The following is a 115,473-nucleotide window of genomic DNA, read 5'->3' on the forward strand; positions in this document are numbered from 1 at the left end:
CTACAGAAAACTCCATCTCCTCTACTGCCCCCATCACTGCCGCCTTCTCCATCACTTCCCCCGTCACTGCCACCTTCTCCACCACTGCCACTGCCTCTGCCAATATTAGCACAGAAGCCTTCACTTCTGGGTGTCACAGGTCGATTATACCAGCTGTTGACAGCTGGTGGAATACATTCTAAAAGAATAAAGACATTTCAAAGCATCATCATAACCTGTTTTAAACATAGAAACAAGCAGCTCTGGACATTCCCCTATATCAGTTCTGTTCTCAGAGAACTGGAGGGAAGCTGCAGCTGGGAAGAATGCTGCAGGGGGACACATGTCCAAAGCAGGGAGGAGGGAAACAAAGGCCCCTGCGGTCCTAGCAGGATGTCAAACCTGGGTTTCCATTCTAGTTCCACTAGAGCGGAAATAAAACCAACCCTACAGTGATAGGAAAGGACTTTATTTTGAGACTCATTAATATTTGGGTTTTGATATGGGAGGCTTATCTGTCAGTATTTCTGTCATATGTAATATATTTGGATTTTTGTTACCTTGCTATGCTTTGTCTTTTGTGCTCTGTGTTTGCTTGCTTCGTTTCAGCACTGTTTTTCCCTTCTTTCCTCTCCCACAGTGATTCAGAAGTTTTATATTTCATTTTCCTCTACCAGTAGAATGCTTTCAACCACTAAAATTTTCTGGCTCACTGTTGAATTCGAGCAAATTTTTTTTTTTTTTTTTTTTTTTTTTTTTCTTTTTTGAGACAGAGTCTCACCCTGTCGCCCAGGCTGGAGTACAGTGGCATGACCTTGGCTCACTGCAACCTCCGCCTCCCAAGTTCAAGTGAATCTCTTGCCTCAGTCTACTGAGTAGCTAGGACTACAGGCGCATGCCACCATGCCTGGCTAATTTCTTGTGTTCTCCAGTAGAGATGGGGTTTCACCATATTGGCCAGGCTGGTCTCGAACTCCTGACCTCATGATCCACCTGCCTCGGCCTCCCAAAGTGCTGGGATTACAGGCATTAGCCACCATGCCCAGCCAAGCAAATCATTTTATAATCTCTCATAGGTTATTACAGTTCTAAAAATCAATAATTATATTAATTTCCTTATAGACCTAAGGAACCTCTTATATAGCATCTTCCACTGCTCTACCTCCGCTTTTAGACCTGCCCCAAGGGATGCTTAATGCAAGGAACATACAAAGCCCATGAAGGGCAGGAGTTTCTTGCTTCATACGTTGAGACCCATCAGCCACCTGAGTGTTTGTCCCTGATCCTTTTTATGATGTCCCTCTAGCCATCCTCATCAAGACCCAGACAACAAAATTTATGCATCTAAATTAGGAAATGGTGCACTACCACGAGTGAGAGAATTGATCTAGCTCAGAGACACATGCCGGTATATACAGGCATACCTCAAAGCTGTTGCAGGCTCGGTTCCAGGCCACCACAATAAAGCAAATGTTGCAATAAAATGAGTCACACAAGTTTTTTGGTTTCCCGGTGCATATAAAAGTTATGTTTACACTCTACTGTAGTCTATTAAGTGTGAAATAGCATTATGTCTAAAACAGTGTACATACCTTAATTTTAAAATATTTTATTGCTAAAAAATGTTAACAACTATCTACACCTTCAGTGAGCCATAATCTTTTTGCTGGTGGAGCATCTTGCCTCAGTGTTAATGGTTACTGACTGATGGTGGTTGCTAAAGGTTGGGGTGGCTGTAGCAATTTCTTAAGATAACAATAAAGTCTGCTATGTCAAATTGAAATTGACTTCCTTTCTTGAAAGATTTCTCTGTAGTATGCAATGCTACTTGAAAACATTTCACCCACAGTAGAACTTCTCTCAAAATTGGAGTCAGTTCTCTCAAACTCTGCTGCTACTTTATCAACTAAGTTTATGTAATATTCTAAATCCTTTGTGGTCATTTCAACAACATTCACAGCATCTTCACTAAGAGTAGGTTTTACCTCAAGAGACTACTTTCTTTGCTCATCCATAAAAGCAACTCATCATTTGCTCACGTTTTATCATGAGATTGCAGCAATTCAGTCCATCTTTGGTCTCCACTTCTAAATTCTAGTTCTTTTGCTATTTCCACCATATCTGCAGTGACTTCCTCCACTAAAGTCTTGAACACATCAAAGTCATCCATGAGGGTTGGAATCAACTTCTTCCAAACTTCTGTTAATGTTGATCTTTTGACATCTTCCGTTGAATCACACAGGTTGTTGATAGTATCTTAGAATGGTGAATCCCCTCCAGAAGGTTTTCCATTTACTTTTCCCAGATTAATCAGAGGAATCACTCTGTACAGCAGCTATGGCCTTACAATATGTATTTCCTAAATGATTAGACTTGGAAGTCAAAATTACTCTTGATCCATTTGCTGCAGAATGGATGTTGTGTTAGCAGGCATGAAAACAACAATCTCTTTGTACATCTCTATCCAGGCCGTTTGGTAACTAGATGCATTGTCAATGGCGAGTAATATTTTAAAAGAATTTTTTTCTGAGCAGCAGGTCTCAATGGTGGTCTAAAAGTATTCAGGAAGCCATACTGTAAACAGATGTGCTGTCATTCAGGCCTTATTGTTCCATTTATACACCAGAGGCAGAGTAGTTTGAACATAAAGGGACCTAGGATTTTCAGAATGGTTAATGAGCATTGGCTTCAACTTAAAGTCACCAGCTGTATTAGCCCCTAACAGGAGAGTCAACCTGTCCTTTGAGGCTTTGAAGTCAGGCATTGACTTCTCCTCTCTAGTTACAAAAGTCCTAGATGAGCATCTTCTTCCAACAGAAGGATGTCTTGTCTACCTTAGCTACCTAAATAACGAAATCTGTTATTTAGTGTAGCCACCTTTACCAATGATCTTAACTACATCACCTGGATAACTTGTTGCAGCTTCTATGTCAACACTTGCCGCTTCACCTTACTCTTTCATGTTGTAGAGGTGACTTCTTTCTTTAAACCTCATGAGCAACCTCTGCTAGCTTCACGCTCTTTTTCTTTAGCTTCATCACTCCTCTCAGTCTTCATAGAATTGAAGAGAGTTAGGGCCTGGCTCTGGATTAGGATTTGGCTTAAGGGAAAGTTATGGCTGGTTTGATCTTCTATCTAGACCACTAAAACTTTCTTCATATGGCAATAAGACTGTTTTACCTTCTTATCAATCATGTGTCCACTAGAGTAGCACTTTTAATTTCTTTCAAGAACTTTTTCCTCTGCATTCACAACATGGCTAACTGTTTGGCACAAAAAGCCTAGCTTCTGGCCTATCTTGGCTTTCAACATGCCTTCCTCACTAAGCTTAGCTTTTGATTTAAAGTGAGAGATATGCAACTTTTCCTTTCACTTGAACACTTAGGATATTGTAGGGTTATTAATTGGCCTAATTTCAATTTTGTTCTGTCTTAGGGAATAGGGAGGCTCCAGGAGAGGAAGAAAGATAGGGAAATGGCCAGTGAGTGAAGCAGTCAGAACACACACATTCATTGATTAAGTTCATTGTCTTACATGAGTGCTATTACTGGTGCCCCAAAACAATTAGAATGACAACATTCAAGATCACTAATCATAGATCATATTGTTTCAAACAATAGTAATGAAAACATTTGAAATACTGTGAGAATTACCAAAATGTGACATAGAGATACAAAACGAGCACATGCTGTTGGGAAAACAGCACTAATAGACTTTCTTATCACAGGGTTGCTGCAAACCTTCAATTTGTGAAAAACACAGTATCTGCAAAGCACAATAAAGTGAAGTGCAATAAAACAAGACATGTCTATATCAAGCTGGTTTTCAGGATATCCAGTTCCTGGCCTAAATTTTCCTGAGCAACAAGGCCTAGGTCTAGGGTATCTAGTGTATTCATATTCTAGCTATCAAACTTAGCACTGGTCCCTCAGCTAAAAACCAGATTTCTAAAAGGGCACTTTCTGTAAGTGTGTCCCTTTTCTCAGATGTGAGGGCCTAGAAGTTCTATGGCTGTCTCCATGCACCCTGGTCTCTCTGTCTTTGCTGTTCTTTGTAGCCTAACCTGCATCTTCTTCAGAAAAGCATGTTGGACTTAGTCATGATGCACCTGAGGACAGGCTCAGGTGTCACTTCAGCTTGCTTATGAGCAGGTATTTCCTTTCATTGCAGAAGGACCTTGAGAAGTCATCCAAATCAATGGTCCAAACCACGGACCCAGCAAAACACTTTTCCTTGAGAAAGTCCACCTGTGGACAAAAAGTGTACTTGGCAACCTGAATCAGATGGCATCTATGCAAGAAGCAGACAACTGAGTGTGGGCTGACAGGTGACCCTAGGGAGATAAATGCTTTTCTTCTATAAAAGTATATGTGCTTTGTGGATTTAAGACATAATTGACTGACTCAGCTCTATTCTTGTTTTCTTGTCCTATTTAATAAACTCTTGAGTAGTAAATATAAATAAAGCTATTATTTATTTAATTCTAGTATTAAATAGCTTTAGGCTAAGCTTTATTTTTTACATTATTTGCTCAATCTTCACAATACTTCAAAACTACTATATAGATTCTATTACTATTCTTTCATAGATTTGTTGGAACTCAGCCAGTCTCATACTGAAGATTTAGAACAAGGTATAACTGATTCTAAAGCCTAAACTCTTAACCACTGCACTGTAAGGCCCCTTCCTTCCTCCTTGTCAACCACCTTTCTCCTGACCCAGATTCTGTAATGAACAAACAGAGTGGTATAGTGGAAAGAACCTCTAGACTCTGAGCCAGACCACACAGTCAATTACGGCCTTTCTTTTCCAGCTATGTGACCTTGGACTAGTCATAGCATCTCTGATCCTCAGCTTATATATCTGTAAAATGGAGAGGCTGTTTTTTACTACACTGGATTGTGTATAATCAAGTAAGATAATGGTTGTAAATTCTTGTTTGTAAGAGTAAAGCATTTAGGTAAAAATATAAAGGGTTATTTTTGTTATTGTCATTGAAGGTGATGGCCTTAGAGCAATCTTATAACGATATAATCTTAAAATCATCACATATACTAGTAGAGATTCACAGTGGACAAACATTGGGAAACTTTAATCATATTAGAAAATTCTAGTATATTTTGGTATATTGTGCTATAGGTTATACGTTGTGTTATTGAATATTACATTTAATTATATAATTTTCTCTGTCTTGGAGAAAAAGCAAGTAATAATAAGGTTAGTCTACCCTTTCTCTAGTCATATTTAAAATCTTGAAATCATATGTCTTAGGAACGTAGTCTCCTGATGAATGTAGGATTTGAAGCCAGTATTGTTATTTTTTATGATGCTCATACTTTGTATCCATTGCTTTCAGTGGTATCATAACCAATCCACTCAGTGTTTTCGTAAGCATATGGGACTTTTTGGTCTTCACTCCATGTACTTGTGGCTCCACTTAAGAATGTGCAGATCTATGGGGGAATGGAGAAGGCAATGTTGAGCACTTCACAGATCTATGCCATGTATTGCAGGAGAAAGGACTTAAACAGGAGAAAAAGCTAGGAAGAAATGGCAGGGTGTGGAAAAGAGGACATGATGAAATCTACATTAATCTCACATATTTTTCTAGAAAGTGATTTTGTCTCATAAAATGAAGACATACACTTCCATGAAACCAGGCTACAAACAAGTATAATTCTAATTCTATCCCAGTTTATTTGGGAAATGGTAAGCATGGCTATGTGTGCTGTGGTCATGTTTGTTCTTGAGTTTTTAGCAAACACTGCTTATCATTCATCCATCGGTCTCAGAATTTTCATCACAGAATTCAAGTAAACACAATTAATTCAACTTGTAAGTAAGATTGAATTATTTATTATACCTGGGCTAGCCTATTAAAATCCTTCTGTGGTTGTTTACATGGGTATAGTAGAATCTGGTATTTCTTCGAGGCTGTGAGAAGAATGATGGTATGCTTCAAAGCCCAAAAAGGAAATTCACATTTTTTTTCCCCAAGTGAAACTGTTCCACAGCCATCAAGCTGCTTATACTCAGAACAATGAGAAGCCGGGGTATAGGAACTCAAGAGAAGAGTGACAGGGTGAATTGGAGAGTGAAGGGATTTTCCCCAGCGCATCTGAAGTCTGAATTAGCCATGTCAGTTATCTCACAGTAAGTCCCGAATCCAGCCTCGCATGCAGAAGGACCAGATGACCCTGCTCTACCTGAGGTGTCGGAACTTCTGAGCCAGAAGGTCCTCCCATAGGTGGGGAGCCCTGTGATGAGCTTCTCTGCTAGGACCCCATTGTCCCTCCAGTACATCATGGCGTATTCCTGAAGAAGACAACATTATTTCATCACCAGTGTTTGTTGTTTGATGAACAAAGTCTAGCAATTGTTCCCCAAACAGAAAGCCTTAATATATAACCAAGATTCTCCCCAATCCCTTCCCCATCTCCCCTCTGCATATGATTTGAGGTTTTTCTTTCTTACACAGTTGAAATAATGCATTTCACCCTGATCCTTGGATTCTATGTGCAGGGGACTGTTGTGTACTGTAGATGTGTCCCAGCCACCTTGGAGGTCATAAGTCATCACATTGATGAAATCAAGGAGCCTGGAACAAAGGATTTTAAGCCAATAGGATCCCAGGGGCATTTTTTTTTTCTGAGATGGAGTTTCACTCTTATTGTCCAGGCTAGAGTGCAATGGCACGATCTCAGCTCACTGCAACCTCCACCCTCCTAGGTTCAAGTGAATCTCCTGCCTCAGCCTCCTGAGTAGCTAGGATTACAGGCACCCATCACCATGCCCAGCTAGTTTTTGTATTTTTAGTAGAGACAGGGTTTCACTGTGTTGGTCAGACTGGTCTGGAACTCCTGACCTTAAGCAATCCACCCACTTTGGACTCCCAAAGTGCTGGGATTACAGGTGTGAGCCACCGCACCTGGCCTGGGGGCATTTTCTTTTCCTTTTTTTTTTTTTTTTTAGTATATCTTTTAAAAATTATTATTATATTTTAAGTTCTAGGATACTTGTGCACAACATGCAGGTTTGTTACATAGGTATACATGTTGGTATATGAAGGGGTGGCCTGCCCCTCCACACCTGTGGGTATTTCTCATCAGGTGGGACAAGAGACTGAGTAAAGAAATAAGACACAGAGACAAAATATAGAGAAAGAACAGTGGACCCAGGAGACCAGCGCTCAGCATACAGAGGACCTGCACCAGCACCGGTCTCTGAGTTCCCTCAGTATTTATTAATTACTATTTCACTATCTTGGCAAGGGGAGTGTGGCAGGAGAACAGGGTGATAGTGGGGAGAAGGTCAGCAAGAAAACATGTGAGCAAAGGAATCTGTGTCACAAATAAGTTCAAGGGAAGGTACTATGCCTGGATGTGCATGTAGGCCAGATTTATGCTTCTCTCTACCCAAATATCTCAGTGTAGCAAAGAGTAACAGAGCAGCATTGCCGCCAGCATATCTCGCCTCTAGCCACAGGGCAGGTTTCTCCTGTATTAGAATAGAACGAATGTACGATAGAGTTTTACACCGAGACATTCCGTTCCCAGGGGCATGCAGGAGATGGAGGCCTTCCTCTTCTCTCAACCTCAAGAGGCCTTCCTCTTTTACTAATCCGCCTCAGCACAGACCCTTGATGGGTGTCGGGCTGGGGGTCGGTCAGGTCTTTCCTTTCCCATGAGGCCATATCTCAGGCTGTCTCAGTGCGGGAAAACCTTGGACAATGCCCAGGCTTTCTTGGGCAAAGGTCCCTGCGGCTTTCCGCAGTGCATTGTGTCCCTGGTTAAATGAGAATGGAGAATGGCGATGACTTTTACCAAGCATACTGCCTGTAAACGTATTAACAAGGCACATCCTGCACAGCCCTAGATCCCTTAAAGCTTGATTCCATACTGCACATGTTTCTGTGAGCACAGGGTTGGGGCTAAAGTTACAGATTAACAGCATTTCAGGGCAAAACAATTGTTCAAAATACAGATCAAAATGGAGTTCCTTGTGTCTTCCTTTTCTACATAGAGTAACAATCTGATCTCTCTTTTTTTTCCCTGCAGGTATACATAGGTATACCATGTTGGTTTGCCGCACCCATCAATGCGTCATTTACCTTAGGTATTTCTCCTAATGCTATCCCTCCCCTAGTCTCCCACCCCCAACAGGTCCCGGTGTGTTCCCTGTCCCGGTGTTCCCCTCCCTGTGTACATGTGTTCTCATTGTTCAGCTCCCACTTATGAGTGAGAATATGCGGTGTTTGGTTTTCAGTTCCTGTGTTTACTGAGAATGATGGCTTCCAGCTTCATCCATGTCCCTGCAAAGGACATGAACTCATCCTTTTTCATGGCTGCATAGTATTTCATGGTGTATATGTGCCACATTTTCTTAATCCAATCTGTCACTGATGGACATCTGGATTGGTTCCAAGTCTTTGCTATTGTGAATAGTGCCACAATAAACATACATGTGCATGTGTCTTTATAGCAGCATGATTATAATCCTTTGGGTGTATACCCAGTAATGGGATGGCTGGGTCAAATGGCATTTCTAGTTCTAGATGCTTAAGGAATCGCCACACTGTCTTCCACAATGGTTGAACTAATTTACACTCCCTGGGAGCATTTTCTTATAGAAAATTTAAGAGCAAAAAATGATAGCCATGGGAAACATTATGTCAAGTAGATATCCATATGACCCCACGAATGTGGCTTCCTGTGGTGCTCCAGGGAACCATGTTATTTTCTGTGACCCCCATAGGGCTGGAGAGGAAGCCTTTTTTTACTTCCTTGACAAAAATAGGAAAAACCCAATGCAGAAGACTAGGAAACGTGGTTGCTAGAGCTTGTAACTGAGAAACGCATGTCTCTAGGAGCACGGGAATCATAGTAACTCTCCTATTGCTTTGTCAATAATAGCTTTGGTGACTTTATATCCTTTTTCAGGAGAAATTGATACTGAGGATTGCTATTATAAAGATTCTGCATGGCCTTAAATCTTAGTCTTCTTCTCCCCAAAGCCTACCACAATGATGATTTAAAGGGGCCACCATCTTATCCCAAAGCTACCAAGTCCTCAAGTCTCTTTGGCATTGGACACTAGTTTTTCCAATATTACATTTACAGAACTGCTTGGGATGCTGTCCACCAAAAGTTTAGAAATCTCTACTCTGGGATCTGGGGACCCTGAGAGACACACTGCACTCAATTTTTGATCTCTGCAATTTCATATTCTGCATCAGTGGTCTCCTTGCCAGCAGATACAGCTGCTGTGATAGGCAGCCTGGGATGTCCTGTTCCTTTAGCTTCTTCTTCAAAAGCCTCATTTCCTAGCGAGAGAGTGAGGGTGGATTTGAGTGGCTGTCTTTATTTTATTTTATTTTATTTTCTATAATGAGCACCTCTTGGGCTTCTTTCCAGCTCCTAGCAATTCCCCTTTTCTAGAAATAGTCCCCAATATACAGGTATGGGTCTTAATAAGTATAACTTGGAACAAAGAGATAGTACACATACTAGTTGTCCTTGGGTTCACGTTACAGTTAATGAAAATTCCAAAGAAAAAACCTAGGAGCTCCTGGCAGAGTTCACCCTTCCTTCTAAAGTGCTAACCTTTGGATTTGTCTCTTTCTGCCTCTAAGCTTTTGCTAATCAGCCATGCTAAGGTTTTTCTTGCCTCCAGGCTTTTGCTAATACTGTTCCAACTTCCTTAGAACAATTTTCTCTCTATTCTTTTTGTGGCTTGTTACTGTTAATTATTCATATAACAGCTTAAATGTCACTTCCTCAGAGAAGACTTCCCTGACCACCCTATTTGCTTCCATCATAGCTCTCATCACAACTTATGATTATTTGATAGTTTTTTTGGAGTCTGTATCCTCTTTGCAAGCCCCACAAGAGCAACGGTCATGTTTGTGTTGTTAACTGCCCTAGCTACAGTGTGAAGCACAGTGCCTAGATGACAGTAGATGCTCAATAAACATCTACTGAATGAATGAATGAGATAATGAATGGTTCCTCCTTCTCAGTCCAAGGATTTCTCCTTTGTGTTTCTTCTGATACCTATATCCTTCCAATAATTCCCTTTGGGCTTACACTAGCCCCAGAGTCTGTTTCTATTGCTAACAACTCCCAAACACCTTAACCAGTGTACTGCCTGTGGGCAACACCCTTTACTATCCCCAGGAAATTCAGCCCTTACAGAAAATCCATTAAGGCACAAGCTTCCCTACAAGATGACACAAAGCTGGTGATCCATCCTGTTGGAAATAATGCCCAAAATCCTAAGGAAATTGAACACTCAAACAAAGGATTTTCAGCAAAGCAATTTTACTTCTGCGCACAGGGGGTGCTTCTGCTTGGCCAGTCGCCATGAGAGCACACCTGAACAAACGGGCATGAGAGCCTTTATTCCTGATGCAAGTACTGCCCCTGTGCCCTTTTCCCATTGGCCAGAGTCGAGCCGCACAATCTAAACTAGTCCTGGTTGGCTAAACATTTGAACTTTCTTTAGATAAGTTGGGGAGAGAGGGGAAAGGGAAAGGGTGTCTGCAATGAGCTAGAGAGCTAGTCTTCTTTCCAAATAAGGAAAGGAATGTGAGCTGGTACTGATGACACCTGGTACTGCGGCATGTCTGGGCATGTAAAAAAGGCAGAAAGGAAGAAAGAGGAGAAAAGGGAAAGGGGGAGCACTATGAATTAAAGAATAAAGGATTGATCAGGCTATTTGAAGAGAAACCTCATCATATCCCACAGCTTTCCCCTTCTTCTTTTTTTATAACTCTTTCTCTTCAAACCTTGTTAGCATAATTTGGCTCTGTTGTTTTACTTGGCCTTCTAGAAGGAAAAGCACATTTGAATAAGGGGGAGGAGGATCATCAGAGGTTTTAGTGAGAGCTGTTTCAATAAGCCTTCGTATTAGTCCTCAGGCACAGGGTATAATACAACACCCTACAAGAATAAGCAACCCTATTCCGAATGGCAAGATAAATGATGATTGAAGGCATAAGTCCCTTCCATCTACCGAGCTAATTTCCCGTTACATTTGTGAAGGGATAGTTTAGTCCAGAATTTTTGGCTAGCTCATTTGATAAGGCAGTAAGACCTTGTAATGCTTTAGTTATGGTCCCGCCGGGAGCAGTATTGTTAGAGATATAAGTACAGCATTGGCTCCCGATCATGACACAAATTCCACCCTCCTTTGCTAGTATCATGTCTAATGCTATCCTATTTTCCCAGGCCATTTGACTGGTGGGTCCTAATTGTTCAGCTATCCTTTTAATAGCATCTCTAGTATAATTAATAAATCGTTGTTGATTGTAATAAATGTAATTTATCCAATTCACATTTTTATTCATTGTTAGCCACCAGAAGAACGTAGATTCAAATCTGGCAGTTATTTGATTTTGGGCCTTAAATTCATTTGGCACTCCTTGTGGGGCCTAAATGGCATCTACATAAACATGAGAATCAAAAGACCCATGGGGGGCCTCTCTTGTTTGACGATGTTTGGTTCCTATCCTTTCCGGTTGATGAAATGCCAGGGTGAAAGGGATGGCCAATTGAATTAGTGCACAAATTCCACTCCAGTTACTTGGCAGAGTGTCCAGTATTGGTCCACCACAATACCACTACACATCTGCTCCAGGATGGCTAAGGGCGGACTGATGGGTAAGCTCTTGGAAGAGTTTAAGCTCACTGCATCCCGTTAAGGCTCCCAGGAAAGTCAAGTTTTCTCCCTGTCGTGAGAGACACGAAGTAAAATTGGCATTGGGAGATGGATGCTGGATGACCCTCGGGGCTGGTCCACAGGGTGTGGAATTTCAGGGAAGAGCAGAGAAAGAGCTTGGCATGATTTGTTGCCCCAGGCTGAGGAGTTTTGGAAGAAAGCTACCATACAGCTCATGCCTGGCTGGCTGGAAGACCATCCAAGTGGAAAGGGAACAATCTGGGCCTCTGGTCTACCATGTGCACAAGCATAACATTCGCTTTTGTTTACAGTGAGGACGGAATATTTAATCCATTTCCAGCCAAGCATTTGCATCTTGATATCCTGTCTCTAGAGCTATAGTTTGCCTTAAGTTTTCTACCTCCACAACTGTTACCTTGTTTGGGTCATTTTGGAGATGGGAAGAGGACGTTGGACTCACTATACTTGGGGAGAGTGTTGGGTTCCACATGTCTCCCGGACTCTGGGTCCGAATTTCTTTATTATTGTTAACCAGTGGTTTAACTAACCTTAGAGAGAAGATACCGATAGGGTCTCGTCCTGCAACGTCTGCTCCTAACCCATACCGTTCGAATATAGAGGGTTCTTGCGCCATTGTCCGGGGATTATTTATAATCAGCAATAAAGGGTTACAGTGCAATGGTTTGCAATTTGGTGGGGTGGGACCACGGACTAGTTGGAGTTTTCGTTTTAGTCCCCGTAACCTATTTGAAACCGGGGGCCTAGCTGTCCACCCTTTGTACTTCGTGGTCCACCAAACATCTGCCCAGTCACTACAGGGACTTTTTAAAGATCCATACTTATACTTGGTTGACACTTTGCGGTATGGACATAGGTACTTATCAACATGGGATAGCTTCCTTTGAGCTTGCTCGTCTCCACACAGGATGACTGAACAGGCGTCAAACTGAAGGGTTAAAGGATGGCTAGCCTGAGTTACACTGATGACAAGATGACCTTCTGTTGAAAAGAAAAAAGAAAATAAACAAGTGATTATTAGCCTCTTTTTAGAGTTAGTTTGGTGGGGGTGAGCTCCGGAGTGACAGTCCATGATTCTGGGGATGGCGGCGCCTTTTTGACTCCGGTGTGATGAGTTCATCCTCTTTCTGCTGTCCGGACTGCAGTCTCAGTAGTTAGGAGAACTAGGTAGCATCCTTCCCAGGCTGGTTTGAGCTTCCTTTCCTTCCACCCTTCGATGAGGATGTGGTCTCCAGGCTGATGCTGATGTGCTGGAAACTCCAGGGGCAGCGCCTGTGCTAGGAAACCATTAGTCTTAAGGAAAGAGAAGGTAGAGGATAGACCAAGTATATAATTTTTGAGGAACTGATCTTTTGTCTCAAATGTAGGGATGTCAGCAGTGGAGTCTGAGTAGGGCAATCCATAGAGCATTTCATAACAGGAAAGGTCAATATCTCTCCAAGAGGCAGTCTGGATTCTTAACAAAGCAATAGGAGGACCTTTAGTCAATGGCATTTGAGTTTCTAAAACTAACTTAAGGGGAAAGGTCAATATCTCTCCAAGGGGCAGTCTGGATTCTTAACAAAGCAATAGGAGGACCTTTAGTCAATGGCATTTGAGTTTCTAAAACTAACTTAAGGGGAAAGGTCAATATCTCTCCAAGGGGCAATCTGGATTCTTAACAAAGCAATAGGAGGACCTTTAGTCCATGGCATTCGAGTTTCTAAAACTAACTTAGTTAAGTGTTTTTGTTAGAGTCTGATTCATCCTCGCTACTCTTCCTGAGGAGGATGGATGCCAAGGGTTATGGTATTCCTAATTTATATCTAGTACCTGGGCTAACTTCTTAATGACATGTGCAGTGAAATGAGTTCCATTATCTGAATCAATATTTTCTATTAGTCCAAATCTGGGTACGATGTTTTCAATTAATGCCTTAGCTACATTATTGGTGGTTGCACTTCAGAATGGGATAGCCTCTACCCAGTGGGTAAAGTGGTCTATTATTACTAATAAGTATTTTAAATGACCAATCGGGGGCATTTCAGTATAATCAATCTGAACACTTTGAAATGGTCTCAGCCCTGGATTCCTTCCTCCAAGGGACAATTTCCTTGGAATCTGCTTATTAGTCTTTTTACATATTAAGCAACTATCTGTAATTTGTTTGGCCAGGATGTAAATTTTTATACACCCATAAACCTGGAGAACTGCATCGCACATTGCTTGGGGTCCCCAGTGGGTCCCTGATGTAATTGAAACAAGACCTCCCTCATGAGAGATTTTGACAACATCTCTCTTTGATCTGGTAATATCCATTTCCCTTCTGTGTTCTCTTTAGCTCCTATTCTTATTAACTTCTCTTTTTCAATGGAAGAGAAAATGGGAGTTGCAGTAGGAGAAGGAAGGCATTGAGTTAAATGAAAAACAGGTGTTTCAGAAGAAACTGCAACTAGCTTTGCTATCTGATCTGTGAGATTATTTCCCTGATTTGTGAAAGACAAGTCTTTTTGATTCCCTGGGACATGTACAATAGCTATCTCTTCTGGCAATTGGAGATTGCTGAGGACATGAATAATTAGTTCTCTATGAACTAAATCTTGGCCTCTACTATTGATAAGACCCCTCTCCATCTAAATTTTTCCAAATGTGTGTGCCACCCTAAAGGCATACTTCAAGTCAGTATAGATAGTTCCTTCTTGGTTTTGTAAACGTTCTAAAGCTTGGCTGAGTGCAAACAGTTCACACATCTAGGCAGACCAATTATTAGGCAGTCTTCCTGATTCTACTTCTTCAAGCATTTCTCCATCAATTACTGAATACCTATTATGTCTTTTCCCTTCAATTTCCCAGGAGGACCTATCTATGTATAAGTGCCACCCTGTCTTGAAGGGAGTTTCTCCTAAGTCTGGTTGAACTTTTGTATGGCAATCGATCAAATCTAAACATGTATGCTCTCTTTTTAAGTTTGGATCCCCTGTTAAAAAGCCTACTGGATTAAGTGAATTATCAGTAGTTAATATTAAGTCATCTTTTTCTAGTAGGATAGCCTCATATTTTAAAATCCTTGAGTCAGTGATCCACCTTCCTGCTTTCTGATTTAAAATAGTTATAACTTGGTGGGGTGTGCTTACTGTTAATTTTCCTCCAAAGGTTAGCTTCCTACTTTCTTCAACTCATGCTGCTGTAGCCATGATGGATTGGATACCTAGGGGCCACCTACGAGTCACTGGGTCTAAGACTTTTGACTGGAAGGCCACAGGCTGTCAGTGGCCTCAGTGCTCTTGGGTAAGCACTCCTAGAGCTACCCCATTATTCACGTTAACAAGAAGGTGAAATGGCTTTTCTAGGGAGGGTAGAGCTAGAACAGGGTGGTTATGAGCATCTCTTTTAATTCTTCAACTTGCTGAATTTCCTCAGAAGTTCACAATACGATCAGGCTTCCACTGGGTAAGTTTCTTATATAGAAGTTTACTTTTTAATGCATATGAGTCAATCCATAAATGGCAATGTCCAGTTAGTCCTAAAAATTTCCTGAGTTCTTGTTTAGTTTGATGCAGGGGTACGGAAAGAATTCCCTCACTCTTTCAGGCCATATTCTTCATTTACCTGCACTGATTAGGTGACCTAAGTATTTAACTTCAGGTTCTACATACTGAAGTTTCCCTTTTGAGACCTGCAACCCCTCACATTGCAAGTGATTGAGAATGTGTGTAGAGAAGTCACCTACTTCCTTTATATCTTTACTAGATATAAGGAGATCATCCACATACTGAAGCAGACATATTTGCTTAGGGACTATGACTTTCTCTAGTACTCATTCTAGAATCTGATCAAAAAGGTTGGGGGAATCTGTGAACCTTTGGGGCAAGACTGTCCATCCATATTTTTGTCTCTGCCCCGAATGGGGATCTTCCTACTCAAAAGCAAATATATCTTGACTATCCTCAGCTGAGGGGAATGCCCAGAAGGCATCCTTTAAATCTGTCACTGTAAACCACTGATGATTTTACGGAATTTTGCTAAGAATGGTGTAAGGGTTAGGAACAATGGGGCGAGTAGTCTGGACTATTTGATTTATAGCTCTAAGGTCTTGCACTAATCAATATGACCTATCCGATTTCTTGACAGGCAGGATTGGGGTATTGTAAGGAGACATACAGGGTTCAAGAAACCCATCTTTAATTAGACTTTCAATTACAGGCTTTAGCCCTACCCTGCCCTCTAAAGGAATGGGGCATTGCTTTCTCCTTACCATTTCCCCAGGAGTTTTTAGTTTGATATGTATTGGAGGGATTAGGAATTTTCCTCTATTTCCTTCCTTTGACCAGATATCAGGATTAATATGTTTCTCATCCACAGCAGTAAGTGTAGTGAAATGAGGAATCCCTTAGGGCTCACCTGAACGCCTATATTTAGCCTTAGCATTAAGTCTGTTCCTAATAGATTAGTTCCTGCCTCAGGAATTAATAAAAATTGAATATGAGTAAATCAATCTTGATATCTGACTTCCATGCTTTCTAAAAATTTTGCCTTAAATCCTTCTCCTTTTACTCCAGAGACTAAAAGTTCTTCTGAAGAGCAGGTAAGACCAGGTGGAGGGACACAAACAGGAGCGTGAAGCCCCTGAATCGACTAAAAAGGTGACAAATTCACGTTTAGGTCCCACTTCCAAATTTCAAGGGCTCCTGGTGGGACTCAAAATAAAAGTGGCAGAGCCCTTAACTCCCCTATTGTTCTTCAAAAGTCATGAGTGTGACAGTTGCTCTCTCTTTAGTTCAGGACATTTTCTCTTGAAGTGTCCTGTTCTTCTACATTTGTAGCATCTATCTTGTCTTTCCTTCTCAGTTTTAGTGTTCTCTGCCTTTTCTCCCCTATACCCCTTAGAGGGCTTGTTAAACGAGGGCCTCAACCCTCCAGATGGGGGCTTGGGTCCTCTAAAGGAGGCTTTAGGTCCCTTATAATCTCTGGTCCCTTGAAAGCCCTGCTTAGAGATATATGGGTTTGGAGTTATCTGTTGGAAGGTGGATAATATGTTTTGTCTTTTGTTTTTGTTTTTCCTCATCTCTTCTCACACATATTTTTTAAGCCTCCCTGAGAAGTTCACTCAGGGGACGGTCCTCCTAATTTTCTGTCTTTTGTAGTTTTTTGGAAATGTCTGGCTAACTTTTAGTAATGAAGTGAAGTTTTAACATTCCTTGTCCAAGGGGGTTTTCTAAATCGAGGCCTGCATATTGTCTCATTTGCTCCCTCAATCTATTTAAGAATCTAGTGGGTCCTTCATCTTTTTCCTGTTGAATAGCAAATGCTTTAGAAAGATTTTGAGTTCAGGGTACTGATTCTTGAATTTCTTTTATTATCCTCTCCCTTAGGTCCTGCATGTTTTCCTGGTGATTTGCATTGTTATTTTCCCACTGGGGGTCTCAGGTGGGAAATTTATAGTCCACATGGATTTTGACCGGGAGGGTGCTCACATTCCTAAACCACCATAGCAGCCCTACAAATCATACTTTGTTCTTACTCTGAGAAGAGGATGTCCAAGATGGACATCAGCTCGGCCCAAGTGTATATCTGAGGCTCTAGAAATTGATCAATTTGATCTGCTGCTCTCTAAGAGTCATCCAGTAATGGCTTAAGCTCCTTTTTAAAATTCTGGACTTCTGAACTAGTCAAGGGAGCATTTACAAAGCCAGTGCCCCTCCACCCACCCGCTACCCCCCTTGTGGTACCTCTCTTAGAGAAAAGAAAGTTGGATCTGGCTCTTTAGGTGTGGAGGGAAATGGAAAGTTTTGAATATCCTTTTTACATTGCTGTGTCTCACACTGAAGCCTCTTTAAGGATGGATACTTAATACGTTGAGGGAGCAGGCTCACAAGACAGTAATTCTGCAAAGTCCAGATTATAAGGAGGAGGAGCAATATAAGTAAGGGAAGAATGTGGGGCAATAGTCAGAGAGGTACCACAAGCAGGAGAGAGATCCACAACAGCAGCTGGAGGAATGGAACACAGGCAAGTGACACAGGTGAGGGAGTGGCCTGAAATGGCTGGGGAGTAACCTGAAACCACAGCCGGAGGGATGGCACAGGATAGGGAGTGGTCTGAAATGGAGACCAGAGGAGGGGGATGGGGGCCACTGGAAGAGTGACACAAGGAGAGGAGGGGCCTGAAATGGAAATAAGAACCGGAGGGACAGGATCGGGAACAGCCAGAATAGTGACACAAGCAGAGGAGGGTCCTGAAATGGAAACAGGAACCAGAGGGGCAGGATTGGTGATGCAAGCAGGGGAAGGACCTGAAATGGAAACCGGAGGAGCGGGATGGGGGCACCGAATGGAAGAAGATGACCCAGAGTGTCCCACATGTTAGTGGGTGTGGGTGTCTAGACATGGGGACTCTTTCCCTTCCAGAGGGGTTGGTTTCTGGCTTTCTCACTCTGGATTCTTTTTTTTTTTTTTTTTTGAGATGGAGTCTCGTTCTGTTGCCCGAGCTGGAGTGCAATGGTGCAATCCCGGCTCACTGCAAGCTCCACCTCCTGGGTTCATGCCATTCTCCTGCCTCAGCCTCCTGAGTAGCTGGGACTACAGGGGCCTGCCACCACACCTGGCTAATTTTTTGTATTTTTAGCAGAGACGGGGTTTCACCGTTTTAGCCAGGATGGTCTTGATCTCCTGACCTCGTGATCCACCCACCTCAGCCTCCCAAAGTGCTGGGATTACAGGCGTGAGCCACTACGCCCAACCTCTCCCTCCAGAGTCTAAAGGGTAAAGGAGGGCAGGTCCCTGCCTCCAACAAAGTGTGTAATCAATTTCTTCCTGGGAGACAGGGCTTTTATCATTAACATGCTTGACTAAGAGCTGACAAATTCACTCCTCATTAGACTTAAGTTTTGGCCAGAAAAGTGAGGGTTTAAGGATGAGTTCTCAAACTTAAATAAAACAACAATATTTTAGCATCTGCTGCTTTTGTTTATACTTGGTTCTCTCATTATCTTTCCAGTACTTTAGCATAAGCCCCAAGGGACTATCAGAAGGCATTTCATCACTCTCTTGACTCTTTATTGTTCTTGTCTTACTGGAAATGTTCCTTATCTTAGGGGTTATTGAGGGGGCCTCCAACCTCTCCAGTTAGAGGTGTCTACCCACCTCTTTCTAGAGGCTCACTGAGGCTTTAAGAGGGGGTTCGACCTCTCCTGTTAGAGGTGTCTTACCCCTCCTCTTTCTAGAGGCTCAGCCCCTCCCATTAAGGGTTTCCTGCCTATCCTATAGCTCACCTGCTGGAGGTTCCTTACACCCTTCTTTCTCTTTGTTTACTCTGACTGTTCCTGCCCCTAGCAGATAGATGGCAGCATGAGACCACAGAGATGACTCACTTACTCCACACAAAATAATGCTTAGCACCATTCACACACTCTCAACCTCCAAATTATCCTGACCACCAAGGAAATACTTTGTCACTATTGCAAGGTATCCTACCTTGGTCCATGCAGAAGAGTTATGTGGTCCTCATATTGCCACAGTCTTGCAAGCCTCTCCTCCCCACTTTGCTGAGAACCCAGACTTATTCATCACAGTGGGAGGGCCCTGATCCCCCAACCGTTGGGCCACTGTAACTAGACAGTGGGACACATCCCCACTGGGTGGGGTGACCGAAGACCCCCTCCCGATGGAGAATATTTGCCCCACGTTGGGCGCCAGAATTGTTAGAAATAATGCTCAAAATCCTAAGAAAATTGAACACTCAAACAAGATTTTCAGCAAAGCAGTTTTACTTCTCTGCAGAGGGGTGCTCCTCCCTGGCCAGTCGCCATGAGAGTGCACCTGAACAAAGGGGCATGAGAGCCTTTATTCCTGACGCAAGCACTGCCCCTGTGCCCTTTCCCCATTGGCTGGAGTCGAGCCGCTCAATCTAAACTAGTCCTGGTTGGCTAAACATTTGAACTTTCTTTAGAAAATGTGGGCACGTAAGGGAGAGAGGGGAAACAGGAAAGGGTGTCTGCAGTGAGCTAGAGAGCTAGTCTTCCTTCCAAATAGGGAAAGGAATGTGATCTGGTGCTGATAACACCTGGTACTGTGGCATGTCTGGGCAAGTAACAAAGGCAGAAAGGAAGAAAGAGGAGAAAAGGGAAAGGGGGGGTATTATGAATTAAAGAATAAAGGATTGATCAGGCTATTTGAAGAGAAACCTCATCATATCCCACAATTCCCAGCTTAACCAGGAAGGTAAATTACTGTTTGTCCTCAGGTGGGATTCCCTGAGACCCTGGATATTTGATATTCAGGTCAATGCCATCAAATCCACGTTGGCGAAGGAAGTCAATGACAGAACAGATGAAAATCTTGCGGTTGGCATCTGTGGCACCAATGGTGATGAATGTAGGCAGAGAGCTTGTCTGTATTAACATAAGCAGACCCCAGGAATTCTCCCCACAAGATCTCTGATAACAATTCTTATTCTGTATTTTATAATAACCCCTTCTGGATTTTTAGAGTTAAGCTAAAGAAACCCAAAAATGTAAATGTTAATCACCAAATGAGTGTTTTTAATTTAAATTTTTTCTTCAGTGTACTTATTGAATAGTATGTTTCCATTTATTTATAACATCAAAGGTACATATACACTTTCTTTACTAGTGAGATCTTTCACAGGGCAATGGTTCAAATATTTTATTTCTTTAAATCTTAGATGTTTATTTCTTAATATTTACTATTTCCAAAATTAAGGTGTGACTTATAATCTGTATATATATTTAATACAGCATTTCTGCCCCCAAAGATGTACTATTAAATTTAAGCTGAATCCAACATTTTAAAGTGTCTTAATATCTAGAACTCACAGGTATTAAAATTCTGTCATATGCTCTGCCATAGTCAACAATTGTATAGCCTATAAACACTATTTAAACACTCTAGGTTTGTTTCTGATTATGATAAGCCTGTAATTAATGTTTTGTAAACCATATCACAACTTCTCTAATTTATCTGCTTTGTTTTTTAAATTCAGGTATTTAATAGCTAGAAAGGTTTGTTTGTTTGTTTGGTGGAAGTAAATTGACTAGCACCCATCTGGATAACCTAAAATGGGGAAGAAAAGATGCGGTTTCGAGTTTTGGGTGCAAAGACTCTTATTTATTTGAGTTGTGGAGGTGGAAAAAGCCATGTTGGTGGAAAGGACATCTCAGGAAGAAGAAATATTGGTCAAATACCACAGGTAAGAATTAGCTTGTTAACTTATAGATAACCATCAGAAAGTCTACTGACTATTACAGTGAGAATTTAAAAACTTAACTGCAACTTGTTCTAACCATCACACTGCTACCTCTTGATAATTGAGGAGGGGAAGAAGGAAGAGGAGCAAGTTACTTTTTATGTCAAATAATCTTGTGTTATCTGATTTTTAAAATAATTATGGGAATGCATTACTTTCATAATCTAAAACGCAGCTTAAATGGCTTTTTTGTATACAAGTCAAATCTATTTCACCATCTCCTTTTCCAACCCAGAGTCCACATGCCTGTGATGCTAATTATCTTTTCTTACTACTTTCCAGCAGCAAACCCTATGACTCAGCCCAGGGCTCTTCCATTCGTATCAGCAGACAATAGCTCTTCTTTACCACCAACCTTCCTCCCTACCATGCATCATTCTCTATATTCTTTTAAGTACTTGATTCTCACTGCACCATTGCTCTCTCCATAGCTGCTGTAGCCAGCCCTTCCCACTCAGGTATCATCTTGGCAGGTGCCAACCATTTTCTCCTCTGGAATAACCATCTTCACCTCCTTCTCTGGCATTATCGTTTCCCACCTCAGCCTTGGGGACTCTCTTGCCTCCACCCTCATCCCCTGGCCATGAGAAGGCTCTACTTCTGAGTACCGAAGTTCCATATACCAGTGGCCAGCAAGTTGACCAGGTCACCATTGCTGCAGAAAGAAACAAAATGTGCTTCTGTGAGATCTCCGTGAGAACTCTGTGAGCCTGCAGGATGCAGATATCACAGAAAGCAACTTTTCTTGCCCTCATTCGTGACTCTCTGGGGAATGGGCAGCTGCCAAGCACAACTTCTCAAGCCCCCATGGCAAGCATTCTTCCCCAACTGCCCAGGTAGTGTTTATGTTATATTTTTACCATAACAGCTTTTCAGGAACAAACTGTCTGCAAAGGACTTTGCCTCTCAGAAACTTACGCTGGTGAGAATGAACTGGAGACTGAGCTTGGGCTTTCCATTATCCCTCCCTGTCTCCCACTCACTGTAGACTCAATTCCTACAGATCATTCTTTCAGGGCTTGGAACTGAGAATATAGGACATCACTATCATTCCATTCATAAGAAGCAATTTTGTCATTCACAGTGGTGAAAGCATACATCAATTGTGTATACAGATATGGGTTCACATTCTTAGGAAATAACTTGGCTGGTCCTGGTCAATACCGCAACCAGTTGGTAAAGTAATATACTAGCTTATAGGCTGAGCCTAAGAGGAGAAAGCAGCAGTTATTGTGGTTTGAGTCCCCAGTGCCTGTCTCACTCGCTGATAAACTCTTCAAGGGAAGAGTAAGTAACCTAAGAATTAGCATGGCATCTACCTGGTAGATACTGCTACACACCTTGCCTATGTCCATGTAAGACCTTGCTAAATAGTCATGACATTTTTTTTTCCATAGAGTCTCAGCAAGACCTAAGCATCTTTAATAGCCAGAAAGCTTTAAAAATCAGTAAGAGTCAAGATATAAAGTAAAATGAATTTGCCATCACAGAAGTAAGTGGTCGGGGTAATTATGTTCCTCAGATATTATGCATCAATTTGTCACAAGAATAGACTGTTCAACGTTATTATCAATAAAATAGTAACCTTTTGTAGATGGTATATGAGGTGACTGATGCTTTATTTAAAGGTTTTACATGCATCATTTTACTTATATTTTTAATTCTCATAACAATCCTATGAGGGAAACATTATTCTTTTCTTTTCAGATGAGATTCAGAAAAACTGACTTGCTCAAGACTGCAAGGTTAAGATTAATACCAAATCATGTATCCATCTAGTCCCCAGGTATTTATTGTGCATCTACTATTTCCAGCCAGTCTTACTCCAAAGCTCATGCCCTTCCCACTGTACTCTCCTGACTCCGCTATCTGGGTCTTAGCCATGTCTCATATATATAGCCCAATGCCCAGGAATTAGAAAAAAAGAATGATAGGACATTTGAGGGGAAAAAAGACAAAATAAAGAGGAGTGGAGAGTAATAGATAATACAGACTACACCAGGCTTAGCATCAAGGCATATGTTTAAATCCTGATGCGAGTGGTGTGGAACAGGTCACTTCCCCTCTCTGCCCTTTAGTTTTCTCACCTACAGAGTGAGGAGTTTGAAATTAATGATTTGTATGTTCCCTCCCAGTTCTAACAAATGGATCCAGCAAGCAGGCTGGGGACTTGGGGCTCTAGTCCTGACTTCATAATGGAAGCAGAAGGAAACGAAGAAAGAGAAATGTAGAGCTGGAAGAAAACAGAGAAAGAGGAGTTAACTATTCAGAAAAGTGGAGTGTAGGTAGGAGGCTATGTTATTCCTTACCTAGTTGCACCTGCAGTAGAACAGCTGCGGTGAAACAAACAAACAAAAATACAAAAACAAGAAATCCTCATATGGGCTTCCCAGTTAGGATCTAGTGCTAGCGAGGAGACTCACAGGGTTTCAAGGACCCAAGGGCCTTTGGACCTATCAGTGGCCATTCCCAGGGCCCCATTTTACTATTCCCAGGCTTGGAGCTCAAGTCCCACTCTTCAGAGGGACTCCGTATAGAAACCTCCAGGTTTATGTCAGGGCTCCATACAGAAATCTCACTGGAACAGATGCTGACCTTCACACCCCATTCTCAGGACACCCCCATGATCTGTGGGATAAAGGGCAAAAAGGATGGGAGACTCACAGGCCCAGGGCAGCACGCCTTCTATCGTGCTTCCACACCAGCTGCCTTGCTCAGCCTCTTGGTTCAGCCTTATTTAAGGAAGAGGTCCCTTTTATCATTGTGGGAGCAGCACAGCTGCCACCTCATGACCCCAGGTCCTGAGACCATCATGTTCCTATCTCCTATCATTCATGAGAGCAAGCACCCCGACCCCACCCAGAGGGAGAGAAACCTAGCAAAGCCAGCAAAGACCCCTCACCAGCCCAGACCCAGCTACTCTGACAGAACTGCTTGCTGTTGGAAGCCTTACCTGGAAACTGAGGCTGAGTTCTTCCCTCAGATGATGCGGAAGCCCCGGGAGAGAATGAAGGGTGCTATGTTGGGAATGAGGGTCCCCAGGTCCAGGGCTCAGGGCTAGAAAAGCACATGGGGGATAGAGCCAATAAATTGGAATGTTCATTTAAAGCATGTAATTTTCCTCCTGATGGACCAAGCCCAGTGCCTAAAGTTAGCACCAGGGTCTTGGAAGGGATCCAGTTCAGGGAAGTGGCATGATTATCCCCGTGCATCATCTCCTCCTCAGTTCCTTGTGCTCTGCTGCACAGCTGTAGAGGAAGGACAGAACAACTATAAGATGTTGCAGCTGCCAGCTCTTCAGCTTCTTCTTCCCTTATTGCAGCCAAGGGAAAGAATGGGGAGAGGGCAGCTGCTCCCAGAGAAACATTATCTTTGTACCCTTGCCCCCTTCTCATCCTAGGAGGAGTGCTGGAAGTATGATGCAAATAACATTGTAACCTACTTTGCTAGAGTCTGATTCTCTAGGGAAAAAACAAAAACAAAAACAAAACAAAAAACAGACTAGATTTGTGAGTAAGAGAGATATGTGGCTGAAGTGGGTTCAGACACACTTGGGAAGCTAGGGTTGCAGGTGCCAGGCTGTTTTATCTCACTTTGATAATCCCAAGGCCATATATACCCCTCAGTACTGGGGCTAAGCCAGGCAGATAAGAGAGGGCACAGGTGCAGGGGCAGCTGCCAGCTTTGGCTTGAAAGCAGATCCTCAGGCAGAGCCAAGAATTTCCTCAAGGATTCTAGCCTCCTTTTAGCCGCTTAAGAAGGAGGTGGTTCATGGCCGTGTTCATAGATGTGGTTTGGCTCTGTGTTCCCACCCAAATTTCATGTTGAATTGTAATCTTCAATATTGTGGGAGGGATCTGGTGGGAGGCGATTGGATCATGAGGGCGGTTTGGTTTTCCCCTTGCTGTTTGCCTGATAGTGAGTTCTCACGACATCTGCTTGTTTGAAAGTGTGTAGCACTTCCCCCTTCTCTCTCTCTCTCCCACTCCGCGATGTGAAGAAGGTACTTGCTTTCCCTTTACCCTTCCACCATGAATATAAGTTTACTGAGGCTTCCTCAATCATAATTGACTCACGGTTCCTCATAGCCTGCAGAACTGTGAGTCAATTAAACCTCTTTCTTCATAAATTACCCAGTCTCAGGTAATTTATGAGAATGGACTAATACATTCATCTTTAGATATGTGGCACCTGGCACAGACTAGGCACTTGATAAAAATTGGTTTAATTAATAAATGTCTTGTCTTCAACGGTTCTGGTGTTGGCAGTATTCAACCAACAAGCTACTCCTGACCCTGTTCATTGTCTATTGCTGTATGGCAAATTACTCCAAAGCTTAACCATTTAAAACAATAAGGCAACATTTATTATTTAATATAGTTTCTATAATTCAGGAAAAGGTTAGCTGAGTGGTTCTGGCTTGGGTTTTCTCATGAAGTTACAGTCAAGATGTTGACTGGGGCATCTTTGAAGGTTTAATGAGGGCTGGAGGATCCACTCATAAGATATGTCACTCACATGGCTAGCAAGCTGGTGCTGGCTGTTGGCAGGAAGCCTCAGTATTTCCTTGATGTACTTCTCCATAGGGCTTCTAGAGTGGCAGACAGCTTCTCCCAGAGTAAGTAAATCAAGAAAGAGCATAGTAGAAGTCACATTCCATCATATCCCCAATATCCCATTGGTCACATCAGCCAAAAATTGATGACACCATCCCTGCCCTCCAGGAATTCAGAGACTAGTTAGGGAGATAGGGCTATTGTGGGGTGCCATGGGAGCACAGGGCAGGATTATTGAGTTGCTTACCCATAACCTCCCAAGTCTCTGACTCATCCAACTGGAGTTTTTAGTAGGGTTCTCAGATTTTTATACACTTACCCACTGTCCTCCAGGGACATGTGCCTGGCCCACAGAGAGTGCTCAATAAATCTTGAGTTTTCTTCTTCTTTCTCCAGACCTGATTCCTGTCTGAGGCCCACTTTATTGGTAGAGATGCTGATGGGTGTTACTCTCCTAGTTTGCTGACTGGGTCTGCCCAGCTGCTTTGCTGTCCACTGTGCACATATCTACAACTCAGGATAGGACTTGCCAGACTACAGCCTATGTCTTGACTTCCATCAACCAAGTTACTCTCCAAGCAATGGAACAGTCTGCATCTTTTAGGTTAAATGATTTCCACTCCATTCTTCCTTTCTTCTTTGAATGGTAAAAACATACATTGGCATACAGAAGGGCAGATAACCCAGCCCAAGATCTTTCTGGAAAATTAGTAAAATCTTACCAGGTATATAAAAATTATTCCTCAAGATTCCCAATATTCTCATGTCTTATTATTTGTCTAACACCTAAGATATGTTTTTCTATTACCTTGACCCAAAACACTTTTTTCCATTTCACAGTAACTTGAAAATTGGCCTAGAAATATTTCTGATCTCTTGGAAAAGAAACACTGAAATTATCATTCACCTCCTACTTCTATCACTACCTGAGAGCCCCTAACCCCCGCCCAATAGGCTGACCTGCATGAGGACTGAACCACGCACATGGAAAAAGGAAAATTGCACATCATTTAAGGGAAAAAAATAGCCTGAAGAGGGAAAACCAAATACATTTCAATAAACACAAAAGTAATTGTGAACTTTGTGTGATTTTCCATTAATCAATAAATGTTTTATGTAATATTTTTGACATCTTATAAGACAAGTCTTTATTACTTTTATTTTTTAAAAAATATATATTTTCAGTTCATAGGGAGAGGAAGCAGAGCAAGATGGCCGAACAGAAGCCTCCAATGATCATCCTCCCAACAAGAACACGAAATTAAATAATTATTCACATAAGAAAGGACCTTCATAAGAACCAAAAATCAGGTGAGCAATTACATTACCTGATTTTAACATCATAGCAAGGGAAGAGGCCTGAAGAGGATAGGAAAGACAGTCTTGAATTGCTGACACACCCTTCTCTCATCTCCTGGCAGCAGCAGCAACAGCACGGTGCAGAGAGGGAATCTATGTTCTTGGGGGAAGGGAGAGCACAGTGATTGTGGGACTTTGCATTGGAACTTAGTGCTGCAAAAACCAACACAGGATAGAATTCAGTGGGCACCCGGCCTAGCCAGAGAGAAATTGCCCATCCCAGTGGTCAGAAACTGAGTTCCAGCTAGCCTTGGCACCACAGGCTGAAGTGCTCTGGGGTCCTAAATAAACTTGAAAGGCAGTCTAGGTTACAAGGACTGCAATTCCTGGGCAAGTTCTCATGCTGTGCTGGGCTTGGAGTCAGCAGACTTGGGGTGCACACAACCCAGGGAGACATCAGCTGGGGCAGCCAAGGAAGTGCTTGCACCACCCCTCCCTCAACCTGAGGCAGCACAGCTTGCAGCTCTGAAAGAGACACCTTCCTTCTGCTTGAGGAGAGAAGAAGAAAGAGCAAAGAGGACTTTGGCTTGCAACTTGGATACCAGCTCAGCCCCAATAGGATAAGGCATCAGGCAAAGTCCTGAGGCCTCCATTCCAGGCTCCAGTTCCTGAATGACACTTCTAGACACACCCTGGGTCAGAAGGCAACACTCTACCTTGAAAGAAAGAACCCAACTATGGCAGGATTCATCACCTTCATTCAAGGGCCCAAGGGCCTTGAATAAACATCAGCAGTAGTCGGGCAGTACTCGCCACAGGCCTAGGGTGAGACCCAGTAACATGCTGGCCTCAGATGTAACCCAGCACATTCCCAGCTATGGTGGCCACAGAGAGAGACTCCTTCTGCTTGAGGAGAGGAGAGGGACGAATAAAGGGGACTTTTTCTTGCAGCTTGGTTGCCAGCTTGGCCACAGTTAGATGGACCACCAAGTGGGCTCCTGGGGTCCCCAATTCCAGGCCTTGGCTTCTAGATGGCATTTCCAGACCCACCCTAGGCTGTGAGGGGGCTCAGCACCTTGAAGGGAAGGACACAAGCCTGCCTGGATTCACATCTATTGACTGAAGAGCCCTTGGGCCTTGAGTGAAAATCAGTGGTGGCGAGGCAGTGGTCAGTCACCCTGGGCCTTGGGCAAGATCCAGTGGTGTACTGGCTTCAGGTCTGACCCAGGATAGTCCCAGTGGTGGTGGCCACAGAGATGCTTGTGTCACCCTTCCCTCAGCTCCAGGGAGCTTAGAACAGAGGGAAAGAGACTTTGTTTGTTTGGGGGAAAGTAAGGGAAGAGAGGAGAATAGGAGTCTCTACCTGGTAATTCAGATAATTCTCTTGGATCATACCAAGACCACCAAAGTGGTACCTCTACAAGTCTGTAAGAGTCACATTGTTTACTGGGCTGGGGTTGCCCCCTAATGCAGACACAGTTGCAGTGACTAAAGACTTAGATAACAATACCCAAGTCCTTTCATTTTTTTGTTTGTTTTTGTTTGTTTGGGTTTTTTTGTTTCTTTTTTGTTGTTGTTGTTTGTGTTTTTGACACGGAGTCTTGCTCTGTCACCCAGGCTGGAGTGTAATGGCAAAATCTCAGCTCACTGCAACCTCCGCCTCCTGGGTTCAAGCGATTCTCCTGCCTGAACCTTTCAAGTAGCTGGGATTACAGGCATACGCCACCACACCCAGCTAATTTTGTTTTTTTGTTTTTTGTTTTTCAGTAGAGACGGGATTTCATCGTGTTGGTCAGGCTGTTTTCGAACTCCTGACCTCTGGTGATACTACTGCCTTGGCCTCCCAAAATGCTGGGATTATAGACATGAGCCACCACGCCCAGACAAAGTCCCTTCAAGTACCAGGAAAGTCTTCTCAAGAAGGATGTACAAACAAGTCCAGACTGCAAAGGCTACAATAAATACCTAACTCTTTAATACCCAGACATCAACCAACATTCACAAGTGTCAAGACCATTCAGGAAAACATGACCTCACCAAGCAAACTAAATAAGGCACCAATGATGAATCCCAGAGTAACAGAGATATGTGACCTTTCAAACAGAATTTGAACTAGCTATTTTGAGACAACAACAACAAAAAAAATCAAGACAACACAGAGAATGAACTCAGAATCCTGTCAGTTAAACTCAACAAAGAGATTGAAATCATGTTTAAAAATCAAGCAGAAATTTTAGAGCTAAAGAAATCAATTGACATACCGGAGAAAGCATAAGATTATCTCAGCAGAAGAATTGATCAAGATGAAGAAAGAATTAGTGATCTTGAAGACAGACTATTTGAAAATACACAGCCAGAGAAGACAAAAGAAAAAAGAATGAAGTTAGCCTTAAAAGGGAGGTAGAGAGAAATAGGGGCAGAAGGTTTATTCAAAGGGATAATAACAGAAAATATCTCAAACCTAGAGAAAGATATCAATATCCAAGTACAAGAAGGTTATAGAACACAAGCAGATTTAACTCAAGGAAGACTGTCTCAAGGCATTTAATAAGCAAACTCCCAGAGGTCAAAGGTAAGAAAAGATTCTAAAAGCAGCAAGAGAAGAGAAAAAAATAATATTCAAAGGTGCTCCAGTACATCTGGCAGCAGACTTCTGAGTGGAAATCTTACAAGCCAGCATTGGACAGATCATCTAGACAGAAAATCAACAAACACTGGACTTAATCTGTGCTATAGACCAAATAGACCTAATAGATATGTACAGAACATTTTATCCAATGGCGGCAGAATACACATTCCTCTCAGCACACGGATCATTCTCAAGGATAGACCATATATTAAGTGCTGAAGGAAAAACTTTTATACTAGAATAGTATACCCTGGCCAGGTGCGGTGGCTCACGCCTGTAATCCCAGCACTTTGGGAGGCTGAGGTGGGTGGATCACAAGGTCAGGAGATCAAGACCATTCTGGCTAACACGGTGAAACCCCGTCTCTACTAAAAATACAAAAAAAAAAAATTAGTTGGGCGAGGTGGCGGGTGCCTGTAGTCCCAGCTACTCTGGAGGCTGAGGCAGGAGAATGGCATGAATCTGGGAGGCGGAGCTTGCAGTGAGCTGAGATCACACCACTGCACTCCAGCCTGGGCAACAGAGTGAGACTCCCTCTCAAAAAAAAAAAAAAAAAAAAAAAAAGAATATCATATTCATCTGACAAGGAATTAATAACCATAATATATAATACGTTTCATTTGTTTCAAGAAACAAATGAAAATGTAAACACAAAATACCAAAATCTATGGGATACAGTTAAAGCAGTACTAACAGGAAAGTTTATAGCATTGAGTGCCTACATCAAAAAAGTAGAAAAAATTTAAAAAACAACATAATGATGCACCTTAAAGAACTAGAAAAGCAAGAGCAAACAAAACCCAACATTAGTAGAATAAAAGAAATAATAAAGATCAAAGAAGAAATAAACAAAATTGAAAGGGAAAAACATACAAATATCAATGAAACAAAAATTGGTTTTGTGAAAATATAAACAAAATTGACAAACCTTTAGCCAGACTAAAGAACAAAAGAGAGAAGACCCAAATAAATAAAATCAGAGATGATAAAGGAGACATTACAATTCATACTTCAAAAATCCAAGAGATCATTAGTGGCTACTATAAGCAACTATACGCCAATAAATTATAAAATCTAGAAGAAATAGACAAATTCCTAGACACATACAACCTACCAAGATTGAACTGTGAAGAAATCCAAAACCTGAACAGACCAATAGCAAGTAACAGGATCAAAGCTGTAATAAAGAGTCTCCCAGCAAAGAAAAGCCCGGGACCCAAAGGCTTCACTGCTGGATTCTACCAAACATTGAAAGAACTAATGCCAATCCTACTCAAACTATTCTGAAAAACAGAGGAGGAGAGAATACTTCCAAACTCACTCTACAAGGTCAGCATTATCCTGATACCAAAACCAGACAAAAACATACATATATATAAAGAAAACTACAGGCCAATATCCCCAATGAATATTGATGCAAATGTCCTCAACAAAATACTGGCAAACTGAATTCAACAACATATTAAAAATTCATTCATAGTGACCACCTGGGATTTATCCCAGAGATGCAAGAATGGCTCAATCAGTGTGATACATCATATGAACAGAATGAAGGACAAAAATCATATGATAATTTCAACCAATGTTGAAAAAGCATTTGATGAAATTCAACATCCCTTCATTATAAAAACCCTAAAAAAAACTGGGGATAGAAAGAACACATTTCAACATAATAAAAGCCATACATGACAGACCCAGAGCTAGTGTCATACAGAATGGGGAAAAACTGAAAGGCTTTCCTCTGAGATCTGGAATAAGACAGGTATGCCCACTTTTACCACTGTTACCCTACATAGTACTGGAATTCCTAGCTAGAGCAATCAGACAAGAGAAAGAAATAAAGTGCATCCAAATTGGAAAGTGAAATGCCAAATTATCCTTGTTTGCAGATGATACAATCTTATATTTGGAAAAATCCAAATACTCCACACACAAAAACTATTAGAACTACAAACAAATTCAGTAAAGTTGCAGGATACAAAATCAACGTACGAAAATTACTAGCATTTCTATATGCCAACAGTGAATAATCTGGAAAATAAATCAAAGAAGTAATCCCATTTACAATAGCCATAAATAAAATTAAATACCTAGGAATTAACCAAAGAAGTGAAAGATCTATTCAGTAAAAACTATAAAACCCTGATGAAATAAATTGAAGAGGACACCAAAAAATAGAAAGATATTCCATGTCATCCATGAATTGGAAGAATCAATATTGTTAAAATGTCCATAGTACTCAAACGATCTATAGATTCAATGCAATCTCTATCAAATTACCAATCACATTCTTCACAGAAATTTTTTTAAAATTCCAAAATGTATATAGAACCACAAAAGACCCAGAATAGCCAAAGCTATCCTAAGGAAAAGAACAAAAATGGAAAAACCACATTACCTGACTTCAAATTATACTACAGAGCTATTGTAACCAAAACAGCATGGTACTGGCAAAAAAACAGACACATAGAACAGTGGAACAGAATACAGAACACAGAAATAAATCATACACCTACAGTGAACTCATTTTTGACAAAGATGCTGGGAAAACTAGAGTCTATATGCAGAAGAATGAAACAAGATGCCTATCTCTCACCATATACAAAAATCAAATCAAAATAGATTAAAGACTTAAATCCAAAACCTCAAACTATGAAACTAGTGAAACTAAAAGAAAACATTGGGAAAGCTCTACTGGACATTGGACTGGGCAGAGACTTCTTGAGCAATAACCCACATGCACAGGCAACCAAAGCAAAAATGAACAAATGGGATTACATCAAGTTAAAAAGTTTTTGTACAGCAAAGGAAACAACAAAGTGAAGACACAACCCACAAAATGGGAGAAATATTTGCAAACCACCCATCTGACAAGGAATTAATAACCAGAATATATAAGGAGGTCAAACAATTCTATAGGAAAAACCTAGTAATCTGATTTAAAATGGACAAAAGATCTGAATAGACATCTCTCAAAAGAAGATATACAACTAGCAAACAGGTATGGAAAGATGTTCACATCATTAATCATCAGAGAAATGTAAATCAAAACTACAATGAGATATTATCTCATCCTAATTAAAAAATGGCTTTTACTTAAAAAAAATAGGCAATAACAAATGCCAGCAAGGATGTGGAGAAAAGAGAACCCTTGTACACTATTGGTGGGGATGTAAATTAGTACAATCACTATGGAGAACAGTTTAGAGCTTCCTCAAAAAACTAAAAACAGAGCTACCATATGATCCAGCAATCCCACTTCTAGGTATATACTTAGAAGAAAGGAAATCAGCATATCAAAAAGATATCTGCACTCTCATGTTTATTGCAGCAGTATTCATAATAGCCAAGATGTGGAAGCGACTTAAGTGTCCATTCACAGACAAATGGATAAAGAAAACGTGGTGCATATACATAATGGACTACTATTCATCCATAAAAAATCAGTGAGATCTCATCATTTGCAACAAAATGAATGAAACTGGCAGTCATTATGTTAAGTGAAATAAGCCAGGCACAGAAAGACAAACACTGCATGTTCTCACTTATTTGTGGGAGCTAAAGATTAAAACAACTGAACTCATGGACATAGAGAATAGAAGGATGGTTACCAGAGGCTGGGAAGGGTAGTCAGGAGGGAGGGAAAAGGATGATTAATGAGTTAAAAAAAAATAGGTAGAAAGAATAAATAAGATCTGATATTTGCTAGCACAACAAGGTGACTATATTTTTAAAAATTCAGTTGCTCATTTTAAAATAACTAAAAGAGTATAATTGGATTGTTCGAAACACAAAGGATAAATTCTTGAGGTGATGGATACCTGATTTACCCTGATGTGATTTTTGTGCATAGCATGCCTGTATCAAAATATCTCATGTAGCCCATAAATATATACACCTACTATGTACCCACAAAAATTAAAAATTAAAATTTTTTAACAAGCACATTACACCCGCACAAATAAAGATTAAACAGGAATTCCAATACTTATTTACCTCTTTAAAGAATATTTGAAAAGCTCTAATATGTAAGCATTGGCAACATTTTTCAAAATTACCATTCTACATTCTCCTCCAGAGATGTTGGGCTGGGACATTTCCCCCAACAAAGCCCAAATCCTTGTCTTCACATCCACCGTTCATAGTTCTATGCCTTTTCACGCCCCTGTTACTTTCCAGCTCTTTCTGTCTAATTCTCTCATCTTTCCTTCTACTTCTGCAGACCTTACCCTCTCTCTCAACCCAGTCCACAAATTTTTTTCATGTTTTTAAAGTTGTCTTTTTTATGTTGGAAACTGAAACTGTCATTAGATATCCATGTGCTTTCTTTCTCTTTTTGCTTTTTATTTTTATTGTTTTTATTTTTATAGATTTAGGGGTACAGATGGAGGTTTGGGTATACTGTGTAATGGTGAAGTCTGGGCTTTTAGTGTACCCATCACCTGAATAGTGCACATTGCACCCAATAGGCAGTATGTCATCCATCATCCCTCTTCCACCCTCCCACCTTTTGTAGTCTCCATTGTCTATTATTCCACTCCGTATGTTTAGCTCCTTCTTACAAGGGAGAACATTTGGTGTTTGACTTTCTGTTTCTGAGTCATTTCACTTGTGATAACAGCCTCTGATAAGGACTACTGTGTCCTTAATGTCTATGCTGCGGTTCCATACTCAGGCAGAGACTGCCTCCTTATTTTTCTCTCCCATTGATTCCATCCATGTTGCTGCAAAAAACATGATTTCATTCTTTTTTTGGCTGTGTAGTATCACATGAAATATGTATACCACATTTTTAATCCAATCATCTGTTGATGAACATTTAGGTTAATTCCATGACTTTGCTGTTGTGAATTGTGCTGCCATAAGCATATGAGTGCAGGTGTCCTTCTGATATAATGATTTCTTTTCCTTTGGGTAGGTACCTGGGAGCGGGATTACTGGATCAGAGGGTAGTTCTATTTTTAGTTAGAAATCTATTGTTTTCTATAGTGGTTGTACTAATTTACATTCCCACCAACAGTGTGTAAGTGTTCCCTTTTCTCCACATTCTCACCAATATCTGTTGGTTTTTGGCAGCCCCCCAATTCTCTTTCACAAAAATATAGGGATTGGACAGCCAAGGTCTTTATTTAGTACAATGAGGACAGAAGGGTGCTAGAGGAAGGTGAGGAACACTCACATATTAATAGAAGTATTGTCCCCACCCCACAGATGATAAGCAAAGGGGAACAGACCTTAAGTTGTGGGGAAGTTTTTGTTGGTTGTTATTTTCTTTTTTTCTTTTTCTTTTTTTTTTTTTTGAGACAGAGTCTTGTTCTGTTGCGGCTGGAGTGCAGTGGCGTGATCTCGGCTCACTACAATCTCCACCTCCCAGATTCACGCCATTCTCCTGCCTCAGCCTCCCGAGTAGCTGGGACTACAGGCGCCCGCCACCACGCCTGGCTAATTTTTTGTATTTTTAGTAGAGACGGGGTTTCACCGTGTTAGCCAGGATGGTCTTGATCTCCTGACCTCGTGATCCGCCCGCCTCGGCCTCCCAAAGTGCTGGGATGACAGGCATGAGCCACCGCGCCTGGGCATTGATTATTATTTTCTAGAAAACAGGAGCAGATATAATTTTCTAACTCTGGCTTTGCAAATACTATAGTTGTTCTAGCAGACTGGTACCTGCTGAAAAACCTCAGATGACTTGTAGTAACTTGAATTTGATTATCTCTCAGTAACTGTATTGAGAACTCTCTGGAAATTATATCTCTAACACAACATCTTTGCTCTAAACGCTTGAGGTCAAAAGTCAGAGCATAAACAGAGGTGATGCTAAGGCAAGAACAGTGACTGACAGGGCAGGGGAGGAGGATGGAGGTGCAGTGAGGCTGACCTGCATCGCCCTTCCCTTTGATAAAAAGAATCTATTTCTTCCATAAGATAAACACAACACTGAAGAAAAAACAAATGACCAAATGCAGACATTATTCAGTTCAATAAGACCAGCTCTATTACATGTCAGTAGACAGGACCAATAAAACTATGTAAGAAAATGGACACTAACATTCACCACTATTGCCCCCTACCCCATACATGGGTGGGTTGAGAATGCTTTGAATGTTTTTATCCAGATACATTTTTCTAATTATACTGGAATTAATGTGATATCTCCACTATTGAAACCTTTTTGAGATCCCAAGGCAATGACAGTTTTTAATTCCCTGAGGTAACCTTCTACATTAGAGGACCTCACTTCAAATGATTTTTGATTACTGACTGTGTAATACAAATCTAACCACTGAGCTCACTTCAAACAGGGAAATGCTCAAAAGCAAGGTATTCTAGATTTAAAATTCTTAGGGATCAAAACCATACCTCATTTATATTTTCCGTGACCCCATGGCATAGTGGACTTTATTACATAGAAATATAACTTAAAAACATTATTACATTGAATCTCAATCTGACTTGAACACCAACTGTATGATCACCTCTCCATGCCTCAGTTCCTTCCAATGTAAAATAAAACTGGGGATTTTGAACTCAAATGCTTTCAGATCCAGGCAGGCAAAGTGAACATGTGAAGTAGCTTGAGTACCAGTAGGGAGTCATAAGGACTATGATAATGCCCATTAATCTGCAAATTCATTGAAATTGTGCTGCTTCCCTTTAAAAAAAAGTTTTCTGATTATGTTTGGCTTGCAAAACATGTGTTTGAAATGCTTTATAAAGTTGTTGCTTCCCCCATCCCTTACATTGTTCTTGAGTCAGCCATTGCTCTGGTACACGTTCTTTCTAAGGACAGTCAAAAACAATATTGGGGGAGAGAGAGCTAGGTGGGTGATAACCTCCAACCAGAGCTTCCCAAGGAGATATCACTGTGTCCTTAATGCCTATGCTGCAATTCTATACTCAGGCAGAGATTGCCTCCTTATATTTCTCTCCCATTGATTAACTAACTGATCCCCTGTAGTAACTGTTGCTAAGTTTCAACTTAGAATAAGCCACAAAAAGCAGAACACACCAAAAAAGACATCTGGGAATGAACATTAAAGGTGTTCGGAGTTTTCCAATTTATTAGTTCCAGAAAGTAAGACTCTAGTGAGCAGAGGGAGTCAGGATCATCAAAAATGCTGCCATGGACCGACAGAAACACCAGGACGATCCCAGAGTCCTGCAGAGAGGGTGGAGACAGCAGTTGCTGGCTAGTCTAGGCAGAGAAGGCAAAACCCAACCTATTGCTGGCCATGTCATAGACAGAGTAATATTCCTTGAGGAAGACATCCCCTAGAATCCAGAGGGGCTGCCCACTGCGGGAGGGGCAGTTAGGTGGCCTCAATTCTGAGCCTGCAGTAGCCATTGTTCTGAAGAGACAAAGGACATAAAGATACAACTAGCTGTACTATAGAGACCTTTCCCCACAGGGACTCCCCATGTTATATTACATGACACCTGTAGGGGGCCCTGAATTCCTGTTCAGCCTCAGCCTGATCCCTGGTGCTCCGCTCACATCATAGGTGCCCAGATGTGAGCTGGGACATGGAACACCTGTTTGGGCCACCGAATCCCAGTGCCCAGGAAGCCAGGAGTGAATACGTACATTGAAGACATAGGCAGAGGGAGGCAGAGGAAACTGGGCCCCGCCGATGATGAAGGTGATGGTGGGCATGCTCTGTATGTAGCTGCAGTGGACCACAAACTGAGAGGGGAAAGAGGCAAAGCTGAGGCGCTCCAGGGGACTAGGAGCCCAGGTAAAAGGCCCAAGGCCCACTTTGTTCCCGTGACTTCCCTGTAAGACTTTCCCCTTGACCTTCCAGTAAAGGCTGTTTCAGAGCGTGGAAGGCCTGGCCTTCCCCGGAATAACTCTGACCAGGCCCGCTTGCTGTCTTCGGTCCTCTCCTTAAATACATCTCAGCTTTTGGATTTTGGTTGTATTGATATGGTCATAAAGAATGAGGCTTATTCTAGAACAGAGTCTCTAGCCTCAGAAAGTGAAAATTACAGAGAAAAGGCATGGGCACACACTTGTGGAAGCCTACTCTCCCACACACGCATATCCACATTTGTGTGCACACGTCTGTGTACTCACCATAGCATATGCACACATGTATGCATGCACGTGCACAGATGTGCACACACACACACACAACTTGAGAAACCAAGGTTTAGTCTGGGAATAGATTCTTGCATGTGGGGAGAAGCAAACAACAGATATGAGTACAAAGCGGGCAGGTGTGGGGAGAGACAGCTACTCAGAGTGAAATCCAAAGATGTATTCCTACGGGAGAAAGAAACCAAAAGGAATGGAGAAATGTGTTGACTCTAATATTTCAGAGCAGTCAAATGACAGTGGCCAGAAAGCTGAAATTTGCCCCCAGGACCTACAGTGGATTCATAGCACCTCCTGACAACCATTCATCCCATACTCAATCAGTCTGAGGAGAGATAGTGTTACTCCCTCCGCTTCCCCTTCCTTGCATTGAAGGTTCATGACAGAAATGCCATGCTGTGTCCCCACCCATCTCTCCTACCAAAGCCTCAGGTCCCATTCTACCCTTCCTCCTCTCTGTTGTGAACTCCTTGCACTCAGGCGCCTGTGTTGAGTCTGTCTGGGTGTGCAGAAAAGCCCTTGGCTTCTGATTACTCACATCACCATTCTGAGCCTGCTGGGCTCCTGTTGCCTGCAGGAAGGAGCCCATGTACTGCTGGGGAACTGCCAGCAGGAAGGTCCCGGTAACCACAATGGCCTGGCAACCCTCAGAGCACAAGCCAGTGGCCTGGTTACCGACGGCAAATCTGAGGGGGACACCAGGACAAAGAGAATCAAGTGCCTCTACTGAAAACATGAGCCATGTCATCCCTTGTCCCCCAGCAGCTCTGATGTTCTTCCTCTTCCAGGCAGCCAAGCCACTCCTATTACACATCTGCCCATGAAATGCTTCAGTGCATTTGTGATTATTGGAGTCGCATCCTCAGTCTTGATCTGATGCCCACTCCAGCTCTGTCTGAAAACTCTAGGAAGACAGAGCCTGTGTCTTATCTTCTTTCATCTACCTATTTGGGGTCCAGCACATAGTGCCAAACACAGTCAGGGCTTGTAATCAATAAATAACTGCATTTTGAGCAGCTACTATGTGTAAGACACTCTTTCAGGGTTTATGGTGATACAAGGAGTGGGTAATTTGTGCTTACTGTTTTAAGGAACTTATTCTAATAGAGATGAAACAACACAATTAATCAAGCCATGACTAACACTGTAAGGCAGTAGCTGATAAACCCTGTAATGTGGTACATAGCGTCTTACATGATTCAGTCTCTGACTCCTTGTCTTGCTTTTTTCTACTGCTCTACCCTTCCTCTTCATCCCACATAGATGTGTTGAGATCTGTCTACGAGCCAGGTGTCATGCAAGGCACTTGGAGATACAATGGTAAACAAGACATACACCACAGTCTAGTGGAGAGCCCAGACACTTAACAAAAACACACAAATGATGTCTAATTGCAGCCCTGATAGGTGCACGTTGCAATATGCTAGAGAAAAGAGGACTTGATCTAGTTTGGGAAGCCAGAACAAGGATTTTTCTGAGGAAGTGATAAAGGATGAGTAGAATTGGGCTGTATGAAAAGACACCTCTATTCCATGTACAAATAATCTGCCAAGCTCTTACCTCTTTCTACTCTTGTAGGTTGGGCTGTTTCCCCACTGCCTTGCCCAATGACTAGGACATGTTAATTGTGACAGCAGCACAGGTAAGCATTATAGGATCAAAAGAGAGAGAAATCACTGTGCTCTGGGCCCCTGGAAGGATTTTTAGGAGAAGATACAAATTAATCTGGGCTTTGAGGAATGCCTACAATTCAAGTAAGCACTCCAGGTGGCATGATTAAAAGAACAAAAGCAAGAAAATCATGGCCAGCTGCAAGGACTTGTTGAAGTCTGTGCTAAATATCGTGAAGCACTGAGAGGCTGTATTGATAGGTGGAGCCGAGACTGTATGGTCTTAAATACAGATCAAAGGAGTTTTGTCTTCAGTTGGCATGTGATAGAGAATTCTTGGCTGTAGAAATAACTGATTTGAGCACAAGCTTATCTGATCCCAATGCAGATCAGATAAGCTTGTGCTCAAATTTTGGCCTTATATAATGCGTGACTTTGGACAAGTTACTTAGCCCTCTGAGCCTTGATTTCTTTATAGAATGAAACATATTGCTGACCTCCTTATAGTGCTCTTGTGGAAATTATGTGCAATAATGTATTCAAAGTACTTAGACCGGGCACGGTGGCTCACACCTATAATCCCAGTACTTTGGGAGGCCAAGATGGGTGGATCACTTGAGGTCAGGAGTTTGAGACCAGCCTGACCAACATGGTGAAAGCCCATCTCTACTAAAATTACAAAAAATTAGCTGGGCATGGTGGTGGGCACCTGTAATCCCAGCTACTCAGGAGGCTGAGGCAAGAGAATTGTTTGGATCAGAGAGGCAGAGGTCGCAGTGAGCCGAGATCATGCCACTGCCCTCCAGCCTGGGTGACAGAGTGACACTCTGTCTCAAATAAATAAATAAAATACTTAGCATAGTACCTGGCATATATAAAACATCAATGACAGCTATTACTTTCACTAATGATAGAAGTGGTAAAGATTATGCTGATGGCAATCCTCAAGCTTCCAAGATAGAAACATAGATTCACAGTGCCTAGGAATGACCAACCTGCCAGCATGCTGAGGCTCAGTACCCAGTTCAAAAAGTCTAGCGCCAGACACCAGTGTCTTCTGAGCTCCAGGACCACCTCAGCCTGGGGCTGGTGATTCTATTTAAGAAACCTGTGCGATGTGGAGGAACAGGAAATGTTGTTAAGCTGGGGGAACACCTTGTGAGTGTCCACAATCCACAGGAGATGCCCTCTCTACTAACTCCTCGATGGGAATCTGCCAGTACAGTTCCCGGGTGACAGGGGTTCAGATGATCTGACCAGAATAAAGTTGGGGGTCCACACCTCCAAGGATGAGCTCTCCACCATACTGGCGGGTTGGTTGGCTAGGGAGAGATGTAGAAGAACGTGAGTGTCCACACACAGTCATTGAGGCCGTTCTCTCGTCTCTCTCCTTCCCGCACTCCCTCAGACACAGGGGCGCCACAGATGAGGGGATGCTGTCCTCTGAGCTGCTCTCAGACTTGGCCTGCTGAGGCACAGGAGGAGACTTCTCAGAGTAACACCAAACTACTAGACACGATGCCCATAAAGAAGATGGGAATAGAAACCAGGCACCCAAAAATGAACTAGAAAAGGATCGCAGAGAAACCCTCCCTGGGAAGAAGTGAGAACAACAGAAAACGGTTTTGGGGACAACTAGAACGGAGCCTAAGAGAGCCCGCGAGTGCACTCTGAGAGTCATGCTCCCATCATGGTCAGGTCATTAACTAGACAATACTGAAAGGACTTCGGCCTTTTGTGCTCCTTATGCTGGCCAGTCGTAGAAGAAAGACAGGTGAACTTCAGGTACTTTGAGGATCATGTGTTTGGGAAAGAAGGAATAAGGGATAAAGTTTGGCACAAAAGTTCAGTGCCAAGTGGAGCAAGAAAAGTACTGGATTTGTAATCAAGATATTTGAGTTTGAGTCTTGGCTTCACACCTACCATGAGTGACCTTGATCAATTCTAACAATCTGTTTGAGCCTCCATTTGCTCCCTGGCAAGATGGGGCTAATATGAGGATTTTTGAGATGGCATTTGAAGTAACTGCTAGGAGAACACTTTATAAAGCCAGACGTAGTATTATGATTATTCCTCCATTATAGTTCTCTTTACTAGTAATGCTCATGTGGCTTGTTCTTTAGTGCTATCACAGCAGTCTCCAGATTTCCTAAATAAACCCTGAGGGACAGTTACTCCATTTTATGAAAAGTCATCATGTAGCTTATAGCTAATATAATTTAAAATTCTTTTTTTTTTTTTTCCAAGATGGAGTCTCACTCTGTCACCCAGGCTGGAGTACAGTGGTGCGATCTCGGCTCACTGCAAGCTCTACCTCCCAGGTTCACGCCATTCTTCTGCCTCACCCTCCTGAGTAGCAGGGACTATGGGTGCCCGCCACCAAGACCGGCTAATTTTTTTGTATTTTTAGTATAGATGGAATTTCACCGTGTTAGCCAGGATGGTCTCAATCTCCTGACCTCGTGATTTGCCTGCCTCGGCCTCCCAAAGTGCTGGAATTACAGGCATGAGACACCTCACCTGGCCTAATTGAAAGTTCTTAAAGTGTATTTAAAATAAGATTTTTCCCAAATTTTCTGAAATACGGGAATTTTATATAGCAAGTTATACTCATTGTGTCAGAACACCTTATAACCTGGACCCCATCTGATCTTGGGTTGCCTAGAATCCCCATGGACCCTCAATTTCTGAGCCCTTCACAGGACGAAGGTTCTCACTGGGTGAAGTAGAAGCTGAAGACAGGCTGAGTGATCTGGCCCTGCTGCAGCATCCCCTGCATCACTGTCGGGGAATTCCCCACTGCCATGCTTGGGTAGGCCATTCCCAGGATCCCGTCAAAATCTGAATAGTAGAAGGGGTCACTGAGCTCACTCTCACTCAAGCCAAACTCCTGGTTATTGACGATGATGTTCTGAACCTATGGCAAGCAGACAGTTTAGCTTGACAATTCAGGTGCACAAATCACACGGCTTCCCAGACTTATGTGCACAGGGTATAGAATCCAGAAACCCTCCTAGAGAGAGAACATCAGCTTCTTTCATGCAGAACCCAACCACAAGGCTGGGAGTGGAGGGTGAAAGAGCAACCTTTCCAATCATGTGTGTCTTGGAAAAAAGAGTGTGGATGTTGGAGAAGTGGAAGAAGTTTTTTCTGGAGTTATAGTTTCCACTTCCATGGACAGTGAAAGAATTGAATGGTTTCATACTGAACAATCTATGTGCAAGAATGATTAGAGGAATTGTAGGTGTTTGAACTAAAGAAATAAGAAAATAGTAAAAAGGCTTGTCTTCAAATATGCAAAGTGCAACTGGGTGGAAGAGGGAGTAGACCTATCTGTGTGTTTCCAGGGGGCAGAGTTAGGACCACACAGCAAAGTTGCAAGAAGACACAACAACTTTAGCACAACATAAAGGCTTCCTGCAGTCAGCACTGCTATGGAAGCAATTTACATCTTGGGACGAAGGCTGAATTAGATAGGCTTTGTGTTCCTTCCAACACTCAGCTTCTGGGAAGCTTGGACCTAATTAGTAAGCATGGATTTCTCTAATAAGGTGTAAGACTCTCGAAAATGGGAGCCAAACCACAGACCCTCAGAGGCTATGAAAACACTCCTTACAGTCACAGTGTCATAGCCCAGGAACACACTCAGGTTGCCACTCCCATAGGACAGTGTATAGGTTTGTCCATTGTTTCTGAAGGTGGAGGACAGGCTGGGGTTGAACCTGTTGTGATTGGCTGTAGAAAGACAGAATGGAATATTAATTTCATTTGCAGTTTTCCAAAACACATGAAGGCTACTTATCCTTGATGGATTGGGCTCATCAGACCAAGGCTGGGATAGGGCATCACCCTAGATCTTTTCTTGTAGACAAACTGTGCTAGTCCTAGAAAAGTCTATGACACACATTGCCCAAATTCCTTCCAGCTGACCATTCTCTGAGGGAAAGATTGCCTCAGACTTGCCAGGAATACTCGGCCACAAGAGGGAGCTGGGAGGAAGGAAAGGAAGCCTTAGTCTGTTTCTGCTCTCTGTCTCCAAAAAAGTCAGCACTTCTGGAAAGTGGTGCTGAAGTGATAGACTGAGAGCAATTTCTAGATGTTCCAAACAGAAGGAGGATACGTGATGGATATGCACAAAGAACTCTGGACTTAGAATGATACGCCTGCACTCAAATCCCACCTCTGCCCCTCTATCTGCTCCCCTCATGGTGTGGAGGGTGATGGTGACATACTCACAGCAGGCTTGGCTCTGGCAGTAGATGGAGGGCACCCAGAGATTGGAGGAGCCCGTGTCAAAGAGGAGTAGAAAATTTTGGGGTGGTGTCCCAATGCTGATCTCCCCAAAGTAGAAAGACTGCAAAAGAAAGGTTTATCACCTTCATTAAGCAACCAAGCCTTGTCTTAAGAATGGACAAGCAGTTAACCCACAGGAAGCCACACTCTGCCCAAATCATTTTCTTGGGGGAATGAGAGGCTTATCCCACAAGTTCTCCTTCCCATCTGGAGTTAGTTCCTTTCAAGATTCTACTTTTTGTCCCTAATTGAAAGTCTTTGGCTAGCCAACACTTAATATGGCAAGACAATATCCTCTTCCAAATGTGTTTTCTACTTTTACAATAAGCTGATATCTTCACTGCACTGGAGTACCCAGAATTGAGGAAACAATCACTTTTTCTCTTTTCCCAGTGTCCAGACACACACACACACACACACACACAAACACACACACACGCACACCACTCCTCTCCCCTTCCCTTTCAATGTTAGATACTTCTACCACCATTTTCCTCCCTCCCGGTCACACACTGGCAGAGGGTGCTAGGCAGCTGGAGAAGAGATAGCATGGAGAGAAAGAAGAGCTTTTCACTGGAAGGTAGTTTAAGCTCTAAGTTAACTTGGGCCAGTCATGTCACTTACCTGCCTCTAGTTTCTTCATCTATAAAATGTGGGAGTTGAAATAGAAGATCCCTACTGTGGCTTCCAGCTCAGACATGTAACATAACACCTCACTAAGGACAGTCCACAGGACAAGAGAATGTCAAGATGCCCTGATGAGACATGGTGGGCTTGAGAACATTCAGGCATTTGCTCTGGGGACTATGCGTCTTTCCAAAGAGAGAGAGATGCAGTATCTGAGCCACTGGAGTTTTTGTCTGACAGTCTCACATGTATTTTCCTTCTTTCCCCTGCAGCTCATTGCCAGGACTTCCTTTGGATCTCTCAGTTGACTTGAACATTTCTACCATGAATCTCTTAACCATATAAATGAGGCTTTAGCAGGATGGGCCAGCAATGAGAAGAAAGGAGGAAAGAAAAGGAATTACTATACTCTTAGATGGTACCAACTCATAACTTGTTCTGATTCTTTCCATAGAAAGGTGAGACTTTGGTTTAGTAACTAGTCAAAAATTACAGCTAATGAGCAGTATAAGTGAATGTCTAAGAATGGTGGTTATGCAAGGATTATGGACACTCCCTGCCCCATCACTCACATGTAGTTGGTGATGGGCTCATAAGCAACAGCATCATTATTGAAACGGTACTTGGCAATTGGATCAGCCTTTGGGTGGTCCCTCAGAAACGTTTCCAGTATACCCTGCTCCTCCATTGTCTGTTGGATAGACTTGCCTGATTATAAATCATGCTACTATAAAGACACATGCACACGTATGTTTATTGCAGCACTACTCACAATAGCAAAGACTTGAAATCAGCGCAAATGTCCATCAGTGATAGACTGGATTAAGAAAATGTGGCACGTATACACCATGGAATACTATGCAGCCATACAAAAGGATGAGTTCATGTCCTTTGCAGGGACATGGATGAAGCTGGAAACCATCATTCTCAGCAAACTATCACAAGGACAGAGAATCAAACATCGCATGTTCTTACTCATAGGTTGGAATTGAACAATGAGATCACTTGGACACAGGGTGGGGAACATCACACACTGGGGCCTACTGTCCAAGATCACTTGGACACAGGGTGGGGAACATCACACACTGGGACACAGGAGGCTGGGGAAGGGATAGAATTAGGAGAAATACCTAACATAAATGACAAGTTGATGGGTGCAGCAAACCAACACGGCACATGTATACCTATATATCAAACCTGCACGTTGTGCACATGTACCTTAGAACTTAAAGTATAATAAAAATAATTTCTATGGAAAAGTATGTTAATTGCTTTTCTCATCTTTCCTAGATTTTTCCTGCCTGCTTATAAAAACTTAACCCTGATAACTGCTGCCACCTGGTGGCAATATTCCTAACTTACAAAAACAGAGTTTGGAAAGGTTGAAAAGCGTCACAATCCAAGTCAGATGTGAAAATAGCTCCTAACATCTTCTCCACAGCTCTTTCCTAGGTGAAGACAACATGTCCCTGTTCATTTGTCTTGTCTGAGACTGCTCTTCTCCCCACCCATGTCAAAGCAGCCAAAACATCACCTTTCCAGCTGTTCTTAAGATTTCCCCCATCTCACATCCATGCCTCTGACCTCTCAATCCTTTAACACGACAGTGCTCGTCCCTTTAACACTCCAGAAAACTTTCTAAGTGCTCTCTTCCTACGTTTGGACAGTCTTCTTTGCAGCATGATGTTAGTAGATAAGCTCTCTGAGTGTTTCCTCAGCCTAAGATGAAAGAATGTATGTAAAGTGCAGAGCAGCCTCTGAGTTCTCCGGGATACGTCATTCCTCTCATCATTTTTAAAGACTTGTGGGAGCCTGGTTCTGGAAATATCACACACTGTACTCAGCACAGTGGCTTCTATGTAGTAGGTACCCAAGAAATAAGTATGGAATGAGCCAACTCTATAGATGGGGCTTCAAACTGTCCTGCTAAAATACACATATTTTGCCAGTTCAAGTTCATTACGGAGCTCCTAGTAGGTTGGTGCAAAAGTCATTGTGGTTTCTGCCATTACTTTTAATATTATCATGCCTGTAGTTTAGCTTTTCCTGTTAGCTAGGAATGGAATGATGAGACCAGACACATTTTAAATGAGAATGGAAAGAGGCAGGCACAACGTCCTAGGCAACTGATGATACTGGGAAGAGCAACATGAAGCTTCACACAGGGTCCTGGGGAAAACAGGCACAGAACATAGATGTTTTCTTTCTCAAAATTAGTAGAAGTCTAATGAAGCCCTTGCTATGTGTTCAATATTAGACTACTGATGATGTAAGCTTACCAAAACCTTCTAAATGTAGAGCAAATTCTCTTATAGTGAATTCTCTTACAGTGTTTTCTTGGTGCTTAGAAAACAAAGACTTATCACGGGAAAGTGTCCGCCTCAAACGTGTGTCTTCCCTTCAAGATTCGAAGCTGCACGGGGCAGGAGGCCATAGAGTTGAGCTGGGAACTTATGATGAAAGATGAACCCCCTTAAGTCTTTCAAAACTTAAGAAGAGATAGATATCCACCAACTGTCCAACGAAATCCCAGAGAAGTCATTCCAGAGCAACAGGGACAAATCAAAAGTAGATGAATATTTCAAAAGCTGCAACTCAACCCTGACCTGGCTCAATCCCTAAATAGATTGGAATTAGCTGGCTTTCACTCTGTCTGCATAACAGAAGAAAAAGACCTTTTTAATGAAAGAAAAAAATAAAAGGTAGATGATGATATTGGGAAGATCAACATGGAGCTTCACATGGGGTCCTAGGGAAAACGAGTGCAGAATGTAGACATTGTCTTTCTCAAAATGAGGAGAAGCCTAATGAAGCCCTTGCTATGTGTTCAGTATTAGACTACATTAATTCCAGGGTGTTCACAACTCAACTGACATATTCTCTTCACTTCTTTCCTGAATTATTTAGTTTCTCCTGCTCTGCCCTGCCCTTGGCTCTTCCACAGGACCTGACTGTAACCAGTGTTCCTGGAAGTCTGTGTTTGAACTGCAGAAACTAATTACACCAGAATGTTCCCACTCCAGCTGCAGGTTGTTGGGAGGCTGAGAAAATGTGAAATTCTACACCAAGGACTATGTTTCCATGGGCTCTGCCAGCCTCTCATCAAACCTTTTTTTTTTTTTTAGGTGTAGTTTCACTCTTGTTGCCCAGGCTGGAGTGCGTGTAACCAAAACAGCATTGCAGTGGTACAGAAACAGGCACACAGACCAATGGAACAGAGCAGAGAGCCCAGAAATAAGAAAGCACACCTATGCCCTTCAACAAAGCTGACAAAACAAAGGAAAAATGACTCCCTATTCAATAAAAGGTGATAGAAGAACTGGCTAGCCATATGCAGAAGATTGAAACTGGACCCCTTCCTTACACCATATACAAAAATCAACTGAAAATGGATTAAAGACTTAAACGTAAAACCAAAAACTAAAAAACTCTGGAAGACCTAGGCAATACTATCCTGGACAGAGGAATGGGCAAAGATTTCATGACAAAGATGCCAAAAACAATCACAACAAAAGGAAAAGTTGACAAATGGGATCTAATTAAACTTAGGAGCTTCTGCACAGCAAAGGAAACTATCAACAGAGTAAACAGACAACTTAGAGAATGGGAGAAAATATTTACAAACGAGGCATCTCACAAAGGTCTAATAACCAGCATCTATAAGGAACTTAAACAAATCTACAAGAGAAAAACAACCCCATCAAAAAGTGGGCAAAGGACATGAACAAACACTTTTCAAAAGAACACATACATGTGGCCAGTAAGCATATGAAAAAAAACTTCAACATCACTGGTCATCAGAGAAATGCAAATCAAAACCAGGATGAGATACCATCTCACACCAGTCAGAATGACTATTATTGAAACGTCAAAAAATAACAGATGCTGGCAAGGTTGCAGAGAAAAGGGAACACTTAGACACTGTTAATGGGAGTGTACATTAGTTCAACCAATGTGGAAAACAGTGTGGCTATTCCTCGAAGAGCTAAAAGCAGAACCACCATTCAACCCAGCAATCCCATTACTGGGTATATACCCAGAGGAATAGAAATCACTCTACCATAAAGACACATGTGGCCAGGTGCGGCGGCTCTCAGGTGTAATCCCAGCACTTTGAGACCAGCCTGGGCAACATGGCCAATACCCGTCTCTACAAAAAATACAAAAATTAGGCAGATGTGGTGGTGCATGCCTATGGTCCCAGTTACCAGCAAAGCTGAGATGGAAGGATCACCTGAGCCTGGGGAGGTCGAGGCTGCAGTGAACCATGATTGTGCCACTGCACTCCAGCCTGGGCAACAGAGTGACACTCTGTCTCAAAAAAAAAAAAAAAAAAAACGGATACAGCACATGTGCAGATGAATATTCACTGCAGCACTATTCACAATAGCAAAGACATGGAATCAACCTAAATGCCCATCAATGACAAATTGGATAAAGAAAATGTGGTATATACACACCATGGAATATTATGCAGCCATAAAAAAAAAACAACAAGATCATGTATTTTGTGGGAGCATGGATGGAGCTGGAGGCTATTATCCTTAGCTAACTAATGCAGGAACAGATAAAGAAATACCACATGTTCTCACTTATAAGTGGGAGCTAAGTGATGAGAACTCATAAACACAAAGAAGGAAAAAACAGAAACTGAGGTTTTCTTGAGGGTGGAGGGTGGGAGAAGTGGGAGGAGGGGAAAATGATAACTATTGGGTATTGGGCTTAATACCTGGGTGATGAAATAATCTGTACAACAAACCCTTGTGACACAAGTTTACCTTTTTTAACCTTTTTTAAAGGTTAAAAAAAAAAAAGAATTGCTAATGTATACACCAGTAAGAAATAAATTCACTAACTAGAGTACAGTATTTATATATAGTTCCTTTTGTCTCTACCCTTTTCATATAAATTCAAAATCCTATTTTCCAAAGTTAAAATTACCAAGGTTAGTACTTTTCTTTCCTGACCTCTTCATTGCAGTTATATTGTTGTTAAGTAGCGTTCATTTGTTACTGCTCGTATTCCATTTTCAGTTGCCCCCACTACCACATTTTCATTGAGAGGATGAATTTTTGCATTGTATTAGATAAGAGCACTGTTTGCAATTGTTGTTAGGATACTCAAGTATGAGAAGAATAATTAATATGTATGTGTGTACGTTGCATACCCCCAGAGTGATCCTTACAGCTGTAAACATTGCCCAACTCTGTACTCATTCTAACCCCCTCCAGTATGCTTTCCTGTGATATAGGCTAGCAAGCTAAACCTAAAATTCCCAGATTCCCTGAAGTAAAGGTTTCATCTGTGACTTAGGTTCTGCTAAGCAAATGTGCCTATAGGAAACTTAGGTGAATTATAGAATAAAGGTAATGAATGTATAGGGGAGACCAGGTCTTCTGGGAAAGCAGAGGTAGAGATTCTAGTATCTAGTCTCCAACATCACGGATGCTGAGCTGCAGGCAGTGATAGCAGTGGGATTACTGCTAGAATAGTTCCAAGGTATTCTTCATGAATCTGGCATTTCTGCACATCTTGGACTATCTTTTCAAGGATATTCAAATAGCAAATAGCCTGGAGAACTGCAGATAAATCTCTATCTCCGGGCAAGGAAGAAGAGGGGAAAAATGAGCTGGTCATCAGCAGCCTTATATATAACATCATAGTTTCCTAATCTTGGGGTTTCTCTCTTGAAATGCACCCACTGAATGTGCAGGCACAGCTTGGTCCTCATTGCATCTCCCTTGTAGCTTGTGGAACTGGGAAAAAATTTTGATCTGGTTTTTGCTATTAATAATAAATTCCCTTGTCTCTGACCCACAGGTCTTGTCTTTTGTAGTGTGCATACACACACGGCAAAAGGCTAGGTTGTTAGGTTGCAAGTAGGGTAAAATCTGAGACCTTTAACAGTATGTCTTAAAAAGTGAGTCATCCATATCTCCTGGACATGTTATTTCCAGATGTATAGTATCCCATCCTGGTTTCCTGATCCTCCCAGAAACTCTAATACCATCTAATGTCTTTTTTCTTAAATTAACTGTAGTGGATTCCATTATCTGCAACTAACAGCTATCATAAATAGAGGCAAGAATCTTGACCACCCATTGATCTATGCTTTGGATTAGAGGATAAAGACAGAAGACTCATCAATGTATAGCTAAGAGAGAAGTTCAAGGAAGCTTATAAATAAGAAAAAAACACAGATAAATTAGAAACTGGAAGGCAAGTTGCCCTTGAATAAAGTGCATGCAGAAGATGGCAGAAAAACAACTCACAGATTCATCAGAAATATTTATTTATTTATTTATTTTGAGACAGGGTCTTGCTTTGTCACCCAGGCTGGAGTGCAGTGACACCATCGTGGCTCAATGCAGCTTAATCTCCAGGGCTCAGATGATCCTCCCACCTCAGCCTCCCAAGTAGCTGAGACTACAGACATGAGCCATCATGCCCAGCTAATTTTTTTGTAGAGGCAAAAGGGTTTCATATATGACCTAGGTTCTGTTAAGCAAATGGCCATGTGCTTTCACATGCTTCAATGGCAGGTGCCGGATCCTATGGACATGTTAATTTCAGACTCCAGCTTAAAGACTTGGAGGCTACACTTCCAAAAGAAAAAGTAACATAATGATAGGTATGACACCCACTCTGTGTAGCGCTAGCTCATAGAATTGGAGGGCTAGAAATTGATCCAGTGGCTATAGCAACTTATGAGGGACAGTCATGCCTAGGAAAATGTTCCCTGGGTGGATTAAAGGTTTAATGTGTGAGAACTGGTGTTTCTAGAGGAGACCAAGCAGAAGTGTGAAGGTAATACTATAAGAAAATAATTTTTAAAGTACCTTTTTTATACCTTTTCCTCAAACACTTCTTGAGGAAAGAATAGATGGGGCTGTTTTTTCAGGGAAAACAAGGATTTTACCAAGGAGAGAATATAATTGGAAGACTCAACTTCCCCCTCCCCATCTCAGCTCCCCTTGAGGGTGGTGGAAACTGTTCTAGAAGAGGCTCTGCCTCCAACCAATAGTGAAGGGAGCAGTTGCTCATAACAAAGAAGGAAGCACATAATCCACACAGGATAGCATCATTGTAGACTACACACAAACTCCCTCTTTCCAAAAATAGCAGTGGGGAAAATGACCTTGAAAGGGAGAAGCCGACAACTGAGTTGCAGAGTTCAATTCAAGAAAAGAATCTCAGAGAACTCGGTGGGTTCTTGTGTTTACAGTTTATTTAATGGAAAAGAGATTGACCTATTGTGGTTTTGATGCCTGCTTTGCTCCAGGATGAGGAAGCATGTCACTTAGAAGAAAAGACAAGGGTTTTCCCTGGTTTCTGACACCAGCAGGGCTTAGGCTCCTTGATCCACAGCAGAGTTTTCTGGGATTTCTTTTTTTAGAGAAAGAGGACTTGCTTGAGGGGTTACTGAGTTGACAGAGGAATGGTTTCCATAGACAGGAACAAAGTGGTTGTCAAAAGCTTGAGGAGTATGTTCTGGGAGCTGGATGACAGGGCTGGAGGACAGCATCATCCTGTTTTCAGCTTCCCTCTAAAGACCCAAGTTACCCATCCTGGGGGTGAGTACCCACCTCAGAAGTCAAATACTCCCCTCTTAAAGGCACAGTCTGCCCTTCAGGGGTGACTGATATCTTTCTGGAGGGGACAGTCACCTTTTCAGGGGCTACAGCCTTCCTTCTAGGGGCCATTGTATTCTGTCTAAGGATCTCGGTCTGAAAATGAACAGGGGTCATAGTCATTCCTCCAGGGCTCACAGACTGATGACTCACAGGGGTCACAGATGGATGACCCACAGAGGTCAGGGTCTTTTCCCCAGGGGTCACAGAGTGATAACCCACAGAGATCAGGGTCTTCTGTCCAGTGGTCACAGATTGATGACCCACAGGGGTCAGGGTCTTCTTCCCAGGGAGCTCAGACTGGTGACCCACAGGGGTCAGGGCCTTCTCTCCAGGGGTCATGGACTGATGACCCACAGAAGTCATGGTCATTGCCCCAGTGATCTCAGTCTTCTCTCCTAGAGCTACAGTGTGCTTTCCAAGGGATACAGTTTCCTTTGTAGGGGTCACAATTGTAACTCTAGGAGTTATAGTCATATTTTCACATTTTCCATGGATCTCAGTGACCCCAGCCTCTCCTCCTGGGGGCAAAATCTTAATATCAGTGGTCCATGCCTTGGTCACAGCCAGCCTTTCAGGGTCAGTGCTTGAAGAATTCACAGCAGATGACAGCCAAAATTGTGGTAAAGAAGTTGAACTGAACTCTAAAGAAAATCAACAGAAAAGAATGAGATTCCTACCACTTCATTCTCATCCTATTAATTACTGGCAGAACTAGAACCACTCCACCACTGAAGAACCTGCTCCAAAAATTCAGAAGTGGAAGATTTAATATTATACCTACTTGAGGACATAGACGAAATCCCACCACATAGAAACCTTGCTCCAGACCCCATCATGTTCACAGGTCCCAGACACCCACAGGCACTCAGTGGATTTGCTACATTTTCCATGCTACATTCCCCAGAAAGGAACCCACCCATTCCTTGTGCTCAAGCCCTCACTTTGACATCTCTGATTGCACCATTAGCAAAACCTTGCCCTCAAGGCCTAATGCTAAAGAATTACTTGATGAATCCTCAAGGAGAAGCTTCTTATGTCTCTATGTTGTAGGAGGCACCAGGAACAAAGCCAGGGGCAAGGAGGCTGGAGACAGCATGCTGTGAACAATGGGACTGGGGCCCACCTAAAGACTTGACCTGACTGAGCTCCAGTCACATTACCCATAAAATGAAGATTATAAACCATCTGTAAGGATGCTTCACCCCTTGCATGCTAGTTTCCATTTCCTAATTGCCAGGGTAGCCTCTACTATCAAAAAGAGATATCAAAAGAAACCTAATTCCCTCAGCCCTTGCCCATGAGAGTAAGAGAAAGAAAGAAAGAAATAACATATATTGAGTGCTAACTATGAGAATTTTCATTCCATAGCTCACTTAGTTCTTATAATAATGTCATGAGTATACAGATTATTCCCATTTTAGATAGAACAAAGGAAGCTCAAAGAGGTCAAATAAGGGCCAAATATCCTAGCAAAGACTGGAAAACATATTGGCCTGGCAAAGCTTTTTCTCTCCCCTCGATGTCATGTTGCCTCACCAAGGCATTTAGATCTAGCAAAGGGACTCACCCAGTGCCTGGTGATGCAACTTCCAACCCCAGCTTCTAGGTCACAGCTACTTACCAGCCCGCACCAGGATATCATTCAATACGTAGACAAGGGGGAAAGGGCCAGTGCCACAGAACGTGCCCCTGACGTCATCCATGTCCAATGTCCACACCATGGCCCCCCCAAAATGCTCTCGCCTTATAAACCACGCCTGTAAAAGTAACAGTCAGTCAACTCACTGTACTTGGCACTCTCCAGACTGGGTACAATGGCAAAAAACTGAAGATAGTCCCTCAGGAAGCAATGTAGCAGGGTGGTTAGGAGTGTAGCCTGCATTTGAATCTAGCTTTGCTGCTTATTAGCTATGGGATCTTGAAAAAGTTATGTAATCCTTATGTGTCTTAACTGCCTCATTTGTTTAAAAAAAAAAAAAAGAGGATAATAACATGGTCAACATTTTTAGACTCAAAAGATTCTTACATGCACATACTACATACAATATGGATGAAGCGTGAAGACACTATGCTAAGGGAAATAAGCCAGACACAAAATAAGAAACAGTGTATGACTCCACTTATGTGTGGCACGTAGAGTAGTCAAATTCACAGAAACAGAAAATAGAATGGTGGCTGCCAGGGGATGGGGGAAGGAGGAAGGGGAAGTTACTGTTTAACGGGCACAGGGTTTCCATTTGAGAAGATGAAAAAGTTCTGGAGATGGATAGTGGTGATAATTATAAAACAATATGAAAGTATTTAATGCCACTGAATTTCAGACTTTAAAATGGTTAAAATGGTGAATCTTGGCCGGGCGCGGTGGCTCAAGCCTGTAATCCCAGCACTTTGGGAGGCCGAGACGGGGGGATCACGAGGTCAGCAGATCGAGACCATCCTGGCTAACACGGTGAAACCCCGTCTCTACTGAAAATATATTTTAAAAAACTAGCCGGGCGAGACGGCGGGCGCCTGTAGTCCCAGCTACTCGGGAGACTGAGGCAGGAGAATGGCGTAAACCCGGGAGGCGGAGCTTGCAGTGAGCTGAGATCCGGCCACTGCACTGCAGCCTGGGCGACAGAGCGAGACTCCGTCTCAAAAAAAAAAAAAAAAAAAGGTGAATCTTATGTTTTTATGTTACATAGGAATGCTACATAAGCCTTCCTAAAGAGTTCCTATGCATAAGATATTTGGATCAATACCTGGCACACAGTGAATCTTCAATAAAACTTAGCTACTAACCCTCTGGGTTCCCCACCTCACTAATCACTATTATTATCATATTAAACTGTAGATATTGCTCTACTGTTTAAAATTCATTTCCTTATCTCACAGTGATGCTATAAAATGCAGTAGAGCAAAATATTATATTCTTCTCACAGATGAGAAAATAAAGGCTTTCATCCACACTTTTTAAAACCTCCACTACAACTAAATGGCAGAGCTTAGATTCAAGTCCAGGTTTTATTATTACTTTGCCAGCGCTCTGTCAAGTCTGATGGAAAAGACAGACTCCATCAGGTCCAAAGAGCTGTGTGCCTTAGCCAAGTCAACTGGCTGCTTTCAGGGGTTGACTTTCCCCAAATGTAAAATAAGAGGAAGGAGGAACCCAATCATTAAGTCTGATACTGTGAAGTTTCTGAGACTTTTATCCTACTTACAAGCTAACAAATTAGCCTGTCAGTTTTGTGTGTACACACACACACACGCACACACACACATATACTCACAAACCCCAACGCCCCAGACCTCTGGATCAGAGGACAGAACATTCATTATTCACAGAAAATAAAATAAAATAAAATAAAATAAAATAAAATAAAATAAAATAAAATAAAATAAAATAAAATAAAAAATAGCCAGAATAGCACCTTGAGTCAGTTTCCATGTCCCAATTACCCAAAGGACAATGTGATGAAGGTCAGATGTTCAATTCACCTGCATGTACAGTGGGGTCTGCGCTACAGAGAAGAACCCTGAAATTATGAGACTCAGAGCTTATATAGAATGGTTGACCTACGTGGCCCTCCTCCCTCCAGAGAGAGGAGAGAACTTGGAACATAAACAAGTCCTCCCTGCGAAGGGGACTTTTGCAATCATTGAAGGTAAGCAAATGGCTCTGGGGGAAAGAGGAAAGCAGCTCTCTATTTTTAGTATAGCTTGTCTGCTTCCTTTGCCCAAAATCCTCACACTGTGCAGGAACTCTGAGAAATCCAGGGTATAATTATCTCCCAACAATAATCCCCAAAGTCTCTTTTAGCTCTGATATTCTGTGTCAAAATCCCTTAACCATCCCCACCCTGGCTTCATGTTCCCTCACCTAGTTCTGCAAGTTACAGTAACTGCACCTCAAAGCAAGACCACCCTCTGCTGCTCATCCCAGGGCCTCCCCCCAACACATGGGGTCAATCCCCTTTCTGACGTCCTACGGGTCTTAGACTTAATTCCATCCAATTGGGTAAATGCGTTGAGTCATTAATCTTTCCTATTTGTGTCTTCCCATTCCCAAACCACAGAGCAAGATCCCACATGGGAGCATGGGAGAAGCCACGCTCTTTTATCTGTCTCCTCCCCAGCAGGCCTCACCCAGTGTTAATGCACAGAAGAGCTACACAGTGAATCCTCATGAGTGCCTTCCTCTCTGGTGCTTCCCACACAAACGTGCCCCCCAAAACAGCCGACACCTGGCATTTCTGCATCACTGGTAAGAGGAGAACTGTGAATTCTCTCTATTTAAGTCTCAATACCAAGCAGTTGCCACATTATGACAATTTCTCACCTTTCAACTGCTGTTCCTTCCAACTACCCTAGTCCAGACCCTCATTATCTCACACTTGTACAAGGATCACATGTGGAGGCATTCTAAAACAGTTTCCAAAGTTTTTCTAAGACCTACTGAATATTCAGGAGTGGAACCATGATTTATACATATATCCAGTCTCTCAGGTGATTCCAAAACAGAGGCAGGTTTAGGAACTGCTGGAGCATGTCAGTTCTCTTTTAGTTCACTATAAAAACCTGCCAGATTCAACTTCATAAAATACCACCTACATGAAGGGAGAGTGGTGGTCACAGTTTGGTTCTAAAAGTTTGAAAATTAAAGGTCATCCACCTGTAGAAACCTGATTTTGCCTTAAAATGTCCACAGGATGAAGACTGAACACCTTTACCAGCATTCAAGTCCCTTTATAAAAAGCCTCTGCTTCACTCAAATTCTTCTTTGAATCTGCTATAAGCTTTCTACATCACTGAGCCTTTCCCCCATGTCATCATCTTCTCCTACTCCTGCTCACCTCCCTCGGGAAGCCCTCCCAGACTTCCTCATTTCTGCTACGTGTCAGTAATATTTACAGAGCACTTACCATGATCTACTTTGTGTTGGTTATTATTTATCTGCTATGAAATTAGTTGGTCCAAATGGAAAGGAAGAGACCAAAAAGATCATCAAAAAGCTGTAAGAACTGAGAGAACTATTTATTCCCTCAGAACCTAGATTCCTTCTCTTCAGAATAGAGAACTGGAACAGATGGGATTACGAAACCCCGGTTAGAACTAAAATGTAGGCATGCCTGAAACTCCCCTGGTCTAATCATCCTCACCTTTCACCCTCCACCCGATGCACATGCATGCATTGCACAGAAAAGGGCCCCATGGAAGCCAGTAAGAAACCATGTGCTGGAGCATGAAAGAACCAGGCTCTCACCTTGTAACTGAAGCTGATGGCATCGTCATAGCCAACCCACTCTTTCCCCTTGTTGGCATATGGGACATACTGATAATCAATCCAGTGCTTCTTCGCTCCCCAGACAAAGGAACAAATCTGCCAAGAGGACCACCAGGTTAGTTCTGGAAAGTGCCACGGAGACAAGCACCAGGAGACAGTTGTTCCTTGCTCAAGGTTAAAGAACCCAAGAATCCCTAACCAGCGAATGAGAAGAAGGTAAACCAAAGAGAGAATGGAGAGGCCACTCAAAAATGAGTTCCTCTCTATTTTGAATAAATTCCTACTGTTACCTGTTCCTTCCTCTACTGTCCATGATGGGAAACAGGGAACCAAAGAGTGGATTACATCCTTAAGAAACCAAGCCAGGGATATAATGCCAGTACCAAAATCGTAAGAGTAACATACCTGATCCTTGACCAAACCTGTATCTCATTCAAAGTGTTTTCACAAACAAGTCTCTCCTGTTCATTAGATCCCAGCACAAACTGCCCCATAGAGGTAGTTCTCAAACTAGCACCCGAACTTCTAGTAGATTTGAAGTTCTTGAAGGCAGGGAGAGCTAGGTTGCTACAATCAATTAAGCATTTGAGTGTCTACTGGATGCCCAGCATTGTGCTAGAAACTATATGCTGCAAACAAGTAGAGGTATGCAAGTTGTGCTGCAGAAGTTAATGTCTAAGTCATTCCTTTGTGCTTTTGGTGCTTTAAAGTGTCTATCAGAGCTTTTTTGCCCTTCAAGAACATTGTTTCAACTCTGCCAACACTCCTAAAAATGCTTCATTGGATTAGCAGGAAAACACCCTCATCCATCCAGCGCAGAGCAGAGATTGCGGAGACTTGCAGCACCTCCGCTACTGCCTAAAGTACTCAACCTGTCCCTCTGTACCTGCTGTCCTCTACCTGGGAAGTCCCTCCCATCTAGTCATTCCTGTCCCTCAGGATTTTCCTGTGTTTCAAACTCCGCTCAAACTCTACCTGCTCCATAAGACCTTTCCAGGTCACTACAGCCACACACTTATGTGGCTAGTATTGTCACCTCTGGTGGTTCCATTCCCTTGGAAACATGTCTCTTTCCACCACTCAATAGCAAGCTTGGTTGAGATGAAGATGAAGAGGGTAGAGCTGGAGTGGAGAGAAAGAACCTGTAGTAGAGAAGGCCTTGGAATTGCTTCAAAATAATCTAGTAGTAGGGAGGGAGGGAGTCAGCAGAGATGTGACAAAATTGGCCATGAATTATTAATGATCGAAGCTGAGTGAGTAGTATGTGGGGGAGGTACAGAGGCTATACTATTCTTTTAATTCTGCATATGTTTGAAACTATATATATTGCAAATATTAATGATTTTTATTTAGGCCATACAAAAGGTCAGGGTTTACTTGTATAGCATTTAAGATCCTTTTTTGGGGTACAATGAAACCCTTCCATCCAGATTCCACCAAGTCCTTCGTCCCTTACAAAGGGCTCAAATAATTTACCCCAAAGAAAAAGAAAATACCCCAGAGAGTGATTTCCCTTGTCCTAATAGCCCACCTCTTTGCCCTGTCCACAGCTCTCACCCTTGCCATTGCCCCTTGTCCTGGCCTTTGCTCCAGCTGGGGGTGGGAGAGTCCTAACTGCTAGACAGAGACTGCTATTCTATTCCCATCACCTCAAAATAAGCCAAGAAGCCTGCTTGCTTGGTGTACTTCCCTGGAGATGCTGGTCCGATCGCTGTGGCCTGCAACCCATTCTTAGAGGCTTTGAGGAGGCGAAAGGTGCGTCCATAGGTGGGGATCCCCATGATGAGCTTCTCTGAGGGTGCCCCAAGCTTTCTCCAATAATTCATAGCATATGCCTGCAGGTAAGAAGAATCCACACTCCTCCTTGTTACTAAGAGCCAATGGCCTGAGCTCAGGGGGACAGATGTCTGGGCCACCTGAGATCTTTCCTTTCCTTACCGAAGATTTGGGGTCTTCAGGCAGAGAGAACAGGGGGCTATTATGTCCTGTGAACTTTTCCCAACTTCCATGTAAGTCATAAGACAAGACATTGATGAAATCCAGGAGTCTGTAAGGGGCAGGAGGAAGAGATATAAAGACCGGGCTAGCCAGATTTTCAAGTCAGATCATCACAGCACTGTCTAGCTAGTTAGCTAGACATTGGTCACCAGAGCTTCCCTGCTCCTTCTGCCTGTGGGGCCTGCCCATGCTGTGCTATCCACCTGCCACTGGAACAAACAGCTGGTTAGGAACAGTTGTGTGTGAGGATCTGAGAGTATCTGTGGAGGTAGGCAGGAGTTAGATGAGAGAAAATACACTCAGGCCTGATACAAATGCTAACAGGCATCTGCACAAATGGTCATGAGTAAAAGCAGTCTGTTCTGTAGCTTGTCTTTCTATAATTCCAGGAGCCATTGAAACCTACCTCCTTTATAAAGCTTTCATCATTACCAGGTTACAGGGATAAGGGTTTACACTGATTATCTAATTTAATTTTAATCTGGCTAATTCCCTAAGTACTGTAAGCATCTCCATTTTAAAGGTGAAGAAACTGAAACTCAGATGGGTTAACTAGTTTGCCTAAAGTTGCCCAGCTGGGTGAGGGCAGGACTCTCTCAATCCTGTCTGGCTAAAAGATCAACACTAACACACTCCATGTCCCCTGCGTCTCTCACTCTCCTCCCACGTTGAAACCACTCTCTAGTGCACTCACACACAGGAACATCCCATTTCTCTTTTGGTCTGCATCTGCCTCAGTTTCCTCTTCTGTAAATACTTGATTCTCAAAGTTCTAGAAAATATACCTAGAGCTGACATGTCCAAAAAGATTTATGTGCTGCTCTTTGTCTAGCTTTTTAACTTTTGCATGAAGAACTGCTCTGAATTATGGGTGTAACTGGGCATTCCTATTTTGTTTTTGTGACAGTGATTATTAATTCACCCATCTCTGATGCTAGCATCTGCTGCATAGTGTATGTCTACAGATATACTCTAGGTAGAAAGAGGCCAGGTCCCTGGGATTCTCTCCTAAGCTGTGCAGAAGACTCTACCTGTGCTAACATTGTTGTGGGCAGATATTACATCACCTCCCTCTCAGGTCTAAAGAAACCCTCAGGGTATAATGGAGCTAGCCCTTGTCCCCACCCATGCCCCTCAGCCCAGCCCCAAACTTGCACTGACGTCAGGGCAGGCACATGGTGAGCTCAAAAACAGTGCTTGGGAAGCTCTGGTGTTCTGAGCTCAAGACACCTGCTTCCCTCCAATGTCCTGCCCCACCAAGGCAATATACACTCACCTTCCTAGAAAGCGCACATCATAGGATGTTTGGACGATGTGTGGGACCCCAGAAACAGCAGCAGACAGCAGCAGCCTTGGGCGCGTGGTGAGCAGTGCCTCCTTCCGGAAGGCAAACAGGAGCTCCTAGGAGGAAAGACAGAAAGACACAGAGAACTGGACAAACAAGAGGTGGGGCCTGGGGAGAGTGTCATCTAAGAAGCATTTACTGAGCTCCTGAGCCAGGCTCTGGGATACGAAGGTGAGTTGGACATGGGCCATGCCACAGGCTCATGAGACAGGCAGATGAGGGCTGATGTGGTGAATGATTTAATCGTGCAGTGGCGAGCAGGCTCAGGAGCATGGAACTCAGAAAGACACTGCCTGAGGGAGCGCAGGAAGCTGCACACAGAAGGCATCCCTTAGGCTGGAGGACTGGAGCAAGTCCCAGGTGCAGAGAAAGGAGCAACCTTGGGGAGTTACAGGTATTACCCTCCAGGGGTTCACAGTAGAAGAACATTCTGTCACCCTCTTCTGCCCCTGGCCCTGGACTTATGCTCCTCTCCTGCCATAAGCCCAGATATATAAAAGTAGAATCATTTCTGGATTCTGGCGCTTCCAGACCAGACTTACTTCAATTAAGAAGAGAAAAGTCCACCGGTCATGCATGGGGCTGCCTCTTAGTCCAGGATATAAGAAAAAAAGATCAAGACCATCAAAGTCATGTGTCCTCAGAAGGGATATAACTGAAGCAATAAACTTTTCACGGTTGGCAAATGTGGACAACATAGTGGTGAACCTGCAGGGAGACCAGGGGTAAGACAACACTATCCACAGAATGACAACCTCCTACAAGGCCCCTTGCAAGCCTGGTGCCCTGTGGTGGGCCTGACAGATGTGGCTGGAGGAAAGGAAGGCAGATCTCCAAAACTCTCCCACCTTCTTACATGCCTCTCCCAGCACCAGGAGCTCAATACCCAAGAGTAGGGAATTCAGGCAGCTAAAAGAAGTTGAAAACCATGTACTGCCCCGAGGCCAGATGGCACAGGGAACAGCAGGCACAGAACCAAGCAGGTAGCCTGGGGTGCAGAGAAACGGCTCAGTCCAGCTCTGTCCCCCAAAACATGGTATGCCTACTGGCAAGGCACTGCCCCTCTCTGTGCTGTCTCCTCATAGGTAACCACTCAATTCCCACAACCTGTCCTAGCACTGACATTTTCTACCTGACTGGATTAGGGGAGAGAACATGAGTCTAGGGCCAGCATGTCCAGAAACATCTATGAGTTAATCTGGGCCTGAGCTGTATAACTTGGCACAAGAGGCCTGTGCTCTGATAAGGGGCTCCTGATCGTGTGTTCTTTCGTTCATTGCTTATTTGATATTTTTTTCTATTTTACGTTGTTTTCTCTTCCATAGTGATGACACTTTGGAAAAATTCTAACTTATTGGAGCTGAACTTTAAGCAACTCTGGGTTAGTCCTGAGCTGAGCCATGATTAGAAGATTAACCAGACTCATAAATAGACCTGGGTTCCATGGTGAGTTTGCCACCTCCTTGCTGGGCAATCTCTGAGGAATACCTGGGACAAATCTGGCAAGTTCCTTAATACTCGTGACTTGTGCTTTCTGCGCTACCAGTTTGGAATACAACCACTTTGTAAGCTTCCTCCAAGTGTTCACGGGTTAATGCATGTACAGCCCTAGCCCAGTATCTGGAGCACTGGGAGTGTTCAGAGACGGGAAGAGGTAAAGCCTGGGCTGGGCAGAGCTAGTTCTCACCCCTCTGCCCCGAATCTTTCCTCCATCTTGCAAAGTGCATCCTCACACACTCTCAGTCCACCAGGCCTCCCTCTCGTGCATCTCATGCCTCTAAGGCAACAAGGCAAGCAGGGCCTCTACCCCAAGCCTCAGCCATGAAATAGGGGAAATGTTTCTTCAGAAAATATGAAGGCAGTTTGTCATCTCAACGTTGCCTCATGGAGATTGAAGTACTAACAAGAGCAGCTGCTACATACTGAACATGTACTATGTGCCTGCACTAAGCTTAGCAATTTTTTTTTTTTTTGAGACGGAGTCTCGCTCTGTCGCCCAGGCTGGAGTGCAGTGGCCGGATCTCAGCTCACTGCAAGCTCCGCCTCGCGGGTTCACGCCATTCTCCTGCCTCAGCCTCCCGAGTAGTTGGGACTACAGGCGCCCGCCACCTCGCCCGGCTAGTTTTTTGTATTTTTTAGTAGAGACGGGGTTTCACCGTGTTAGCCAGGATGGTCTCGATTTCCTGACCTCGTGATCCGCCCGTCTCGCTGGCTTCCCCCTCTGTCTTCACATCTAGCCAACCTGCTCCACCCTCCCAGGGAGAAGACAATAACAGCAAAGTCTCACCTTGAGGTGCCAAAGTTCCACCCGCCGATGGACAGCAGTGTTTTCAGCTCTCTGTTCCTATGATGTGGGAGAGAGGGTTGATGAGCTGAGTCCTCCACTCCAGTGGGCAGCTGCTGCCACATTCTTTTGTTTTGCTCCGTGGAAGAAAAACAGGAAACAGGAGAGATGGGAGGTAAGGGAAGGAAAAGGAGGAAGGTGATATTAGGAGAGAAATGAGCACAGGACAGAGAAAGAAAGACAGACAGAACAATCAACCCAAGGGCCATCACAGCCCAACAACTCCAAGGTTGCACAAAGTCTGCCAAACTCGCGCATGTCCCCATGATGTTTCCAAAAAAAGAGTAGTCTAAAATGTTTCTCTTTTTCCTATTCAACAAATATTTATTGAGCAATGTCTATGTGCCATTTACTGCTTTAGGCACTTTAGAACAGAGAACAACACAGATAAGCTCCCCACTTTCAGGGAGTTTATAATCTAGTGGCATAGAACTTTTTCCCTGCCCATCTATAACCATTAATGCAGTAACAAGCCTTCCTTTGGGCACGGAGAGATCCCAGGAGTTCTGGAGAGAGGAAAATGTAAGCAAACACTTACTGAGCACCAACCCTGTGTGAGACACTGACCTAGCCACTGGGGATACAACGACACAGCAGACACTGCCCCTTCCCTGGAGTAGCTCATAGCTAATAAACGGTAATGAAAACATGAGCATTTGTTGAGCATTAGGGATGTGTAGGCCCACTTTAACCGCAATAATAACTAAAATCCTCACAACTAGGTTCAAAAGTTGAGTTGGGTTTTGCCAGGCAGAGAAGAGAGAGAAGCACATTCCAGGCAGAGGCAACAGCAACTACAAAAGTCAGGAGGCAGGAAAGAGCTCAAGGTGTCTGTGACAAGGAGTTCTCAAGGTGGGGGTGCTCTGGACCCCTATTTGAGAGGAAGCTAGGACTGGAAGAAATAGAGGAAAGTTGAAGAGTAACAAGAGAAATAGACTGTTATCTTATACTGGTGAAATCTGAAAATACCACCCCCACATCCAATATGAACACACCTCTCCTTTAGTTTGTTGAACTCTGGGTAGAGAATTTTCTCGTCCTGGAGATCCTTAGCAACAATCTGATTGTTGTTCATTGAGGCAAAGGCAAATATCAGGTGGGTGCAGAGAAAGGGGTCCAGGTCATGGGGCAAGATCGAGGCGGGGCCTGGCCGACTGTGTGCCCAGTTGGTGAAATAACACACCAGTTTATGGGCAGCACCTGGTAAGGGAGAGCACACATTAGTTGACAGAAACCAAGGGAGTGGATGGAGCTCAGCTTCCAGAAAGCAATGTGAACGCAGCAGCCCAAGAGACCGGGCCACATTTTCACATCCTCTCTCCCTGGCCCTGAAGTACACCTCAAAACTACACTGTGGTTCTATTCCTCCCGCACTGCTGAGGTCTCAGGAAGAAAAGAATGCCTCGTGAAATCCTGGTCAGAATGGATTCTCAAGTCTGGACCAAGGCACACAGTCAGAGACACAAACAGCAGGTGACCAAAAACCCTCTGAGAAACTGTGTTGGATCCCTAATCCCTGTCAGAGGAGCCAGGGAAAGGTGGCTGCAGGGGACACTCAGTGTGGAGGACTTCTCAGCCAGAGACTCTCCCTGGCTCTGGAAGGGAAAACATAGTTTCCTTACCATCCTGGTGTTTCAGCACAAGAACCAGCCCTGCGGGAAGCAAAGGGAGGAGTCACACAGAGATTCACACCCTCCCCAGAGTGGCATACCACAGCACACCCTCTGGTTAGCAAGGGCGCCCACCAACACAGCACCTTACGCAGATGCAGACGTACAAATGGGGACACACACACCATTCACTCATTTCCTAGTCTCTAAAGTTGGACCAGTGGAGCTAGATAGAAGTTCCTTTTCTTCTGATAAACACATGTATATGCTCATGCTTTGCTCAGGGACAACGATGAGTCTTAGAAGTCCCAGAAAAAGCTTCAGGCTAGTGGTTCTCAACCCTTGCTGCAAATTAAGAAGCACTGATATCCTGGCTGGTCATGCAGAGATTCCGATGGAACTGATCCAAGGTGGAACTCGAGCATTTAAAATTTCTAATGTGCCACCAGATTGCAGAACCACTGCTCTGACCATTTCTCCCTGGGGCCCTCTGACCTCTGACCATTCACTATAGCCCATCCCATCTCTATCTAATCCAGGCCCCCTGAGTCTCAGGCTGCTCTCTCAGGAACCAAAGAGATGACAAACTCATAAAGCCTGGCACCTCCTGGACTGAGTGACACTGCTGGGACCTGCCACACTCACCAACCCACAGCAACAGCTTCCACATCTCAATGATCTGATAGCTGTGAGGCCAGAGATGGAGCCCTTTATAGGAGCTTCCCTGTGGATAGCACTGAGACAGCCCAGCTACACACACACACACACACACACACACACACCCACACACACACACCAGTGCCAGGATCAGTAATTTATGAGAGTCATAGTGACCCCAGAACCACCTGTCCTCCCTCTCCAACAAAGCAACAGCTCCAGGTTGGCACTGAATACCAGGAAGAGGGTCTTCCTGATATTCAGTACCACATGGACCAGATATGGGGGAGAAACCCCATATGGTAGCAGCAGTTCTATTATTAAAAGATGATTGGCTGGGAAGCAGCGTAATTTAAAAAAAAAAAGTTTAAACCCTAGCTTTGGATTTAGGCTTTGAATCCAAGGTTTGAATTCAAAGTTTGAGTCTCAGTATCACCACTTAGAAGTTTTGTAATCTTGCACAAATTACCTGCCTCTGCGAGCTTCAGTTTCCATGCTTGTCAAATGGAGATGACAGCTCAGACTTACCTCCTAGAGCTTTATAGAGATCAAAGAGATAATGGGTCAAAAAGTGTTAGTTTTGTGCTTGCATATAATAAGGGCTCAGTGAATAGTAGCTATTATTAGGGATGTCAAAAGGGTTGCCCAGGAGAGCAGAGTTCTGAAACTCAAATGACACTTGCCAGGCAGGTAATGTAAATGGATGGCATAGATGCAATAAAACAGCTCTCTCCATTTTATTAGAAAAGTAACAGTTCATGCCCAATGATGTACATCAACTGACATGAAGCCTCTTGGTCAGGAGACAACAGAGATCAGTATAAAGAGGGACAGCACTCTGAGCAGCTGCTAATGGTTGCCCTGCAGGGAAATAGAACCAGTGTTGCCGGATCCTTCAGTTTCTCAGGAGAAGACAAAACCTGAATTTTTATGAGTCAACAATATTTGAGTCAGTATATGAGCCAATTGTGAGGATGTGTCATGAACCTCAAGAATATGATGGATACAATTCTGGACATCTAAGAGCCAGTTTTTAAAAAATGCAACAACAGGAGTATGAAAGATAAAAAAAAAAAAAAAAATTTATTACCAGACTGCAAGCCAATGATTCATCCGTTTTCTTTCTCTGCTACAGAGGGTCTCAGACCCTCTGCCCATCGTCACAGAGACTGATGCCGCTCATCTCATCCACATGAACTACCACAAGGTTTTAACCAGATGTCAACATAATCCACAACACAGGGAAACAATGACTAGTGATCAAATTCATATAACATCTATCCTTCATTTCCAGTATGAAGAAACCAGGAAAGTCATTGTTTTAAATCAGCAGTTTGCTTGAATATGATGGAATAAAAGCAACAAATTGTATAGAATTTTTGGAATATTTCACTGAAACTCTGGGAAAGCCTGATAGAATACCCCACCCAACCAAGACTATGTCTCCTTTTCTTCATCCATCTTTGCCTTTCTTTACGTATTCAACAAATATTCACTGAGCATGTGCCACACCCTGCTCGGCACTTGAAACAGTTTCTGCTTTCAAGGAGCTTACAATTTAGTGAACAGATTGATCCTATCCCTAGGGCTAGTGTATGTCTCTCTTTCTTGGAGAAGTAGCATGATGAGTGCAGTGAGGAAAACATGAGTTTTGTTGCCATAATGATTTGAGATACAATTCCCACTCTGTACCATCACTGAGGCAACCTGGGTCCCACTTGCATGCTCAATGCCACCCTCCATTCCTTGGACTAATATTAACCTGAATCAGCAGATAATTATGCCTCCTGAGACCAACACTGGATCATGCTTGGCAACAACTTGTACCATTGGTTAGACTACCCCTGGTACGTTTTCTGACTACAATGACCATGCTGTTGTTCCCCCATTCCTAGACCTTGTGCCCTCATTCTTGTAACTGGGTCTGGTCCCTGCTTTGACTTCTCTTCCTGTTCTACAAACTGCTGGCACCACAGTTGGTTCCTAGGGCCTGGGTGTGCTGACTCTGTCGTGCTAGGTTCCTCATACCCTATAGCCTCAGGGCCTCCTGTCTTTGAAGACCTTTTTGATGTGGAATGCCTACCTTTCTCTACTTCTGAGCCTCCTCCCACAGCATCCCCTGCCCCTCAAGATTTCACATCACTGAGATTTCCCACTAGGCTGTGGCCTTCCACTGAAGCTCCTAATAGGGGCACTAGCTGCTAATGCTGTACCTAACACAGAAGCCAAATTTGCCTGCCAATTTGAACTTCACTCATCTGCACCTGAGTCATCCTCTGGATTCCTATTCTGCTGCATTAAGCATGGCTAGATCTCAGACCTGACCCCTCTGTACCTTGCAAAAATGACTGATGATGCTGAGAATGCCAAGATATAACAATGGATGCCCAGGAATGACCTCTGCATAATGCAGGGATGACCGTGCCAAAGAGCTGGCAACTATGCCTCTATATGTTCAGCAGATGATGAATAGTAAAATGCTGAATGGGGGTTATGTTGAAAATCAGTGTGCCGTGTCGCTCTGTGTGTTCTCAATCCTTTTCCTTCAGTTCTTGCTGTCAAAAAAAAAAAAAAAAATACAACCATTGCTTTTTATTTTTACACACCCACCCGGATACTTAGAAAATATCCCTCCCTAGTGCTTAGCCTGTTCTCATGAAGTTAGAAAAGACATTTGCAAATGTCTTTTTTACTGAATAAACCCCTGCAGCAGTGTGACACCTCTCACATTTTACAACAATTATCAAGATGAAGGCAAGATCAAAGACGTGAAGTGCTTTGGTTTGAACAGAGCATTTGGCCAAATATTTCATGATACCCATATGAATGAATTAGAGAAGTATGACTTAAACAAAATCAGTTGGCTGAATAACAAAAAGAAATCCAAAGAGTATTGACTACAGATCACTGTAAACTTGAAGGGAAGACTCTTCTCTAGTCAGTTACCACATCTTTAAAGTGAAGGGAGTGTTCCAATATTTGGTGTAAAAGATTATTTTTGGTTGTGCATGAGGGATTTTTAAAAAATATTTAATGTGTTTATTTTAATGTATAGTGGGAAAATGAATATTATCATATAAACTCATACTTTCATGGATCTTATTAAAGTTTAAAAATTGAGGAAATTCAAAAGAATATTTGTCATAAAATAGTAAAGGTAGTGCTATTTGTTTAACGTCTTTACAGGTCAAATAGGCAATATCGCAATCCTAAATATAAAATCTTATAACCTAGCAATTTCACTTTTAGAAATGTATCATGCCCAAGTACACAAAGAAACAATGTTCATTGCAGCTTTATTTGTAACAGCAAAATACTAAAAACAAAACAAAAATCCTAACTGATTAAATGACGTCATTAGGAAATGGCTAAAGGTGTTATTGTACATCCATGCAACGGCCGTTTTCCTTTTAAGCCAGTGATTCTCAACTGGGCACAATTTTGCCCAATCTAGCAATGTCTGGAGATACTTTGGTTGTCACAACGGTGGAAGAAGGAAGGTATGCTACAGTACCTAAGGCGTAGAAGCCAGGGATGCTGCTAACCCTCCTTTGATGCATAAGACAGCCCTCCACAATGAAGAATATTCAGTTCAGAGGCTCCTTGACTTATAATGGGATTCCATCTCGATAAACCCATTGAAGTGGAAAATATTAATGTTTATGAGAACACATGGACACAGGGAGGGGAACATCACAAACCGGGGCCTGTCAGCAAGTCAGGGGCAAGGGAAGGGAGAGCATTAGGACAAATACCTAATGCATGCGGGGCTTAAAACCTAGATGACAGGTTGAAAGGTGCAGCAAACCACCATGGCACATGTATATCTATGCATCATACCTGCAGGTTCTGTACATGTATCCCAGAACTTAAAGTAAAATAAAAAATATTAATGTTTTCAACTAACTACTATTTTATCAGGATGTAACTCCATCATAAGTCGATGAACAAACTGACAACACATTTTGTTTGTTTGTTTGTTTTTTGCACCGTTGTAGAGCCGAAAAATCATAGGTTGAACCATCAGAAGTCAGGGACCACCTGTACTGAAAATTTAATAGTGCCAAAGGTGAGAGACCCTGGTTTAAGCAGAATTGCTTTTTTGTGGTCATCAGTTCTTACTCTTTTCATTCCAAAAGAAGTTTGACCGTGTGCTACTAGTTAAACTCTTATTACACTAGATTTAAAAATTAAACTGTTTCATCTATTACAAAGCAAGCTCTTTTGGTGAAGGATTCATGACTGATTCACCTTTGTTACCCCAGATCCAATGGTTAAATGGTCTGTCTTTGGAATGAATGAGCTGAGAAAAAGCATAGCCAAAGAAGTGGGCACACCCTGGCTTAGAAACAGGCAGATTTGGGTCACTAATAGAGAAACTCTGGACAATATATTTCAAAAGTAGCAATAATGACACTTTTCTTGAAAGGTTTAAAAAAACAGAGATTATAAATGTAAACTGTCTGACTCATGGTAGGCACTCATAGTGGCAATGGTTGTTATTGCTGCTAATGGTTATTATTATTGGCAGTGAGATCAGCACCTAACAACATTGAACTAACTGCTCAACAGGTTTAACTAATAGATCCTTAAAGTCCTTTCCTACTCATTCTGTGGCATAGTCCTGAAAGCAATTCATTCATTCATTCATTTTTCTAACTTATTCAACAAATACTTATTTTCTACTCTAATGGAGTAAGCAAAAACTAAAATCACAAAAATTTAAAATACAAGCATGCAACTTAGATGTTAGAGACTCCCTGCCCCTCAGTGGTCTGATTACACTCTGCCTAAATCCCAGCCCCACAACCTGTGTCAGCCCAGTGTCCCCGATAATCCAGCAAAGTCTCAAGAATTCCTCCTTATGTTCTTCTCTACTCCTGTGCTCCTTCATCCTTGGGTGTAGACTGTTTTTCTGCATAGCTGCCTGGTGCATGACTTAACCCTTTTACTGGCCTCCATAAGAAATCCTTACACATCTAGTTCTTGGTAGTTTTTACTAAAAACAGGGGTGAGGGGTGCCTGTGAAGGGTCACATCCCCTAATGCAAAGACTTCACCAACTCCTGGCTCCTCTCAGCTATCCCGGTGTTCTCTCTCTCCCATTCCAGAGTCCCTGAAAAACTCCTTCCTTGCTTGCTACAGTTTAGTTCTAACCAGATCCATAATTCTTGGGCTTTCACTGTCTATATCCAAGGCAGATATTAGGGTACTTTCTCAGATAAATCCAAAGAGGAATTCCAATAGCAACTGTTACTATAGTTACCTTTCCCTATTTACTTATATTTTGTATAAGTATGATTAAGAAAACATGCAGGATGTACTGTTCGGGAAGAAGATGGTTTAGAAACTTCTTTACCATGGAAGGTATCTGAGCAGCAAAGGGAAACAATCAAAAGGATATTCTAGGAAGACGCTTAGAGACAAGTAAAAGAAGGAATGGGGCAGAGACCCACTGGATGGCAGGAAAGGGGCAGGGTGCTAAACCATCTTGAGTTGATCTTTTCCCACCTTCCCAGTGCTGTGCCTTTGCTCATGGTGACTGATTCCCAATTCAGAAAGGTGCAGCTCTATGGTGGCTGTCCTCTGTATGCTGGAGATAACGGTGAGAATAGATACAAGGGAATCAGTTCCCTGATCAATCAGATACAAGCTAGGCAGTGACCACAATAAACCATAAGAAAGAAATGATAGTCATGGGCCAGACACAGGGCTCACACCTGTAATTCCAGCAATTTGGGAGGACGAGGTGGAAGGACCACTTGAGTCCAGGAGTTTAACACCAGCCTGAACAACATAGAGAGACCCCCGTCTCTACAAAGAGGTTTTAAAAAAATTAGCTGGGCATGTTGGCACATGTCTGTGGTCCCAACTACTTGGGAGGCTGAGGTGGGAGGATCGCTTAAGCCCAGGAGTTCAAGGCTGCAGTGAGTTGTGACCGTGCCACTGCATTCCAGCCTGGGTGACAGAGCAAGATTCTGTCTCAAAGAAATAAATTAAACTAAATATAAAGATATGATAATCATGGTGTTTTGACCTATAAGAATTTGTAGTGATGACTAATTGATGGTGAGGTCCCAAGAAATGAAATAAATGAGCAGCCTACTAAGGTGCAGCTAGACATACATAGATGAAAAATTTCTAGGTCTACAAGACAGAAACCTAACCCAGATTCACAGCTTTTTACCCAGTTCCCAGGTCTAAGCTAGTTCACAGTCCTGGAGCCACTTAACTATGAGGAAGCTGGGTCCTTCTGAGAAAGGATCCTGCAATGTAGCCACACGTATGCGTTCTGAATTTTCACCCAAGCTTTCCCCAGAGATAGTGTGGGCTGCATGACTTCACATTGGGGAAAAGAAATGCCTAGACTATGCAGAGACATTAGATACTGTCTCTAAATTTACACTGATTCTCAGAGACTGGAAACACCAATGCGCCTAACGCGTCACTGGGGGCTTATAAAGTTCAAAGGGTAAATGAAGTCTTGGCCTGAGTCCATCTAAGCAGCGTAACCATGGACTTATTATGTGATTCTTCCCAAGTCCCAGAATGTATACTGAGAATAGATATCAGAAACAAGCAGAGTCCTTACATTATTTCCCTGGCCTCTGGTAGGAGGACTGTTATGGTAGGATCAGGCAGAAACCTCTGGAGTTGCATATATGTATGCGTGGTGTGTGTGTGTGTGTGTGTGTGTGTGTGTAAAACTTTATAGTTTAAAAAAATAGTAAAACCAAACCAAACAAAACAAAAACCACTACGACGTCCCTAGAGAAATGGCAGAAATAATGCTACCATCAAAAACTTGAGAAATGCAGAGTGATAATTCTTACAATATCATCCCTTTATTCACCTAATTGGAAACCAGACAAATTCTGAAGAATGACAGTTGATAATCAGGTTGTGCTGCCAATCACAACTGCAATTCCAGATGTGCTGTTCTTTAATGGAGCAAAACGACATAGCCCCTTGCACTTGACGTATAGCTACTGACCTGCTTTATTTTCCATTCCAATCATTATGGAATTTGGGGAAACTGCACTTGTACGGTAGGGACAAGAGTATACTTTTATTAATACCATCTTGCCCCAGGACTGTCAACTCTTCCACTTTTTGTTACAATGTAGTCCAAAGTGAACTTAATTTTCTTAGTAGCCCACAAAACATTATATTGGTCCACTGTATTAATGCCATTATGCCTTAAATCAGGGAGAATATATAGTGTCCTCTCTCCCAAGGCCAAAATGCATAGCTGCAATTAAGAACCAAGGGGTAGAAATAGGAGTTGCCTTTTTTACTATTGCATCCAATAATTCACTTGAAGAGTTTCTGCTTCTTATTCAGTAGTCCTGGCTAAGCAGGCTTGAAGATTCTAGCATTAAATGAGCAATGTTTCACCCAGTAGTTATGGTCTCAATGAATTAGAAGCTAAGGCTACCTCTTGGCCATCTGGGGCTCCTTAGGCCACTGGAAAAAAAAAAATGTGAAGAAAGAAGCCATTGTACCGGTTGGGGTAACTGATCCCAGTTGCCAGGGGGGAATTGAGTTGCTGCTGCACAACTAGAGAAAGAACTGTGTTTACAACTCTGGGGACTCAGGGACATCTTCAGTACTCCCTTGCCCAGTAATTCCCATGACAGAAAGCAGCAGAAACCCAATAAAGAGCAAATCACTAAGAACTCAGACCCTGCACACAGGTTCGGTCATCTCACCAAGGTTGTCAGAGGGTGAGGGGAACCTCAACGAGGAGTTCTCAGAGGGTGAGGGGAACCCAACGTCGAATGGATGGTGGGAAAAGATGGCCATGATACTTAGGCTGTATGACCATTTATGAGTAGGAACTCTAACAGCTATATTTCATTACTTGTTTTTCTCTTTTCACTTTTCTACTGCTGCTTTATATGAGGATACTAATGATACCTAATCCTTTAGGTTTAAGACGGAAGTATGAACAAATGGTTATCACCCCATAATGATAAAATAGTTGTTGGGACTCTGGGCATCTCTTGTGTTGAGGACATGAAATTTCACCTATATTAAGGACAAGAGAGGATAAGGGGCAAAAAAGTAGACTAAACATATTTTCCAACTGCCCTTCTATTAATATTTCCCATCTTTCTCCACCTTGCTTGCTGCCCCTGAAAGTCTGTCTGTTTGGACTACATCAAATGGGCTCTGTCGGGTTCAGCCTGACAGAAGAGTAGAGGAAGGGAGAGAAATTGGGGTATTCATTCTTCTGGATCACCCCATGACATGGCATCAAGGGAACTCTTATCTCTTGATAAAGGTCACCGCTGCTGTCAAAGCAGATGCTCTCCAAAACTATCTTTTCTTCCAGTTTCAGGTAACTTCTCCCTTCCCTTGCCCTTGGGCACTAGCTCTTTGGTTCTCCTACACCATTTCCAAACCTTTGTAATTAGTCCCCTTATAAATAAACCCTCCAAAACCATCTTGAGTGTACCATTTGCTTGTTGTGATAATTCATTGCACGTCTATCAAATCATCACATTGTATACCTTGAATATACACAATATTTGTCAATTAACTTTTTCTTTTCAGACTATGCTTCACTCCCATCGCCCAGGCTGGAGTGCAGTGACCCAATCTCGGCTCACTGCAACCTGCGCCTCCCAGGCTCAAGTGATTTTCCTGCCTCAGCCTCCCGAGTAGCTGGAACTACAGGCGCACACCACCGTGCCCGGCTTTTGTATTTTTTATAGAGACAGGGTTTCACCATATTGCCCAGGGTGGTCATGAATTCCTGAGCTTAAGTGATCTGCCCACCTCGGCCTCCAAAAGTGCTGGGATTACAGGCATTTGCCGCCACACCTGGCCTAATTATTTTAATTTAAATGTTAAGCAGGGAAAATGTATCACTTTGATGACTGGGATATGAACCCTTGTTTTCCAGTAATCTTTACTTTTGGCTAGCACCTAAACACTTAATTCCATCCTGTCTCTCTCTAGACTAAGTTGCTGAATGCAGGACAACCATGTCTGCCTTGCTCACTATCAAACCACAAAATGCCCAACAACTTCTGATACACCATAGCTGCTCACTGCCGAGTATTTCTGCCTGGTTTCTGACCCATTTGGAATTCTCAAAAGGCAATCTAAGGCAGTGCTTCCCAAACTTTAACACGCACGAGTCACATAGGAAGCTTTTGAAAATGTCAATTCTGACTCAGTAGATCTGGACATTCTGTATTTCTAGCAAGTTCCAGGTTATACAGATGCTCCCAGTTTATGGAACACATTTTGAGGAACAAGTTAATGCCTTATAAAATTAAGCCAGAACCCCCGTCCAAAAAAAAACCAATATTGTATGCTCCCACTTACACAAATGTCTATAATAGTCAAATTTGTAGAAACGAAGACGGTGATTGCCAGGGTCTTGAGGAAGGGGAGTTACTGTTTAATGAGTACAGTTTCAGTTTGGGGTGATGGAAAAAGTTTTGGATGGAAGTGGTGAAAGCTGCACAAAAATGCAAATGAACTTAATGCCACTGGACTGTACACTTACGAAGTTAAAATGACAAATTTTACATTAAAAAAAAAAAAAACTTTAAAAACTCAAACAAGGCCCAAGTTGATCTTGCTTCAAGGAGTCTGCCACAACAGGTCCAGGGCCGGTGGTGCACGCAGAGCCTGTCTTACCTGCCCCCAGATGCCTAGATCAAAGGTTGCATTAATGCTAACTCTGCCAAGCAAGCTGCAGTTGGATAATGGTCTTAAAGGGTCTCATACATCAATTCTACTCAGAGGATTTCTGAGACAAGTTGCAGAAACTGCAGAACATGAAGCTAATTTAGGCTCTACATAAAAAGTGCATTTTCTAATCTAAACAATTTTCATGACTTAGAGCTGAGACTCCAGATAAAAGTTACTGCCAGAACGGAAAATTAGCTTGCAACTGAAATTCCTAATGCTTACAACATGGTGCCTCTCAAAGTGAAACGCTTGACTGGAATCTGGTATCTCATGATCACAGGGACATGTGAAATATAGCTATATCCACTGAAGGAACTTTGAACCAGTGACACTGGCTGGGCTTTCACCAGAATGTTAAAGGTGAAATTGTTGTTTGGGAATCAAATTCTTTATTATATTTTGAACTTTGATGGCCTATCCATTACATATTGAAGCTGCAGAACATCATTTATGAGACAAGGAGTTTCCCACAGTAAGTAGGATGCTACTGTATTAAATGTTGTACCAGATGATAAAAGATTATGGGATCACTAATTGTGTCACAACTTAAAACGAGAGTTAACCTTTCTCTCAGATGCTCACAGCTCCCTCAGTTCCCTGGATTGCAGTAGTCCTGTGATCACTCAATGAAACCAAAACTCCAGAAATGCCTATTTTTGATGGAGAACTAAAAAAGAAAATGTGTCTGGGGTCCAAGAGTTGTCTGCTTACCTTGTTTACTCTTCCAAAACTGTATCCTGTGAGCTGTTGAAGTTCTTGAGAAACTTTAACTCAAAATTGAGACTACAGCTTGCCTATCCTTTTTTGAAACAAAATCAGTTACACAACTGATTCTAATGTGTTCAGTGTGACCATTACTCGTGCTGTCCAAATCCAACAAGAATCTGCCTCTTAATAATCAGAGCCCTTTACTTTCAGGTCTAGATGTGGCAAGAAGTTTTGGAGCCCTCTGAAGTCCAGTCTGATTTTTAAAATCTCCTAACATGCTATCTGGAGGAAACATGGCTGGAGGCCCAGAGCAGTTATCGAGCTTGGGTGTTTTTGCTGCTGTAATGTGATTGTGAACCATTAAGTAATGTCCATATAGCTATTTATTAAAGAACCAGACTCCAACTGTCCTGTTGGGCAGGAGAGATACCCTGGAAATTAGCCCAATGTCTGATGCCACCTGAAATCGTAGGCAAGCCTTCTTCAGTATTCCTTGTGGTTCTGAGCACCATGCAAGGGGTGAGTCTCACAGCCCTTGGTGGACCAGAGAACAGCCGTGGAAGAGTAGGTTTGATTAGTGGACTTCAGAGTAAGGATGTAGATAGAGAAATGGGTTTACTCTAGTGTTTAGACATTTTAACCAATGAAATTAAATGCAAAATATTTGTATATTTTTAAACAATAGATTGATCTCATTTCTACCTGTCATCAGCTCTGTACTCATTCTACTAGAACTATTCTCAAGTGAAGGACCTAGCAAATCACCCCACATGTGATAGCACCATTTCTAATTATTCTGTGGTCATCTTTTATTTTAAACTATCTTCTTTGCTCACTGCAACATATACATTCACCCAAAATTGTGCTACTTGTTCTTCCTACTGTATTTGATAAGGTTTATAAATATCTTGGTGATGGTCACTGATAGATGTGAATTACTCTCATCAGTACAGATCTACCTGAACTAAAACATTTTTTTACAATAAAACATGGTCCTTCAAAAACCATGCTTTCTGGTCAGGCACGGTGGCTCATGCCTGTAATCCCAGCACTTTGGAGGCAAAGGCAGGCAGATCACCTGAGGTCAGCAGTTTGAGACCAGCCTGGCTAACATGGTGAAACCCGTCTCTACTAAAAATACAAAAGTTAGCTGGGCATGGTGGTGGGCGTCTGTAATCCCAGCTACTCATGAGGCTGAGACAGGAGAATCGCTTGAACCCAGAAAGTGAAGGTTGCAGTGAGCCAAGATCATGCCACTGCACTCTAGCCTGGGCAGCAAGAGTGAAACTCCATCTCAAAAAAAGGAAAAAAAAAAAAACCTATGTTTTCCTTCTTTATTGTAACCACCTTAACACATACACACATTTCCTTTCTTATCTCTCTGAGTTTTTTCTCCAACATTCTTAAGTCCATGAAGAAAAGGGCTATGCAAATTCCTACTGACCTCAAGCTCCCCCACCCCTTACTTTTTCTAAGTGTCCACAAAATTAAAGTTTTCTCTTTGAGAGGCAGAACTTAAATGATTGTACCTACCCATTCTATTTCCTCCCACATTATAAAAACGATGGAAGACTTTATTCCTACTCTTCATCAACCCCAGATCATCACATGACTATAAATTCCCATGTTTTACTCAAGGGTAATCAGTCATGTCAAGGGTGAAGCAAGGAAGCTTTACTGAGAAGTATTTGCCCACATTCCTTCAGACTTTCCCAGTTTCATAATGTGATTTTTACCTAAATTGAACCTGCAAAGCTCAAAAGCACATAATTGATTATATTTAGTTTCAATATAATCAGTAACTGATCCATGACTTCTAACTGGCAATACCCACTCCACCAACCCAAGAATTAATGTTTATCTGAAGTTCTAACTAGCTTCTTTGGGAAGCTGGGGAAGCACAGGAAAAATAATGGACTACAAGACTGACACCATGATGACTCACATAAGTGAAATATATCTAACTACACATGACACACACGCTTCAAAAAAGACAGGCCAACAATGCCTAAACTCTTTATTTCACCAACCAGTATTTCTGATATTCTTCCTGATACTGGATGTTAAAACCTTAGAAATCTATAAATACTGCATTCAGACTTTCCACATCAAGAGAAGGAGGCCCAGGGCAGAAGATGTCAGGACCCAGGCTGTTCGGGGTGGGAAAAGTAGCAAAGATTTCTCAACAGTCTGTGTCAGTTTTCTAACTTAACTGAAACGCCTTTAAGCTCTCCTTCATCCCCAAACTTTCCCCTATGGCATCTATGATAGAAAAACACTCCTCTCTCATATATGCCCCATCACTGGGGAGCCGGGGGGAAGGGAGTGGGCATTATAAAGGCAAGCCAAACTTTTTATTCAGCCAGAAAATGGATTTCTGATTCGGTTTAAAGGCAAAGAGTTGTGTAAATCCGTACCAAGTCCTGCTTCTTCCTCAAAGTGAGCTGGGCTGCATTTTTGTGACTGGAAGCATTGCTCGTAATGGTGAATTAAGCACTTTAAAAAAATAAAATCAATCCCATCTCTATAAGTAGCATAAGAGCTGCTTCCAAGAACCCAGGGATGCCCACATCCCATAACCCACCCAGACACAGCCAATTCCTCATAGACAGCTACATGGGAAGAATAAAACCCTTTCGTCAACTTGTTTTGGGGGGTGGGGAGAGGCAGTGCTTAGGGAATATGTAGGATGGATTGTTTTATTCCTGCCACTACCAAAAACTATAAATCTACACACACAGTCACACGCACATACATGTCCATTTTTAAGAAAGCTTTTCCTCCCTGTGACTACAGGAACCCAGAATCCAGCCTCCCTCAGGCTGAGGGACGATGCCTATTAATGGCACAGATCTAGCATATCAACATACTACAGAAGGCTCCTGTGTTGTCTCACAAGCTGAGAGGGTAGGGCAAAGAAGTGGACGCTCATGGGGGACTTGCTTTGTGTCTTAAATCCAATCTACTCAGTAACACTCGCAGGTCCAGGGGCTGGGAGAGGTTCTGTGGGCACGATGTGGTGGACGACCTGATGGTCCCAGCCCACTGTGGTAAGCAGGGAGTGATTGAGCGGGGACCAAGTCGCATCTCTCACAAAGTCTCTGTGGGCTCGGCTTCTAAACCTAGAAGAAAAAAAGTCAGGGCATAGTGGAGACAAGAAAAGCAGACCTGGAGAAAAAAGAGAACCCAACACATCTGGGGCATATTTTTTGGGTGTGTTACACACATTTCACCAACTGTATGGCCTCGTCGCCAGGATAGCAGTGTAGCTATCCACAGTGGATGCCATCAATCATCCAATCCAGTCCTCTATTTTCATAGATGAAGAAATGCTGGATAGAACAAGACAGTGATGTGGGGCAGTAACAGGCAGCAAATCATGGCAAGGAGGGAAGTACAATTCAGGTCTTCCAAGTGCTGCCTTTTACCCTGTAGCAGACTGCATTTCATATGCAGTTCTCTATGTGAAAGGATACACTGTCGCCCCCTTGTGGGAGAGGGCTGGAGTGCTAGACTTAAAAATTCCACCTACCACCCCGCTCTACCAAGGACACAGCTTTGTCCTTGGGGTTGTGAATGTGCCCCAGCAACGGAGAGGGTCAACAGCCAGCCTGCTTCCATTACCAAGTCCCTTCCGATACAGATGGAGAATCTGTTCTCCAAAAGCACAATACACTTTTCCGAAGAGGAAAATGACTCACCCACCCACTGCTCCCCTTCCCTGATTCCCAAAGGATTCCACTTCACACTTACACCTCAGAAAGGCTTGAGTCCAGCACAGCAAGTGAGCAGTCTTCACTGAGAGAGGCCAGGAAGGGAACACTATCAGAGGGAGGAGAGGGTTGTGAAAGGCAAAGCCTGGCTCCCAAGACAAAACCTTAACTGAGCTGGCGCCACCGCTACTGTAAAGTGATCCAGAAAAGGCAGCCTGATTCCCACGTTTGGCTAAGGTCTGACTACTATAAGTCGACACTAAAAGTTTCAAGTAAAGATGAAGGAAATGAAGCAAAGTTAGGGTTGACAACCATCCTGGTAACTAACCACCCCATCTGGTCCCTCTCTATAGCTTCAGCAATAACCCAGAAACACAGGCTTTTCCAATCTCACAGTCCTAGAAGCCCACAATATGAACCATTTTGCGTGTTGGGCAGGAATGAGACCACATTTTAGCCATTTCAGACAGAAACCGTATAATCTGAAAAATCCTTTGATTCCCAAAGGATTCCACTTCCCACTTAAGAGATCTTCGATGTTCCAAAACCTCAGCTAGAACACTGTCTGCTTTAAGGAACGACTTAATGAGCTAATGCTTTGAAAACATACACACACACCCTCACTGTTCCCATTTATACCCATCAGGCCCCTGATGACAAAGAACAGTACCTGTGTGGGGAGAACACCAGCCCAGTGACACACTGGGAATGTACAGCTGAGCTCAGGACACAGTTTGTACTCTTGGTATCCACAAGGGAGACTGTCCCATTCTCATCACCTGTAGAAGAGAAGGGACATGTCATGGTAATTAAGAGCATGGACTTTGGTGCCAAAGATTTGAATCCTAGTTCCTTAAGCTTGGAAAAGTTAACCATTCTGAGCATCAGTTTTCTCTTTTGCAAAGCAGGAATAATAAGTCACTGGATGATTGTGAAAATTAAGTTAATGAATGAAGCAGTTATTATTTTAACCACATATTTAACCACCATACACACAGCCTCATGACCACAATAGCTCTACACCTACCCACAGTAGAAAAGAATTCGCTGTATAGCAATCCACTTGCTTTGTGGCTCACTGACTTATAGCCATGCCCAGAATACAGGAGCTAGATCCATCAATCAAAAATCAAATCCACTGGGAAAATAATCATGTTCTCCAAAGCTACACTAAAACTACCTTGGCATCACCCCACCTCCCCACCCTCAATTCATAATTCATCTAGTGTCCATGAGGGCTAAGACTGAGCAGCAAGGGCCTTGTGCATTGTGGAGTCAGCACTTTCTCTTTCCTCCTCCCCTTTCCCAGAGTCAATATGAAGTCTGACATGCTGCCTTACCAAAGACAAAGACTTCACTTTGCTGAGGATGCCAAGCCAGTGAGGTAGGAAGGTAGCCAGGCGCACTGCAGCCTGCAAAGGAGAGAAGAGGGTCTGGACAAAAACTCAAAAGAGTCCAGAAGAAGCGGTTTCTCAAATGACATCACTCTAAATCCTGGGAGCACCTTTATTTGATTTCCCAAACGCTGCTGAGGCAGCAGTGTCCTCATCCTTGAGCCTCATAACCATTTATCCACCAGCTTCCTGCCCTTTCTGGACATGAGCCACAGGCAAGTTTCAGGCACAAATCATGAAGATAACAATTCTGGCCCCTTTGTCCTCCCGTGTAATAAAGTAAATCAGCCGCCCAGGAACTGGCCCTTCCTCTTGGTATGCATTGCAAGAATGGGGTTAGCAGAGTCTCAGTGGAAAAGAAGATTATGTCACTCATGTCACAGTAACTACACTGGGCATCTGGCAGCTATGCTTTGACACTGGCCAAAGAAATTCTCTTCTATCAGGGTTCCAAGTACTACTCTCCACCAATGAATCTCAGACTCACCAATCTGTGATGCTGGCTTGGGACAGCGGGTATCCCAGAGTAAAATTCTGTTGTCCTAGAGGAAGGCGGAACAGAAAAAGGATCTCACAGTCCAAAGCGCTGCAGGCCAGAAAGTCTCCACACTAGAGACTTTGGCCTATGGAGGGCTGGAATGTGTTTAGGGAAGAAGGAGCTATCTCTTACCTCGCTGCATGAAAGAAACACAGAGTCCTTGTGAGGAGAGGCAGCAACACAAGTGACCTGTGCAGCATGAGCTATAAAGGAGAGAGAAAGAGAAACATGATAGAAAACAAGCTGAAGCATTACAAGAGGGCCAGCCCAGGAATAATCAAGGTGCAGGAGGGAGGGAGGGCTGGTCTCATGATGCAATTTAACAAATTTTGTGGGAGATTATGGATTAGACAAAAGCTAAGAGGAGAAGTTTATACACTTATAAAACCTAAAAAGCCTTGTAAAAAAAAATGTATTAGTAAAAACAATGAATGAGAAATTAGGAGCTTACTTAGAATAACAAAGGAATTTCCAGTTAAGGCATCTTAGACGTGAGGTCTAAATAATTCTAGAATAGCAGTCTTCATACTGGAGCACACATACCTCCAAGTAGTATACAAAAACTTCCGAGGGAGTTCTGGGCGCTAATAGTATTAAGAGAGCCAATTTCTCTAATGTTCTCTTTCTTAAAATTGAACTGCCTCTATTTTCACAATCACCCTTCTCCCACTTTAAAGAAAGAACACATACCTGTCATTCATCCCAGATCTTTCCATGGTACAATGCTCAGGGGTATAAAAACATAAGGGTTCTAAACTAAGGCACAAAAGCGGCTTTTCCCTAAGAACTGAAGAGCAAAAAGAAAGAGCATCTAGGTAAAATTCAATGAAGGGGGCACTGATCTTGTTTCAGTCACACCACAAACACAAGTATGGTTCTGTAACTTCACTCTGTTTCTGTCTAATAACGAGAACTAAAAAATATGACAGATCGTTGTGATAAGGACATATTCAACAACTTTATCTGAATTTAAAAACAAAGTCAGACTTTTTCTGACAGAAAATTTAGTCTAACTTGGTCCACTGGCTTTACAATGCAGATTGGCTTTTGCCAGTTAGGCTATTTGGTAGACATTTGGACAAACTAAATAGGATTAACCTGCAAATCTAAAATTTGGACAAATATACGCTTGAAATAAGTATATAATAAATTATATGCCAGAAATTACCTTCTCTGCAACTACTTAAAAAATTTCTTTAGGTATCAATTTTAAAATGTATGAGGGGGCACAGATTTTCAAAATTGTTTTAGGAGGTCTACATGTAAAAAACTTTAAAGTCACTGCTACATGTTAATTGGAAGCTGTGGAAACCTTTTCTACAGTCATTTTACCAGACTTTCCCAGGTAGTCTGAATGTGGCCCTTCCCTGAGGCAGAAGGATGGAAGTAAACCAGCTTCCATAGTTCTTTCCTAGCCCTAGAATTCATAGAAAGTCAACAGAATAAGAAGTAAGAAAAGGAATTTATTGCTCACTTGAAAAAAGCAAAGCTCTGGGACAAGCACCATGGTGGTAAAGAAAAGATGAAGAATACATGGTTCCTCTACCCTCAAAGGTTTTGGGGCAGGATGCAATGGCTCATGCCTGTAATCTCTCAGCACTTTGGGAGGCCAAAGCGGGAGATCCCTTGAGCCCAGGAATTTGAGACCAGCCTGGGCAACATAGCAAGACTCTGTCTCTACAAAAAATTAAAAAATAATAAAGGATTTGGAATTCAGCAGGGGGAATAAGACACAAACACAGAGAATAACAGAAAGGCTGCATGGCAGAAATGCTGAAAAAGAGTTAGCATTAACTAGGAAAGCACATATGTCTAAGCAATAAAAGGCAAATATAATAGACATAGGGCATTGACTTTTTTTTTTCTCCTGAAACAGCTTCACTCTGTTGCCCAGGCTGGAGTGCAGTGACGTGATCTCAATTCACTGCAACCTCCGACTCCTGGGTTCAAGCGATTCTCGGGCTTCAGCCTCCCAAGTAGCTGGGATTACAGATGTGCACCACTATGCCTGGCTAATTTTTGTACTTTTTAGTAAAGATGGGGTTTCGGCATGTTGGCCAGACTAGTCTCTAACTCCTAGGCTTCATATGATCTGCCTACCTCAGCCTCCCAAAGTGCTGGGATTTCAGGCGTGAGCCACTGCGCACAGCTGGGCATTCAACATTATTGTAAAACTATTTGCAAGTGACCCTGAAGGTCCAGGATACTGGACCTTGGATATGAGTCTGTGATTTCTCTGGTCTATAAGTTAATCATGTACTTTGAAGTTAGAAATGGCAGGGAAGGCACTTAGCCATTGAGAGAACTACAGTGATCAATCACCCAGCATCTAAATCTTGGAACATGCACACATTAAGGCTCTAGACATTATCTTCACAAAGAATGGCTCCCAAGATAAAGTCAACCACTAGTGCTGTTAATGAAAGTGAGCAGAAAGAGGGGCATTAAAAAAGCAATGGTTCTCAAAAGAAAACAGACATTTTATGAAGGTAAATACTCAAAAGTCAAGATTTGAAAGTCTCAAGATTTATCCCTTGAGAATGTCAAGGATCTAATAAGCTTGAAGAGAGGAAATGCAGTAAAAGGGTTTCAATGCCATTACAAGAAAATGGGATTTTAATCCACTGGCCACAAGAAACTAATAAAAGACCAAAAGAGCTAGATTGCTAGTGGAGACATGAGTGCTACTACCTGTGTAAGGTAAAGCCTGAAAGCGAATACGGGCATAGAAATGGATAGGAAGGTGACTGACCAGTGGAAAAGACTAAAAAGAACTTAGTGGCCAACTGATGGTGGGGAAACAGAAGGGGTGGAAAAGGACCGACAGTTTGAGCCCTGTGTTGCCAAGGTGGTGAGGCCATCAATAGAAACAGGGAAACTGGCTGGTCTGAAGGTAGCGAGTTATCTCAATTGATTGTTCACAGTCAGTTACAGACCAAACTCCTTGTCATATTCTTCCCCTCTTTTCACTACTGTACTTGACTAGTCGAATTTAAAAAAATAAAAAAGAAAGAAAAAAGAAACAAGGAAATTGAGAAAAGGACAAGGGGTAGATACTGGAGCCTGACTACTGTTTTATAAGAAAACTATCAGAACATGGAATTGCTGTTCCTAACATCAAAGCAAACTTCAGAAAGTCCAAAAACACAATAGCTAAGACCAGGGCTAAAAATGAAAGAATACTCACCTCGGTATGAATTCAGTACCACCTGCTGAGCAAGGTCCCAAACCTTGATGCTAAGAGGCAAAAGAAAACAGACATTTAATCTTGACCTACACTAGCAACATAAAAACGTGTTCAAACATGAACTTCCTGTAATCAACGTTCCCCAAGTCTTTGCCTCCTGGACTGCTGCTATGGTCTACCTACAATGGACTGCAAAATCCCTAAGGAAACCTTATAGACATGCTAAAGTTAGTCACTGAATTCTTAGAATAAGCCCAAAATGTTACCTAATAAGGTTAACAGCATAGGAAAGGCGCCCAAAGGAGGCTCAGAGACAGAAGCAATGAGAACAGGGACCCACCAGAAGTCTTTGCTACCACTGACAGCTTGTGTGCCAGAGCTCAGGACACAGACTGTAGACACAATGTCATCATGCTCATACTTGCAGAACTTGCTGACAATAAGTGTTTCATTCTCATCTAGTTCCCACAATTCAACAGCACCTGTTGGGGGTAGGGTAAGGAAAACATGAGCTTGAATTATACCAAGGCAGTAATTCACTTCTAGGATTCAAAGAGCCACTGTCACTAAATTAACAAAGTAAGTTAGTTATTCCTATAAAAGCAAAGTCCACATCACTGAAGAGTTTAGCTAATTTCTGAGCCTTTGACTTTATTCTGTGTTACTGTTTTCCCAATGACAGCCCAGACAAGGAGGTGGAGAAAGCCAGTGATGTTAACACTTCCCAATTATTTGGATACTAATAAGTATTTGCTGAACTAGTTGAATAAATGTCTTGCAGAATCTTTAAAAATATGTTAAATAATTGAACGTTTTGCACAGTGACTGACTCAGTATAGAGAATCCGCCAAAAGTTTTCTTGATTATGTACTGTTCAAGCTCAATTGTCAGAGAGGTTAAATCTATAAGTGGATCTTTTAAACTTCCATGCAATGCCAGCCAACTTCCAAATTCTGATTTAAAAAAAAAATGCCAAAGCCTGCATCGCTGAGCCTACAGTCAACACAAAGAAAGCAGAAGGAAGACAAGAAAGCGGTAAGAAATGGAAAGAGACATGTAGCACAGACTGGCTTCAGTGTCATCTTAAAATCAAGACTATGCTTGGTCTGGGCTGCGGGGGTTAAGCAGCAGGTTACACAGAAGAAAAATGGTTCCAATCCGTTGCTTAATTTTGTTACGGATTTTTCTAGGAAATCTCAACAGACAATTTAGAATTTTAGAAAATATATTTCCCACCTACACAAGAGTTTGCATTCAGGGCCAACACTCTCAGGCTCCTCCAAGCACTGAACATAGGACATTAGATATTGAGCTCAGCCCTACCCGTACCCCAAGCCTCCATTCTACCACTCCACCCGGGGATGGGGGTGGGGGTGAGGGGTGGATGAGGGGAAAGTGACTCACCTGAATCAGAGGCCACCAGAATACCTCTCTCTCCAACCCAAGTGAGGTCAGCCACTCCAGCCTCCGTTTGGACTCCAGCGGAGCAGAAGCCTTCGTTGGGGGCGGCACAAGGGTCCTTAAAAAGCCAGAGGGAGCCGGCCCAGCAGCGGCCACTCAGGCTGGAGGCCCCGAGGAGAAGCGCCCCATCTACGGGGGGTACAAGCTGTCAGCGCGTGAAGGGTGGAAGGGCTCGCCTCCATGAAGACCGCACAGAACAGCTTTCGGGCCGGGTCTGGATCTGAGCTCAGGAACGCGCGGCAGGGCTGGGGACAGCTCGGCGGCGCGACCCACGGGTCAGGATAACATGCAGGGCGGGGATGGGCTGGGAGGGTCAGTCTCTGGGGAGGGGCGCCCTGGGCCGGGGTAAGGGAGCTCCCAGGCCCGGGATCTCGGCTCACCGGACCGGTACCGCGCAGCCTCCAACTGTCGTTCCATGCAGGCGGGCGCATTAGGGGGAAGATTCCACTCCCGGGCCGCCGGGGGCACTAGGGGGGGCGGGGTTTCCTTCCGCATCTCCACGGTTCCAACTCCAACCTAGACTCAAATTGGACGCCGGCCGGAGACTCAGCTCCGATAGCAAACCCCACGTGGTGTGCCTCTGAGCCTCCGCCCCTCTCCCGAGGCTACGGCAAGTCTACTTCTCGCGAGAATTGCTTCTGTGGCTCCATCCTGCTTTCCGGCTGTCGCCTTCCTGCGATAGGTTCTCAGCGTTACTTGCCTCGTCTCGCGATAATTTTTTTAAAAAAAAAATCTCCCGAGGAAAGTTGAAGGAAGACTACAAAATTTTCATCTCGCGAGACTTGAGAGCGGCCATCTTGCTCCTGCCCTGACAGATTCTCCTGTCGGGGTCACAGGGACTCTAAGATTGTTACCGGAACCTTCGCTGACCATGCTGTCCCGGGTGGTACTTTCCGCCGCCGCCACAGCGGGTGAGGGGTGTAGACGCTGCTCTTGGGCTATCAGAGTGATTGGAAAGAAGCGAATCTAGGGGTCACAAGGAGGGGAGAAGGGCGCAGGGACACGGGCCTGAGCGGCGAGTGATCAGCGCCGCTCGGAGAGGAGCGTGGGGACTTAAGGGACAGGAAAGAGGGGTACATAGCCTTAGTAATCTAGCTTGGCGGGGATGAGGAAGGGACAAACCAGAGTTCATTTGACTTTGCTGACCTTCGCCTTGTCTGTCTGCAGCCCCGTCTCTGAAGAATGCAGCCTTCCTAGGTCCAGGGTAAGTGAGGATAATGGTCCCTTTCGTCTCTGTTTTTACTATCTTTTATTTCTCGATTCCTGCCCCCACCCCCTTAGCTTTAGGCCAGAAATCTCTTTCCGATAATTTTGGGACACTTAAACCCTCTTTCAAACACTTGTTCCTGTAACTGCCAGGAACACTGTCATATGAACTAATGACCAAGACTTTAACAGGATAAGTAACGTATTCTAACTAAACTAGAAATTGGTTTTGCTGTCTTCTATGCCCGCCCCTCTCCTTTGTGACCTTCCCTTGGGACCTTATGACATGTAGCTTCCACAGCCTGAATCAGAGTAGATTACATACCCAAGAACAAATTTTGTTCAATAAAACAGTGAAGCTTATAGTCTGTTTCCCAGATACCTAGTTTTTGCTGCCATATAATAACAATCAGAGAAATCATTCATTGATTCAGTAAATATTTATGTTGCCTAAACACATAACCAAGGATACAAGAATGAGTATGGCAAATTACCTGCCCTCATGGAGCTCACAGTCTAGAAATGGGAGGCACCTTTAGAGTATTGGTTTAGAGTGAGGGCTCCAAAGCCAGTGCAGGGTCCCTGGCCCCTCCACTTACTAGCTGTGTGACCTCAATTTCCTCATCTACAAAATGGCGCATGGTAGTGCATTGTGGCTTTTGAGAATTAAGAGACAATTTCTGTGAAATTCAAAAACAGTTCTTGGTACATGGTGTGTGTTTAGTAAATTTAGCAGCTGTTTGCGTTAAAATTGTTTCATAAGACATGTCCATTTTCCTAGAGATTTCTTTTTACTTCCAAATTTAGTTCTAAAGCTTGCAAATTATGTTAACTATCAAATTGAAAAAACTGGACTTGAAAAAGTGGTCTTGTCTGTAATTAAATCTCGTGTGCAATGAAGTGAGGCTATAATTGACTGCTTCCAACTTAGAAGAAAAAGGACCCCATACAGACTTGTAAACAAATAATTGTAATACCAGGTAATAAATAACTTATATTTACAAGATACAAGGAATATCCTTGGTTTTCTTTCACACTTCATGTCCAGTACCTCAGCAAGGCTCTTCCTCTAGAAATTTGGACTCTTGACTGCTGCTTCCACTACCACTAAAGTATGAACCACCGCAAACTTTCACCTAGGTATTTTAGTAGTCTCTTCATTAGTCTTGCATCTCTATTCTTGTCCCATTACAGCCCATTCTCATAATAGCCAGGAGGATTATGTAAATCTCCCACCAAAGCCTTCCAGAGCTCCCCATCCCACTTGAATAAAATCCAAACTTAGCATAACCCAGAAGGTCCAACATGAATTGATCCCATCCTATCTCTTGACACTATCTCCTTCTGTTCTCTTTTTAGCTCATTCTTCAACCATACTGGCCTTGGTGTTCCTCTGAAAACTACCAAGCGCATTCGTGCCTCAATATCTTTCTACTTGCTCTTCTCTCTTTTCCTCAGATCATTGGGTCAAATGTCATCTGGCTCCCTACCAAAAAAAATTCCCCATTCTGTTGCTCCCTATCCCCTTACCTTGCTCAGGTTTTCTTCATAGCACTTAGAGCTGCCTGAAATTTTGTCTGGAGATACACACTCACCCTTCCCATACCCCCACTAGAATGTCAAAGGCTGGAGCTTTGTTCATTGCCATGTTACTGGTACCTAGCATTAGTAGAAAGTCAGTAAATGTTTTATTGATTAAAAGAATGAATGTTAGCCCAAAATGGGGGAGGGCTTTACACATCTGGAGGCTGATTGGTCTTGGTTGTCATTGCTATGAAGTCATGGTATGAAGGGCATACAAGACAGAAGGAGCAGCATTGGGCAGTTTTTTTGTGGTGTTTCTTCATTTGTTTTTGAGAGCTGTTAAGTAATTCCAGGAGAGTAAGAGCATGAAGGAAGATGAGGTTATAAAATTTGACAGGACCAGGCACAGTGGTGGCTCATGCCTATAATCTTGAGGCCAAGGCAGGAGGATCACTGGAGCCCAGGAGTTCGAGACTAGCCTGGGCAACATAGTGAGACAAAAACAAAACAACAAAATTTTTTTTAAATTCTAAAAATTAGCTGGGCATTGTGGTGTACGCCTGTACTCCCAGCTATTGGGAAGGTTGAGGTGGGAGGATGGCTTCAGCCCAGGAGGTGGAGGCTGCGAGTGAGCAGTGATGGCACCACTGTACTCCAGCCTGGGTGACAGAGTGAGACCTTGTCTCAAAAAAAAAAAAAATGACAGGTACTAGATTATATATGTTATATTAAGTAGTTTTCAGTAGGCAGGAGAGAGCCTGTTGAGTTTTCAAGTCAAATTTTCATTTTAGAAACATTGGCAGTAATGTGAGAGGGCTAGGTTTAAGTTGGGGTATTTAATAAGAAGCAGAGGCCAGGTATAGTGTCTCACAGCTGTAATTTCAGCACTTTGGGAGGCCGAGACGGCAGATCACTTGAGGCCAGTAGTTTGAGACCAGCTTGGCCAACATGGCAAAACCCCATCTGTCCTAAAAATAAAAAGATTAGCTGGGCGTGGTGGCACACGCCTGTAATCTCAGCTACTCGGGAGACTGAGGCACAAGAATCGCTTGAGCCTGGGAAGTGGAGGTTGCATTGAGCAGAGATCATGCCACTGTGCTCCAGCCTGGGTGATAGAGCGAGATTCTGTCTCAAAAAAAAAATAAAATAAGCAGAGAGATCAGGTTTTAGATTGTTAAACTAAGCAAGAGGTGATAAGGGCTTGAACTAAGATAGCTAGTTAGGGAGACTTATCAGCTTAAGCATACCCTTTAGTACTATGATTTAAATCAGTGGTTCTTAGTCTGGGGGGGTGCTTTGCCTGCAGGTGACATTTAGCAATGTCTGGAGATATTTTTCAGTGTTACCATTGGGTGGGTCGGGGAGGAAGGAGGCTACTGGTATTTGTTGTGTAAAGGCCACAAAGATACTGCCAGATGTTCTACAATGCACAGAACAACCCCTTACAACAAAGTAGTATCCAGTCCAAACATCAGTAGTGCTGAGTTGAGAAACCTTGATGTAAATGAAGGAATCTCAAGCGTGATTCTCAGATTTCAAAACCTGGTGGGGTAGCTAATATATTTGGAGGCAGAAATAATATTCAAAAGATAAGCATTGTACCAAAATAAATGAAATAATGTAAATTCTTACATTACAAGGAGATAGAGGTTGACAGAGTAGAGGAATGGGAGGTGGGAAGTGGGACAAAAATATACTGAAAACTTGAAGGAGACTAAACTTGACAGCAGACATAAAGGGACTAAATTTTATTTCATCAGAAGCCTAAGGAGACATCAGTATGCTGTAACTGTTAAGTGTAGTCTTAAGCTGCTTTAATACAAGAATAGTTTCCAAATCCACTGTTGATAATAGTTCAATTGTTCAAGCTCAGTACTGGCAATAGCAAGTTCTCAATAAGTATTTGTAGAATGAATGAATTGACCAGACTATGCTTAGAGTATTATATACAGTTCTGTTATACCTCATTTAAAAAAAAGACAAAACCAGAGAAGTCTTTATGGGCAATCAGGATTGTGAGGGAACAGATGTTTCACCCTGGTACATGTGTGTTATCTTACATAGCAAAATTAGAACTAAGAATGGATTGAGGTTCCAAGAATGTATGCAGCATCTCAATTCAAAGATGAATATAATTAGAGCTACCCAGTACTGAAAAAGTCTGTTACATATAGTGATTAGCACTCCCATCAAAGAGAGTATTCAAAAAGGTTGAGGAGCCAACATACCAGGCATATAATAGCTAGCCACTTACATAGCACTTTTCCATGTGCCAGACATCATTCTATGCACTTTACACATATTAACTCAGTTAATCCTGTCAACAACCATATAAGGTATTACCTTTTATTTCCATTTTACTGAGAGAAATCTGAGATTATAAAAGCTTTAAATTCTTTACTCAAAGTCAAGGGGCAGGTCTAGGATTTGAACTCAAGGAGTCTATCTGGCTGCCACATCCACATTCTTACATATTTCAGTGCTAATAATAGACATACACAGTGCTAGACAGATGATCTGCAAGGCTTATAGAAAGGATTCCAGTATTGGGTAGAAGGTTAAGTGTCTGTAATTAATTCTTTGCTTTTGTCACAGCTGATTACTGGACCCTAACCTTCCTATTCCCAGTCCATTCTCTTTCCATTATGAGAGTTAGAAAACTGCCTCAATCCTCAACCCCATTTATTGTTTCTGCTAATTATTCATACATTGTATTCTCCTTAAAGAAATAGGCTTTACATTTGTACAATAATTACCTGTAGAGTATTGCAGGCAACAAGGACCTTCCATACAGGGCAGCCACACCTTGCCCCTGTACCACCTATTCCTGAATATGGAGGAAAAGTTCGTTATGGACTGATCCCTGAGGAATTCTTCCAGTTTCTTTATCCTAAAACTGGTGTAACAGGTGAGCATTTTTGCCTGGTCTTTGATAATTTGGTTTGATGGCATCACTAAAATCAAATTAGGTGGGTTTTCTTGTTTGGTTGTTTGGTTGGTTGGTTGGTTGTTTGAGACAAGGTATTACTCTATCATCCAGGATGGAGTGCAGTGGCACAATCACAGCTCACTGCAGCCTCCACCTCCCCAGGCTCAGGTCATCCTCCCACCTCAGCCTCCCAAGTAGGTTTGACTATAGGCATGCATCTGGCTCATTTTTTAATTTTTTTGTAGAGACAAGGTTTCACCATGTAGCCCAAGCTGGTCTCCAACTCCTGGGCTCGTGGGATCAACCCACCTTGGCCTCCCAAAGTGCTGGGATTACAGGCTTGAGCCACCCGCCTGCAGCCGCAAGTCAGCTGTTTTCAAAAGGAAATTGTAACAGTTGATTTGATTGCTCCAACTTGTTTTTGGTATAAATGTATTTGGGATTTTAAACTTAATTTTGCAGAATTATCTCTGTTAGTAGATCAAATTTTTTGATGCCTGCTCTATGCCAGGCACTGTTGAAGGCATATGGTGTTAAACAGTGTTAAGTGCCTGCTGTCATGGAACATACATTCTGTTGTAGGATGACAATAAAGAAATGAGTAACTGTATAATATACTGTTAGATAATGAAAAGGGTATGAATAAAAATGAAGCCAGGTAAAGCAGGAGTCCCCTGATTAAGTTTATGATTCTCTCTACTACATGTACTGCCTTTCTTGGCCCATACCCAAGTATTGCTATGACTGTGGAAGATTGGAAGCCAAAGACTCTGTTTTTAGCCCTAGACTCACCTAAAGTAGCATTTTCCTAACTGAAATTGCTAGAAACATTAGTCTCCTCAGACTTCAATGGGTGATAAAAATGTTACATATGATAGATGTTTCTTGCAAATTCATATTTAAAATTTGTATATTAAAGACAATTAAAAAAAAACTGTTGGAACTTTGTATGGGAAACCGGGTAAAATGTATTTGAGTTTGTAACCCTGTTATTGTCATGATACATCCTGCCATCCTATGATTCTCAGAAATACTGTAAAATGCTTTCCTAAAAGCCTGCTGTGGGCCTCTCTTACATCCTGTGAAGCATGGAGGAAAGACTGAAGGAATGTAAATCATGGTTTGCATCCTTTCAGAATACATGGCCTGGTTAAAGAAAAAACCATATTTGAAGCGTTGTAATTAGGTGCTACAGGAGTTGGGAATCCTAATATTTATTCATTCTTTTATATACATACCACTTTGTAGTTGTTTTTGCTTGTTTCTTGTGTAAATTTTAACCTGTCTAGTGTTCCCATTCAATAAATAGTATATTTTGCTGGACAAGTTACTTCAGAAAGTTATCTGGCATCTTTGTAGAATAGTTTAATTTACTGTGCTGGGTATTGTGCTTAACATTATTTCTCAAATTTATCAGACTGAAGAAGGTATTGTCCCCATTTTACAAATAAGGAACTAAATTCAGAGATTATTTACATTGCTCAGTTTCTTTAAAATTGCAGAGTCAGTATACAGATTTCCCTGAGTCCATATCTTTGTTCTTTCAGCTCTACCATACTGCTTCCCAATCCAGTGTTTTGTCTTTGAATCTAATTAAGTCATTACTTTGCTTTCTGCTAATCAAATATAGAAGTGCCTTTCTATCTTCCCTCTTTTAGGCATAGCATATCCATTCATAAAATAACTCTTCTTCTTGTAGGACCCTATGTGCTCGGAACTGGGCTTATCTTGTATGCTTTATCCAAAGAAATATATGTGATTACCGGAGAGACCTTCACTGCCATGTCATTAATAGGGATAATGGTCTATGGAATTAAAAAATATGGTCCCTCTGTTGCAGCATATGCTGATAAAATCAATGAGGTAAGAACCATAAACCTTATTTCCTATTTTAGACTAGCAGAAACATGAAGGTCATCTAGTGATATTTTTGATATGATTGTTAGGGGAGCAACACATAGAAATGAATCTAATGCTTCAAATAAGTGTTAATGTTAGTTACTAATTTGAGATAATTTTTTTATATCTACTAAACCCTTCAGCTTTTCTACAATCATTCAAAAGGTATTGTATAGTTATTATGGGAAATTATTTTTAAGGATTTGTGCATTTCTTTCTATTTTCTTTGTGGGTGTTTTTACAAATGAGAGATGCAACTTTGAAGAAACATGAAATGAATCTCCTTTTTTTACCCTTTGTGTTTTCACTGATCTTTGTTGTTGCTATCACAATTGTAGCAAAAACTTGCCCAACTAGAAGAGGCGAAGCAGGCTTCCATCCAGCAATTCCAGAATGCAATTGATATGGAGAAGTCACAGCAGGCACTGACTCAGAAGCGCCATTACCTTTTTGATGTGCAAAGGGTAGGTTTCAGAAGTTTCTAGAAAGAATGAAGTTACTTGTGTGCATTTTTTTAAATTCAGAATTTTTTATGAAGAATGATTAAATAGATTGAACATATTTTATTTAGAAAAGAGAACATTTATGTAGCAGTTGGCATTCACGGCTATTCAAACATTTAAGAACTGTCAAGTGGAAAAATAGTTCAAATTATTATAAAATTAGAAACCGTAGAAGCTATTAAAAAAACATTTCGGATCCACACAAAAAGAAATAGTCATTAAGTTAAAGCTGATTTAAAAATGACATGCACTGTATAAGGAAGACTATAGGTAAAATACATCCTGTGTATTTCATACACACTTGCTACAAGAACATCTTAACATCTTTGCTGTAAGGAAATCTGATACTGCATATTCTAAATCCACAAAGCAGGCTGGGCACAGTGGCTCACATCTGTAATCCTAGGACTTGAGGAGGGTGAGGCAGGAGGACTGCTTGCACCCAGGAAGTCAAGACTGGAGTTAGAGTAAGCATCTGAAATAGTTAGGATCTTGGCCAATATTTCTCAATACTGGCTAAGATAGTAAGCATCTGAAATGTTTAGGATCTTGGCCAATGTGGTCTTGGTACCACATGCATTAGAGTTATCTTTGGTGTTAATTTTTTTTGCCTCTTTCCAAGACTTGTGGAATCAGAACCTTTCTTAAGGGCTATCCAAGAATCTGTATTCTTTTTAACAAGATCCCTAAGGACTCGTAAGCACATGGATATTTGAAAAATCCCAGAAAAATGTTAATTCCGTGTATATTTAGGTTACAAAGGGAGAATGCTTCCTGCTTCTTGTGTAGTATATACACATATGTGAATGCATGCATACATATATTTTGGCTTTTTTAAAAAACCATACTGGAAAATGTAGCTTTTTCCTAAGAGTGAAATGATAGTAACTTAGGTTTTTATTTATTTATATTTACTTGATGGCTATTTATTGAATTCTTCCTATGTAGATACTCTGACCAAGGCAGAGTGCTGAAAATATAGTGGAGAACAAACAGCTTCTGCCTTGATGGAGTCTTATTTTCTAGCCAGTCTTTGGGAGAAGCACAGAAAATAAATAATTGAACAGATGCAAATGTCAACAGGTAGTAAATGCTAGATAGAAAATAAACTAGTATTAAAAAGATTGCAGGCCAGGTGCATTGGCTCATGCCTATAATCCCAGCACTTTGGGAGGCCAAGGCGGGGGGATCACTTGAGCCCAGGAGTTTGAGACCAGCCTGGGCATAGACCCTTTCTACAAAATTGCAGGAAGAAGGAGTTACTATTTTTATAAGGGCATTCAGGAAATGTCTCTAATATGATATTTGAGCAGAGACGTGAAAGAACTAATAGTGCAAAGTATGTGGGTTTTTGGGGAAATAAGTGCCAGGCTGAGGGAAGAACAATTGCAAATGCCCTAAACCTGGAAGTTTGCTTGATATAGTCAAGGAAAAGTAAGAAGGTTCATACAGCTGAAGTAGAATTGGTGGGGGGAGAATAAAAGGAGATAGAGGGTGGCCTGGGACTATGATACATAAAGACCTTAGGCTCCTATACGAACTTTGACTTGGACTCTGAATGAGAGAAAGTCATTGAAGGATCACTCTGATTGCCTTGTTGCCAATAGCCTTCAGTTTGGTGTGCATTGGTTTGTGATGCCTATGGGTTAGCTAAGTAGAAATATATAAGAGCTTGACCTTGTAGCCTTATTGCCTGTATGCTGATCTTGGCTTCATAGTTTATTAGCTCTGTAACCTTGGTCAAGTTTCCTAACTTCTGCCTCAGTTTCCTCACTGCAAAATGGATATAATTATAATAACTATGCCATGGTTTCATTGTAAGGTTTAATTGAATCCAAACACAAAAGTGTTTAGAGTGTAGTCAGTACTCTACAAATGTTAACTATTATTTGATCCAGCAAGTATTATGACATAAACACAAAGACAAATATACAATGTATGCACCATTATTTGTAGAACCAAAAAATTAATTATGGAGTACCAGTATAGTGGAATCCAATGTAGCTTAAAATTGAGGTAGGTTTTTCTGTCATAATTAATAAACGTGATGTGTATATGCCTGTATTTTGATGTGTATACCTATATTTTTATTAAATATTTCTGGGAGGGAATACAAGAAATACAGGAAGTTAGTGGCCTATGGGGGGACTGAAGGAGACTTATTTCTTACAGCATACACTTTTAAGTATGTTTTTGCCGTATGCTGTTATAATTTCTAGGTATATATTTATTAAATAAAAGAATTCCACATAAAATACAAAAGAAGTGGGGCATTCTCACTGGCAGAATCTTCAGAGTAGAAGTATTCCTTCAAGTATACAATGTTTATCATTTCTTCATTTTGCCCCAGAATAACATTGCTATGGCTTTGGAGGTTACTTACCGGGAACGACTATATAGAGTATATAAGGAAGTAAAAAATCGCCTGGACTATCATATAGCTGTGCAGAACATGACACGTCGAAAGGAACAAGAGCACATGATAAATTGGGTGGAAAAGCACGTGGTGCAAAGCATCTCCGCAGAGCAGGTACACAACATTTTTATAGGTTCTGACATTGTACTGGTATCTCTTAACAAGTATCTGCTGATGTTTCGTTAAGGTAGGAATAGCTGGCAAGGAGTCTTTAGCCTAGAAGTAGCAGTGTAACCCCGGTTTGTTTTTCTGGATAGTGATAAGCAGGAAGATGCTGCCTATCTGTCAGGCTGGCTTTTCTCTTTCCTCAAATTTGGGTAGCATTAACTGATATATTTAATTTCTCTATAAAACAGACTGGGCTGGGCATGGTGGCTCATGCCTGTAATCCCAAAATTTTGGAAGGGCGAGGCAGGAGGATCACTTGAGACCAGGAGTTCGAGACCAACCTGGGCAACATAGCGAGATCGTGTCTCTGCAAAATATTTAAAAAGTAGCTTGGGTGCGATGACAAACGCCTGTACTTAGGGCTACTGAGGAGGCTGAGGTGAGAGGATCTCTTGAGCCCAGGAAGCATAGGCTGTAGTGAGCTCTGATCGCACTATTGCACTCCAGCCTGGGTGACAGAGCAAGACCTTGCCTCAAAAAATAAAATAAATAAAAGACTGAACAAGGCTATTTCTAAGCCCCTTCCATTTTCTAATTCCATGACATTCCATTTCTTCTTTTCACCTGCATAATTTGTCTGTTTTGAACGGAAATGTTTTCTGTTTGCTTAAACTGAATCGATTTTTTTTTTCATTTATATTTTTGCTTTAATATGACTTGATTTTTTTCTTTCTCGGGTTTATAACATTTAAGTATTTCTGGTCATTTTCAGCATAACGTATGTAGGATTAGAAAAACAGGGTCTAGGCCGGGCACGGTGGCTCAAGCCTGTAATCCCAGCACTTTGGGAGGCCGAGACGGGCGGATCACAAGGTCAGGAGATCGAGACCATCCTGGCTAACACGGTGAAACCCCGTCTCTACTAAAAAATACAAAAAAAAAAAAAACTAGCCGGCGAGATGGTGGGTGCCTGTAGTCCCAGCTACTTGGGAGGCTGAGGCAGGAGAATGGCGTAAACCTGGGAGGCGGAGCTTGCAGTGAGCTGAGATCCGGCCACTGCACTCCAGCCTGGGTGACAGAGTCAGACTCCGTCTCAAAAAAAAAAAGAAAAACAGGGTCCTATCAAAAGTTTTTTTCTTTTTCTAGTAAACTGTCTTTTACATAAATGTAATATACATGCTTAAGAAACTTAGAAAATACAAAAGAAGTCTAGAAAAGAGACTAAAAATTATTTTCATTCTTAACATTTGTATATTACTAATATTTGTTGAGTTGGTCTTTTTCAAGCAGCTGTTAGTTGTACAAGCCAACATCAGTGGCAGATGGTTACAGGAATATCTGGTCTCAGATTCTACACAGGTTTCACTCATAAAAGCTGTGAGCCAGGGAGTTTTAACTAACCCGCTGGATTTGCTTAAAATAAATTGTATCTCCTCTGTGTTAATTAGTTTTACTTCTAAACCTGTCTAGAAGCCGTATAATGTTAAGCCAATAATCTTGAGGTTCTGGTCTGGTAGGAGGTGTCTTTTAGAATAATCATGTTTATACTCTATACTTTTCTATGTTTTGGAAAGGTCTAACCAGATTTCTCTTTCCTTATCACAGGAAAAGGAGACAGTTGCCAAGTGCATTGCGGACCTAAAGCTGCTGGCAAAGAAGGCTCAAGCACAGCCGGTTATGTAAATGAATCTATCCCAATTGAGACAGCTAGAAACAGTTGACAGACTAAATGGAAACTAGTCTATTTGATGAAATCTTTCTGTATTGATGTCTACTGAAGTTATAGTTTACCCTTCCTAAAAATGAAAAGTTTGTTTCATATAGTAAGAGAACAAAATCTCTATCGGCCAGTCAAATGTTTCTCATCCTTCTTACTCTGCCTTTGAGTTGTTCCATCATCACTTCTGAATAAGCAGTTTGTCTTTATAAAAACTTGCGGCCTGACTAAAGATTACCAGATTATAGTTTAAATTTGCAATTAATTCTACCATCTTGCAATAAAGTGACAATTGAATGAAACAAGGTTTTTCAAGTTTTATAATTCTCTGAAATACTCAGCTTTTGTCATCGGGGTAAAAATTAAAGATGTTGTTGAACTACTGTCTTGTTTATGAGATCATTCAGTGATGAACTATTTCTGACTGATAGGTTATGAGATGTGTAAAGCTATTCTAGTACTCTTAAAATAACTAAATGGAATATTATATATATTAATTCATATAGTTGACATTACTATTTTAGTAGTATGCCTGTAGAAAATATTATGGACTCACTGTGTCATAAAATCACTCTTCAGAATCCAGCAGGCCAGGTGCAGTGGCTCACACCTGTAATCCCTGCACTTTGGGAGGTCGAGACAGGTGGATCACTTGAGGTCAGGAGTTTGAAACCAGCCTGGCCAACACAGTGAAACCCTATCTCTACTAAAAATACAAAAGGTTAGCCAGGCATGGTGGCAGGCGCCTGTAATCCCAGCTACTCAGGAGGCTGAGGCAGAAGAATTGTTTGAACCCAGGAGGCAAAGGTTGTAGTGAGCCGAGATCACACCACTGCACTCCAGCCTGGACAACAGAGCGAGACTCCATCTAGAAAAAAAAAAAAAAAAATCCAGCAGACACCTAACAGGAACATAGAAAATAACAAGTGTTGGCAAGGATATGGAGAAGTTGGAACGCTTGTGCACTGTTTGTAGAAATATGAAATGGTACATGTAGCCACTATGGAAAAGTGTGGTGATTCCTCATAAAATTAAAATGGAAGTACCATGACCCAGCAATCTCACATCTACATATATACTCAAAAAAATTAAAAGCGGGGTCTTGAAGAGATACTTGTACACCATGGTGATAGCAGCGTTATTCACAATAGCTAAAACATGGAAGCCGCCCAAGTGTCCATCAGTAGATGAATGGATAAGCAAGATGTGGCATATCCATGCAATGGAGTATTACTGCACTTCAAGGAAGAAAATTCTGACACTGGCTGCAGCATGAATGAACCTTGAGGACATCACGCAGTTTTACAAGATGAGTTATGGTGCTGGATAGTGGTGATGGTGGCACATTAAGGATGTATTTAATACTGTTCTTAAATGGTACACTTAAAAATGATTAAGATGGTAAATTTTATGTGTATTTTACAATTTCTTTTTTAATTGAAGAAAAATCTAGTAGATAAATTAGAAAATTCTTCCCTTCATAGGTTTATCTGCATTCGATTCTCCCATACTTGTACAAGGATTTATTTGTATTCAAATGGAGAAATTACATAATAGGAAATATTTGAAAATATTTATCATGGGTAATTGATATTTTCATTGACTTCCTAAGATTTTATGTAATAATCATTTGAGCCAATATTGATAGCTAATGTACTAATCTAATACTGAAATCAGATTGATATCTTTGTTACTTAAAGATAATTTGATTGGATCAACAGTTATTTCAAATTGATTAAACAAAAAGTTTTAAAACACCTAGTTTGTGCTAAGCAACATAAGGCAGTGATCATACAGAGATAAAAGTCCTCACCTCGGAGTTAAATATCTACTAGGAAGATAGTAAGAATATGTGATGATACAAACTTGAGCACAGAGCACTCTGAGAGTGTGGCAAGCATCATTTTAAGTAGTCTCACCAGCCTCATGTTTCCCTCATATACATCATCCAGGTCAAGGTTCAGTCAGAGAAGCAGAATATATGTTTATATATAAGGAATTTGACTACCCTGTTGTGGGAGCTAAACAATCTGTAAAGCTGTTAGTGTTCTTTCTGATGCTGGAGCTTGAAGTCCACACGACAGTTGGTTAAGGGAAGATGGATGTAAAATGGGAGGCAGTGAGAACAAGTGGAAATAACAAGCACAGACAAACCCACGGCAGTTTGTATCATCTCTGGCCTTGATAATGTGGTTGTTCTGTATAACCCCATATCCAACACAAACACGTGGTTTAGAGAAACGAGTGATCCAGGGAAAGGATGGGAAGTTGTTCAGCTAGCTATAAAACAGCTGCTGCTTCACATTCACCCTCCAAATTTTGCTCAAGACTTGTGACTTACAGAACATTGAAGGAAGATAATTCTGGAAAATGTAGTTCTGCCTGACCAAGCTGACATTACAAACCACCACACTAACTATCCTATCAATAATTGTTAACCTGAATGAATAATGCTTAAAAATTTCAGCCTCAGGAGATCAAGTAAAACATGGAGAGAGAGGAAAGGTGACAGGTCGGAAAACAAATGGTGTCTGAGCTGCCATTTGGAAGTTAGCCGAGAGGGTGTCTCAAGGATTAGATAGAGTCCAGGAAGATGGAACAGCATTTGTGATTGTAAAGATGTAGCAGAGTGTGACATTTTAAAAACTCTCAAGTTTGAGTGAAATAACAAATATTTAATTTATATTAATGGGTTTTGGGGGTTTTTATGTTTTCATTTTTGTTTTTGTTTTGAGATAGTCTGGCCCTGTCACCCAGGCCAGAGTGTGCAGTGGTGCAATCTCAGCTCACTGCAGTCTCCGCCTCCTGGGCTCAAGTGATCCTCCCACCTTAGCCTCCTGAGTAGCTGGGACTACAGGCATGCACTACCACGCCCATCTAATTTTTGTGGCATTTTTGGCAGAGACAGGGTCTCACCATGTTGCGCAGGCTTGTCTCAAACTCCTAGGCCCAAGCAATCTGCCGGCTTCGGCCTCCCAAAGTGCGGGAATTACAGGCATGAGCCACAGCACCTGGCCTGTATTAGTGTTCTTAAATGCTGTGCTTAGAAGTTGGATTTTATTATGACAGAGGGCAGCCCCCCAAAAGTTTCAGGCAATAGGAATGATGACTAGATTTTTGTTTCAGAAAAATCACTAGCAACAGAGGATGGTTTGGAGAGGCAAGACTAGTTAGGCTGTTGAATCATTCTGGCTAACCGACATTGAAGGCCTTAACCAAAGGCCTTGGCAGTACAGATGGAAAGAATTGATGAGAAATATTAAAGGTAACATTTGTAGGACCTGACTGTAGAGACTACGGAAGAAAGAAAGAATCAGGTTGACTCAGGATTCTTGCTTGAGAGAGTAGAAAAGGGAGGCACTATTCACTGATTTGTAATACAGGGGAAACTGTGCTTCAGGAAAGGAAAGAATAGGGCTAAGTATACAGCCATGAAAGCACATCAATGTTTGAGGCATGGCAGATAAAAAAGAATTCTGCAGAAGTGGAAATGGCAGTCATTGGACGAAAACCAGGGGGGAGTAATGTCATAAAATTGAGAGAGTGGAAGTTTTCATCTATAGAAGAGTCAATAGTAACCAGTTTTTTAGGGAGAAAGATTAAGAGAAGGACTGAAAGTGCCAATTAGAGCTAAGAGCTTAGAGGTCTTTGATGCCCTTACAGTAGTTTGGCTGAATGGTAGGGACAGAAAAAGATTACATGGGGTTAAAAGGATTGAATGGCAATGAAGAAATTGACATAAATGGAATAATTTCCAGAACATGTCTCACCCCAGTAACTAGAGGGAACCAAAGATTGGCTCAGGGGAATGTTGTTTTAAGACAAGAGGCTTGAATGAAGAAAAAGTCAATGGAAGAAGAGAAGGAAAAGAAAATGGTGAAGGAAGATAAACATAGTAAAATCCCTAAGTGGAAGAATAATATTCAGATGACAGGAATTAACAAAAGGTAAACATCTTCCATTGAAACTAGAAAGGTAAAGATGGGCCTTGAAAGAATGACGTTTTTCAGTGGAGGAACAGGAAGCTCATTTAACAACCATTTATTTAAAAAAATACCATGTATCATGCTTACTGCTAGAAATCAAGGTAAGAAAATATGTCATCTCCACAGACCTCACAGTCTAGCAATCTAGACATTGAATAGTATAAGGGTTACAATTGTTAAAACTGTAGGGTGATGGGGCATATGTGAGTAAACTTAATCTAGTGTAGGAGATTATGAAAGGCCTTCTGGAGCAAGTAATATTTAAATTGGTATCTGTAGAAAAGAGAGATCATCAAACAGAGGGAATATTAATACCTTGTGCAAAACCCCTGAAATAGGAAAGAACATGGCACCTTGAAAAACAACCCTAGAAATGAATGACTGGAGCACAGAGAGGGAAAGGGAGGGTGCAGGAGATAATGCTGGAGAAGTAGATCATCCAGATTATGCACGTTTATGGCCTTTTTGACCATATTAGAGAATTCTATGTTTTTTTAAAAGAATGGAAAGGCAGTTCTTTTTTTAAGAGACTTTATGCAAGGTCAGTATAGATAATGTATTAAAAGAGTTACCAGCAAACTTTTCTTCTTTAGGGTCAGATTGTAATAGTTCAGACTCTGAGGGCCACATACAGTCTGTGCTACATAATCATCTTTATGTTTTGTTGTGTTTTCTTTTTACAACCGTTTGACCCCTGTAAGACTGTAGAAAACAGTAAGAGTAGGTGGTGGGAGCATCTAGGAAGCTATCAAAGTAGTCTAAGGAGTCTAGGACATAGCTACACTCATTCATTTACATATTGTCTCTGGCTTCTTTGTTACCATGTTGGCAGAGCTGAGTAATAGCAACAGAGACCATACGCTCCACAAAGCCCAAAATATTTACTATCTGCCCTTCACAGAGAAAGTTTACCTACCCCTGGCTTCCAATGTGTTCAATTTTTAATGTGTAGGTGTTCTTGAAAAAAATCTGTACTCTCCAGATAACATATGCAGGGTTTTATATATGTTTATTAGATTAATCTTACTGACTGTATTACACAAATTTATATACTTACAACATTTTGTCTGCTTAATCTACCAAATACCGAGAAATGTAAACTAAATTTTCTAATTTGGCAGTGGATCTGTTAAGTTCGTTTTTTTGTTTGTTTGTTTTGGGGCTTTTTTAATAGTTCTGTCGATTTTACTTTATAAATTTGTAGTTTAAGTAACTATATGCAAATAAGCTTAGAATTGTTATCTCTTCTCACTGAGTTAAGCTTTTATCAGTATGTAATGATGATCTCTTTTTTTAACTAATAGTGTCTACATTAAGCCATATTTTGCCTGATATGAATATACCAGCTATCTTGTTAACATTTTTCCTGGTGTAACTTTTCATCCTTCTTTCAACTTTTATGGCTCTTTAAGTTCTAGATACATCTTTTCAAATAGCATATAGCAGATTTTTTATTCAATCTGGCAGTCTTTGACTTTTAACTAAAAAGTATAGTCCATTTTCATTTATTGTAATTAGCAATTACTGTTCTATTCTGATTCATTCCCACTAATATATTTTATATTTTCTGTTTTGTGGCCTATTCTGGTTTTTGCTATTCATTGTTTTGGATTGACTAATTCCAATTGTTTTTTCTCTAACAGTTTGAGTTACTCTATTTCTATTATAATGATCACTCTAGAAATTTTAATATTTTAATCTCTCTTTTATGTTTTATCTTGTTGTCTCTCTGTGTTATATTTCTAGTCCACTATTTTTTTCTTCAAATGTTTTAAACTTGTTATTTGTCCCCAGTATTGAATTTCTGTCTTAATCCGTTTGTGCTTCTATGACAGAATACCTGAGACTGGATAATTTATAAAGAAAATACAATTAATTTTTCACAATTCTGGGGGCTGGAAAGCCCAAGACCAAGGTGGCAGCCAGATTGGTGTCTGGTAAGGACTGCTCTCTGCTTCTGAGATGGTACCTTGCTTCTATACCTTCTGGTGGGAAGGCATACTGTGTCCTCACATTGCAGTAGGGACAGAAGGGCAAGAGAGGGCTCTTTTCAACCTTGAGCCCTTTTGTAAGGATGCTAAATCCATTCAGAGGGCAAGGTCCTCATGACTTAATCATCTACCAAAAGGCTTCCCCTCTCAATACCATCATAATGCTGATTAAGTTTCAACATGAATTTTGAAGGGGACACATCCAAACACAGCAATTTCTAATTTCAATGATAGGTTTAACATCTTTACATTCTACTTATTTGTTTTCAAATTTGCCTGATTATTTTAGTACTTTTTTGTTCCTTCATTACACTTTCAATATCCACTTTATTTACTTAAAAATATTGAGCATACTTTTATTTTAGATCTGATCATTCTTATACCTACAGCCTTTGCAGGTCTCTGTCTCTAACCTTTGTGGTTTGTTATTTCTGCTGTCTCTTTCATGATGGCTTGATTACTTTTCGTGTTTTTGTGATTTGTCTTGTTGTTAGCTCATATTTATTGGAAATGTGTCTGTGGAAGTCTTTGACACCTGGTCGAAGAGGCATTCTTCTACAGATAACTTGCATTTTCTTCTCCCAGGGTCCAACTTAAACAACCAATTTAAACTTGGAATTTTGAGGTCCACAGAGAGTACAAAGTCTGGCCTAAAACCTCCTAAAGTTAGGTTTGTGGTTAGGAATGTCCAAGGAAAAGGTATTTTGTTTTGTTTTTCTTTTTGTCCCCTTCTATCCAGAGCGAAGCTTGTGATAAACATGTGTGACAGGCAGAATTCTATAATGCCCCATGATCTCTGCTCCCTTGTGTTACCCCAAGTATAATCCTCCCTCCCCTGAATGTGGGTTGAATCTGTGACTTGCATCCAATCAATAGAACATGGCGAAGGTGACAGGCTGTCACTCCCGTTATGACATTATGTTATATACAACTTTGTCTTAACAGGCTGGAGAGACTGTTCCGTGGCATTCAAACTGCCATCTTGTGAACTGCCTGTGGAGAGAATCACAAAGCAGGGAACTGTAAACAGCCTCTAGGACCTGCAAACAGACTCCAGCTGACAACCAGTAAGAAGCCAGGGGCCGGGCGCGGTGGCTCAAGCCTGTAATCCCAGCAGTTTGGGAGGCCGAGACGGGCGGATCACAAGTTCAGGAGATCGAGACCATCCTGGCTAACACGGTGAAACCCCGTCTCTACTAAAATACAAAAAAAATTAGCCGGGCGAGGTGGCGGGCGCCTGTACTCCCAGCTACTCGGGAGGCTGAGGCAGGAGAATGGCGTGAACCCGGGAGGCGGGGTTGCAGTGAGCCGAGATCGCGCCACTGCACTCCAGCCTGGGCGACAGAGCAAGACTCCGTCTCAAAGAAAAAAAAAAAAAAAAAGATAAAGATAAAGAAAGAAACTAAAAGATAAATGTGTATTGTTTTAGGCCTCTAAATGTGTGATAATATGTTAGACAGCAATAGAAAACTAATGCAGCAAAGAGCTCTACCATCTCCATCTGTGGCGTGGATTTTTTTTTTTCCTGGTCCACCCACCAGGGGTCCCTTTTCAGAGAGTATAATCCAAATCGCCACCTTTGTGCAGGTTCTAGACTTGGTTTCCTAACCTTGCATAGATGGCCTTTAAACCCAACCTTCAGATCACCAAAAACTGGTAGCCAAACCCAGAGCAAACACCCATTTCAGGTCTCAATCAACTTTCTTATTTCTTTGAGGATTTCCCACATCTACTTTAGCCATGCGCTTTTAAATTATGGTGTTTAAAATATTTTATCCAACAAGTGTTATGTTTTTTAACAAGAGGATTTCTTTACATACCTAATCTGCTATATGCCTGGGAATTTCCATTCCTGATCAGCCCCATTGAAGGTAAATTTCCTACTACTACCACACCCCAAGCTACTTAAGCAAAAGAGATTATGATCTCTTAATTGCCAAATCCAGTCAACTCTTTCCAGTCCTCATGTTACTTGGCCTCTCTTTCAGCTGCATTTGGCACAGTTGGCCACAGCTTTTCCTTCCTTTCTTTCCTCCTCTGGCTCCTAATCACATACGTTTATGCCATTTCTGCTGTCACTGTTTCTTCTCAATTTCCTTAACTGACTCTACTTTTTCTGCCTCCCTTTTAAATCTTGGTGCTCCTCAGAGTTCTATCCTAGGAATTTTATTCTCATTCTATAATACATATTGTACGTGGATTACCTTATCCATTCCCATGGCTTCTGCTATCATATACATGCTGGTGACTTCCTAGTCTATATCTCAAATTATATTTGGAAAAATAGATTAGGTTAAGTGAGATGAGATAATAGCTGGGATCATAGGTGTGTGACATTGCACGTGTCAGATGCAATGATCCCAGCTATTAGGGAGGCTGAAGTGAGAGGATAGCTTGAGCTTGGGAGTTCAAGACCAGCTTGGGCAACATAGTAAGACCTGCCTTAAAAAAAAAAAAAGAAAGAAAAAAAGAAAGAAAGAAAAGGTCGACCCAAAATCTCCGTAGATTAATATGGAAAAGTTTACTTTTTGCTCATATAGAATCTATTGAAGGTCCAAGTGACTCCCCAAAGAAACTGTCCTCCATATGCTGACTCAAGGATCCAGGGTTAGAACTCTCACCTTCACCTTCCCATCATAAAATCTCCATTGTTGTGGGAGAGGGTCAGAGGAGGTCTTGCATCAGCAATTAAATGTTTTGACTAAATGGGACGTGCATCACTTCATTCACTGCCCATTGGCCAGAACTTGTTGCATGACAAGGGAGGTTCCACGCAAGAAGGAGAGGAGAACTGGTTGTTGGTGAGAACTAGTACTGTCTACCACACAATTCTAGATCTCTTTTGTGAGCCCCAGATCTGTGCATCCAACTGCTCTCTCAACATCTTTACCTGAGTGTTCCACTGGCACCCCAAATCCAATGTGTCCAAAATTAAACTCATTATTTTTTCTCAATCCTATAACCCCTTCTTTTATATTCTCAAAGTTAGTTGATGGATACAACGCAGGAAACGTAGTTATTACCACCTCCCCTCTCTCTCTTACTTTCCTCTCACACCTAATAAATGACTAGACTCATCACCTATCTACTCTACCTCTTCCCCATGGCCATTGCCTCTATTCAGATCATCCTAATTTCTCACTTGGAACTCTACAACACCAAAGGATTCTTCACCCACTGTTTGGCACCTCACTGGTCCCCTCTACACTGTGTTGCCTTAACCCAAATGTACTTGTGTTACTCCTCTTCAGCAGTCGTTCCATTGCCTATAAGGGTAAAGTATGTTTAGGGCCTGCCATTACCTGGTTTTATCTATCCTCTCCAGCCTTTCCCCTTCCGTCCCCCACCCTTATCCTATCCTCATTCCCCATAGCACCACCTATGCTGAGATACTTGCATTTCCCCAAACTCAAGCATTGTGCCAAAGCATGCTCTTGTTTACCCTGTCCCTCTACCTGGAATACACTTCCTTCCTCAGTCTGCCTAGAAAATTATTCATCTTTCAAGGTGCAACTTAAACATTATCTCCTCTATGAGGCTTTTCTTGACACCTATCCTCCCTCCTTATCGTGTAGCCTGGCCCCTTTGTTCATTGCATCTCACTGTATCCTGTACAGATGTCTCACATCTACAATATTTCATTATGCTTATTTTTGTGACTGGCCAGTCTGGAGCATGCTTTTGTAGATGAATGAACATATCTCTCTCTCTACAAGAGACAGATCCCGCAAGTCAAGAACTATGTCTTACTCATTATTGAACCTCCAGAGCTCGGCAGGGTGTTTGGGTAGGTGCTAAGTAAATGTTTGATTAATTAGTTAATCCTCCCTCTAAGTCTTGAACTACTGCTGTTTCCTTCTCTGGCTCCTCTTCCTCCTTCTTGCACTTTGGTGTTATCTTTGATCATTATCTGATCTTTTATCCCCCATTGTTTTTGCTGCCACTTTCCTAAATATCTCTCAAATCCATATATATCTCTTCATCTCTCTACTGCTACCATCCTAGTCCACGTTACTATTACCCTCCTTAACTGGATCACTGCAGTAATCTCTCAACCGGTCTATTTGTATCTATTCTGGCTAACTTCCAATCTGTTTGCTCCAGTTTTAGTGATTGTTCCATAATGCAAGCCTGATCGTGTCACCCTTGTTTAAATATGTTTAGTACAGATAAACCCACTTCTCTTAAAGACAAAAGTTGTGAGGGACTGGCCCCTTCCTGCCTATTTAACCTCATCCTCATCATGCTCCACCCCCTGCCCACACCCCAGTGCCACTTCACATACTTCCTCTTTCAGTTTTTGTCAAACTAGTCTTTTTTTTTTTTTTTTTCCCCTTCAACTTCCTACCCTCCTTCTGGCACAGGGTTTTTAAATGTTCTATTCCCTCCAAACTTTCCCTTCCTCTTGGTCTAGTGGAACTCCAACTCACATTTCTGATTTCAGTTTAAATGTTGGGTCGTTTTATTTTTTGGCTCTAGGAAGGCTTCCCTGGTCCTCTTCCCCTCTGTTGTAGGCATCCATGGCACAGGGTCCTGATCCTTCACAGCACACTTAACAATCACAATTTGCCATTTCTTTGTGTGGTAAGGGCCTCCTTTACTAGTGTGAAACTTCCATGAAGGCAGGCCCTCATGCTCGTCATAATATCCTCAAAGCTTAGAATGGGACATAGCACATAGTAAATGTTCAATAAATGTTTTGGAGTAAGTGAATGAAGAAATGAATTATCTCAGCAACTGGGGTTCGAAAACTTGAAGTAATCATTGACTCATCCTACTGTTTTATTCCCCGTATCCAGGTCCCAAGTTATATGTCCTCCAATTTTATGATCCCTGTGGTTTCAGCCCACACCCTCACTACACAATACCCAGAATATCCCCATACCCTCTAGTTTGTCTCTACCCAAAATTTATCTTATATGATATGATACAATCTGTCATGAAGGTTATGTTTACCATGTTATATCTCAATCAAAAAGATTTAGTGTTTATTTTTAAAATATTTTAAATATATCTTGCTTGGATTTAAAGCTCCCCACCATCTGGCTAAAATCCATCTATGTCAACTATTTTTCATCTCCCACCCTCTCCAAATGCCCCTCCCTATTTATTTATTTATTTATTTAAGCACCCTGTCACCCAGGCTGAAGTGCAACGGCATGATCGTGACTCACTGCAGCCTCAAACTCCTGGGTGCAAAGGATCCTCCTGCCTCAGCCTCCCAAAGTGCTGGATTACAGGCGTCAACCACCACACCCAGTCAAAATGTTCCACTCTTGAACTGTGCTAATATCCTAGAAATACATCACTTGAATTTCAGCAACCAACCCTGGGCCTAGGACACTTCTCCCACAGCCCTTTCTTCCTCCATCCATCCAAAGCCTATCTGTGCTCCAGGTTTACCTGCACACATCCTTGCCTGATTTTTCCAGCTCTGCCAGCTGTGAGTTACTCTTCTCTCCACCTGAAAACCTCTTCCTCAGACTCTGTGCCTGGCTAGCTCCTGCTCATCCTCAAGTTCTCTAAGTGGAAATGTCCACTCCTTAGAGAAGCCTTCCCCAGTCCTCCATCTTCTCAAAGATGTTCTCCCAGTGTATTCTCTCTAGCTAGCACTCTGTTTCTTTCCCTCATGGCCCTAATACAATGTGTCATTGACTTATCATTTCCTTGTTTTTCATTTCTCTTCTCAATTAGGTGGTAGAGTCCATGAGGCAAGGAACTTTTCTGCCTTGCTCTCCAAAAAACCTATAATAACCTGGTCAGTTATTAAACCCATATAACCTGGTCAGGCATGGTGGCTCACATCTGTTATCCCAGCACTTTGGGAGACTGAGGCAGGCAGATCACCTGAGGTCAGGAGTTCAAGACCAGCCTGACCAACATGGTGAAACCCATCTCTACTAAAAATGCAAAATTAGCCGGGCATGGTGGCGCATGCCTGTAATCTTGGGAGGCTGAGGCAGGAGAATTGCTTGAGCCCAGGAGGTGGAGGTTGCAGTGAGCTGAGGTTGCACCACTGCACTCCAGCCTGGGCAACACGCATGAAATTCCATCTCAAAAAGAAAAAAAGAAAAAAAAAACCCTATAACACCAGCCCACTGTATGGCCTATAGCATTTACTTAATTAGTATATTTATTAATATTATTTTACAGAAAAATTTATAAAGAAATGATTCGCCTTCCCTTTGAAGGGATCTCATACTCTTAACACATTTGAAGTCTGCACAGCTAGTACTTAACTCTTAACACTGTTTGCTCTTCGTTTTTCGTTATCAGCCTCATCTCCCTGGTTAGAATAGATGAGATTATAAGGTTTTTGATGGCAATAATAATGTCATAGTGATGCGATCTCCACAGTAAATCTGGCACAGTGGTTAAAGTAAATACTTAGTAAATATTTAATTAGCAAGAAACCTGTCTTAGCTCCTTACATTCTGGCATTCCTGTGTCAGACACAAAGAAAAGTTACAAAAGAAAGATGAAAAAATCATAATGTTGACCTCAAAGAGGAAGCCTACCCTTGAGTTTAGACAGGATCTTTGCGACATACAATGTGATGCTGGAAGTGGCAGGGGCAGTAATCTTTATTTCGTCATTTCTGAAACATAGGAGAGGTAACGGAAGCAAGTGAAATGCTCAATCTTAGACGATTGCGTCGTATGACCGGACTTTTTCTTGAAAGGTAAATGCATTTACCACATGCTCTTAATCTAGATTAAATAATCACTTACCAAAAGAAAGTGTTGTCTAATTGTTAGTGGCTTCTATCACTTGTTTTATTTGGTGCGGGAAGGGTTGTATTTGAATGGTTCTATTTAGTTGATGGATTTTACAGCAGTCAGTAAGATTCTCCAATGCTGGATGAAACGTGAAAAAGTATATATAGCACCGCTTCTCTTTTAATTTATGCTTCTGCCAAATGTTTAGGTTGTGCTTAAAGGGAAATGTATTTCCTGCTTTTCTTGGCCTGGATTTGTGAGTAACTATTTCCCTGTGTGTGATGATTTTGTCCATTTATGTGAAAGTTCGGGTGGAGTGGCCTAACGTTTTCACAACGGCTATGGTAACATTTTTGTAAATTCAGAACTGCTGCAGTGAATTTCAGGATTTTACAGAAACCTATGATCCTATCTTCTTCCACCTCTCCAGTGGCAAAGCCTAGTGTAAGCTCATATTCTGTTTAGCACCAACGTATATTTCAATATTTTAAAAATATTATGTCAATATTTAAAGAATATTATGTCAATATATTATGATGGTCTGCAAAGAGCACCATTGATGTACAAGTTAGAAAAGGAGCAAAATGTGTCAGAATAATTACCACTGCCGATTCTGCTGAAGACTGTGGGCTTCCTATTCTCATGGCTCAGACTCCTCACCATATTTTCCTGTTGGCCCCTTTCTTATCTGACATTGCATGATCTAAAAATGTTTGGTGAATTGTAAGGTACTTGGTAATGTTGCTGTTGCTGCTATTGTAACAGGTACAGGGAGATGAGGTGTCCTCCCAACCCTCCCACAGGTCCAAGGACTTGGAAGTTAACTTATGAGAACTGAACAATACAACAATAAATAATTGATGACATTTGTTTAAAGAAATGACCTTAAATATAGAAGAAAAAACAAAGCCAAAACATTTTCCCATGAGTTTGCCTAAATATGAAGTAACATTTTGGCCCCCTAAAAAAAAAAAAAAATCAGGGAGGCATACAATGTTTTATGCATAAAAATATCTGTTTCATTGTAATTGATTCAAATAAAAATGGAAACAATTCTATCAAGTGGAGAATTTGTTAAGCAAGTTATGGTACATAGCTAGAGCAGAAAGACCCATCACCACTAAAAATGTTATAAAAAGTTTTTAGTAACATAGAAGAATGTCTATGGCAAAATGCTAAATATAAAAGGAAGATATAACCTCTTATAAAAAGAAATATCTCAACTAGCTTTTTAAAAAATGCATGGAAGTCTGACTAAAAGGAAAGACACTAAAAATATTAATGAGTAGTAGGAGTTTGGGTGATTTCACTTTTCTGCCTTTAGATGCTTTATACATTTTGATATAAAGCCTAAACAAGACTATTGGCAGACTTGAGAAGATAATACGTGAGCAGATTAGAAGTGTCTAATGAGGTCTAGAGTAAGGGTCTCCAAGAGCAAGTTTGTCAAAGTTTATGTAGCAATGCCAGGGAGGAGTAAGACTGATACATCAGACCCAGTTGGCAGTCAGCATAAAAATCATCCATTCATCTTCTCTCATACTTACTTCAGTTCAGTGCTTATCAAGCGAAATTATGATTTTCGTTGGCATTCTTATATATTCCCCTGATAGGCAAAATTCGCTGATTGCACCAACATGTACCTTATGTTATTTCAGTTTATACATCAGTCTCCTGTGAGTTGGTTGGTGGGAATCAGTTCTGGAGAAATCAGTCAATTCTTGGTGCCCTGATAAGATCAGATTTCTGGACCTGCAAATCTGAAGGCTGGCTGCTGAGCTGCAGAAACAACACCAGAGTTGTTGACCTCTGATGAGTGGTCTGTGACCACTGATGGCACTAGAACACCCACAAATTGCCTCTCATTGTTACTACTCTTATATGACAATCACAGTCTCAGAGCTGGCCCTTCAGCTGGCTCTCCTCTCCAAGCTTTCTAAGAGATACCTTGTTTTTTTTTCAGGGGATGACAGCATGGGAGGAATTAGCTCCACATCTAAACCCTACACTGGTGAGTTTATGACAGGAATAATTACCTGCCTCACTTCTGAGTTAAAATAACTAGAAATTGTGCTGAAGGGCTGTAATGGAAAGGCACTAGCTAGTGCATTTCTGAAGCTGGAAGAATCCAATTTTACCAGGATACAGAATCTAATGCCAGGAGGGGTAAAAGGGGGAAATCACAGAGACCTGCCTGGCCCTCCAAATCTGAGTAGAGTGTCTCTGCTCAATATCAAACTAGGTGGGTCATTCTCCCCTATTTGTGGTGTAGGCATTGGGAAAACCACTGTGACTGTTTTTGGCTATGCACTGGTAATAGCTGCTCTGCAAAAAGAGCAAACAAAAAAGGGCAGCGGTTTTAAGGTCAAATTCCCCAAGGACTTTGGCAAGCATTTGTTGTTTCTCCCTAGCTGGGAGATGCTTTCCTTAGGTCAGAAGGAGCACATCTCTTCAGCGGTTCCTATTAAACTCTTTGAGGAGGGCAACACATGAGATTTTTTTTTTTTTTAATCAAAGGGACACTAGGCTTGTATTTCATTTATGTAGCTGATTTTTAAGTTCCAGTTCTAATTTTCATGTAAAAGTACTTGGAATCTAAAAAACAACATTCTCACATTTTTGCAAGAGTTGCAGGCCCATCCTTAATTTCCACTGGCTGATTGGGTAGAATGGGGCACGTGGGGACATTTAAGCTGGAAGGATATCATGAAAAGTGACAGATACACTAATACACTAATTCCTTTTATGTTTTCTTGTAGAAAAACAAGGCCCTTTCTCCACAGCAGCCCCAACAACTAGCCCTGCATCGTGTCTCTCTAACCACCACAAGTAAATGAGCATTCTCCCATCTGTTTCATCTTGTACCACATAGGATTTGATGTTATGTTGACATCCTTGGCTTAGGGACTTGGGCAGGGAGACTGGGGAGAAAGGACTAGAAACAGTAAAAGAAAAAAGTCAGTTTGTGATCTCAGGAGTATGGCTCTTAATTTGGCATCCCCTAAGCTTCAAGAGATCCATGGATCCCCTAAGCTTATAGGTAAAATTTGCTGGGTGGGGAATTATGAACATTGTGTGGGTTGAGGGAGGGGGAGAAGAAGAGGCCACAGCTTTCTCTGAGGCCTCAAATGGATGTGAAACTCAAAAGCAAAAGCTGAAAACCACTGGGTGAAAATTCATTAGTCAGTGTGAAAACAATTTCAGGAGTCCATCCATAGGCGGGAAAGGTTTCACTCTTTAGGAAAGACCTTCAAAAGCCCAACAGTTCATCCTCTGCCTTTCTCTGCCAAAACAGCAAAAACCATTTAATCCTTGCCTTTTGTGCTGGGGTTCTACTGACGCTGCTGCTGATAGCCTTTATCTTCCTCATCATAAAGAGCTACAGAAAATGTAAGTGGTCTCCAAGGGATAGGACAGCCCTTCTCTGTCTGCCATTGATACTAGAATTAGCTATGAGTGAGTAACGGGAGGAGGTAGGGGAGGGTGCAGTGTGATAAAACCTGCTTAGCCCACACTGTCTGCAGACTGAAGACTCAAATCCCTTCATTTTTCTTCTGCCCTGCCCCCACCCACCTGCCAACACCCCCTCCCCACCCCACCCTTCACCCAAGATCGGAGGGAGAGGTTTCCCATTTCCCCAGGCCCATTGCTGAGATGGGTCCCTCTTCTTTCTGGCACCATGGCAGGTCACTCCAAGCCCCCGGTCCCGGATCCTCACTCAGATCCTCCGGCCAAGGTAAGATGACCACACTGTTTTGGCGACACTGAAGGGCTACCATCATTGGAATTCCCCTCCATACTCTGAATTATCTACTAGAATGGTGAGATTGATTTCCAGACACTGGGCAAGTGATTCTTTGACCAAAGTGCTCAGGTTGCTTCTAAAGAGCAACCTTTTTGCTCTAAACTGAACTCACTCCTTCCTCCTTTTTCTCCCTCTGCAGCTTTCATCCATCCCAGGAGAATCACTTACCTATGCCAGCATGACTTTCAAACTCTCAGAAGATAAGAGCAATCACTTGGCTGAGAACCATTCTGCAGACTTTGACCCCATTGTCTATGCTCAAATTAAAGTGACAAACTAACCTGGCTTTTCCAACGAGGCTTGAATCCATCTCCTCTCATCTCGGCCCCATCTTCACACATCACTTTCCCTTTTTTACAAATTTTGGATCACCACCTGTGTGAAACTGCAGTCCGAGTTGTTTAGGTGTGATCTGGCAATGCTATCCAGCAGCTTTGGACACCAATGGTCAGTCTTTTCCTGGCCACAGCAAAGATTGAAGGCCCTCCCACTTGAACTGACAGCCTGTGAGCCCCTTGGGGGCATAGACTGCCTTCCTTGGACCCTTCCAAAGTGTGTGGTACGGAGGTCAGTGCACAGAATATTCACCCAGCATCATGAATCAACTTGGGAGGAGTCAACCAAATGAACAGTCTACCAAGAATTTCAAATAAAGTCAAACCCCCCACAGTGCTGCCTCTGTCTTTATTATTTATTTGTCTGTTCCTGCCACCTTCTCCAGAGGTCAAGACTAAAAGTGCAGAGCTCATTCACAGCCAAAAACACCACCAAAAGTGATGGCACTTGGAAACAAGCTCAGATTTGACTGGGGTGCAGGTACCAAGCTATGCCACCAACTAGTGGCATTCACTTAGGCAAACTTGTTAAACTTTTCAAGGCTCAAGTCTTTCATCTTGAAAACAGAGATAACACTTACCACTAATGTTTAGTATGAGGATTAAATGAAATATCTTTTTTTTTTTTTTTTTTTTTTTTTTTTTNCCATTCTCCTGCCTCAGCCTCCCGAGTAGCTGGGACTACAGGCGCCCGCCGCTTCGCCCGGCTAATTTTTTGCATTTTTAGTAGAGACGGGGTTTCACC

The 115,473-nt window shown here is 42.1% G+C and overlaps 4 protein-coding genes and 1 pseudogene across 13 annotated transcripts; 2 read left to right on the forward strand and 3 right to left on the reverse strand.

Moving 5' to 3' along the window:
• Positions 1-36,598: 36,598 nt before the first annotated feature.
• LOC112606074 lies at positions 36,599-49,244 on the reverse strand (annotated as a pseudogene).
• A 1,990-nt stretch (positions 49,245-51,234) lies between these two features.
• OVGP1 (oviductal glycoprotein 1) lies at positions 51,235-65,816 on the reverse strand. The gene is made up of 11 exons (XM_025367575.1): positions 64,868-65,816; positions 64,235-64,264; positions 63,608-63,812; positions 62,556-62,612; positions 60,811-60,976; positions 60,200-60,324; positions 58,864-58,972; positions 58,575-58,760; positions 56,905-57,021; positions 53,284-53,419; positions 51,235-52,303 (listed from the first exon to the last, which is right to left on the reverse strand). The coding sequence occupies exons 1-11, from the start codon at positions 64,890-64,892 to the stop codon at positions 51,588-51,590; spliced, it is 1,872 nt and encodes a 623-aa protein (XP_025223360.1). The 5' UTR covers positions 64,893-65,816; the 3' UTR covers positions 51,235-51,587.
• An 11,464-nt stretch (positions 65,817-77,280) lies between these two features.
• On the reverse strand, positions 77,281-86,319 carry WDR77 (WD repeat domain 77). Of its 7 annotated transcripts, none has more exons than XM_025367615.1 (11): positions 85,971-86,319; positions 85,534-85,719; positions 84,470-84,611; positions 84,130-84,179; positions 81,075-81,145; positions 80,892-80,946; positions 80,351-80,422; positions 79,681-79,789; positions 79,051-79,119; positions 78,241-78,419; positions 77,281-77,793 (listed from the first exon to the last, which is right to left on the reverse strand). In XM_025367615.1, exons 1-10 carry the CDS (start codon positions 86,083-86,085, stop codon positions 78,260-78,262), a joined length of 1,029 nt encoding a protein of 342 aa, XP_025223400.1. In that variant the 5' UTR covers positions 86,086-86,319; the 3' UTR covers positions 77,281-77,793; positions 78,241-78,259. The 7 variants fall into 7 exon arrangements, with proteins under 7 accessions (XP_025223400.1, XP_025223391.1, XP_025223383.1 ...); XM_025367598.1 differs by adding an exon at positions 78,531-78,533 and having other exon boundaries at positions 77,298-78,419; XM_025367606.1 differs by having other exon boundaries at positions 77,294-78,419.
• ATP5PB (ATP synthase peripheral stalk-membrane subunit b) lies at positions 85,756-98,275 on the forward strand. 2 transcript variants are annotated; one of them, XM_025367667.1, is made up of 8 exons: positions 85,756-85,865; positions 86,111-86,501; positions 86,758-86,794; positions 91,083-91,228; positions 92,949-93,112; positions 93,487-93,612; positions 96,002-96,181; positions 97,781-98,275. In XM_025367667.1, the coding sequence occupies exons 2-8, from the start codon at positions 86,462-86,464 to the stop codon at positions 97,856-97,858; spliced, it is 771 nt and encodes a 256-aa protein (XP_025223452.1). In that variant the 5' UTR covers positions 85,756-85,865; positions 86,111-86,461; the 3' UTR covers positions 97,859-98,275. The 2 variants fall into 2 exon arrangements, with proteins under 2 accessions (XP_025223452.1, XP_025223444.1); XM_025367659.1 differs by lacking the exon at positions 85,756-85,865 and having other exon boundaries at positions 86,037-86,501.
• A 12,116-nt stretch (positions 98,276-110,391) lies between these two features.
• On the forward strand, positions 110,392-115,062 carry C1H1orf162 (chromosome 1 C1orf162 homolog). Of its 3 annotated transcripts, none has more exons than XM_025353759.1 (6): positions 110,392-110,551; positions 112,552-112,599; positions 113,348-113,417; positions 113,884-113,978; positions 114,200-114,324; positions 114,533-115,062. In XM_025353759.1, the coding sequence occupies exons 2-6, from the start codon at positions 112,563-112,565 to the stop codon at positions 114,671-114,673; spliced, it is 468 nt and encodes a 155-aa protein (XP_025209544.1). In that variant the 5' UTR covers positions 110,392-110,551; positions 112,552-112,562; the 3' UTR covers positions 114,674-115,062. The 3 variants fall into 3 exon arrangements, with proteins under 3 accessions (XP_025209544.1, XP_025209552.1, XP_025209561.1); XM_025353767.1 differs by having other exon boundaries at positions 114,275-114,324; XM_025353776.1 differs by lacking the exon at positions 113,884-113,978.
• The last annotated feature ends 411 nt before the right edge of the window (positions 115,063-115,473 follow it).

The sequence above is a fragment of the Theropithecus gelada genome, chromosome 1 (genome assembly GCF_003255815.1).
Source record: "Theropithecus gelada isolate Dixy chromosome 1, Tgel_1.0, whole genome shotgun sequence".
Lineage (NCBI taxonomy): Eukaryota > Metazoa > Chordata > Mammalia > Primates > Cercopithecidae > Theropithecus > Theropithecus gelada.

Excerpts from the sequence above, each read along its gene's own strand:
- OVGP1 (XM_025367575.1), bottom strand. The coding sequence starts at position 64,892 with ATGTGGAAGCTGTTGCTGTGGGTTG. Across the intron at positions 63,813-64,234 it reads TGTGCTGAAACACCAGGATG|GTGCTGCCCATAAACTGGTG; the intron begins GTAAGGAAACTA and ends CTCCCTTACCAG. Across the intron at positions 62,613-63,607 it reads TTCAACAAACTAAAGGAGAG|GAACAGAGAGCTGAAAACAC; the intron begins GTGTGTTCATAT and ends CCCACATCATAG.
- WDR77 (XM_025367588.1), bottom strand. The coding sequence starts at position 86,085 with ATGCGGAAGGAAACCCCGCCCCCCCTAGTGCCCCCGGCGGCCCGGGAG. Across the intron at positions 84,612-85,533 it reads TCTGGTGGCCTCTGATTCAG|GTGCTGTTGAATTGTGGGAA; the intron begins GTGAGTCACTTT and ends TACCCCCAACAG. Across the intron at positions 80,947-81,074 it reads TGTTTCTTTCATGCAGCGAG|GACAACAGAATTTTACTCTG; the intron begins GTAAGAGATAGC and ends GCCTTCCTCTAG.
- ATP5PB (XM_025367667.1), top strand. The coding sequence starts at position 86,462 with ATGCTGTCCCGGGTGGTACTTTCCGCCGCCGCCACAGCGG. Across the intron at positions 86,502-86,757 it reads TTCCGCCGCCGCCACAGCGG|CCCCGTCTCTGAAGAATGCA; the intron begins GTGAGGGGTGTA and ends GTCTGTCTGCAG. Across the intron at positions 93,613-96,001 it reads ACCTTTTTGATGTGCAAAGG|AATAACATTGCTATGGCTTT; the intron begins GTAGGTTTCAGA and ends ATTTTGCCCCAG.
- C1H1orf162 (XM_025353759.1), top strand. The coding sequence starts at position 112,563 with ATGGGAGGAATTAGCTCCACATCTAAACCCTACACTG. Across the intron at positions 113,979-114,199 it reads CATAAAGAGCTACAGAAAAT|ATCGGAGGGAGAGGTTTCCC; the intron begins GTAAGTGGTCTC and ends CCTTCACCCAAG. Across the intron at positions 114,325-114,532 it reads ACTCAGATCCTCCGGCCAAG|CTTTCATCCATCCCAGGAGA; the intron begins GTAAGATGACCA and ends CTCCCTCTGCAG.